The sequence below is a fragment of the Scyliorhinus canicula genome, chromosome 3 (genome assembly GCF_902713615.1).
Source record: "Scyliorhinus canicula chromosome 3, sScyCan1.1, whole genome shotgun sequence".
Taxonomy (NCBI): Eukaryota; Metazoa; Chordata; class Chondrichthyes; order Carcharhiniformes; family Scyliorhinidae; genus Scyliorhinus; species Scyliorhinus canicula.
The window spans coordinates 136,115,885-136,260,063 of NC_052148.1; positions in this window are offsets into that span (position 1 = coordinate 136,115,885).

The window sequence follows — 144,179 nt, forward strand, 5'->3', positions numbered from 1 at the left end:
TTGTTTGTGGAGAACGGATTTGTGAATTTTGAAGAGTTAGTAACGAGATTTGGGCCTTCACAAGCAGACAAATTTGAATATTTGCAGGATTGTGAATTTGCAAAAAAATATTTTTTTCATCTTTTCCGGTAATACCACCTTCCTTGTTATTGGAAATAATTCTATTATTAACGGGGAGGAAGGAAGGAAATACATCTTGGATTGATAGAAGGCTTAGACTTATTGCAGAGGAAGTTACATCCTTACTCAGAATCAAAACCAAATGGGAAGAAGAACTGGGAAAAGAGCTAGAAGTTGGGAAATTCCGAAAAGGATAAATTCAATATAATCATGTGCTAGATTTGGATTGATACAATTAAAGGTTGTGCATAGAGCCCACTTAACTAAATCCAAAATAAGTTTGTGGAAGTGAAAGATGAACGTGAACGATATAAAAGGGGCCCTGCCAATCGCTTACACATATTCTGGACATGTCCTGGACTCGTCGGTTTTTGGGTCTCCTTCTTCAGCACCCTGTCGGCCATTCTACAAATTAAACTGAATCCCTGACCTCTAATAGCCATATTTGGGTCTCAGATCTACCAGAGTTGTAGACAAGGGTAGGAGGCTGATGTTCTACCATTCACCTCACTGATTACTAGTAGGCGGATATTAACAAAATGGAAATCATCTTTTCCATCCAATGCCTCCCTATGGCTTGAAGATCTTGTGGAATTTTTATATCTTGAAAATGTTAACTACACCGTGAAGGGCTCAATTGACAAATTATACCGTTGGTGGCAGCCAACTTTAAAGAGTTTATCACCATTAGCTGTTGAAGTAAAATAAGAGTGGGGAAGGGTTGGAAGGATTTGTTGTTTATTATTAGAAAGGGAGGGTAGGGAATTTATTACTATTATTGTTATTCTTTGTATTGTTTATATTTAATATTTAAAAATTGAATGAAGGAAACGTGATGCAATTGCCCCATCATCTATCAGTGATTGGGCGAATTTCCCAATGATGAATGTCTGGAACATCTTTTGAATACATTACCATCACATTAACAGGCCTCTAGGCCTCAATCATCCCCACTATCAGAAAGTGCATCCACGTCGGCATGAGGGCAGACCGGTGTGAATCACGACTGGTCGCCCAAGGCATGCACCTGGTGAGCAGACCTCAGGGAAGTGCATCGCTCAGAGGCCAGAGGGTTATACCTGTGCCAGTGGGCCAGTGGGCAGTATCCAGGTAGTGCCAAGGTGGCTGCAGGTGTGGGGCTTCCAAGTGAACTCTTGTACACTAGGATGGCCTTTAAAAATGGCGCCCTGATATTCAAGGGACTATGTTACTGGTGGGGTAGGCTCAGTCAGTTATGTTCTGGGAGAAATCCCTTTATGTTTTTCAGACTAGGTCAAGGATGATACGGTGGAGAAAGCCGCCGTCGCTGGCTTCAATGCCGCTATTGGTCTTTGCCGATATGCGGGAAAATTTTGTCCATAAATTCCAGATGGTGTATTCAGTTGAGCTTCCCTCATAATTATAGAACAGTCCAGCACAGAACAGGCCCTTCGGCCCTCGATGTTGTGCCGAGCAATGATCACCCTACTCAAACCCACGTATCCACCCTATACCCGTAACCCAACAACCCCCCCTTTAATCTTACTTTTTAGGACACTACGGGCAATTTAGCATGGCCAATCCACCTAACCCGCACATCTTTGGACTGTGGGAGGAAACCGGAGCACCCGGAGGAAACCCACGCAGACACGGCGAGGACGTGCAGACTCCGCACAGACAGTGACCCAGCCGGGAATCGAACCTGGGACCCTGGAGCTGTGAAGCATTTATGCTAACCACCATGCTACCGTGCTGCCCCTAATTGATCTTCAAGTATTGACGATTTTTTATCTGGATTTTTAAAATAGCTGTTGTACAGGTGTGTTCAGTCTCTGGAGGCCTTCATTGCCTATAATAATCTTATTTTAATAACTTGTTTAATCGCTTAATTTTAACAGCTCTTTGGAGTTAATCGAGTTCTGAGTTGCAGTACCTTTAGCAGCCACTGCCTTAGCTGGTCATCGGTTGCTTCTTCACTGCAATGGTGATGCTGTTAAATTCTTTCTGATGTTTCCTGGGTTTAGCTGTATCATAGCTCTGGCAGAAGCATCGCTCAGATTGTAATTCTCCTTTATGTTAGTGTACAGATTCAGGACAAGTGTCATGAATCTTCAGGTCCTCAAGCAGTCAATCTGTTCCCTGATGGTCTGACGGGGTATATTGAGGATGGGTACAGGATAGAAACATCATGACAACTGCCAGGGAACTGGGCACTTACCTATGTCTGTCATTCATATTCAGCAATTGGAAGCACTTTCGGTTCATGTATGCTCTGGTCTCTGTGGAACATGCAGAATTACATGAGTGCAGTTTATTGTGGCTTGCAGCCCTGGAGGAATCCTGAGGTCCCGCCTTCCTCTGTTGCAGTCTTCCTCAGGTAAGATATGAAGTTGTTTGCTTTGTTGACATGTCCATCTTGATACAGAAATGTACTGCTGTTTCCTAAGTCACCTGTTGCAGTGATGTATTGAAATTCAGGAACGCAGTCACCTTCAGAGTCAGTGAAATATGTTAGCTGATGCTGTGTTGCAATTGGTGCTGAAACAGGTGACAGTTCCTGTCCAGGATGCAGGTTTTAGAATGGGAAAAATCTAATGCTCAGAGAGTAGAATGTGGCAGTTGGCGGAACCTCATTTACTTCCATTTATTAGGTTTGGACATGTTTTAGGTGGGATGACTAAAACATACCCAACTCAAAATGACACCAGCTCCATATCTGGCAGACAGCAGTTGCTGAAATCACCAGGCAAAATTCAGAGGCATAACATCACTTTACTAATGCGAAACATGTGGTTTTCAGTTGAGAAATATCTACCTGGGTCACTGTAAAGAAACATTGCTGATATATTTAGTTTTATTGAGATTCCCGATAAAGAATGTTCAAGTTCCATTTCAACTGATGTGATTTGTATTGCGATCATACCAACCTCAATCAACCCTGCAGATTGCTTTCAAAATATATGAAAATACTCGATCCTTTTCAGTGGCTGAAACTATGATAGCTGCCACATGCTGTATATCTGAGGGTCATAGATTCAACATGCAATTTCAATATGATTGACTCAATAATTGGAAAGGAATTTTCACCATCAATATGAGACCTTGAGATCCAGCCTAAAAAACAATCTAACTTTTCCAGGTCGGAGACTTGCCCCTTGCACACAATCTCCTCCAGAATTGGTTATATTTATTGATTCTTTACTCTATTGCAAACCATTCTCACATCACCTTGACACTCACCTCCAACAAGTGCAAGGAGCCCAAGGACCTCTTTGTCAGAAAGATTGAGACCACCTAATCAATGCCTCTGCTACTTCTCACCCACTGGGCCAAAGTTCTTCTAAATTCCTCCTTGATCCTAACCTTGAACTTTCACCTTCTCTGTTTTCTCTCTTGTTTCTCTCTTGTTTCTCATTATACCCTTTCTGAGCCTAACCTGTCCTGAGGTGGATCTCCAGCACCCTATTCTCACTAACCCGCTGACCACCCGACTTCTCCTCCTGGATCTCATGTTAGCTGATATTGTTAATTGTTCCCTTTGCTTAAGTCCTGTCACCTCTTTTTCAAGACTGCCATTATCACCCTTTTCCTTAAAAAAAACAACTGTTGTCCCTCCATTCCTGCAAACGACAGCCCCATCTCCATCTTTCCATTTCTCTCCAAGGACTTTGAATATGGCTAATTTTTCAAAACTCCATGTTTGAGTCCCTCCAATCAATTCTCTGCCCTTGTCACAGATCTGAGGCAGTTCTTATAAACGTCACAAATGGCACCTTATGTGACTGTGATTAAGTTAACCTTTCCCTCCTTGTTCTTCTCGACCTGTTTGCGGCCTTTGACATCGTTGACCACAGCATTCTCCACCAAAGCCTCTCCAGTGTTGTCCAGCGGGGTAGTACTGCTCTCACCTGGTTCTATTATCTATTTGTAGCCAAGGCATCATCTACAATGGTTTCTCTTCCTGCTCTCACACCCTCTGGTGTCTTTGAAGAATCTATCCTTTGCCCCCTCCTATTTCTCATCTACATGTTTGGCAACATCGTCTTGGAGCACAGCACCGGTTTCCACATGTGCTAATGGCACCCAGCTTTATTTGGCCACAACTTTTCTTGACCCCTTCGCTGTCTCTAAATTGTTACACTACTTGTCCAACATACAGTACTGAATCAGCAGACATTTCAACCGACTAAATATTGGAATGACCAAAGTAATTGGCTGGGATTTTCCAGCCCCCCTCCCCATAGCAGTTTCCAGCAGTTACTTCAAAATAATATTACTGGCCTTTGAAATAGCCTCAATATCTACTGCAATGTCATAATGTGAGCAGACAATTTTTCCACACAGTCATCACCTCAAGTTTTGAAGCTAATATGGTAAGTAAATACTGCTGAATAAAAGACCCTCATCCAAGTTAATTGTGAGTTCACATAACTACTATTTCTGCCTATCATCCAACATTTGGTGCTAGCGAGTACTCTTAGACCTCAGGTTACGCTTTTGAATTTATAGATTGTGTAACTTTAATCTTCTTATCATTTCACTTGACAATGTACAAACATAAAGGGTTTCATGAAACAATGCACTAATACCAGACCAATCTCATTCAGAATGGAAACAGTGTAGTTCTTAAGCCCCGTCTTTGTTTTGTGTCCAATACATCTCACATTTCTTCCACTGAAAATTGTCCTCATAATGGTAAAAGTATCGGTTTCATGAATGGAAATTAATCTTTTATGTAAATAGCATGAAGGAGCTTTGTGAATAGAGACAATTGTTCCTTTCGTCAAGAAACAACACTTTGGGTAAAACTATCACCAAGTATTAATTAGCGAACTGTGTGGCAACCTATTTCCTGACAATATTTCCTGGCAGAACGTGATTTTTAAAAATCCATTCTGATGATATGGATGCTGCCAGCTAGGTCAGCATTTATTTCCCATTCTGTGGTCCCCTTTAGAAGATGGCGATGAGTCATTCTCTTAAACAGTTGCAATCCATGTGTTGAAGGTACTCCCACAACGCTGTTAGGCTGCACATTCCAGGTTTTCCGCAGCAACAGTGAATATATATCTAAGCTGGGATGGTTGTAAATTGAAGAGAAACCTGGAGATGACAGTGCTCCCAATGCCTGCTGCCTTTATCGTTCTCGTTCAAGGGTTGGCAACTTGTGCCTCTGAAGCCACGTGCGACTTGTTAAGGACTTGTGTGTGGCTCAAGATCTTGAACAATTTGTGAACTTCTTAACAAATTTACCTGTCAATATTTGGATGGGATGCAAAATGAAAGATATTAACACCTGTGAGCCTAGGGTAAGTTTGTTATCTCAATAAACTTGAAGGAGTCGATGGCAATTAGATGGCTTGTTTTGTTTTTTAAAACGTTTAGTCACATTGCTAATGTGAGAAAGTATCACTCAATGCACAACATATAAAAAGCTTTATATGTTGCTGATAATCAAATGTCCTTTTCCATTGATATTATACATGTATGCTTGAGCATCAGTAAAATGATGGTGCATAGAGATATAGAAATGTGTCTGTCTTGTTTTTCCATTATTATTGGCATTTGAGAAACAGCATTGTAGTGATATTGCAGAGAGTAGAGATATTGCATTTTAACAAAATCTAAGAGGTGACTCATTTATTAAGAGAGCCAAATCCGGTTCTAGGAAATTGTGAATCTGGCAGGTGATGAGCAAGAAGTCTTGGTGAGTTGCTGTAGTGCACCTTGTAGGTGGTGCACACGCACACACAGTGGAATATTTTGCTTTAAGGAGGAAAATAGAAATTCGAACTGTTTCTTCATCCTGTACCCAGTCCAGTCATGGTTTTCACAGGGGCACCCACTTGAGACAGGCTTGGTGATTAATTAGTAGTCATGGGGACAGGATAGGAAGCTGGACAACTGAGGCCCAATTTAAACTCGCCACAGCAACGATTATATAGCTATTGTTTCCCTACTGCAGGAACAGAGATCGAAAAGGCTGTCATTTGAGATTCACCTAGTTTTTCATGATATATCAGGGGAGGTGAAGACCTGGGACCCAGGTAGGAAAACCCCTTGTTTCGCTGGCAACAAATTAAAATTTTTGCTGGGGCCATAAGCCAGAGGAAAGAGATTTTGTTCCCAGAGGGTGGCAGGAACACATGACTGGAAATTTCTGTCAATGGACATTTTGCTGTCTCGCCAAACTTTCCATCTCGCCCACAACAGGTCTCACCCTGGGCAGGACCATAAATCCCGTTCATATAGACAAAGGAGGTCTGCATTGAAATGGAGCCACTGTCAGTGACAGAAGCTCTTTATTTCAAAGTAGGGAAAGGTTCAATGACGTGATATATTTTCACAAGGTGAATGCTATCCCCAACCCTCAGGACAGCCCTCTAGTTATTCACCCTCCAACAGGCACACCATCTGAAGGGCCTCAGTGTGCATGGCCTCATCCACACAGCAAACCCATGTCAAAAGTTCTTACAGAGAAAGGCACAAGTGAGTTCATGAACCAATCTATCCTGGAACTGAGGGCAGCCTTTTCCCTGATTGTGTCCAGAGTAATACTGAGATAAGTCTGATTCTCCTTGTTGATGACACACTTTACTTTCGTAAAGGAGCTGGATTAGCACACTGGGCTAAATCGCTGGCTTTTAAAGCAGACCAAGGCAGGCCAGCAGCACGGTTCAATTCCCGTACCAGCCTCCCCGAACAGGTGCCGGAATGTGGCAACTAGGGGCTTTTCACAGTAACTTCATTGAAGCCTACTCGTTACAATAAGCAATTTTCATTTCATTTCATTTCAAAATTCTTCAAGAGCAAATTTCGTCAAGCAAGACTTGCTGATCAAATAGTCTTTCCTGCTTGGTTCAATTATCTCTGTACCCTTAAAGAGTTAGGTAACCTGAAATAACAGAACCAGGAGAGGCATCCAAAAATGATAGCATTCTCAACTACAGGCCTACAAAAAGGTTTCATGATTCTGGGATCTACCTAGATGATTTTACCTTTCTGAGGTAGTATAATTGTGTTTATCTCTTGGCCAACATGTCTCTGCGTTGTCGTCCCCCCAAATTCAACTTAACATCTATTTTGATACTTAGATTCTTGTAACTGGTGACTATTTCAATATCCACATCATAAATTTTCACGGGAACAGTATCATTAACTGATCTTTTCCTAAAGTCTCTAACTAGTTTTTTGGTCTTGTTTTTGTTTAATTTAACAGAATTGCCACATCGCCATTTAGTGAACATCTCCACTGAGTTCCTATAGTTTTCTTCAATATCCCTGGCAAAAGCATAAGTATCATATCGCCATATTTCCCCATCATTACGTTGTACTCTAATTGATAATCATTCTCATAGAGGATGAAAAGTAAAGCTGACACTACACAGCCCTGAGGAGTTTCAGTATTCTTTTACATGGGCTCTGAGTAGATCCTGGAAAATAACACCCGTTGGGTCCTGTTGTGAAGGAAATCACTGGGTGCGATTCTCCGGCCTCGTTATGCTCTCACTCAAGCGTAATGAGGCCGGTGAGCAGCGGGAGCGACCAAAACGAGATCCGCACCAGGCGGCAAGTAGTTTGCGATGCAACCGACCCGCTCCCGTAGGTGAAATCAGGATCTCACCGTAGATTGGCAAGAAACCAATTATCACCACTTAAACCCTATTTCCATACAATTACCTGGAGCCACCCCTTTTTGTACGGCCTCCTGTCATTCAGCGGCCTCCCCAGCAAATGGTCACGCTGGCACCGATTAGTACTCCTTTTTAAAAACGTGAATCTGTGGGGAGCTGAGGAGGTGAAACTGCTGCCCCTCCAGCCCAATGTGAACCCCACGTCCCTATTGGCACCGATTGGGAGGAGGGGGTGTTGGCACGGCAGCTGATTCGAGCCCTTGTTGCCCCTGCATCATCTGGCTGTGCCAGCCCTGGCGGTTCCCATGGCCTGCACCATAGCGCCAATGCCCTGAGCGATGCTCCTCAGTGACTGGGCCATGCTCTACAGAGCCTCAGCAATGCCCACCTGCAATTGGGACAAGCTCCACAGCTCCCCGGCCATGCCCATCTGAGAGCCGAACATGTCCCGCAGAACCTCATTAAGGCCGGCCTGGTACTGGGTGACGTTCCCCAGCGATTCGGACATTCTGCCGAGACCCTCAGCCATGGCCATCACCGACTGCACAACGCCGTGGACACCTTCACTCATGGTGCCGACATAGTGCACCAGGCTCTCCACTGCAGTCGCCACCCGAGCAGTGTTGATCTCGGTGCCACTCATTGCCGGTGCCATCTCCTTTGCCGCGAGCCTCTGGGACTCCTCCAAACAATTATGGATACATCTCCCTCTGAACTTCCAGGTTGTTCCCTATTGTCTCCACCAGCTCTGGGTTACTGTGTACCACAGGCTCAGCATCAGGCTGGGTCCCAGCTGAGTCCTGGGATCTAGCAGCCCTGTGGCTGCTGTCTCGCCTGGAGGGTCCTATCTCCACCTGATGTGCGTCGTTAGCAGTGTGGTGCTCACCAGGTTGTGCCCCCGAAGCCTGTCCACCAACATCTCCCACGAGATGTGTGTATCTGCGCTGGTGGAGAGTGGGGATGACAGTTGTGCCGCGACTACGGTGGCACCTTCGGAGCTCTCCTCCGAGATGTTTTCCTCAGATTCAGGAGAGGCGGCTGCCCGGGATGGGCCGGCGGCGTAGGCTGGAAGCCTGCGGGAGAATGGACATGTGGTCAGTGGGAGGAATGGGTCAGTCAGTAAGGCAATCACTACTCACGTTTGACAGGTTTACCGGGTAGAGCCTGGTGGTTCTTTATCTCTGCGGCGTCTGTGTGGGTGACCGCTCTGTCGTCGGCCACCCAGTCACCTCGAGGGCACACTCCTCGAAGGAGGTGAGGATTCTTATATCCGGCACCCCTCTGCCAGTCTGCACCCTCTCGCAATGGTTATGGTAGAGCTTTTCCTGAGGAGACACGGAAAGGGCCTTATTAGCCACACGCATGGTTCACAGTCTTGGGAAAGGGGGTATGAAGGAGGGGTGTGGGGCGGGGCTGAGGAAGGAAGGGCTGGGGTGGAGAAAGGGCTGGGAGGCGCATGGGGAGTTGTGGGGTGGATAATGCCTGGGTGGGGAGGGGGGCAGGGGGCGTTGGTGTCTACTCACTCATGCTGCCCGGCGTAGGCATTGAACCTCTTACGGCACTGGAGGGCAGTCCTCCTGGTCACACTCCCCGAGCTGACAGCAGCCACCACCTCATCCCAGGCAGCAATGGCGTCCCGATGGCTGACCCTCCAAGATCCTTAGGGGAACAGGACATCCCTCATGGCCTCCACGGTGTGTAGCAGCCTCCCCAGGTCCGCAGCTCCGAATCTTGGGGCCGGTCTCATGGGTGCCATTATTGTGAGCTGAAGGGCAGCACGGTGGCACAGTGGTTAGCACAGCTGTCTCATGGCACTGAGGTCCCAGGTTTGATCCTGGCTCTGGGTCACTGTTTGCGTGGGTTTCGCCCCCAAACACAAAAGATGTGCAGGGTAGGTGGATTGGCCACACTAAATTGCCCTTTAATTGGAAAAAAATAATTGAGTACTCTAAATTTATCAAAAAAGAATTATTGTGAGCTGACTGGGGTTGGCTGAGCAAGTGCAGCTTAAGTGCTGCTCGACCTTGTTAGCGGGGAGCTGGCGAGCGCAGTCCCGGCGAATCAGCTGGCGAGCCTTCATTTGCGATGAGAACCCCTTGAGCCTTGTTAAGTGGACCAATTAATGTTAAATTGCATTGCCAGACACACTGGGCCGAGCGTCAGGAAGCCCATGACAATTCCCACTCGCTACCACACTTAGAAAGTTTTCTGCAAAATTGTGCCGACTGATCTAAAATAGGAGAGACAGATTAACATCAAGGTTCTCCAATTTTTCATTAATCGCGAATGATGACATGGCATTAAAAGCTGAAGAGAAATCAACAAAGTATTGATGCCTGGTCTATGCATTGTACTGTTGGATCAAAAGGGCAAAGGTCAGAACAGCATTGTCCACTGATTTATAAGATTGATAGGCAAATTGTAACTGATCAATATGTAGACCACGAGGATCTAAAAGATATTTTGATGCAAAGCGCTCAAAACACTTGGTGACTATTGATATAAGAGCAACAGGTTGAAATCATCCATTTTAGAAGGCTGTGACTTCTGAGCAACTGGGACGATGGTTGATTTCTAACAGCAAGGAACAATAAGCACGCCAAATGATTTCTGAACAACCCAAGAGAAAGGATCTGCCAACAGACCAGCACATTCCTTAAGAATTTTTCTGCTGATCTGGACCACGTTCTTTCTGTGAATTAACTCACTTGAATTGCTGTGCCATCTCCCATTTGTTGATAGTAATACGAGGCCCGGAATTCTCCGGCTGTTTGCACCCCTCCCCCCCTCTTCCCACCGCCCTCTGCCTGCAGGTTTCCCAGCAGCACAGGGTAGCCTCAATGGGAATCCGATTGACAAGCAGCTGGAAGAGAGAATCCCATCGCCAGCAAACAGCGTGACGCCAAGAAACACGCGGCTGGGTGGCCGGAGAATCCAGCCCATAATCTTTATAACTCATGAAGTGATGCCAGCTGCATAATTGATGTTTCTTAAATTCATAATTTTCAAGCCAGCTAAAAAACCAGTTCAATTCATTCACATCACAAGGATTATCTGTTGACTAGGAGCAGTAACTTCTTCTTTTCAATGTGAAACCTGACATTTTATACATACATGTCCATGCATCTCTGGATGCTTGGCCAGATGGAATTAGTGTACTAGAGAATGTCTATTTCGTGACTCATTGAATGTTTATTGTTCAACAAGAACGTGGGTCAGATAACAATAAGGTGTGTCGGCAAACCAACCCGTCAGGACCTTGTGGTGACATGCATAAGCAACCATGTAAATATTAATAGATACAACCTCCAACCAGCAGGTGGCAGTAGTTGTTGTAGTGGATATTCGCATTTGGAGTAGCTCTTAGATAGTTTAATAATAGTAATATAGGGGCAGCATGGTGGCGCAAGTGGTTAGCACGGTTGCCTCACGGCGCCGAGGTCCCAGGTTCGATCCCGGCTCTGGGTCACTGTCTGTGTGGAGTTTGTACATTCTCCCCGTGTCTGCGTGGGTTTCACCCCTACAACCCAAAAGATCTGTAGGATAGGTGGATTTGCCACGCTAAATTGCCCCTTAATTAGAAAAAATAATTGGGTACTCTAAATTTATTTTTTTAAAAATACATGAGCCTGAGGGGAGGAGCCACAGGCGGAGCCAGCAGGGACAAACCCAGGCATGTAACAATACAACAGTACAATATAATACAGTGGTTTACCACAAACACAAGAATTGGAAGCAGGAGTAGGCCACCAGGGTCTTCAAGCCTGCCCCACCATTCAATACAATCATGGCTGAACTATATCGGCCTCAACTCCTTTTCTGTTCCATTTACCCAGAGCCCTCTATTCCTCGACCTATCAAATATTTATCAACCTCCACTTTAAATACTTCTAATGACCCAGTCTGCACCACCCTCCGGGGCTGAGAATTCCAGCAATTCACCGCGCTCTGTGAGAAGATCCCGTCGCTAGCCAATAGTAGGTCACCTCCACCGTGAAACACACCAGGGGGGCGCTGTAAACTCCAGCCCAACATCTCACGTCTGTGTGCTTCTTCTTCAGATAAGTACATCAACTGAATACTTTGCATTTGTCTTAACCAAGGAGGAAGATGCTGCCCACGTCATGGTGAAAGTGGAAATTGTTCAGGAACTTGGAGGGTTTAAAATCGCGAAGGATTAGATCAGGGCTGGAAAAACGTGATCCACGCCCGGCGCCGGATCCAGGGCCCTGCTGGTGGTGACAAGGCAATGCCCCGCACCGACATGCAAAACTGGCATTTGTATGCATTAATGTACGATTACCAGGTTGGAGCCAGTATTCTCCGGGCCTTTGTGATGCTCCTTTCCTGTCACGTGGAAGCGACGGGGGCGGGTTTACTGCAGATATTTACAAAAGGGATGGGTGCCATGGCTGCTGAAGGGGAGAGAGGTTTGTGATAAATCATTAAAATTTGTAGCGATTTCTGTGGGGTGGCCGCCTGTGCCAGGGGCAGTAGTGGGGAACAGCCTGGTGACATTGCCATCGATTTGGGGCCCCCCCCGCCGGGATTGGGGTGACCGGGCACAGGCGGCCATTGTCGCAGACCGCCATTGACGCAGTATGTGTTTTAAAAGCAGCTATTGTGTACAAGTTACAGGCCCCTGGCTGCTCACTCTGCTGACTGCTCACTGTGTCCTGTAAATGTTCACAGAACCTCTGGTCATCTGGGAGCCCACCCAGGCTTATTCTCTGGAAATCCTTAGACCCCAGCTGACCCGTCAATTGGAATGGGCATGGCCAGGCTCAATCATTGCCCCACCAGGTGCTGGCACTCCTCAGTGCACTCATCACAGGCATTGCCCCACTGTAGGGGAAACAAGGCAATAGCAGAGTTCACCCCAAACAAAGGAAACATGCACCGTGGCCTTTGGTACCCTCCCTGGCACACTGCCTCTCTCAGGGCAGAGGGCTCACCAGTCACACTATCAGCTAGCCCACTCCACAGGACCACCAGCTGACTCCGAGCCCTTCCTGTCCACTAAACTCCTTCTTCCATCCGTCCTGACCCCAGTCAGGTTGTTACAACCTGTGAATCACAGCCAGGACCCACATCACATTGCAGCTAAGCTCCCAGCAAACGCCCAGTCCCCTCACCCAGCCACATCTGTAGGAGCTTCCTGCACACAAACCTCGAAGCATTGAGGCGGTTGGTGGTACACAGTGACCTCCTCCACCACACAACCAGGTGCCGCCCTGCTGACAGGATAACACACGGCCCACCCAGTGAGGGAACCCACAGGAGACTCCATCGGAGCGAACAGAACAGGGGCCGCAGAGCCTATTGATGATACGGATTGCGGAGGCCACCCATACCTCTGCTGAGAGGGACGGGTGATGAGGATGGAGACTCCCCAGTGACACTCCACCGATGGGGTCAGGGGTGCAATGTGGAAGGCAACATATCGGGGGAAACGGCTGAGGAGTGGGGTGGGTTTGGGGGGACATGCAGAGGAGGAGCTGAGGTGCAACTCAGGGTAGCCATGTAGCCTGTTGGAATCGGATGGACAAGGGGATACTCATTTTGCTAACATGTCTTCTCTTCTCTCCCTTGCAGAGAATTAATTTCGGAGTAGAGCTAGGAATGTTGCATTCTACCTGGCCGCAGCTGTCATTGTAGGCATGGAGGCTGCAGGCATATGCGCTGCTCGGGGAGGACTCTGCATAACAGAAGCCTGCCCCAGAACAGCAGCAAGCAGCCGGTTTGGCTGGAGAGCTGGCTGTTCAACGCACTGAGGAGGAGGTGCGAAGGAGGCAGCGCATTAGGCGACGTTAATACCGTCGGTGTCTGCCTTCGAGGACTTGCCAGACCAAGCGTGTTGCAAAAGACATTGGTTAACCAGGGAGGCCATGCAACATCTATGCCAGCTGCTGGCAGACCTGGAACCACAAGGGTATGGAGGAAGATACCCGCTCCTGGGGGCCATCAAGGTGACAGTCGCCCTGGATGACTTTGCCTCGGTATCTTTCCAGGCATTGAGGGGGGACCTGTCTGGGATCTTGCCGACATCTGCACACACCTGCATCCACGCCATTACGGATGCCCTATATGCCCGGGCAGCATACTGGGCACAATTCTCCGACCCCCACACCAGGCGGGAGAATCGCAGGAGTGCCGGGTAATTCCCGCCACACCACCCTGGCACCTGCACGCGATTCTCCCACCCCCCCAAAATGGCGTGCCACGTTTCACGACAGGCTGCTCGGAGAATCGCCACTTCCCGTTTGTAGCAGGCGAGCGGCGATTCTCCGGCCCGGATGGGCCGAGCGACCTGCCCAATACGGCGGGTTCACACCAGCGCCAACCACACCTGGTCGCTGCCTGTGTGAACAGCGCGGGAAAGCTGCGTCTGTGGCCTATGGGTGGGGGAGGGGGAAGGATCAAGCACCAGGGGGGGGCTCAGTAAGTGTCTGGTGCCCACCGATCGGGCGGGCTGGCGTCTCTAAAGGACACACTCTTAACCTCCACCGCCCCGCAAGATCAATCCTCCATGTCTTGCGGGGCGCCCGCGGGGAGGACGGCAATCGCGCATGCGCGGGTTGGCGCCGGCCAACCAGCGCATGCTCGGGTGACCGCGTAATTTATCGCCGCTGCTTTCACGCGGCACCAAGACCCGGCGTGCGTAATTGACGCGGCGCCGCTCCTAGCCCCCTGTGGGTGGGAGAATAGGGGGCGAGGAGCGGCCTCCGATGCCGTAGTGAAACACTCCAGTTTTCACGCCGTCATCGGTACTTAGTATCCCGATGGGAGAATTTTTCCCACTATATTAACTTCAGTCAGGACCAAGCCCACCAGGAATCCTGGCTGTGGGATTTGCCACCATCGCTGATATGCCCCAGCTCCACTGGGTGTGAGACAAGATACATGTCCCATTCCAGGCACCGGCTCATCAGGGGATGCCCTTCATCAATAGGAAGAGTTCCCACTTCCTCAATGTGCAGTTGGTGTGTGACCACCAGCTGTACATCATGCACATGTGTCCCCGATACCCAGGCAGCGCGCACAATGCTTACATCCTGGTGCACACAATGGTTCCTGACACCTTCGAGGCGTTCCTTCAGGTGAAGGGTTGGTTCCTGGGCAACAAGGGTTGTCCACTGAATTCTTGGCTAATAACACCTGGGCAGAGACCCCAACAGATGCGCAGAACCATTATAACGATGCTCATGCAGCAACCAGGAGCTTCACTGGTACCCTCAAGATGAGATTTAGGTCCCTTGAACCCTCTGGTGGGGCCCTCCAATATACCGTCAGGAGGGACTGGCACATTGTGGTGGCCTGCTGCATCCTGCATAACATTGTGCAGCAGAGGGGGGACATGCTGGAGGAGGAGGATGAACGTCAGGCTTCATCCAACAAGGTGGATGTGTGAGTTGGCCGGGATGACCAGGGCCTGAGACTCGAGCGGGCACAAGAGGTCGCCCAATGTGTGCTCCAGGGCCGCCACATATGAGCCATCCTAATCACCTCCAGATATGCTGACTAGTGGGCCTAGCCACTATGGAGATGGTGAGCGGTGATGGGTCACTTACTGAGAAAGCTGCCCTACATGGCACCCACACACTTCTGGCCCCATTCCCTGCCGCTTCTGCCTGTGACCCTAGGTGGGACATACAATTGTCCTGGGGGCCCTGCCTGTGCCAGCCTCAACACCCACACCAGCAACCTCCTACATCTAAGCGGCACACCCTCTACACCCAGCCCATCCCTCCCAATCTCAGTCAGAGAATTGAGGCAGGTTGGAATGTTGGTGAAACGGTGTTCATCATGACTATATACAATTGTTACACCCTGTCCCCCACCTTTAGCCTACGTGCTGCACCCCTGCCAACTTAACTGGTTCTAACTTCTTCAAGCACGTGCTCTACTGCTCCTCCTCCGTGTTTCCCCAGACAGCACATCAGATGTGGAGGCTGCCTGCTGAGTTTCTTGCCATGTGACCCGAGATGCCTTTGGCAGCCGTCCTCTGGAGGACCTGGATCTGGATGTGCTCGGCCAACTTCCGGGTATCACAGGTGAAGAGGTGCCACCCTGCTTTGCCCGCTGCCCATGAGATGCTCTAGTGTCAGGTGGAGGGGATTTAGAAGTGCTGAGGTGTTGCAGATCCTCCCCTGCGGGAGGCACCAGCACGGGTCCCATCCCTTTCTCCTCCCTCAGGGTGCTCAGTGGCCCCCAGGCTACTCCCTGGGACAGAGACATGGCCAGAATGAGCTCCAGAGGCTTCACCGTCGCCTGGTGGCCCCCTCTCGGCTCAACCAGGGCCTCAATGCCCTCAGCTATGGAGCACAGAGGCAAGGCCACATTCTTCTGAGACTGTGCAACGTCCCTCTGAGACTGTGCCATGTTCCTCTGTGACTTGCCCAGGTCAGCCAGCTCCCGATCAATGCTCTTCACACCCACAGCCTTTCTGACTGGGCCAAGTTCTGGAGCATTACAGCAATGTCCATGTGGGCCCGGGGCATGTCTGTCTGTGACCAAGGTATTCCTTGATGATAGTGAGAATCAACCCGCTCACTATTCAACAGCACTTTCTCCCTGCCAAGGCCACACTCAGAGAGGATTCCTGCTAGTGTGTTAACCTCACCAGTACGGACAGCTGCCCACAGATTGGGGTGACATTTTGAACGGTTGCCCCAATCTCCCCCCCCCCCCCTCCTGCCTTTACAGACACCCCTCCTTACCCTCCTCCAATGGGCAAGCACTCCTCCCCTCCAATGAACAAGCACCCTGGCAGTGCCCCTGGCACACTGGAAGTGCAACCTGACACCTTAGCAGTGCTAGGGTGGCACTGTCAAGGAGCCAGGCTGGCAGTGCCAAGGTGCCCAGGTGACATGGGTGTTCCAGGGTTATACCCTGCCCTGTCCCCGACCACCCAGGGGTCTCTAATGACCTGCAATATCCCCGAGGTGCCATTACGCCTGATGCATGTTTGTGTCGGCCAGTAGTAAATGGTGCCCTGGCGAGATTTCACAGCCGTGGTCCTCATGAGCCTCATGGCTCATTTAAATATTCAATCGACCCAGCACGGAGCCCGATTTGGGGCTCTCCCAGGATTCACCTGGTGAGTCCAGATCCACGCCGGTCTCAACACGATTGCCGAATCTCGCCCTTCGGTTCATCCTCAGCTGGAGAATCGAGTCCAGTTCTGGACACCAAGGATGTGGAGCCATTTGAGAAGGTGCAGAAGAGGTTTAGAAGAATGGTTCCAGGCATGAGAAACTTCAGGTATAAAGATAGATGGGAGAAGGTGGGACTGTTTTACTTGGCAAGGAGACGGTTGAGAAGAGATTTTCTTGGAAGTGTTCAAAATGATGAGAGGACTGGACAAGGTAGAGAGGGAGAAACTGTTCCAATTGGTGAAAGGATCGAGAACAAGGGCACAGATTTAAGGTGATTGGCAAAAGAAGTAATGACGAAAAGAGGCAAAACTTTTATAAGCAGTGAATGATTAGGATCTGCACTGTCTGAGAGTGTGGTGGAGGCAGATTGACAATCATGGCTTCGAAAAGTAAATTGGGTCATTGTCTGAAAAGAAAACAGTTTCAAAGTGGCAGATCTAGGTGAATTGTTCCGGCAGGGAGCCTACACAGAAACAATGGACTGAATGATCCCCTTCGGGCTGCAACCATTCTAACATTCCTTCTGATTTGTATACACCCACTTTGGGTATTGCTGACAGAAATCAGCCTATCACATATCTCCTCACAAGCATTTTGGACCACTCTTTTCTGAAAAGGCTCCCATCATACTGCCAAAAGAGCTGTGTCTGAGGGAGCACTCCTTTATCATGTTTGATACAGTCTGAGCATGCAGCCTAACATGTGGGAATCTGGGTATGCATGGACAAGAACCTTTTGGTTTACTGGAATGCTGAAGTTTTAATCCCTTTCTCTTGTCGTGCAGGTAAGATTGCAGCCACTAAACCTCTGTCAGTATTGAATACTCCCTCAGGCGGTCTGCTCTGCTGGAGGATCCTGCACAAATTAGCTACTTGATGTTACCACGGATTATGAGAGAAAAGTGGCTGGGACCGCTCATGCCCAAGAAATTTCAAATACCTGCCAAGTCTTTGGCAATTTAACTCACATTCAGAACAAAACTCATATCCTGCTCTTATCATCCACGGAGCTCCTCTCCAAATTGAGGTAATGTGGGATACCGCCCCAGCCTACTTGGCTCAGTCTTGACCCACATGAATGCTGGGCTCATCTTCATGTAATTATATTTGCTGGGGTCCAGATGGTGCTTTGGAAGCTAAGCACGAGGCAGAGGAATTGCATAGACAAGGTAGATAGGCAACATCTTTTCCCAAAGGTAGGGGAGTCTAACACTAGAGGGCATAGGTTTAAGGTGAGAGGGGAGAGATACAAAAGGGTCTGGAGGGACAATTTTTCACACAGAGGACGTGTTGTCGCGCGTCCTGAAGGCCGCCTTGGAGAATCGCAGAATTGCCGAGCAGAAACTTATAGCCAAGTTCCGCACACATGAGTGCGGCCTGAACCGGGACCTGGGATTCATGTCGCATTACATTCTCCCCCCCCCCCCCCCCCCCCCCCCCCCCCAACCACCACCACCATCTGGCCTGGGCTTGCAAAATCCTACTAACTGTCCTGGCTTGAGACAATTCACACCTCTTTAACCTGGGGTTACCCCTATCTTTGGATCTGTTAAGATTTAATTACCTGCAAATGCTCGCTTTCTAAGCATTGTCTGGCATCTTTGAATTTGGCTATATATATGTTTCTGGAACATACCTCTTCATCCACCTGAGGAAGGAGCATTGCTCCGAAAGCTAGTGTTTGAAACCAACATGTTGGACTTTAACCTGGTGTTGTAAGACTTCTTACTGTGCTCACCCTAGTCCAATGCCGGCATCTCCACATCATGGCTTACCATAAGATCTGAGGCTGAATGCCCTTAACTGCTGAAGTGTTCCCCAACTGGAAGGGAACATTCCTGCCTGCCGATTGGAGGTAAGTCCAACGATTAGTCCAACGCCGGCATCTCCACATCATGGGTAAGATGGGTATAGAGGGATAGGGGCCAAATGTGGGCAGTTGGGACTAACTTAGTGGTAAAACTGGGCGTCATGGACAAGTTGGGCCGAAGGGCCTGTTTCCATGCTGTAAACCTCTGTGGCTCTAATCGGTAATTGGCTGTTATTGCAAAATTTGAATGCCTACGGCATCTCAATGGAACAGGTATCACCCGTACTCTTCCATAGAGAAAAATAATAATCGCTTGGCAATATTAAGTTGGTCATCACTCACTACAATCACTCTCATAGCAGCCTGTTTACGTTTGTAATAACTGGCGATCTGTTAATTGGCGGTGTAAATAATGTCCAGCAATTTTGATCATGATGTGAAAGGTAAAATGAGATGATGCTCTCCCATTATAGTCTCTTTTCAGTGCAGTTACTCATGTGTCAACAGCTGCTGGCTCATGTGTCTCGTAAAAGTGAGGTCTAAAAGCAAAATGGACACGAAAATGATTAAGGATGTGGTCAAATTCTTCACTTTACAATCCCAGTGCTGCTGCTGAAACACTGATGGCACCAAAGAAAAAAATCCTGCCCCCTCTCCTCCATTTTGAAAACCTAGTGAGGGAGGTGAGTTCTTCAGATCAAAGCACTTCCTAAATTGTACAAAGCTAGAAACAGTGGTGGTCCAAACAGATATGTGCGTCTGGGTGCTTAGATCATTAAAATGTCATGGACGAACGCAGAAATGAATCGAAAAGGGGAATGGTATACATGGGGTTGGATTCCCCGTTTCTGAGTCTAAGTGCTGATGCCAACGGAGGATCTGTGGAGTTCAACGTCAGAATATTCGACGCCACACCCGCCCCAATTCTGCCACCGGTGAGGGGCTGGCACCACTGCCACATGGAACAGCCGCAGAACACACGAATAACTGTGGGGGAATCGCTGGGTCCGTGATGGACACGCACAGGGCTGACAAGCTGCAGCCACGCGTAGGCTATACACCCCCCACATATACACCGATTGCGGCCGAAAAGGCGGCACCAGTTGTGCTGGACCACGTCCCAGTCCACCCCGACCCCACAGCCCCCCATCCTGGCCAACCCCCACTACTCCCCCCAAACCCCCGGCTAGTGGTACGACTGTTGGCAAAGTATGGCGGTGCTGGACACTGTCCGTACGCCCTCTCTTTCTCTCCGCAGCCACCATGCCAGGTTCACGACTGTTGAGAGCACACCTGGACTGCGCCATCGGGAACTCGGCCCATCGGAGGAGGAGCATCACGGATGGGCCCTCTAATGTGATGAGAACGCGGTTGCAACTACGCGTGGCGTGCGTCGCAATAACGCCATTTTCAAGGGGGGGTGCATCATGATTCGGCGTCAAACCGGCACCTGCCATGATTTCGGCATCTGGAGCTATTCGCTGCCTGATTGCCATTCCCGATTTTGGCTTCGGGCAACGGAGAATCCGCCTGATTGCCGTTCCCGATTTCAGGAGAATGCAGCCCATGGCCTTTATAGCGAGGACTCAACGGGAGTCATGCTTTATTTATATGTCCTGGTTAGACCATACCTGAGTAATGTGAGCAGTTCTGGGCGCCACACATTAAGAAGGATTTAGTGCCCTTGGAGGGAATGCAGTATTGATTTATCAGAATGACTCCTGGGCTCCAAGGGTTAAATTTCATAAACTAGGGTACGTTCTTTGGAATTTAGAAGGTTGAAGGATACTAAAGATAGGGTAGATGCAGAGAGAAGCAATTTCTGCAGGTTGAGGAGGACTGAGCGGCATAGTCTAACAAGAACCAGACCTTTCCGGAGTGAAATTCAGAAATGCTTGTACCTACAAAGGGTAGTAAGAATTTGGGAGTCTCTTCACAAATGGCAACTGATGCTCTGGAGTTAGGTTACAGGATCAGGCACAAGGGATTAGATGACCTACTCCTGTTACGTTTCTGTGTTATCATAGAATCACAGAATTTATAGTGAGAAGGAGGCCATTCGGCCAATCGAGTCAGCACTACAATATTATTACTGTCACAAGTAGGCTTACATTGACACTGCAATGAAGTTACTGTGAAAATTCCCTAGTCGCCACACTCCAGCGCCTGTTTGGGTTCACAGAGAAAGAATTCAGAATATCCAATTTACCTAACAGCTCGTCTTTCGAGACTTGTGGGAGGATACCCACACAGACACAAAGAGAACGTGCAGATTCCACACAGACAGTGACCCAAGGCGGAAATCGAACCTGGGTCCCTGTCACTGTGAAATAACAGTGCTACCAATAGAACATAGAACATAGAATGATACAGTTCAGCACAGGCCCTTCGGCCCACGATGTTGCACCGACATGGGAAGTCAAAAACTAAAGGCCATCTAACCTACACTATGCCATTATCATCCATATGCTTATCCAATAAACTTTTAAATGCCCTCAATGTTGGCGAGTGCACTACTGTTGTAGGTAGGGCATTCCACGGCCTCACCACTCTTTGCATAAAAAACCTACTTCTGACCTCTGTCCTATATCTATTACCCCTCAATTTAAGGCTATGTCCATCCGCGGGAGAAGGCTCTCACTGTCCACCCTATCTAACCCTCTGATCATTTTGTATGCCTCTATTAAGTCACCTCTTAACCTTCTTCTCTCTAACGAAAACAACCTCAAGTCCATCAGCCTTTCCTCATAAGATTTTCCCTCCATACCAGGCAACATCCTGGTAAATCTCCTCTGCATCCGTTCCAAAGCTTCCACGTCCTTCCTATAATGAGGCGACCAGAACTGTACGCAATACTCCAAATGCGGCCGTACTAGAGTTTTGTACAGCTGCAACATGACCTCATGGCTCCGGAACTCAATCCCTCTACCAATAAAGGCCAACACACCATAGGCCTTCTTCACAACCCTATCAACCTGGGTGGCAACTTTCAGGGATCTATGTACATGGACACCAAGATCCCTCTGCTCATCCACACTACCAAGAATTTTACCATTAGCCAAATAGTCCGCATTCCTGTTATTCTTTCCAAAGTGAATCACCTCACACTTCTCTACATTAAACTCCATTTGCCACCTCTCAGCCCAGCTCTGCAGCTTATCTATGTCCCTCTGTAACCTGCAACATCCTTCCACACTGTCTACAACTCCACCGACTTTAGTGTCGTCTGCAAATTTACTCACCCAACCTTCTGTGCCCTCCTCTAGGTCATTTATAAAAATGACAAACAGCAACGGCCCCAGAACAGATCCTTGTGGTACGCCACTCGTAACTGGACTCCATTCTGAACATTTGCCATCAACCACCACCCTCTGTCTTCTTTCAACTAGCCAATTTCTGATCCACATCTCTAAATCACCCTCAATCCCCAGCCTCCGTATTTTCTGCAATAGCCGACCGTGGGGAACCTTATCAAACGCTTTACTGAAATCCATATACACCACATCAACTGCTCTACCCTCGTCTACCTGTTCAGTCACCTTCTCAAAGAACTCGATAAGGTTTGTGAGGCATGACCTACCCTTCACAAAACCATGCTGACTATCCCTAATCATATTATTCCTATCTAGATGATTATAAATCGTATCTCTTATAATCCTCTCCAAGACTTTACCCACAACAGACGTGAGGCTCACCGGCCTATAGTTACTGGGGTTATCTCCGTGCCTTGGAAAGACCACTCCACCCTATCCCAGTAACACCACATAAACTTATGGACATGAAGGGGCAGTTTAGCATGGCCAATCCACCTAACCTGCACATCTTTGGACTGGGGGAGGAAACCGGAGCACCCGGAGAAAACCCACGCAGACACAGGGAGAAAGCGCATACTCCACACAGTTGATCGAGGAAAAGGTGTCCTGCACACTTTGTGTGGTGGGGGCATTGGTTTTTCATATCGGATTACCATCGTCTTCTGAGAGTCACTGCATTCTGTGCCACCTCCCCCCTCCCCCACCTCCCGACATTACCTTGACTGCTTCTCCTCTTCCACCCGGAAAATACACCTATAATGATTGGAGAAAGATTTTTGAAGTAAAGTAAAATAAAAAGTATCGGAGAAATAATCTTGGAAGTTGGTGGTGAAAGGAGTGGAAATGATATTTTTTGAAAATATATTTTATTCCAAACAATAAAGAAAATTCCACAAACATATAAAACACATTCAGATATATTACAAACAGTTTGCCATTTTTGATTTCACAAACAAACTAATTATGAGCTGGATTTATTGGCTGTTCACACTGGTGCATGGGTTTCCAGGCAGTGAGGGGTGCTGTCACCTGGAAATCCCATCTACAATGGCTGGGTCAGTAGATCCCGCTGGTGGGCTGCCTCCGCCGCCGAATAACACACAATGAACGGCCTGCAACCTTGAGTGAAACCCCTCCTCCCACCCCCTAAGGGCATACTTGATTTTTTTTTTACTCGCAGGAACTCTGCCTCATCTTCCAAACACGGCAAATCCCTCGATGGCACTGCCGACCTTCATCATCGGCGGGCAATCAGAGAAGCAAAGGCCAAGGCACCAGCGCCCTTCCCGTTTAGCAACTCCGGCAAATCCGACATCCCAAAAATTGCCACCAATGGGCACGGCTCCAACCTCACCCCCACAATCATCAGCATGGTCTCAAAGACCAAGGCCCAGAACCTGACCAATTTTGGGCAGGACCAGAACAAATGCGAGTGATTCACTTGCCCCCTTAAACACCTCTCGCATCTATCCTCCACATCGGGTAGAACCCACTAATACACGTTCTAGTCGTGTGAGCCCTATGGACAACTTTAAATTGTATCAGACTCAGCCTGGCACAAGAGAAAGTCAAGTTCACCCAACACAGTATCTCACTCCAGCGCCCACACTCCAGTACCAAGTACAATACTGACATGCCCCCCAATCCAAAATGCTGCCCAAGCTGATTCCAAATTTGAAGGGATGCCACCACTACTGGGCTCGTTGTATCCCTGCCGTGGAGAACGGGAGAGGGGCAGCACAAAATGCCTATCGGCCCAAATAAGACCCATACTTCACCTGATCATTCTTCAGGATCAGGGAGACAGCCACCTGTGCCAAAGTGACTGGTAATTCCCCCCACAGCAGAGGGTCATTATACACCCCCAATAAATGTGGCGGCAGTTATGCTGCAAATTACTAATAAAATTGCGCCAGAAAACCGTCCGACGCCGGTGCCTTCCCTGATTGCATAGAACTGATGCACTCCATTATCTCCTCCAGCCCCAATGACTTCTCCAACCCTTGTCCCATTATCCTTCCCACCACCCTGGCTTACAAAGCATTGTGTGCCTCCTCCATCACTGCTATCTCTGCCTCCAGAGATAGGATCCGGTCGCTGTGATCAGAGACCGCCTTCTGCAACACCTGATTTGTCACGCCCTGCGACTCCAGTCGCTGCTTCACCCTTTCCAAGGCCCCGCAAAGAGAAGCTACTTCTACCTCAATCGCCCTGGACTGGTCCTCCCACATCACCTGCCAGTGCTTCTTAAATTCACCAGCACTTGAACACCATTTGTTGCACCATTGACAATGGGGAGGGTGACAATGACACGATGAGGTCTGCCATCTTTTCTTTCACTGCACAAGGGTCCTCCAAATCTTGAGCGGGGCCTTTGCGCAATTTAAGCCTGGTGTTATAACCCGGCAACATTCCACATCGGAGGAGAAACCAAAAAGCTTCAATTTTCCACCAAAACACTCATCTAGCAGGTAGAAAGGGCCAAACACCAAGAGCTGGATTCTCTGCACACTCGCGCCGAAATCGCGGCCGGCGTGAGGGCGGAGAATTGACATTCCCGCAAGAAATCAGGACTGGTGCCGGGTCACTGATTCTGCGGGCCCCGAAAAGCAGCGTCACCGGAGAGTACTAGAGGCCCGCTCCGACAACCTCCGCCCGATATCCCGAAGGCGTGGAACTAACCTGCTCCAGCCAGTCGGGATACTGCCACGGTGGCTGAGGACTCAGTCCGTCCGTGGCCACCCTGGTCGGGGGCGGGCTGATCGGAGGCCAGCGGGGGCCTTATAGGCGGCAGGGGAATGATTGTGCAGGGTTTGAGGGTTGGGTGCGCGGCCGATCGGGGGGGGGGTCTCCTTTGTGAGTCTACCTCCGCGGTCCAAGTCCGCCATGGAGTACGGCATGGCCGCTGGAGGCAGCCGCCGTGTGCATGCGCGGCCTCTGACCCAGAAGTACGGGGGCCCGTATCTGCAGCAAAAGCTGCGAGGTTCACTCCGGGTCCCTGCTAACCCCCTGCAGGGCTGGGAATTTGTGTCCCTTTATTCCAGGATTTTCAGGAGTAAAACTCCACGGTTTTGACACCAGCATGGGGGCAAAGTCCCAATAATGGAGAATCCAGCCCCAAGTCTCCAAGCAAGAGTCCCCTTGGGTGGGACCAATCAGGTCATGGCCGCCACCGGAAATCCGGGGTGGAAGTTACGTTAACCGGCTCCAAACTCTGGTACAGACTGCACTTGGAGTGTCGCATTCAGTTCTAAATGCTGCATATCAAGAAGCATATATTCACCTGGGAGGGTTTAGAGCAAAAAAAATCACCAGAATGATATTGAAGCTAAAATGTTTAAATTATGAAGAGAGATTTCACAGGCTTGTATTCTCTTGAATGTTGAAATCAGAAGGTGGTGCAATTGAGATATTGAAGGTAAACAAAGCAGTGGACAGGATAGATTGAGAGATCCTATTTCATCTGGTCAGTGTGTCCAGCCCGAAGGAACATAATCTGAAAATTATAAAATTATATGCAGCATCAGTGAGTCTGTGACTCATCAACAACGTTTCCTCTAAACTGTACACGTGTAGAACCATGAAGATACTGCTCAGGCCAATCACAAGTTACCCCTTATAATGTACAGTCTGTGCAGGATTCCAGAATCTTTTTAAAGGCATGACACATAAAAAAATAGGCTGTGCAACAAAGAAATTTAGAGAGATCATTGGTCCCCAATCCCCACAGACTTTGCTGATAGGTTCCAAGCTGGTGGTGTCACCCATTTCCACTTGTTAAAGTCAGGTTGCAGTGCTGATTTTATCTTTGTGCGACATAAAGTAGGTCCCTAACTGCCTGTCCCCTCCCTTATGACCTTTTTGAGAAGTAAATGTGCTGATAGGTGTTATCATGCTAAGAAAGCACTGTCAATTACCTCCGTCCACCATTTCTATCACCTTCCTATTCCATTCACAAACAGATTGTCTACATTTGAATCCATTCAACCAGTAAATCCAGTTTTCCAAACCTTTGGTACCCAAGCTTAAATTTTAAGCCAGTCTGCCCAGCCAGCTGAACCAATGTTAAAAAAGCTGGCCCTTGGAGATTAGCTGGTGCAGTCGTGGGGTGTGTTCAAATCCAAGAGGAATATCCTACTTCCCATATCTAATTCAGAAGATCAGCAAACTCAAAGCAAAGGTTTCACCCTGTCTCAGGTGTCTATCCCGAATAGCTCAAGATACAAGTGTTGAGTTCTCCTAGAATTTGCATCAATTGTGCTCGAAACTCCTGAAGCTGAGTCTGTTGATCATCTACTGAACCAGCAGGTTGAGGAATGTTCAAATTCTTGGAGATTAGTAACTTGCTTCTGGGCATTTCGATTCAATTTCCTCCAAATGTTTCTTCACACCCAGCAACCACTTGATTATGATTTGGGCAACGCCTGATAATGTTACATTGCCATTGGCTCTCCCTTTAGGCCATATGCAAAACAAAACAGAAACCTTTCACATTAGGGTGTGGTGCATAATTGGGCCTTTAAATAGGGGAAATAGTCCACATTTGATTCATGGCTTTTGGATCCACTCACAAAGAGCGGTTAATGAAGTTTCACAAAGCTTATGACTGCTTTGGCAGGAATTTGTACCTGATTTACACATTTGTGGGTTTTCTATTGCTTAACTGTGTGGCAGAGCAGTTTCAACATGCACACTATGATATTGAGATATGCATTTAACAGCTGCCTTTTTGGAGTAAAAGGAGCTCAAATTGTTGCTGTTGCTCTAAGGGCAGTGGGTGGTGGTCCTGTACTGAATGTTTATTTGATGGCGCCCGCAAGCCATTCCTTTTCTAGCAGCTGATTTGCGTGACTGATATTTCCAGCTTATTTGGGTGGGATTCCAGCGACGCCGGGATCGCGAATTGCGATCGGGCGGAGAATTGCGCGTCAGCTGAAAATCAAAGTCGGCGTTGGGTGCCCAGTGGAACACCATGTTCTATGTTCTATACATATGGATGAAAATGGAATAGTATAGGTCAGATAGGCTTCAGATGGTTTCACGGGTTGACGCAACATCGAGGGCCGTAGGGCCCGTACTGCGCTGTAATAGAACATAGAACATAGAACAGTACAGCACAGAACAGGCCCTTCGGCCCTCGATGTTGTGCCGAGCCATGATCACCCTACTCAACCCCACGTATCCACCCTATACCCGTAACCCAACAACCCCCCCCCCCCCCAACCTTACTTTTTTTTAGGACACTACGGGCAATTTATCACGGCCAATCCACCTAACCCGCACATCTTTGGACTGTGGGAGGAAACCGGAGCACCCGGAGGAAACCCACGCACACACGGGGAGGACGTGCAGACTCCTCACAGACAGTGACCCAGCCGGGAATTGAACCTGGGACCCTGGAGCTGTGAAGCATTTATGCTAACCACCATGCTACCGTGCTGCCCACAGTAATGTTCTATGTTCCGGCGTCTCGATAGCGGCGTGAATGTGTAACATGCGACACGCCGGCATCATCATGCAAATTGTACAGTAATGGCCGTCAGCATATCATTAGCGGGCTTGATCAAGTAGTCTCCGACTTCCCACATGCTCCGCCTCTGCCAGGTGGAAATAACAATTGCGTGGTTCACAGGTGGTATTTAAAATAGGGAAATAGGCACCGTGGCCACTCAGGGAGTGAGAGCAGTTTCCAAAGCCAAGTTTCCAAAGGATCAACCGTGGGCTGTCAGTTGTGCCGCAGGCTGGGGGGGGGGGGGGGGGGGGGGGTGCTGGGGTGAGTAAGGGGGGGGGAGATGGGCCATGGGTTAGGGGTGTCCTCCCCAGAGCTGGGGTGTCCAACGAAGGGCTGCTATTGCCGCTGCCTACAAGGCAGCAATCTGGCTGCGCACCCCACTGAATACCACTGTGCTAACCTGTTGTGGGCAGCACGGTAGTATGGTGGTTAGCATAAATGCTTCACAGCTCCAGGGGCCCAGGTTCGATTCCCGGCTGGGTCACTGTCTGTGCAGAGTCTGCACGTCCTCCCCGTGGGTGCGTGGATTTCCTCCGGGTGCTCCGGTTCCCACAGTCTAAAGATGTGCGGGTTAGGTGGATTGGCCATGCTAAATTTCCCGTAGTGTAAGGTTAATGGGGGGATTGTTGGGTTACGAGTATAGGCTGGATATGTGGGTTTGAGTAGGGTGATCATTGCTCGGCACAACATCGAGGGCCGAAGGGCCTGTTCTGTGCTGTACTGTTCTATGTTCTATGTTCTAACCAGTATGCTACTGTGCTGCCAAACGCCCTCTGCTTTGTGTCGTGAGGGGCTGCCTCCCGGTCCTTTCTCTCTCCCTGTAGTTGTGAGTCATCTTCTCCTGGGGGGACAGATAATGCACAGTGCGAGATACTGGGATGCCGACAGCACAGGGGGTCCATGGCCAGTGGCCTGTGTGTGCGGGGGGCACCCAACCATTACGGGTGGTATGGGTGTTGGCAAGTGGTGCAGGCTGGGGTGCAAGCGGCCTGCCAGCGGGTGGGTTCAATCGCCCTCTCGGTGGGGGGTGGGGTATAGGTGTGTGGGATCAAGGTTGGTGCCAGGGGCAGGGTGGTGGAGACTCACCCTGGTTGGCTTGGGGGTTTGGCCATCCTCACTCAGTGCTGCTTGGTGGGGGCCGCATGCGTAGTGGGTATCAGAGGCACAGTGGTGATGGTGATTCATCCTAGCTGCCTTGATGTGGTTGTGCAGCTTCTTCCTGCACTGTTGCATGGTCCTGGCGGTGGGGCCCATGGCACTCACAGCCTCTACCACCGGCGTCCAGTCCCGGTTGACATCTGTGGATGGTAGCTGCCTTCCCACCCCGGGGAACAGGGTGTCCCGCCTCTCCTCCACGACATCCAACAGTGTCTCCAGCTCTGCAAATCCCGGAGCCGCTCTCTGGGGTGACATCCTCTTGGCTGGAATGAGAGTGTGTGGGGCGAGAGTGTTTATATGGAGCTCCAGCTTGTCAGGTTCTTCAGTGCCAATCCCGACCCCAGCAAATCCATAGCCGACATCTGTTGAAATCGCACTAGTTCCTAATGGGGCGGTGCTGACCCATTAGCGTGTCCTGAATTGCTCCAGGACCGTTATCATTGCCATTTAGAAATCTGTCAATCTTTACTGTACACAGTCTCAATGACTGAGCTTCCACAGCCCCCTGCGGTACGGAATTCCAAAGATTCACAATCTTCTGTGTAAAAATATTTCTCCACATCTGGGTCCGAAATGACTGCCCCCCTTAATTAAAAATTTTGTTGCCTGATTCTAGATTCTCCAACCTGGTGAAACATCTTGGCTGGGATTCACCAATATCGCGGCCAAGTGATGATGCCAGCGTTAAAACCGGCGCGAGCAACGGCGGTGTCAACAAGCCTCTACAGGCCCGGTCATTCCCCTCTTCCTCGGGGGCCAGAACGGTGCCGGTGTGCTGCGCGCTGCTCCAGTGCCGAAAGCAGGCCCTACACGGCCGGCGCGGGTCCGCGCATGCGAACCGCGGCCGTCTCCGCACCGGCGCATGCGTGTGGTTGCTGTCTCCACGGCGACCCCCAGGCAACATGACGGAGCCCTACAGGGGCCTGGCGAGGAGGAATATACGCGCTCCCGGAATGAGCGTGCCCGCTGATCGCTAGCCCCCGATTGTAGGCCAGGCCACAGTGGAGGCCCCACCTGGAGTCAGATCCCCCCCCCCCCCCCCCCCCCAGCACAGCCCCCGCAGCCAGAACACCGAGGTCCCGCCAGAAAGGACCATATGTAAACCACGCTGGCGGGACTCGACGGAACTCGGCCCGTCGAGCGCAAAGAATTGCCGCGGGGCCGCAACTGCGCGGGAATCAGGAGAATCAGCGGCCCGGCGTCGGAGTGACGTGGCAGGATACTTGCGCCCCACCTGTTGCTAATTGCGCTTTTACTTAATTTGTTCTGTTTAATCACCTTGCTTTAGAGTCGCCAGGTATCTTTCTGATACCACCACGAGGTTCAAAGGCAAGTGCTGATCAATAACTCAATACACCAGTTAGTAAATTTCAAATCAAAACACATTTATTATATACACAGTCAATAACTACTCATGCATAAAACTCTACTTACTAGACTATCTCTTACACTAAAAGGCCTATACTTAGCTTTGGAAATGGCCCACCGGGTCAGGGGAACAATGGCCTTTCGTTCGATTCTGAGTCTGCAGGCTTCAAGCTGGTATGGACTAGTAGCTAGAAGCGCCTATCTCATAGCGTGCGTTGACTGGAGACTTACTTGGTTGGTGCAGCTGCTAGGCAGGTCTCTCGTTGTTGAGGGTCAGGGTCAAGAGTTGTTTCGAGCTGCTGAGAGACCCTGCCAAGAAGGACGAATTGAACTTGGGGGCTCTGTTTTATAGCCCCCAGGGGTTTCGCCCCCTTTTGGGCAGACCTCGTACCTGGTTCCAATTGATTGGACTAAGTCCCAATCGTTTTAATCGATTTCTCCAATACTGGAGCTGTTCCCTGATCGTTGGGCGGTTCCTATGTGTCCATTGGCCTTCCTTTGTCCTAGCTCCCGCTGGCGCTGGGGAGTCTGGTTTGGTCTCGATTGCTTTACTGTTTCCAATTGTTCCTGGGGATCGCTCATTAATATGCAGATGGTTGCTGGTTTTGGTTCTGTCTGGGTCTTTGCAAGTCTTAATACACAGGAAACCTTGCACCTGCTTGTTTCCCTGTGTCTGACCAGTTTTCCCTGCATTCTTAGCGGGCATCCATTTTGGAATCGAGAAGTGGCCAACCCAGGTGGCTACACCCCCGCCGGCCGATTCTCTGACCCGGCGCGGGCTCGGAGAATCCCAGCCCTTATTTGCATCCACCCTATCCATCCCTTTAAGTATTTTGTAGGTTTCAATGAGATCAACTCCTTCAATACAGAATACAGACCCAGTTTCCCCAATCTCTCTTGATAGGGCAGTCCCACCATCCCCAGAACAAGTCTAGTGAATATTCATGACACTTCCTCCATGACAATAATATCCTCCCTGAGGTAAGAGGACCAAAACTGCATGCAGTGTTCCAAGTGTGGTCGAATCAAGGTTGTGTACAATTGAAGCAAGACTTCAGTACCTCTGCACACAAATCCTCTTGCAATAAAGGCTAACATTCCATTAGTCTTCCGGACTGCTTACTCTACCTGCATGTGAGCGTTTAGTGATTATTGATGAGGACACCTTTGTACATCTACACTTTCTAATCACTCACCATATAAGAAATACTCAGCACATCTGTACAGCCTGCTAAAGAGGATAGCCTCATATAATCTGAAATTAGATACCTATGTCAGTCTTGCCTCTGGCAATCATGAAGTAAAGTTTTTGCCCCTAACTATTTTGGATTCTTGGCCATATGCAAAACAATTTATTACTGTCAATGATTTGCATGAAATTAAGTGAGCTTTCCAGTCACACAAGCTCGAGAAAACCTCATTTCATTTCAGCTGCTGAATGTTGTTTTTCAATTCCTCTCATGACTGGGGTTGTGCCAAGACTGAACCAGACAGCGTATTGAAGAATGGAGCTGAGGGCAAAAATCAATTTGACAGCTGAAAATGAACAAATCCTCTGGAGCAGAAGACATTCCACTCGTCATTCGAGAGCACAGCAGAGATCCTCTCCTGGCATGGCCGCACAAAGTCAGTTCCCTCACCTGGGAAGGGGAGTGAAAGTCGGCGGATCACAGGGACACCGTGATTACAACTATATTCAAGAAGAGAGTCAAGTCTGGTTTCAGTAACTATGAACGTATGAACAAGGAGCAGACTATTCAGCGCCTCTCTACAGAGAAGTCTTCCCATTGTCTGCCACAGGAAAAATCATTGCAAGGAGCCTTCTCAATCGTCTTTTCTCAGTGGCTGGCAAACTCCTTCCAGAGAGGCAATGCAGTTTTATCCCAACAAGAGGCACGACAGGCACGATTATTCAAGAAAATTGCAAGGAACAGCACCACTGTCCCAGAAATAATTGTGAATCAGGAGGTGAAAGGGAAGGAAGAACTTAAATCAATTACAATCACCAGGGAAAAGATATGGAGAAACTAAGAGAACAATAAGCTGATGGACTTCAACCTGGTCTTAAAGGAAGCAGCTGCTGAGATAGTATATGCACTGATCTTAATTTTCCTAGATTTTGGAAAGATTTTCCAGATTGGAAAATAGCAAACGTAATTCTATTCAAGAAAGGAGGGAGACAGAAAGCAGGAAACCACAGACCAGCTAGCTTAACACATGTCATAAGGAAAATGCTGGAATGTATTATTAGGGAAGTTATAGCGGGATACTTAGTGATGTGATCATCAATTCACGAGAGACACAATTGGAAGTAAACTGTGGTTTTAATAGTCTTACAACTGAGCCTGCCTGCGACCAGAGGAACTGAGAGCAGGGCTTATGGCAGCAGCACTTTATACTTCCGGTAGTGGGACGGGCTATGGGCGGAGCCATGGGCGGAGCCAAGGGTGGAGCCCTGTACAAGCTCCTCATCTTCCCCTATGGGCAGAGCCACGCAACGGCTCACATACAGAGCCCACAAGGACATAATACAATACAATGCAATACAATGTGAATTACAATGCAGTATAATTCACCACATTCACCCCCTGTAAAAAAAATCACATCCGGCGGGGGTGACGGGTCTACAAGTTGAGCTGGTCCGGTGGCCGAGTCGTCCTTTGGGATCAGCAGAGCACCCGGGTTGCAGCCTCTTCGGGTGGCTGGGTGGTGACGATCGGTGTGGGTACGAGGGCGGACTCCGGGGGTGTTTCGGTCCGAGCTTCATACCTGACCGGTGCGGCGGGCGACGTGCGACGGGGGGGGGGGGGGAGGAAGTGAGGGGTCTGGTTGGTGGCGGTGCATAGGAAGGACCTAATTGCATGGAGCGCGTCGGGGAGGACCTCTTGCCAGTAGGAGGTCGGGAGATTCCTGGACCGGAGGGTCAGTAGGACGGTCTTCCAGACCGTCGCGTTCTCCCTCTCCACCTGCCCGTTCCCCCTGGGGTTGTAGCTGGTAGTCCTGCTCGAGGCGATGCCCTTGTCGAGCAGGTACTGACGCAGCTCGTCGCTCATGAAGGACGAACCCCTGTCGCTGTGTACGTAGCTGGGGAAACCAAACAGGGTGAAGACACTGTGCAGGGCTCTGATGACTGTACGTGATGTATACGTTGCAGGGCTTAGGTCTAACTATGTGCGCCAGCGATTGCTTGAAAATGGGGCCCAGAACTTGGAGGACACGGTAGAATTAGCTACAACTATGGAAGTTGCGTTCCGCAGTTTGAACTCATTCCCCGCTGCCCAGGCAACCCCATTGTGGGCCCCCGACCAGCGATTGCCCCAGGCCTGCCCCGCGCGGCCATCCACCCACTATGGAGTGCCAGTGTGCCATTTTTGTGGCCAGCCCCAACACCCATGGCAGCACTGCCTGGCCCGCAACGCGATCTGCAGCAGCTGCGGTCGCAAAGGACACTATGCCCGAGTATGCCTGGCAAAATCTCTTAAACTCCAAACTCCCCTGCAGTCCAGAGCACTTGCCTCCCAAACTCACAGGCCCGCAAGCCCCGTAATGCTGCAGCGTGTCTGCCGACTCCGCCCCAACCAGACATGTGCGACTAATGGGGGCCGCCATCTTGGCAACCCTTCTCCACGCGGCCGGCCACGTGCGATTCATGGGGGCCGCCATCTTGGACGCCATCTTCCTTGCCGCCCGCCACTTGCAATCCACGGGGGTGGCCAACTTGGATGACATCTTCTTCAGCACCCGCCACGTGCGATCAACGGGGGCCGCCATCTTGGCCATCAACCGAACCGAACCTCGACGACTACGACCTCAGCCGACAGTCATCACGGGGCCACTCCAGCACAGCTGATCGAGCCGCTGACTACCCGCAACTCAACGCAGTCACGCTGGACCAGTCGCGTCCAAAGCACCTCCAGAGCTCGATGTTGTCCGTTAAAATCAATGGGTACAGGACACCGTGCCTCTTCGACTCCGGGAACACCGAGAGTTTCGTACATCCTGACCTGGTAAGACACTGTGCGCTCCCTATCTTCCCTGCACGGCAAACTATCTCCCTCGCCTCGGGCTCGCACTCGGTCCACATACAAGGGCGCACCGTCGTGACCCTAGCGATTCAGGGCGCCAGCTACTCTAATTTACAGCTGCACTTACTCCCCGAACTCTGCGCCCCACTCTTACTTGGACTTGACTTCCAAAGTAATCTCAAGAGCCTCACACTTAGCTTCGGCGGACCTCTACCTCCACTCACTATCTGCAGTCTAGCGACACTAAAAATCGACCCCCCTCCACTCTTCGCTAACCTCACTTCGAACTGCAAACCCGTAGCCACTCGCAGCAGGCGGTACACCTGCAGGACAGGGTATTTATCAGAGCCGAGGTCCAACGGCTCCTACATGAGGGAGTCATAGAGGCCAGTAACAGCCCGGAGAGCTCAGGTGGTGGTCGTCAAGACCGGGGAAAAGTTCCGAATGGTGGTTGATTATAGCCAAACCATTAACCAGTTCACGCACCTCGATGCGTACCCCCTCCCCAGAATTGCAGACATGGTTAATCAGATCGCCCAGTACCGCATATTCTCCATGGTGGATCTGAAGTCTGCTTACCACTAGCTCCCAATCCGCCCGGAGGACCGCCACTACACAGCGTCGTTCGAGGCAGATGGCCGCCTCTTCCATTTCCTCCGGGTCCCCTTTGGCGTCACGAATGGGGTCTCGGTGTTCCGACGAACAATAGACCGAATGGTAGACCAGTACGGGCTGCGGGCCACGTTTCCATACTTGGATAATGTCACCATCTGCGGCCATGATCAGCAGGACCACGACGCCAACCTCCACCAATTTCTCCAAACCACTCAGAAACTCAATCTCACCTATAATACGGAGAAATGTGTTTTCCGCACTACCAGACTAGCCATCCTCGGCTACATCGAGGAAAACGGAGTCCTGGGCCCCGACCCGGATCATATGCAACTCCCTCTACCTCATTGTCCCAGGGCCCTCAAGCGGTGCCTGGGATTTTTCTCTTATTATGCCCAGCGGGTCCTCCGGGCAGATTGGGAGCTGGTGGTAAGCAGCTGGTGCACAGTGCAATGAACTGCAGGCTGCTGAATAATCACATAGAGAAGGAGGATGGTACTACTGATCAGGGTAGGGTCGCCAACCCTCTACGAATGGCTGGCGGTGTACTGGAATTGGCTACAATCACTCCAGGAGATGGGAATATTATTTTGTACTGTTCCCCCTCAGCTGATGAATCAGTGCTCCTCCATGTTGAACACCATTTGGAGGAAGAACTAAGGGTGGCAAGAGCGGAGAATGTGCTCTGGGTGGGAGACTTCAATGTACATCACCAAGAGTGGCTCATTGTACCACCACAGACCGAGCTGCCCAGGTCGTAAAGGACAAAGCTGCTGGACTGAGGCTGCAGCAGATGGTGAGGGAACTAACAAGAGGGAAATAGGGGATCGTTTCTTTAATGTGTTTAGGGTGGAAGCTGGAGAAGTGGAGCATTGTGAGGTTATCCATGGGCTTGCGGTAAAGCGAAGTGCTGAGGTGACCGTCCATGATGGAGATGTGTGGGTCCAAGAATGCAACCAATTCTGGAGAGTAATCCATGTTGCGTCTGATGGTGGGATGGAACTTATTGATGTCATTGTTTCAGTGATTCTTCGTTGTGGATCCAAAAGAAAAAAATGTCATCGATGTATCTGTTGTATAGTGTCGGTTGAAGGTCCTGTGCGGTGAGGAGGTCTTGTTCAAACTTGTGCATGAGATGTTGGCAGATTGAGGTGCAAATGTGGTCCCCATGGCTGTTCTGTGTGTCTGGATGAAGAACTTGTCGAAGGTGAAGACGTTGTGATCCAGGATGAAGCGGATGAGTTGCAGAATTGTGTCTGGAGATTGGCAGTTGTCGGTGTTGAGTACTGAGGCTGTTGCAGCAATGCCGTTGGCATGGGGGATGCTGGTGTAGAGTGCCGAGACATCCATTGTGACGAGGAATGTTCCTAGTTCAACTGGTCCATGGGTGCTGAGTTTCTGTAAGAAGTCCGTCGTGTCGTGACAGAAGCTGGGGGTTTCTTGTACGATGGGTTTCAAGATGTCCTCAATGTAGCCAGAGGTTCTCACACACTGTCCTGGGGTTTCCTGGTTAGAACGGCCACTCAAAATATACCTGTGTCCCTAGCCAATCACTGGAACCTGGCCTCCTGGTCCTAATATCCCTCAACCTCAGATGCCTCTCTTTGTAGACCTGTCCATCAGTGCGCCCTCTCCTGTAGTTGCAACCTCAGCAATGGCCAGTACTAGTTTGCGCTGCTGATGTTGCTGAGTACTGGCCCTCTGATTGGACTGACAGTTCCTGGAGGAGAGCCACTGAACTCAATCACTAGGTGGCCCCAATGGAGTTGCTGTTGGAATATGCCTCTGTGGGTCCCACTGCTGGCTGCACCCAGTTGTAAGGTAATTGACCTGGAAATTTTTAACTTTGTTTCTTGCTCTGCAGAGGCTGCCAGACCTGCTGAATATTTCTAACATTCTGCTTTTATTTAAGGGACATAGAACATAGAACATACAGTGCAGAAGGAGGTCATTCGGCCTATCGAGTCTGCACCGACCCACTTAAGCCCTCACCCACCCTATCCCGGTAATCCACTAACCCCTCCTTACCTTTTTTGGTCGCTATGGGCAATTTATCATGGCCAACCACCTAACCGGCACATCTTTGGACTTGTGGGAGTAAACCGGAGCACCCAGAGGAAACCCATGCAGACACGGGGAGAACGTGCAGACTCCGCACAGACAGTGACCCAGCCGGGAATCGAACCTGGGACCCTGGCGCTGTGAAGCCACGGTGCTATCCACTTGTGCTACCATGCTGCCCCAAATGCACCTGAACTGCAACTTGTTGAATAGCCCTTTAAATAGCCCCAGAGCAGAGCAATTTTACCTTATGCTGTTTGTTAATTTGGGAGTGAATCAGGAAGACATTGCCTGTACTTCTGTTCACCAATTTTGGCACCCTATCATTGCATTAGCCCAGTCACGTCAATGGGTGTCACGGTCGTGCACACGCAACAACTTCAGTCACATGCATGAGATCATAACATTACAAGATATCAGGGCAGGAGTAGGCCATTTGGCCTATCGAGCTTGATCTAATTCAGGCATCAAGTTCACTTTCCAATCTGCCCTCATAACCTTTGACTCCGTTATAGACCAAAATGCTGTCTAACTCAGCCATGAATATATTCAATGATCCAACATCGACTGAGCACTAGAGAGATACACTTGCACAACTCCAGTTAAGTTACGCAGCGCAGAAAGTGACTGGAAGCTTCACCCACACGTTTACCCCCTCTATCTTAATTTCCACATTGGTACAGCACTTCATAAGCACTTTCTTATCAGTGATTCTCATGAGGTCTGTATTAAGGTTAGTTATTTGTAGTTATATAGCTGCATTTACAAGAGGTAAGACTCATTTCATTCCTGTCTGGAATTGCATCTGAGGGAACAGGGTGCCAAACCACTGTCAGAGACAATTGCCACAACTGGTGCATATTTGTATTTAGCATTTTCTGAATTTTTTCGAGAACTCTTCTAATTCAGCAGTATCAACAGTAGCAGCTTATTCCTAACTAGGGCAATTTTGGGCAGCATGCTGCTGCCTCACAGCGCCCTAGGTCCCAAGTTCGATTCCGGCTCTGGGCCACTGTCCGTGTGGAGTTTGCACATTCTCCCCATGTTTGCATGGGTTTCGCCCCCACAACCCAAAGATGTACAGGGTAGGTGGATTGGCCATGCTAAATTGCCCCTTAATTGGAAAAAATGATTGGGTACTCTAAATTTATATTAAAAAACAAGGGCAATTCTCAGTGGGTGTGGATCAGTAGATCATGAAAGATATCCGTCACTTACAGTTAGGTACAAAAAGCAGAGTTTCAATCTTACACACCTCGTCTCAGGTCAGGCCGGATGTAGAGCAATGCTCCATTTGTGTCTATACACTAGAGCAGAGTAATTCCTAATGTATCCACCTGAAAGTTTATTTAACATTTTCCTATTTTTGTTTCGTTCATTCTTGGGATGTCAGCATCACTGGCAAGGCCAGTATTTATTGTCCATCCTTAAATAAACTTGAGACGGTGGTGGTAAATTTCTAGCTTGAACTGCTGCAACCCACATGGTGTGGTACACTCATAAAGTTGTTAGTAAGGAAGTTCCAGGCTTTTTGGCTCAACAATAGTCAGGTTTGGAAGGGTACATGAAGGTGGTGATGCTTACATTCGTCTGGTGCCCTTGTTCTTCTAAGTGGTCGAGATTGTGGCTTTGGAAGGTGGTATCAATAGGACCTTGGATTTCGAACAGCTTGGCTCGGAGCATGGCTAGTGTTGTGTTCTAGTGTTGCCTCTGAGATACGCAGAGCTGATACACCAGGTTCAATGCATGCCAGAGTTTTATTCAATGCTTCAAAATGTCTGTTCTCATGCCTGCAACTGCTTGCTTCAATTTTGTTTCTTTTTCTCAGTTGTCAAACCCAGGCTTAACTAATCATAACCAGAGAACAGACAACAGATATCAAATACACATAACCAAATACTGAAACATTTTCTTGTAATACTAAAGACCTTGAGTGGGTTTCTCCGGACGCCGAAATCGCGATCAGCGATCGTCCTGGAGAATCAATGTTTGCATTGAAATCGGGGGCGCCGCTGCTTTTGTGATGCTCCGTCCCCTCAAAAACAGCGTACTTGTAGAATACACCGCATGCAGTTGGGACAGCCTCAGGACTTCACCTGAGGCCCTCCCCTAATGCTACATTCCCGATGGGCCGAGTTTCCAACGACATGGAACACTTGTCCTATTTTTTTTCGTGAACCCGACATGGCGGCTGCGGACTAAGTCCAGTGCCGCCACAGTCGCCTGGGAGCTGTTCCGCTGGCAGGGGGTGATTTGGTGGGAGCTGCTGGCACTGGTGGGGGATGGTCTGGGGGTGGTGAGCCTGGCCAAAGGGGGGCATTATTTGGCAGGCCAGGTCCAGGTGCGGCTGGTGCCATGTTGCACGGTGATGTGACCATCAATTCACTCAAGACACGATTGGAAGTAAACTGTGGTTTTAATAGACTTACAACTGAGGCTGCCTGCGACCAGAAGAACTGAGGGCAGGCTCACAAGGCTGCAGCACATTATACTTCCGGTAGTGGGAGGGGCCATGGGCGGAGCCATGGGCGGAGCCGAGGGTGGAGCCCTGTACAAGCTCCTCATCTCCTCCTGTGGGCAGAGCCGCACAACGGCTCACAGACAGAGCCCACAAGGACATAATACTATACAATACTATACAGTGTGAATTACAATGCAGTATAATTCACCACATTCACGCCCTGTAAAAAAATCACGTCCGGCGGGGGTGACGGGTCTACAAGTTGAGCCGGTCCGATGGCCGAGTCGTCCTTTGGGATCGGCGGAGCACCGGAGTTGCAGCCTCTTCAGGTGGTGATGGTCGGTGTGGATATGAGGGTGGGCTCTGGGGGTGGTTTGGTCCGAGCTTCATTCCTGACCGGTGCGACGGGCGAAGTGGGGTGCAGGAAACCTATAGACGTGGGGGTGCAGAGCGTGTGGGGTTGGGTGGGGTGTAGTGTGAGGGGTACCTCGTCGGTGGTGGTGGTAGTGGTGGATCCTGCAAGCGCCAGGTCCCGGAGGGAAACGGTGTCCTGACGGCCGTCGGGGTATTCAATAAAGGTGTCGTGTGGGTTCGAGTGTAGCAGTAGCACCCTCTCTACTAGTGGGTCCGTTTCATGTGTCCGGACGTGCTTCCGGAGGAGAACAGGGCCCGGTGTCCTCAACCAAGATGGGAGCGAAGCCCCCGTGGTAGTGCCCCTAGGGAAAACAAATAATCGCTCGTGAGGGGTCTGGTTTGTGGCAGTGCACAGGAGGGACCTAATTGCATGGAGTGCGACGGGGAGGACCTCCTGCCAGTGGGAGGTCGGGAGATTCCTGGACCGTAGGGTCAGTATGACGGTCTTCCAGACCGTCGCGTTCTCCCTCTCCACCTGCCCGTCCCCCCTGGGGTTGTAGCTGGTAGTCCTGCTCGAGGCGATGCCCTTGTCGAGCAGGTACTGACGCAGCTTGTCGCTCATGAAGGACGAACCCCTGTCGCTGTGTACGTAGCTGGGGAAACTGAACAGGGTGAAGACACTATGCAAGGCTCTGATGACTGTGTGGGAGGTCATATCGGGGCACGGGATGGCAAAGGGGAAGCAGGAGAACTCGTCTATGACGTTGAGGAAGTACACATTCGATTGGTCGAGGGGAGGGGCCCTTTGAAATCGATGCTCAGGTGTTCAAAGGGCCGGGATGCCTTTACAGGTAGACCTTGTCTGGTCTATAGAAGTGCAGTTTGCACTCCGCGCAGATCGGGCAATCCCTGGTGATGGCTTTTACCTCCTCGGTGGAGAAAGTAAGATTTCAGGCTTTGACATAGTGAGTGAGCCGGGTGACCCCCGGGTGGCAGAGGTCATTGTGGATAGCCTTTAGGCGGTCGTCTTGCGCGCTGGCGCATGTGCCGCGGGACAGGGCATCTGGGGGCTCGTTGAGCTTCCCCGGTCGATATATGATATTATAATTATAGGTGGAGAGTTCGATTCTCCACCGCAAGATTTTATCGTTTTTTATTTTGCCCCTTTGCGAGTTGTCGAACATGAAGGCAACCGATCTTTGGTCGGTGATGAGGGTAAACCTCCTACCTGCAAGGTAGTGCCTCCAGTGCCGTACAGCTTCCACAATGGCTTAAGCTTCATTTTCGACTGAGGAGTGTCGCAGTTCCGAAGCGGAGAGGGTTCGGGAGAAGAAGGCGACTGGTTTCCCTGCCTGGTTCAGAGTGGCGGCGAGAGCGACCTCTGAGGCGTCGCTCTCCACCTGAAAGGGGACGGATTCATCCACCGCCCGCATGGCGGCTTTGGCGATGTCCTCCTTGATGCAGTTGAAGGCCTGGCGGGTCTCAGCTGACAGTGGGAAGAGTGTAGTCTTAAATAGTGGGCGGGCTTTGTCCGCATATTGGGGGACCCACTGGGTGTAATAAGAGAAGAATCCCAGGCACCTCTTGAGGGCCCTGGGACAATGAGGGAGAGGGAGTTGTAAGAGGGGGCGCATACAGTCCTGGCCGGGGCCCAGGACTCCGTTTTCCACAACATAGCCGAGGATGGCTAGTCTGGTAGTGCGGAAAACGCATTTCTCCGTAATGTTGGTGAGATTGAGTTTCTGGGCGGTATGGAGTAATCGGTGGAGGTTGGCGACGTGGTCCTGCTGATCATGGCCACAGATGGTGACATTGTCCAAGTACGGAAACGTGGCCCGCAGCCCGTACTGGTCCACCATTCGGTCCAATGCTCGTTGGAACACCGAGACCCCATTCGTGACGCCAAAGGGGACCCAGAGGAAATGGAAGAGGCGGCCATCTGCTTCGAAAGCCATGTAGTGGCGGTCGTCCGGGCTGATTGGGAGCTGGTGGTATGCAGACTTCAGTTCCACCGTGGAGCATATGCGGTACTGGGCGATCTGGTTGACCATGTCCGCAATCCTGGGGAGGGGGTACGCATCGAGGTGCGTGAACTGGTTAATGGTTTGGCTATAATCAACCACCATCCGGAACTTTTTCTCGGTCTGGACCACCACCACCTGAGCTTTCCAGGGGCTGTTACTGGCCTCTATGACTCCCTCACGTAGGAGCCGCTGGACTTCGGCTCTGATGAATACTCTATCCTGCAGGCTGTACCGCCTGCTGCGAGTGGCTACTGGTTTACAGTTAGCTGTTAGGTTAGCGAAGAGTGGAGGGGTGTCGATGTTTAGAGTCGCTAAGCTGCATCTAGTGAGAGGAGGTAGGGGTCCGCCGAAGCTGAGTGTGAGGCTCTTGAAGTTGCATTGAAAGTCGAGCCCGAGTAAGAGTGGGGCGCAGAGGTCGGGGAGTACGTACAGCTGGAAATTAGAGTAGCGGCGCCTTGAATTGTTTGTGTCGCAACGGTGCGCCCTTGTATTTGGACCGAGTGCGAGCCCGAGGCGAGGGAGATAGTTTTGCCGTGCAGGGAAGATAGGGAGCGAACAGCGTCTTACCAGGTCAGGATGTACGAAGCTCTCGGTGCTCCCGGAGTCGAAGAGGCACGGTGTCTTGTATCCGTTGATTTGAACGGACTTCATCGACCTCCTGAGGTCCTTCGGACGCGACTGGTCCAACGTGACTGCATTGAGTTGCGGGTAGTCGGCGGCTCGATCAGCAGTGCTGGAGTGGCCCCGTGATGACTGTCCGCGGAGGTCGTAGTCGTCGAGGTGAACTTCGGGTGATGGCCAAGATGGCGGCCCCCGTTGATCGCACGTGGTGGGCGTTGAAGAAGATGGCGTCCAAGATGGCCGCCCCCGTGGATCGCACATGGCGGGCGGCGAGGAAGATGGCGCCCAAGATGACGGCCCCCATGACTCGCACATGGCCGGCCGAGTGGGGGAGGATTGCCAAGATGGCGGCCCCCATGAGTCGCACATGTCGGGCGGAGGCGGAGTCGGCAGACACGCTGCAATGTTGCGGGGCCTGTGGGCCTGCGAGTTGGGGGAGCGATTGCTCTGGACTGCGGGGGAGTTAGAGGATTTTGATTTCGCCAGGCATACTTTGGCATAATGTCCTTTGCGACCGCAGCTGCTGCAGGTCACATTGCGGGCCGGGCAGTGCTGCCGTGGGTGTTGGGGCTGGACACAAAAATGGCACGCTGGCGCTCCATAGTGGGTGAGTGGCCGCGCTGCGCAGTCCTGGGGCAGTTGCTGGTCGGGGGTCCACGATGGGGTCGCTTGGTCTGCGGGGAATGAGTTGAGACTTTGAAACGCGACGTCCATAGTGGTACCATGGCCCATCGGCTAGGGGAGAATCGCTGCTCGCCGTAAAAAACGGCGAGCAGCGATTCGTGTCGTGGGGCGGCCGTGGCAGGGGGAGAATAGCGGGAGGTCGGAAAAATGTCAGGAAGGCCCTCCCGCTATTCTCCGACCCGTCGTGGGGGGCGGAGAATCGCGCCCGGGGGCTTTAAGCTGCGTGCCTGCTTGCCCCCCATCAGATGGTGGATCGGTGCAGCTTTTGCGCTGTTTTTCCGGGCAATAAACGTCAATATTCCCACGCCGGCACCAGCACTTAGTCTTCAAATCAGAAAATCAAGCCCCTTATTTTAAATTAAACCATCCCATACATCAACCATATGCACATTAAGTCATTTCTTAGAGTGTAGCTTGTCCATTTTCTCAAAGGACAGAAGATTTAAAGGTCTCTGGTGATGGATGCTGCTGAGATATATGAATTTGTGGCTGAGATATATATGAGATATATGAATTATATATGAGATATATGAATTTGTGGCTGTGGCTCCGTCTGATCAACTCGATGAGGTGGATGATCAACATCACTGTCACTCATCAGAAAAGGAAGTGTATCCCAGGGTTGGGAACAAATGTGAGGTTGAGATACAATCAGGTTGGCCATAATCTTAGGGGCAGCACGGTAGCATTGTGGATAGCACAATCGCTTCACAGCTCCAGGGTCCCAGGTTCGATTCCGGCTTGGGTCACTGTCTGTGCGGAGTCTGTACATCCTCCCCGTGTGCGCATGGGTTTCCTCCGGGTGCTCCGGTTTCCTCCCACAGTCCAAAGATGTGCAGGTTAGGTGGATTGGCCATGATAAATTGCCCTTAGTGTCCAAAATTGCCCTTAGTATTGGGTGGGGTTGCTGGGTTATGGGGATAGGGTGGGGTTGTTGACCTTGGGTAGGGTGCTCTTTCCAAGAGCCGGTGCAGACTCGATGGGCTGAATGGCCTCCTTCTGCACTGTAAATTCTACGATTCTATGAATGGCAGAGTAGGCTCAAAGAGCTGAGTGGGCTACTGCTGCTCCTAACTCAAATGTTCATGTGTATAATCACTGTCCTCAAAATATCCTGGCCCACCCTCTACAAGTCCCACTTTGTGTTGTTATCCAAGAAGTAGCAATCATTTGATCTGCTTTGGTCCTAATAAGTTCATGTTGTGATTTGACCACTTGGTCAAAATTGTGGTTCTCTTGTCATAACTTGCTTCTGCTTTACCTTATCACTTTGCAGTTTCTTCTGCTTTTGCTCGGACGCTCTCATTGGATTGCAGTGATGGCTTAAGAATGGTCAGCTGCATGTGAAAGCTAAGACCTTCCATAAGTTTGGCTAGTGGCTTTCCAACCAGAGAGCATGGGATGGATCGATAGTCGAGAAGCAGGGTGTGAATAAATTGTTCTCTGACAGATTGTCCTGTATCATCCTGTTGAATTGTTCAATGCAACTGTTCTATTGCAGCTTGTATTGTAATGTCAGGTGGTGATGAGGTCTTCAGCTTGATAGGAACTCCATGAACTGACTGGAAATAAATTGTGCTCCATTGTCTGTAGAGATAGCCTCTGGAAAAACCTATTGAGTGAATAGCTTGTCTAAAATGTCAATTACCAAAGTGGTGGTTATGGAACGGGTTGCAGTGATTTTCCGCCATTTGCTATGTAGATCATGAACAGCAAATGAAAAATGTTGTTTGCTAAGAGCTGCTTGTACATCTCCAGAAATATCAACTTGGAAACAATGCTGTGTACTTGTTGGCCGTGGGGCTGCTTGTAGAGGTGTAGGACACAGTTTAACAGATATTTCATGGAGTCTATAGGTTACACAGTTTCTAACAAACACTTCTATGCAACAGTCTATTGTTGGCCACCAGACTGCTTCATAGGACCATTATTTTACCTTAATAACACCAGGATGTCCTTCACAGTCAAGATAGAATACACATTGTTGTAGCATTTCGGTAAAGTTGCTCAAGTTTCACACGCAATACAGTTATCAACAAACAATGCGTAGATGTCGATGATGATATTCTGATGTGGTTAACGATGCAGTCAATGCTTGGTGATTGGTGCAGAGAGTGAACTTACCATAAAAATACATGTGCCAAAGTTCACATGTGTAGCTGCAGGCTGGTGCTTCCTACTCTCTAGTAGGGTATTTACGATGAGCTTCTGACAACGGGCTGTAACGCATAAGCAATTGATCGTTTGCATCCTTCAATGTATGGTGAGAGTTCATCTCCAATCGCATTTCCTGATGCACTTATTGTGACAGATGTTTTCATGCAAGGACTGGCAGAGATGTTATCTTCAGCAACATTGTTTAATGTGCCATTGTCTATTCTAATGGTGCATCTTTGTACAGGAGCTGGCAAAGAAGTTCCAGTATTTCTGCATATTTAAGGACAAATGTGTGATAGAAGTTGGGAGTACTGAGGATCAATGCAAATTCTTACATATTAAACAGCGTCAGAAGCCTTTGTCAATCTTACATGTCTTAAATGTCCTTGTCGAGTGTCAAATTGTGTTATACAAGCCAAGTGAGCACCACCAATAACTGCTGATTATCTTCTGTATTGTCACTTCCATGCGCAACGATGTGATCAAGTGGCTACATGTTCCTTCAATGTTTGAAATCCGACCCACTACGGTGGTGTCATCAACAAATTTGAAAATCAAGTTGGAGGGGAATTCAGCCACACAGTCATAGGTGTATAAGGAGTATAGTAGGGGGCTGAGGACACAGCCTTGTGAGGCATCGGTGTTGAGGATGATCGTGGAGGAGATGCTGTTGCCTACCCTTACTGATTGTGGTCGGTGGGTTAGAAAGTTCAGGATCCAGTCACAGAGGGAGGAGCCAAGTCCCAGGCCATGGTGTTTGGAGATGAGTTTCAGAGGAATAATGATGTTGAAGGCTAAGCTGTAGTCGATTAATAGGAGTCTGACATCGGTGTCTTTGTTATCTAGGTGTTCCAGTGTTTAGTGCAGGGCCAGGGAGATGGCGTCTGCTGTGGACCTGTTGCAACAGTAGGCGAACTGTAGTGGATCAAGGCAATCCGGGAGGCTGAAGTTGATTCGTGCCATGACTAACCATTCGAAGCACTTCATAATGATGGATGTCAGAGGCACTGGACAATAGTCATTAAGGCATGTTGCTTGACTTTTCTTTGGTACAGGGATGATGGTCGAGCCAGATATATTATTTAAGGATGAGCACTTCTACAATGTGGGTGTCTGGCCACTATAGGCTCCCTGACATATCCAGTGGAATATATATCATTTAGACATCACACTTTTCTATAGCCCAATTTTTTCAAGAGCACTTACACCATATCGAAGGAAATGCTGGACAATCATAGGCCAGTTAGTCTACATCAATGGTGGACAAATTAGTAGTATCAATCCTGATTAACTGTGATAAATATGTGATTAACTGTCACATAGAAAGGCATGGACTGGTCAGAGATAGTCAGCATGGATTTGTTAAAGGAAGTTCTTATCGAGGGGAGCACGGTGGCGCAGTGGTTAGCACTGCTGCCTCACGGCGGCGGGGTCCCAGGTTTGACCCCGGTTCTGGGTCACTGTCCGTGTGGAGTTTGCACATTCTCCCCGTGTTTGCGTGGGTTTCGCTAAATTGCCCTTAATTGGAAAAAATGAATTGATACTCCAAATTTATTTAAAAGAAGAGGAAGTTCTTGACTCACAAATTTGATTGAATTCTTTGAGGAAGTGACAAGTAGGGTTGATGAAGGTAGTGCGGTGGATGTGGTGTACATGGATTTTAGCAGATGTTTGACAAAGTCCCACAGATTGATCAAGAAAGTGAAAGCCCATGGGATACAGGGTAATATGACAAACTGGATAAAAAATTGGCTTAGTAACAGGAAACAAAGGGTAATGGTCGTGGCTGCCCATGTTATTAGAATGTTTTTTCAAGTGATGTTCCACAGAGTTCAGTGTTGGGACGCTTACTGTTTGTGTTATGTATTAATGATGTGGACACGAACGTGGAGAGCACGACTGGAAAATTTGCAGATGACACAAAGATTGGCCAAGTGGTGGACAATGTACAGGATTGCTATAATCTCCAGAATTATATAGATGGGTTGGTGGAGTGGGCGGTAAAGTGGCAGATGGAATTTAACACCGAGAATTGTGAGAGCATGTCTTTAGGGAGGTCAAACGGTTATAGGTAATACATAATAAATGGGAATGTACTAAGTGGGGTAGATGAAGTGAGAGACCATGGAGTACAGGTACACAGGTCCCTAAAGGCAGCAGCTTAGTCGTCAACGTTGTGAAAAAAGCATAAGGAATGTTCTCCTTCATTGGCAGAGGTATAGAATGTAAAAGTAAGGATATAATGTTGAAATTGGTTAAGACACTGTTGAGGCCACAACCGGAGTATTGTATGGAGTTCTGGTCGCCACATTACAGGAAGGACGTGATTGCCCTGGAGAGAGTGCAGAGGTTTACAAAAATGTTGCCAGGGTGAGAGAAGTGTGGCTATGAGGAGAGATTGGATAGGTTGGGGTTATTTTCCTTGGAACAAAGAAGGCTGGGTGACTTAATTGAGGCGTACAAAATTATAAGGGCAAGGGATAGAGTGGGCGCGATAACATTATTTCCCTTGGTGGCGAATTCTAGAATCAGGGGACATAGATTCAAGATAAGTGGTAGAAGGTGTAATAATAATAATCTTTATTGTCACAAGTAGGCTTACATTAACACTGCAATGAAGTTACTGTGAAAAGCCCCTAGTCGCCACATTCCGGCGCCTGTTCGGGCACACAGAGGGAGAATTCAGAATGTCCAACTCACCCAACAGCACATCTTTCCGGACTTATGGGAGGAAACTGGAGTACATGGAGGAAACCCACGCAGACACAGACAGAACGTGCAGACTCCTCACAGACAGTGACCCAAGCGGGAATTGAACCTGGGGCCTGGCGCTGTGAATCCCTGAGGAAGAACTTTTTTACACAGCGGGTAATGGGAGCCTGAAACTCGCTGCCTGATTTGGTGGTGGAGGCAGAGATCCTAAACTCTTTTAAAAGGTACCTGGATCTGCACCTTAAGTGCTCTAAGTTACAGGGCTATGGGCCGGGAGCAGAAAGGCAGGATTAGAAAGGGCACCTGGGTGTCCTTGGGCTGGCATGGACAAGATGGATGAATGGTCTCCTTCTGCGCTGTAACTTTTCTGTGATTCTATGAAATGTAGATGTGTTATCTGTGAGCTGCACAAATACTCCTGGCCTTTTGCTCCGAGACAATATGTGAGTATTACCTTCTTGCAGTTCGCTGCTACCTGTGGACCGCCCATATCTATTGTGACCAAGTAGGTCTTTGAACCCCAAAATTCACAAATCACAAGCCTTGGGTGGATACCCCAGCGCAGAAAGGAAAGGTGCTCAAGCCAGTAACGGTCAACTAATCTCCACCATCCTTATTGGCTGTTACTGGGGGCGATTCGCCGTGCCGCCATCTCTGGACATAGAATCACAGAATCCGTGCAGGCAGAAGGCCATTCAAAGCCTCCAAAAGTGCACCCTACCTAGGCGCACTCTCCTGCCCTATTCGTGTAACCCCACCTATCCTCCACATATTTGGCCATGAAGAGGCAATTTAGCACAGCCAATCCACCTAACCTGCACATCTTTGGACTGTGGGAAGAAACCGGAGCACCCGGAGGAAACCCTCGCAGACACGGGGAGAAAGTGCAAACTCCACTCAGACAGTCACCCGAGTCCGAAATTGAACCCGAGTCCCTGGAGCTGTGAGGCAGCAGTGCTAACCACTGTGCCACGGTGCCGTCCTTGGGATGGTGATGGAGGAATCTGGATTGTTGACTGTAAGGTATGATCCAGTAAGTGAGACGATGTCAGGCTGCAGCTTGGCTAGTTTACAGGACAGCTGTTCCAATTTTGGCACAGATCCCCCGATGTTAGTAAGGAGGACCCCACAGGGTTGGCTGGACATGGTGTACTTTGTTGTTTCCGGTGCCTTGGTCAATGGCAGTCGTACTGTCTGCTTTTGTTCCTAATCAGTAGGATTTGCTACATCTGAATGTCTTGCTTGGCCATTTTAGAGGTCAAATAAGAGCCAAGCACATTGCTATGGTCTGGAGTCAATAAGTAGGCCAAACCAGATAAAGGCGTCAGATTCCCTTCCATGTAGGGCATCAGTGAACCAACTGGGGTTTTAAAATGAAAACCCAGAAGTTTCATAGTCATCATTACTGAGGCTAGATTTTCATTTCAGAGCCCCGCCGACGTGGTTTAAACCACCTCTGGTGCCGGCGGGACGGGGGGTTCCGGCGGGACGGAGCGGCGAGAACCACTCCGGTGTCGGGCCTCCCCAAAGTTGCGGAATTCTCTGCACCTTTAGGGGCTTGGCCTGCGCCGGAGTGGCTCCCGCTCCGCCGACCGGCGCGACAGCCTTTGGCGCCCCGCCAGCTGGGACCGAAGGGCCTTCGGTCGGCAGAAGACCGTGCATGCACCGGTGCGTCAGCGGCTGCTGACATGATACCGGCGCATGCGCAGGGGAGGGGGTCTCTTCCGCCCCCCGCCATGGTGAAGGCCATGGCGGGGCGGAAGAAAAAGAGTGCACCCACGGCACAGGCCCGCTGGCCAATCGGTGGGCCCCGATCGCGGGCCAGGCCACCGTGGGGGCACCCCCCCCCCGGGGCCAGATCGCCCTGCACCCCCCCCCCAGGACCCCGGCGCCTGCCCGCGCCGCCAATCCCGCCGGCACAGAGGTGGTTTAAACCACGTAGGCAGGAAAGGCCTGTCAGCAACAGGACTTCGGCCCATCACAGGCCAGAGATTCGCCGCGGGGGCCCGCCGACCGAGGCGGCGTGATTCCCGCCCCCGCCGATTTCCGGGTGGCGGAGAATTGGGCCACGGCGGGGGAGGGATTGATGCGCTGAATTTATTTAATTTAAATTGCCCCAGCTGCTTTGGTGGCATTTGAACTCGAGCCAATTAGTCCAGACCTCCCAATTACTAGTCCAGAAACATTACTGTGATGCTCCCATTCCTAGTATGTCCTGTGAACTTTAGACTTTGGCTTCATTATTCAAACTGGGGCACTTACATTAAGCCGGCGGGGCAACCTGCATCTCAGCAGAGTGGGATGAGCACAGTCCCCAGCTCCAATATCAAACTGCTTGGCTCAAAAATTCAGAGATCGACATATCTTCACTTGTTCTTCAAATACTTGCACTTGAGGGTGTTTGCACGTATACTCAGGCTATTATTCTTTTCAGGAGAGATTCACATCATGAAAAGGTCGTCTTTCATGCCTTACTTAGCAAAACAAATGCTTGCCACGTTATTTACCATTGAGAAATTGAGATGTCGTGCCAAAGGTTACAATGCAAGGCTGCACTGAGAAGAGAATATTAGAGAAGAGAACCAAATCAGCGGTTAGATGACACAAAACTGAGTTTAAAATCCCAGATACTTTGGAAAAAAAGAAAGCTGAGAGAAACGATGGCGCAGTTTAACGGAGAAGGTTTCTATGTGTGGTAGAGAGTGAGGACTGCCAGGTGTTCCCCGACAGCCAGCCCAGCTTGGCCATCGCTGGTATTTAATATTAGTTCGGGCACTGAATGATACCCCACGAGCTTCATGCCGGAAAAGAATGTCCCGCCAGCTGATTCACCTGGACCGCTAACGAGGAAGAGCAGCTCTTAAAGCGACCCCACAGAGCAAACCCCAGACAATAGGCAGCCAAGCTACCGCGCAGACCAGCTCCACGTTTCTGTCATGCCGACCTGGCCCAACTGTTGGAAACGGTGGAGACGCGACGGGATACCCTGTTTTCCTTGAGGATGTTGGAGGGTCAGCCACAGGGTAGCCAGTGCTGCCGGGGGGGCAGTGACCGCGGTCGTCACCACGGGGAGAGTAACCAGGAGGACTGGCACCCAGTGCCATAAGAAGCTAAACGACCTCCACCAGGCCGCATGGGTGAGTTGGCAGTGGCCCCCGAACACCGGTACTGCCCACCCCCCTCCGATGGCCCTGTGGTTGGCACCGCACTACCCCCCAGCACAATACCGCACCTGTGCTCCAGGACACCCTGGCAACTGAGCCCCAAGACACCTGAGCCCCCACCCATGCCCAGCGGCGGTGCCCATTTTAACCCCTGGCTTAGACCACATGACTTTTCTCCCTTACTACATGAAGCACGTGGCTCACAATGCCCTCTCTTTGTTCCCAAAGGAGGAATTGGCCCACAATAGACAGGAAAGGGAGACCTCTAGGAAAACAGGGTATCCCGTCGCGACTCCACCCCTCCCAACAGTTGGGCCAGGTCGGCATGACAGAAACGTGGAGCTGGTCTGCGCAGTGGCTTGGCTGCCTATTGTCTGGGGTTTGCTCTGTGGGATCGCTTTAAGAGCTGCTCTTCAGGTGAATCAGCTGGCGGGACATTCTTTTCCGGCATGGACAGACAACCTGATATCAGAGTCCTCACCCCCTAAGAGGTTTTGTCCTGGAGGTTGAGGGGGTGGCCAAGGACAGATCGGTCACCAACATCGAGCTTGATCGGCATCACAGAAGTGAGGATCCACCGGCCCCCATCCAGATGACCTGTCACACCTGTGTTGATCATGCCAGACATAATGGTCCTTCCCTCTCACTGACCACATGTCGATTCTCCCACAGGATCTCCATCAGATGGTGCCAGCAGCCTGGGGTGGTACCTGCTCTCCCCCCCCCCCCCCCCCCCCCCCCATGAGAACACTTTGGAGGGGAGTTCCGAGGAGACCACCGTATTTTCGCGGCACAGCTGTCACCACCCCCCCCCCCCCCCCCCCCCCCCCACCAGCACAGAGACACGCACCTTAGTGGGTGAATGTAGTGGTCAGGCTTCTGCGGCATAATCTGGTGAGTACCACAAATGGACCCAAATGGATATCCTCCCTCCTCCACATGATGCCAAGTCTGCAAGGACATGGCACAGGTGCAGCACCATATCCTTGTTGAGGTGGAGCCTCCTGCAACCCACACTCCATCATCTGTTTGAACGACCAGCAACACCTGTACACCTTTGGCCGTCGCCAGCCTCCCCTTCTGGGGCCCTCCCTGGGCTGATGGTGGCTATGTCCTCAGGTTGTGGGGCGAGTAACTACACATGGGCCGCACCTTGAGCCTCTGACGATGCTGCTGCTGCCGCCTTCTCTGGCATCCTGGCCTGCCAGCAGCACCACAGAGGCGACTTCCTCGGGGTCCAAGATATCATCCATTGTGTGTAATATCTGTCAGGAATTGGGGAGGGTGTGGGACTGGCGACCAGTGGTATCTTCCTTGATGGGACCCTCCATTGCCCCATTACACCCCCCTCCCTCACCCCCATTCCCCCATTGCTCCCACCTCCCCTCTATCATTCCCCCATTGCTCTTCCCCTGCTATCCAACCCACCCAGCCCGTGCACATGCTCGCAGTGGGTGCCCCTGCTCACCAGACCTCACACTCTGTGCCTCAGACACCCACATGTAATGTGACCTAGACCTCACGTACCTTCTACTGCCAATCCCAATTAGCCAGAGGCCCCGCGGTCAGTGGGAGTTATGGCTGGTCGGTGGGGCTGGTGGGCTGGGGCTGGAAGTTGCCCCCGGAAGGGGAACACACGATCTAGTTGTTGACATGGCAGACCTGCGGGCTCTGAGACACCGATCTTCACCGTCGCACCATCACCCCCCCCCCCCCACCCAAAGGCTATGGACAGCCAACCCCCAGTCCCGCAACCCCCTCTTCCTGTGCTGGTTGGCCACCCCAACCGAGATTAGCCCCCCGGGGACTCCCCCTCGAACACCTGGGCAGCACATCCCTATTGCCCCCAGACATATTGCCTGGGAGCAAAGATGGCTACTCAATTCCTCGGGCCACCGCAGCAGCCATTCTGCCAGCTTCACCTGATTAAATATGTGTATTAATAGGCGCCCGTGCATGGGAGGCCTTTAGATAATGGGTCGCTCCCATTAATTGTTTGGAGATTGGCCCTAAGTGGGGATTATTGGTTTCTCCCCACGCTGCGGTGGGTTCCTGATTTCACCAAGGGGAGTGGGCAGGTTAGATTGAAAACCAATCGGCACCTGCCGCGGTCTTCGTTTTTTGCTTCTCCCATGATCTAATAGCCGTGTCATGCTTTCGCTCAAACACAACGCGCCCATTAAATCGCACCCATTAATTCTCACTCCCCGGCCTGCAGCCAGGTTGGGGTTTTTATAACATGAGGGCTCCCCTCGTTAACTGGAAGCCACACCCCTTTACCAGGGAATCTCGTATTCCATGGAGAACACGTGGAACTGGATGGTCCACACTCCATGACTTCTGTGGGGTTTGTAACAAATACACAGGCTCATCTGTACCCACAAAGTAGAACAATTTCCACCACTGAGAAAAACACAGAGGGAGGCTGCCAGAAACATCCTTCAGCCAACCAAGAAAATCAATGAGACCACTGTCAATCTCTCCAGGAGATAGGCAGGCTGGAGCAGCACGGCAGCCCAATGGGTGCACTGCTGCCTTATGGCGACGAGGACTCGGGTTCAATCCTGGCCCCGGGTCACTGTTTGTGGGAGTTTGAACGTTATCCCTGTGTCTGCATGGGTCTCATCCCCACAACCCAAAATTGTGCAGGGTAGATGGGCGGCACTTCCTCCCCATGTCTGCGTGGGTTTCCTCCGGGTGCTCCAGTTTCCTCCAACAGTCCAATGATGTGCAGGTTAGGTGGATTGGCCAATGCCAAATTGCCCATAATGTCCAAAAGATAAGGTTGGGTTACTGGGTTATGGGGATTGGGTGATGGCGTGGGCTTAAGGAGGGTGCTCTTTCCAAGGGATGGTGCAGACCCGATGGGCCGAATGGCCTCCTTCTGCACTGTAAATTCTATGAACCTATCTATGAACCTCGATGGAATAGGCCAAGCTAAATTGCGCCATAATTGAAAAAGACAGAATTGGGTACTTTAAAATTAAAAAGAAAGAAATAGGGAGGCTGATATATTTTTTTTAAAATAGCCCATTGGCCACCCAAACCCACCTGACGTGATTATTAGGTCAGCCTGTTAATGTGCTGCCTACGTCTCTCTAAAAGGTGTGGAGGATAATGAATGGTTTAAATCAGAGTGCTATGACGCCTGTACAACTTCTATTTGCCATTTTCAGTAGCTTGGAGTGCACATTCCTCCCATTGGTACAAAACTGTGAGTGGCCTAACCAGCATTCTATAAACAGCTTAATGGAGGATACTCACAAACCGGTCATTTTGGTCGAGCCAGAAGGAACTCTATAACCATCACTTCCCCCTGTCACCACCCCTCTCCCATCATTGCAGGGTCGTGGCCATAAACTTCAGCAACCCTTTCAAACGTCAATCGACTTGGGCAGAACTGGAAGATCCCACTAATGGGAGGGGCCTTTAAATTTTTTTTTAAAAATATTTTTATTCTCCTCCTTTTTCACATTTTCTCCCAAATTTACACCCACCAACAATAAACAATAATCAGCAACAAATATGTCAATCCCCATATCAATAACAATGATCCCATCCTCCCACCAAATCCCAAACAGTAGCCCACATGTTCACACAAACAAATGACAAAAAGGAATCAGGGATTACCCATAGTCATCCTTAATATACACAGCCCCCCTCCCCCCAACCCTCCCACCCATCCCACCCCAACTAATGTTCAATGTTATCCAGTTCTTGAAAGTGCGTGACAAATAATGCCCATGAATTGTAGAACCCCTCCGCCCTTCCCCTCAGTTCAAACTTAACCTTCTCAAGAGTCAAGAATTCCAACAGCCCCCCCCCCCCCCCCCCCCCCCCCAGCCATGCCAGGGCACAGGGTGGAGAGGTTGCTCTCCATCCCAACAGGATCCGCCTTTGGCCGATCAACGAGGCGAAGGCTATGATATCTGCCTCCGCACCCGTTTCCAACCCTGGCTGGTCCGACACCCTGAATATGGCCTCCCGGGGACCCGGGTCCAGTTTTGCGTGTACCACCTTGGAAATTACCCTAAAAACCTCCTTTCAGTAATCCGAGGGGTCTTTAAATTGTGGCGAGTGTGGGATACCCAACCCACTTGACAACAGCATCAAGGTCTCGACTCGAAATTCAAAATCCTGCTGCTGATGCTTGTCCAATGAGCATGTGTGAGTATTAACTAAGAATTCGATCAGACGTGGCTGTGGTTACTTGGTCTGTCAACACTCACTATTCATTTTTGCACAGATGCTTAGTGTGAGAGCAGATCGTGAACGCTTTCAATGGTAAATGATCAATTATTTTAGACAAAGGGACAAAGATTGGCAAGAATAAAGAGACACAATTGCAATGGGTTAGTTGTGTTCAGCCGCAAACCATTATTGCAAGAATACCATAGGCATTTGTTGCCTGTTGTGTATTTCAGATTATCTCTCTAATTTTGAGTTCCTGACTCACTGGCTCTCCTTTTTGTTTTGTAGAATTTAGAGTATCCAATTCAGTTTTTCCAATTAAGGGGCAATTTAGCATGGCCCATCCACCTAGCCTGCACAACTTTGGGTTGTGGGGACGAACCCCACGCAAACAGGGTAAGAGTGTGCAAACTCCACACGGACAGTGACCCAGAGTCAGGATCGAACCTGGGGCCTCGACGCTGTGAGGCAGCAGGGATAACCCACTGCGCCACCATGCTGCCCTTGCTAGCTCTCCTGACCACCCAGTCTGATTTAGCTGGAGCTCCCAGAGAAATAGAGCAAACATCCATTTACACCATTTCTCTACAGATCTCCCTCCAAATCTCTGGCGGGAGATCAGAAAAACTCTAGGGGCACTCTGTATCTCAATCTACATAAATTTAATTATTCCACAAAAGAAAACTGGTTGGTGTGCTTTCACCTACAAATAAAGAAAACAATTGCCAGGGCGTTGCATGTCGCCTTGGGGGAAAGCTGTTGTTAAGCAAGGTAAATTCTTCGTATTTTGGAAGTTAGTTCTTGTTTTGAAGTCACACCTAGCAACTAGACTTGTGTAATATCAACTACCGATATTATTTAAACTGTAATGGAAATTATTCATTATGCATTTTCGCATTGTGCATGAACATGAACATCAATCAAGGAATGCACATGGTCCACTGAGAATCTGGACTCGCAATAATCTTAAGCTTCTGAAAGAAATCTTGAACCGCAAGTATTTTACTATTTAGTTCTCACTTATGGCAGCACGGTAGCATTGTGGATAGCATAATTGCTTCACAGCTCCAGGGTCCCAGGTTCAATTCCACCTTGGGTCACTGTCTGTGCGGAGTCTGCACATCCTCCCCGTGTGTGCGTGGGTTTCCTCCGGGTGCTCCGGTTTCCTCCCACTGTCCAAAGATGTGCAGGTTAAGTGAATTGGCCATGATAAATTGCCCTTAGTGTCCAACATTGCCGTCAGTGTTGGGTGGGGTTACTGGGTTATGGAGATAGGGTGGAGGTGTTGACCTCAGGTAGGGTGCTCTTTCCAAGAGCCGGTGCAGACTCGATGGGCCGAGTGGCCTCCTTCTGCACTGTAAATTCTATGATTCTATGTTGACAGTGTTGTTACAGTCAGTGAGCTTGAGTTTATGTTTGTTCTCTTCCGAGGATGTTGATTCTTAGACCCCCAAAAACGAATAGGCCAGCATTATAGGAGAAATTCACTAGGCAACCCCTTTGCCAAGGTGCTGTCTTCCTCTTTGGTTCGGCTGGCACACTTGGTCATACAAGGCATACTTGCATTAACCATACACCCAATCCTGTTGAAGGTCAAAGTGGTGAGAATACTGATGTTAGAGATCCTCAATCCTTGCCCTCTTCAGTTATGGCAATGACCTATTACAGGAACAGTTCAGTATCTTTTTTTTTTCTTTTTATAAATTTAGATTACCCAATTATTTTTTCCAATTAAGGGGCAATTTAGCGTGGCCAATACACCTACTCTGCACATTTTTTTTGGGGTTGTGGGGGCGAAACCCACGCAGACACAGGGAGAATGTGCAAACTCCACACGGACAGTGACCCAGAGCCGGGATCAAACCTGGGACCTCAGCGCCGTGAGGCGGTTGTGCTAACCACTAGGCCACCGTGCTCGGAACAGTTCAGTCTCAACCACTACATGGCCATCCTGGGAATGTTGCTGCAAGGTTGGCATCTAGTGGATTTGGGTATTGACCAAGAAATTAATTGGCTGGAGTACACTGGAAAAGCTCCTGTTTAAGACATGTTAATCAAACTAGACATTGTTTTCAAAATTGTATATCTCTTGAAATTGTTTTCCATTTTTTTTCTCTTCTCCTATTCTTTCTGTCTCTCTCTCTATCATTTTTTTGGGGGGGTGCTAAATTGCCAAATTAGTGCTGAATGAATGGGACGATCAGGTTGTCCGTAAAATGAAATATATGAAAATGCACATGAATAGTTTGATAATGAACTAAATTGACGGTCAGACTCCATTAGTCTCTGGTAAGGTGAGCTACCTACAAGTGTTTGGGTGTGACCAAACAACTCCCCAAAGCCTGTCCGCCATCTACAAGGCATAAGTCAGGCACTTGCGTGGATAAGTGCAGCTCCAACAACATTTAAGAATCTCGACGCTGTCTTGTTATGCTCTTAGTGTAGCATAAGCAGCTTCCTTGATGTGCACTCTGACAAAGGAAGGTACAGACGTGGAGATGACTTCAACACGTTTATTAAACTATTTACAATTCTCCTACTCGGGTTCACCACGACTGTTAATCCTTCAATAGCTACTCAGACTGACGAACCAGTCTGCTACAATCCACGTGGTGGGTGTGATGTTGAATCAACCCTGTGTCTGTACTCACTGAGTGTCTCCACTGGAAAGAGGAAGATCATGTATGTTGTGTCCTTTATATATGGGTTGGTGTAATGTCCTCCTGTGGTGGTGTCACCTCAGTGCGTATCGTGAATGCCCATTGGTCGTGTCCTATCTTACTGATCTATTGGTTGAGTGTCTGTGTGTCATGTCTCTGGTGCTCCCTCTAATTTCTAGCTAGTCTACATGTGTTTACATTATCCCCTTGTGTATTTACAGTGATGCATATCACCACAGACACCATCCAGGACAAACAGCTCATTTTACTGATACCCCTTCCACCACCTTAAACATTCACTCCCTCCCCCATTGACTCATAAGTGGCAGCCATGTGTATCATGTACCATCCACAAGGTGCACTACATCAACTTACCAAAGCTCCTTACACAGCACCGCCCAAATCCATGACCACTACCACCTAGAAGAACAAGGGCAGTGGATACATGGGAACACCATCACCTATAATTTTCCCTCCAAGTAACTCACCATTCTAACTTGGAAATAAATCACCTTTCATTCACCGTCACTAGGTCAAAATCCTGCAACTCCCTTTTTAAAAAAGCTTAGAGTATCCAATTCTTTTTTCCAATTAAGGGGCAATTTAGCAGAGCCAATCCACCTGCCCTGCACATCTTTGGGTTGTGGGGTTGAGTCCCATGCAGACTTGGGGAGAATGAGCAAACTCCACACGGACAGTGACCCGGGGCCGGGATCAAACCTGGGACCTCAGCGCCAAGAGGCAGCAGTGCTCACCTCTGCGCCACCGTGACACCCCAGAAATCCCTTCCTAACAGTATTTTAGATGTAATCTACACCACATGGACTTCTATGGTTCAAGAAGATTGCTAACCACCACTTCAAGGATAATTAAGGTTGGACAATAAATGCTGGCCTTGCCAGCGACGCTCTTGATCTTTTAAAATTGTATTCATGGGGCGTGGGCATCACTGGCTTGGCCAGCATTTATTGCCTATCCTTAATCTGAGTGGCTTGCTGGGCCATTGAAGAGTCAGTCACCTTACTGTGGCTCTGGAATTACATGGCCAGATAAGAACGGCAGATAAGATTTCCTTCCCCAAAGGATATTTATATTTATATTTATGAACCAGATGGGTTTCACAACAATTGTTTTAATTCCAGATTTTTATTGAATTCAAATTTCACATTCTGCCATGGTGGGATTTGAACCCAGGCCCTCCAAAGCATTACCGTGAGTCTCTGGGTACTGGTCCAGGGACAATATGACTATGCCACCACTAAATGAATAAATACACATTTTCACCAATGAGGGAGTAGGAATTCAGTTTGGCTCAGAGCCTACTCAAAATGAGGTTGTGTCTCTCAAAGCAAGGCTGTCTCTGTTTGGATACTGGCTTGCAAATGGCAGTGGAGAGTCTGCTGGAAGAACTGAGAGCTTAGAGAAGCAGTCAAGTCCCCTCCACTGTGAAGGGGGTGCTAATCAAACACTGCAGCAAGCTTTGGAGGCTTGGGGTAAGAAAATATGCAGAGTATGTGTCTCACAGTCAGGACATGAATGTAAAGTAGAAAAATAGCTTAATGACCTGACTCGCTGTGCTAATGTCTTGTTCTGTGCATTCACATCTTTCTAAACAGATCCCTTCAACCACACATCTCTCCACCTGGTACTCTAATCAGCAATGTGCATAAGACTAACCCTCCACCTCATTGCACGACCATCATCTGCTTAAACCCTCACAGCAAGCATATTCTCTTCCGCTGATTGCAATGGTAATCTGAGCCACCTTCCTGTAAATTGCTGCCACTTTCCTACAATATAACACCTGCTCATCCATGACACATTTCTTGGTACCTGTCATACATACCAGACAAAAACATTACAGTGCCAAACACAAATGTATAAACACCCACACACCAATTAGCTTCTTTTCTTGCTGAAAGTCAAGACAACCCGGAAAGGAGGAGGAGTGTCAGCTAGATTCCCATTTACCTTCGGATCTAACAGCCATGGAACAGAAAGCTTGTTGCCTCTTTCTGTCCTCGTTGGGATGGCCATTCGGGTACTTGGCAAACTGGTGATACCTTGTCTATCTATTGGTCTATGGCTCTGTAAAGCACTTCTACATAACCCGATAAATATTGCATCAATTCATTAGGCCTGTTTAAAGGTAGATTTCCATGGGAAGGCCCAAACCATTTAAAGAAAGACTTGCATTTATGTAGCACCTTTCGCCACCTCAGCATATTCCAAAGCACTTTATAATCAATGAGGTACTTTTTGAAATATAGTCATTGCTGTAATGTAGGAAATTCAGCAGCTAATTTGAACTCAGCCATCTCTCACAAACACCAATGTGATAATAAACCACATCATTGGTTTTTGAGGGTTTATTGCGGGTTAAATATTGGGCAGAGTACCAAGGATAACTCCCTTGTTTTTCTTCAAAATAGTGCCACCGGACATTTCTGCCCATCTGAGAATACAGATGGGTTTTGGTTTAACATCTCCTCAGAACATCCAGATTCCAATGTCACCATATCTTCAGTACTTCCCAACACCCACAAAATACCCAAGAATTTGTCCGTTATGTGTTATTGTGAGTTATGGATTTGACTTGTGCTCCAGAACAGGCCGTGGCCTCGGCAAGCTGTTCCAGTACAGCTACAAAACCTCCATCTCCCCAACGAAGTGGAAAATTGCCCAGGTATGGCCTGTCCACAAAAAGCAGGACAATCTAACCCAGCCAATTACTGCCCCATCAGTCTACTCTCGACCATCAGCAAAGTGACGGAAAGTGTATTTGACATGCCCTCTCTGGTACTTTCTCAGCAATAACCTGCTCAGTTTTGGTTTCACCAGGGTCACTCAGCACCTGGCCTCATTACAGTGTCCAAACATGGACAAAAGAGGTGAGGTGAGAGTGACTACCCTTGAAATCGAGGCCTTGTGTGGCATCAAGAAGCCATAAGTAATATTGAAGTCAATGGGAATCAGTGGGAAAGGTCTCTCCTGGTTGGAGTCATAGCTCGCACAAAGGAAGAGGGTTGTGGTTGTTGAAGATCAATCATCTTACTCGCACAGCATCACTGCAGACTTCTTCAGAATAATGCCCTTAGCCCGACCATCTTCAGCTGCTTCATAAATGACCTTTCCTCCATCATAAGGTCAGAAGTGGGGATGTTCGCTAGTGATTTCTCAATGTTCACCACCGTTCGCAACTCCTCAAATACTGAAGCAGTCTGTATTCATATGCAGCAATTCCCATGACAGTCGGTCGCAATTCCATCACTGAAGTTCCAGTTATGAGCAGCCTCCGGGTCACTATTGACCAAAATCTTAACTGGACCAGCCTTGTAAACACTGGCTACAAGAGCAGGTAAGAGCTAGAAATTGTGTGGTTAGTAACTCACCTCCTGATTCCCCAAAGCCTGTCCACCATCTGCAAGGCACAAGTCAGAAGTGTGATGCAATACTTCCCATATACCTGATTGACTGTAGTGCTAACAACATTTAAGAAGCTCAACACCATGCAGGACAAAGTAACCCACTTGATCAGCACTATACTGACCAACCTAAACTTTAAATCCCTCTGCTACTGGTGCACAGTGGCAGCAGTATGTACGATATGCAAGATGCACGGCAACAACTCAATAAGGTTTTTCAACAGCATCTTCTACCTTGTAACCTCTTGCACCTGGAAGAACAAGGGCAGCATATGCATGGGAACACCATCACCTGCAAGTTTCCCTCCGAGCCACACGCCATTCTGACTTGGAATTATAGTACTGTTCCTTCATTGTCGCTGGGCCAAAAGCCTGGGATTCCTGTCCTAACAGCACTATGGGTGTACCTACACCACATGGACTGCAGCGGTTCAAGTAGATTGCTCAACATCTCCTTTTCAACAGCAGTTAGGGATGGGCAACAAATGCTGGCCTAGCCAGATATGTCCACATCCCGTGAAAGATTAAAAAATATTCGATACATCTGACAATTTATGGGTTAAGATCAGAAAATGTAACTACAAATGCGGACGGATGGGTAAAGAAAAATCAACTGTTTTACTATTGTCCTTCAGTCAAGTGGACCTGTCACCTTGATCTAGTCTGATTTACACAGGGCGGGATTCTCCGTGGGGGTGGGGGGGAACAGGGGTTGGGCTGTGGGGTCGCGGTTGGCGGGTTGGGTTCACGCCCGTCTCATGCCATGTTGTACAGCCCGACCGCTGTAGGTTGTCAGCCATGTGCATACACGGCCCGGGACTCAGCCATCCAGCATTTGCGGCGTGGGCGGCGGGAGTTTCAGTCAGCACCGGTGCTAGCCCCTCACCGGTATCAGAATCGGTGAGGGTTTCACGCAGATTGTTTGGTCGTGAACGACCACACATGCTCCACTGGTGCCAGCACTTCGTCTCCCAAATGGAGAATCCAGCTCCCTTGTCCACTATTTAGTGGTTGAGTCTTAATGGTCACAGAAATACAAAAATAGCTAAACATAGCCATGCAAAATGTTCAGGGGCTGTTCACATTGGATGTTGTTAATGTGCAAAATGCAGCATGTCGCTACCATGCACAACAGTACCTGTATTGCAGGACACCCGCACACTTTCCCAACCAGTCCAGGCATCTGAAGGGTTGTTTAAAATCAGGTAAGCATCACAATGGTCAGCAGGAGGGTACAGGTGGCAGCATTAGTCAGGTGGGTCAATGGACACTCCTTAATAGCAAGCAGCCATCCAGGCAATGGCAGGTCCTGCTGGAAGAATGAAAATTGCCTATTGTCACAAGTAGGCTTCAATGAAGTTACTGTGAAAAGCCCTTAGTCGCCGGATTCCAGTGCCTGTTCGAGGAGGCTGGTATGGGAATTGAACCGTGCTGCTGCTTAAAAAGCCAGCTATTTAGCCCAGTGTGCTAAACCAGCCCTCTGGGAACAGTGGTGATTGTGGACCATTGCAGTATGGTAACTTCATGGCACCTGCTCATAAACATGCACATAACCCACATGATTCCCACAACATGATGACTGATGATCTGGGTATTTAGATAATTTAATTCATTCTTGTTTAGGTTTTCCATAATAGTGAGAACTTTAACACAGGAATTTTCTGAAAGAATTAACCACTAAATAATCTCGACAAATTAATGGAAGCAAAAGAGAAATAAGAGAGTGAGAGAATCCAAGGTTGTGGTGGCTTGAGACAATAAATTGGAGAATTCCCTTAACAACAAAGGGGGCTGGCTTCTTCGCAACCCCGTGCCGAAATTGTGTTCGGTGCAGGGACAGTGAATCCAATTTCACACCAAAATCGGGCCTGCCGCCAGTCCGGCGATTCTCCGGGATCCGAGAGTCGGCATGATTGCGGAGTATGCTGCGCGGCTGGGGGCCCATTGACAGAGGCCAGCCCAGCGATCCTCCGCTCCCGACCGGCCGAGTTCCCGACGGCGTGAAACTAACCGCCTATTGCCAGTTGGGATGCTAGTGTGGTAGCTGCGGACTCAGTTAGTGGAGGGCGGGGGGAAATCGGACACCGGTGGGGGGGGCCTTATAGGCGAATGGGGTTACTATCCGTGCGGTCAGATCCTCGGGCGCATGGCCGATCTGGGGAGTCTAATATTTATGTCTGCCTCTGCAATCTAAGTCCGCCATGGAGCTCGGCGCGGCCTTGCGCATGTGCGGATTCAAAACCCGAAGTGCGGGGGCCCGTATCCGCAGCTAAAGCTGAGTGAATTGCTTCGGGTCCCTGCTAGCTCCCTGCAGGGAATCTCCAGAGTAACACTCCAGCGTTTTTCTGTCGATGTGGGGACATAGTCCCATTTTGGGAGAACCCAGCCCAGGGTGTTTATTAACCGGAGGCAAAGGCAACTATATATAAGCACAGAGCAATAATTGGTTAGGTCTTGGCCCTCCAGCTCTGGGGACCGAGCCCCTGCTCCCAGAGCCCCTGCTCTCTGTCTATTGGTTGGGGTTCACGTGGTTCCACAAAATTGGTCCTGAGCCAGTCACATGGACCAGAAAGCCCACCCTGTTAAAGGGTCCACGCTACCACATCCCTCCCTACTGAACTCCCTCAATACATTTGACAAAGTAAGCAATATACAAAGTCAAGAGACATAAGAGAAAAGAGTTTATAACACAGAATCTAGTCTGTCAGGGACCTTGGAGTCTTCACGGATCATTTAGTCCCCTAGCTGGCTCCACCATCACCAAGTCTCCAAAGATAGTCTTGTTATCTGCAGAAGATGACAGTTGAGGCGATTCAACCTCTTCTGTAGGGCTACTCGCTTCACCATCTCCCACCTGAACTGCTGGTGCTGCTGACTCTGAAATTCCCCACCCCCTCCCCGTGCTCTGCAACAGCCACAGGAGTGCTGGTGACATTAGTTGAACCCTTCTGATCTGGAAAGGGGGTTACCCCCCCCCCCCCCCCCACCCCCCCCACACCGCCCACCCACGTCCTCACATGGTTGACATGCTTCCTCACTGTCCTGACATTGACATTTTAAAAAACATTTAGAGTACCCAATTCATTTTTCCAATTAAGGGGCAATTTAGCGTGGCCAATCCACCTACCCTGCACATCTTTGGGTTGTGGAAGGCGAAACATGGGGAAAATGTGCAAACTCCATGGGCAGCACGGTAGCATGGTGGTTAGCATAAATGCTTCACAGCTCCAGGGTCCCAGGTTCGGTTCCCGGCTGGGTCACTGTCTGTGCGGAGTCTGCACATCCTCCCCGTGTGTGCGTGGGTTTCCTCCGGGCGCTCCGGTTTCCTCCCACAGTCCAAAGATGTGCGGGTTAGGTGGATTGGCCATGCTAAATTGCCCGTAGTGTCCTAAAAAAGTAAGGTTAAGGGGGGGGGGGGGGGGGGGGGGGTTGTTGGGTTACGGGTATTGGGTGGATACGTGGGTTTGAGTAGGATGATCATTGCTCGGCACAACATCGAGGGCCAAAGGGCCTGTTCTGTGCTGTACTGTTCTATGTTCTATGTTCCACATGGACAGTGACCCAGAGACGGGATCGAACCTGGGACCTTGGCACCGTGAGGCAGCAGTGCTAACCACTGTGCCATGCTGCCCCCTGACATTGACATTTACCACATATGCTACTGGTCCAGATTGGGACATGGTCTAACCGGCTAAACAGAGTGGGCATGAGGAAAAAGTTCGAACAAGAACCAGGTCCCCCACCTGGAATGATCTGTCATCCTTCTGTGAAGTACATTGATTTTTATGGGAATCCCTGACGTACCTCCAGCCTTCCCACCAAATTTGGAAATATCAAGTCTAAACGCGCTCTGAGGCTACAGCCCATAAGCAATTCAGTTGGCAAGACCCCCATTGTGGCATGGGGGCATCTTGCTGTAGGGCAATAGGAAATTGAACAACCCATAGAGCAAAAACCGATTTGATTGCTTCCTCATAACATTTTTAAAAGTCTATATGGTTCTTTCTGCTAGCCCATTATTTGCAGGGTGATGTGGGGCCATCTCGGATGCCAAATTCAGTTTGTCTGAACATAGTGTTGGAAATCATCCCCAGTAAAAGTGGTGCCATTATCAGACAGAATGGCTTCGGTAGGCCGCAGGTGAACGTGTCTGTGGTCTAACTTGGAGTATTTGCAGTCTCCTGCCAGTTTGGCACAGAGGTCCTCTATTCAGGGGATCATGTACTTATCTACCTGGGCTGCCAGGTTGATTGTGTGCTTATAGTCCCCATATATTCTTATAAATTTGTCTGGCTTCAGCACAGGAACTATGGGGGTTGCCCACTTGGAAAATAGCATTGGTTTAATTATTCCCAGTTCTTCTAATCACTTTAGCTCAGCTTGGACCATTTGATGCAGGCCATAAGGACCGGTCTAGCGTTTAAAACTTAGGGGTTGAGTCTGGATCAACATAAAGTTTGGCCTTCATGCCCTTGATCTGGCCTAACTCATTGTGAAGCACATCTTCATACCTTCACAGGACATCTTGAAAAACATTGTTTGATATTTTAAAGATTTCCAGCCAAGTCCCTTCCCATCACGCTTGGTCTATGCCCATTTTTGGCAATCGAAGACTTGGGCCTCTTGTTCTTTGTAAGCTACTGGCACGCTGCTGGTCCGAAGAATATGTAAGGCTTCCTATCCGTATAAGTTGACAGCTGTTGTGATACCAAAATTCGGGGTCTGTGCCCCTTCTTGAATGTAACAAGATGCCTGCTCCCCCACAGCGATAACCGAAGCCCTGGTATCGACCTCCATCATCAAAGGTCTTCCATTCACTTGCAAAATTATTTCAACTGGGGCCGTCTTATTTACTTTGATGATAATAAGATGGTACATTTCATGCTCCTCCTCAGAGTTCTTCTCCACTTCGTTCAGTGGTGTCGTGGATTGCTGCTGCTGTTTTTCTTTTTGCAACGCACTCTACCTTGCGAGGCAAGCTTCCTGGACGTGGTGTCCCCGGCATTGAGACCCATCCACCTCTCTCTTGGGCTGACAATCCATTCTTTTCCCGGTTCTCTTCGATCTGGTCGCAAGGATTGTGTTTGGCTCTCTCCTGTGCCTGTTGATTTTGCAGCGCACCTCAAGGCCATACTGCCCCACTACTGATTCACTTTCCCATCCGGCACACTTTGGATTTCAGGTGTGCCTTTTTTGGCACACTCTGTCACCTGAGCTATCTCGATCGCTTTGAATTGAGGTGATTTTAATTTCAAACAGGGTTTCTTTTTGGATGCTGTGGCTGCCAATTCCGCAGCCAGGAACGAACCTGGGATCGGCACCGTGAGACAGCAATGCTAACCACTGCGCCACTGTGCTGCCGAGGGCCATTGTCACTCATGTCAGTGAGTGGGATACCATGCCTGGAGAACGTCTCCTTACAGGCCTTGATGACGGTCCGAGATGTGAGGTCTGAGAGCGTCACGACTTCAGGGGAATTGGAAAAGTAATCAATGATTAACACGTAATCACGGCCATTTACATGAAAGAGGTTGATGCCAACCTTGGACCACAGAGAGGTTTTGATTTCATGCTGCTGAAGTGTCTCCTTACTCTGCGCTGGCTGGAAGCGTTGACAGGTCGCACAGTTAAGGACCATGTTTGCGATGTCCTGGCTGATCCCGGGCCAGTAGACAGCCTGCCTGTCTCTGCGTCTGCACTTTTTGAAACCCAGGTGTCATGGATTTGACGGAGCCCCAAGCTCTGGAGACTGTGTGGAATTACAATCCGCTCCAGTTTGAGAAGGATATCATCAACCACAGTCAGGTCGTCCTTTACATTGAAAAATTGAGGGCACTGCCCTTTTTGCCAGCCATTGGCAAGGTGTTGCATAACACGCTGCAAGAGGGAGTCTTTGGCTGTCTCCTCACGGATACGAATCACCTTCTCATCAGATGCCGGGAGGGTGCTAGCACACAGCTGCACCTGTGACTCAACCTGTGACTCAATTTGCCGGATGACAATCAGTGGTTCACTAGGCACTGTGATGGAGTGGGACAGTGTATCGGCAATGATGAGCTCCTTGCCAGGCGTGTAGACCAGGTCAAAATCGTACCTTCTGAGTTTGAGGAGGATTCGCTGCAACCAAGGCGTCATGTCATTAAGGTCCTTGTGGATATTGTGGACCAGGGGCCTGTGATCCGTCTCGACTGTGAATGTCGGCAGGCCGTAGACATAATCGTGAAACTTGAGAATGCCAGTCAGAAGGCCCAGGCATTCCTTCTCAATTTGTGCATAGCTTTGCTTGATCGGCGTCATTGCCCTTGATGCGAAGGCAACCGATGCTCAGGATGAGGTTTCATTGCGTTGCAGCAGCACCACACCGATGCCATCCTGGCTCGCATCTGTCGAGATTTTCGTTTCCCTGCCTGGGTCGAAAAATGCCAATACAGGTGAAGTGGTGAGCTTGGCTTTCAGCTCCAACCACTCTGCCTGTTGGGCCGCTTTCCACTCGAAGGCAGTGGACTTCTTCACGAGGTTCCGGAGGGCCGTGGTGTGTGAGGCCATGTTTGGAATGAACTTGCCCAGAAAATTAACCATGCCCAGGAAACGCAATACCGTCTTCTTGTCTTCCGGGACCTTCATGGCTTCGATGGCCTTGATCTTGTCTGTGTCGGGGCACACACCCTGCTGAGAGATCTGGTCTCCTTGGAACTTGAGTGTCGACATGCCAAAGCAACATTTGGCCCTGTTCAGCTTCAGGACATTGGCGTGGGCATGGCGGAATACCTGCTGGAGACGGGAAACATGCTCTTCAGGGGTTGTGGACCATATGATGACATCGTCCATGTACACACGAACCCCTTCGATGCCCTCCATCATCTGCTTCATGATGCAATAAAATATCTCCGATGCCGAGACGATGCCGAACGACATACGGTTTTAGCAGTATCTGCCAAACGGTGTGTTGAAGGTACAGAGCCTTCTGCCAGACTCATCCAGCTGGATTTGCCAGAATCCATGTGACGCATCTAACTTCGTGAAAAACCGCGCATGTGCCATCTCACTGGTGAGTTACTCCCGCTTCGGGATGGGGTAGTGTTCACACATTATATTCTGGTTGAGATCCTTGGGATCAATGCAGATGCGCGGTTGACCTGCATCACTGCACGCCATTCGTCCTCCGAATCCACAGCGAGGATAGACTGAATGGGAGATGAGATATGTGTGGCATGTTCATGTGTGGTAATGATGCCCACTCGGTACCCAGACTCCAGGCACTCGCCCTCTGGATCCATTGTACTGCCGGGACCAGAATCCTGTAATCATCACTGCGCATTCTGGACGCGCCGGCGTCGGAATTGGGAGCACTGGCCTCTGACTGGTGGTGCAGCCCTACACAAAGCTGCATAGTGTCCTGTCTCCCCGCAGTTTAAACATCGCCTGCCTCTTGCAGGGCAGTGTCCCTTTAAGTGGGTGTTGCCGCATTTCGGGCACGTCGTCACACATGCGCAGTGCGGTTGGCAGACGTCTGCACCCGCGCAGTGTGGGTGTCGGCCACTTTGTTCTCCCATTCACATCGCGCATGCGTGTGGCTCTGGGAAAAGCGTGCGAGATGGCCGCTGTCTTCAATGCTGAGGCGCTGCATCTGGGAGATGGCCTGCTCACTCTCTGCCTCGTGGGAGGCAAGTTTCTGATTTTCAGCCGATTTGTATTGGGAGTACCGACTTTTAACGTGCTCATGCACTGTACATGTTTTAATAGCGACTGGCAGGGTCATATGCTTGAGTTTTAAGAGCTGCTCTCTCAGAGGATCAGTGTGAACTCCAAACGCAATTTGGTCTCTGGTCATGGAGTCAGCAATATCACCAAAGTTGCAGTACCACGCTAGCAGGCGGAGGCTAGTTAGGAAGGCACTGAAAGATTCATCTTTACCTTGTTGACGCTGTGTGAATATATAGCACTCAAAGATTTCATTGGTGTCCACTTCACAGTGACTATCGAACTTGTCCAGGATGGTCTGAAACTTTGTCTTGTTGTGGCCTTCGGTGAAGTTAAACGAGTTGAAGAGTTCAATGGCTTGACCGCCCGCTGTCGAGAGGAGAAGCGCAATCTTTCTTGCATCAGATGCACCCTCGCGGTCTGAAGCTTCGAAGTACAGCAGAAACTTTTGCTTGAATATCCGCCAGTTGGCACCGAGATTGCCGCAGGTCCTGAGCTGGTGAGGAGCCTGAATCTACTCCATGGTGCTGGTCGTCACGGAATGGACTGAGGTAAGCCGCCTTAAATTAGTAGTCTCCTGGTATCATGTTGTGTTAGGTACACTGGTCTAACACTGGCTGAAACTGGATGCAGCATAGATCAAAAAGATACTCCAGACTTTGAAGTTAGTTAGTTCAATCGGGTTTATTGAACTAATAGCACAATTAGCACAGTTCTCTGTGAGTTCGACTCTCTGCTAACTTAAGTGTGGTTACTCTGTCTGACTGAACCAGACTAGCTCTTAGCCACGTGCTGGAGGTGTGAGATTGTAACAACACCCTTGACTGACTCTCGAGATGTTCATCAGTGGAAAAAGTGTGAGTGCCTCGTGTCTTTCATAGTCAGATCCCACCCCTGAGTGTGCTGCCTGCTTATTGGTCATGTCCTGTTCTCTGTGTCCATTAGCTGCTTGTCTGTACATCATTATGTGTGTGTCTGCATATCATGACACCTGATGCCTCTTAAATATTGCTAATGTTCCTGCTTCCATCACATCCTCTGGCAGTGCGTTCCAGGCACCCACCACTCTCTGCGTGAAAAACTTAACCCGCACATCTCCCTTAAACTTCCCCCTTTCATCTTGAACCTGTGCTCCCTTGTAATTGACACTTCCACCCTTGGAAACGGCTTCTGACTATCCACCCTGTCTATGCCTCTCATAATTTTGTAAACCTCTCTCAAGGAGAGATCTCCTCTCAGCCTCCATCTTTCCAGTGAAAACAATCCTAGTTTATTCAACCTCTCCTCATTGTGTCATGTGAGAGTACCCTTTAAGAAATGTGTGTTTAAGAAATGCACCTTTAAGAAATGGAGCTGCTCATGTTACTGGAGTAATGTCAGAGTGTGGGTGGAGCTGAGCTCCACTTCTGCTTTTTTAAAGTTTCAGTTTGAGAAAAGCTTGGGTGTGCCTGTAAGCTGCACTGCTGTTGATCTCTGCCATGAAGCACTATCTCTTAATCATTTGGTGAATTCAGAAGAATTATAAATGTCTTCAGTCTTGAATGTAAACCCTAATGTGTTCCTGTTTGGAGGTTTGTTAAGTCATTTGGATGTTAAAAAGGACACCATACAGGTTATTTAGTGTTGTATTCTTTGGGGGTGCATTTGATTTACTGGTTGCTAAGATATTCACTTTGTTTTAAAAATGTTAACTTGAGTTCATAGAATAAACATTGTTTTGTTTTAAAAACCACTGGTCCATTTTCTGCTGTACCATACCTGAAGAGTGAGCCGTGTACTCCCCATAACAACAATCTATTAAAAGTTGTGGGTCAGGTGAACTCCACGATACACTTTGGGATTCTCTAAACCCTGGCCCATAACAATAGCCAACACCCTTGAGACCCAGGCAACATCCTGGTGAACCTTCTTTGCAATCTTTCCAAAGCTTCCACGTCCTTCTGATAATATGATGACCAGAACTGCACGCAATTTCACCTGTAATCTGGTCAATGTGCACCAGATTGAAATGGTTGACCTATGCAAGTGATTAGCTGTACATCAAAACATTAAGGACGGAGAAGACCATGTTGGGGTTGGAGGAGGACGGGAGATCCTGCTATCTAGAGGAGGAGGAAAGTCTCTGTTTGAAAAGTGTTATATCTTTAGGGGTTCAGCTCTTCATTTCAGTAGAAACAAGGAATGAAAAGATCGCAATACTGTCGGTTATTTGACCGGCTAGTCAGGTTTTATTAGAGAGGTGTTGTTTGCTTACAGTCTAAGGTGAAAAAGAGGGAAATCTTGCAATTGTCTCTGATGATGTCACCATGTAATCATGTGACACACTGCACAGTGATATATTGCTTTACAATTCATAACAGAAAGGAGCTAAAAATTGAGGGTCAATTAATTGGGTACGAGCCTTTATCACTGGTGTTCCCCAAATTCCTCTCCTTTGGAATGAGATGGTGTGAAGACTCACAAGAGGTAGTTACAATGGGTGAAGATGTCTCATCCTTATGGATGTTATATGTGGAGTTAGATTATAGATCAGCCGTGATCTGATTGAATGGTGTGGAATAGGCTTGAAAGGTGGTGCATGTTCCTGTTCACTGAGTCAGAGAAAGAATAGCAGGCATGTTAAGGCATGAAGGGACTTGATTATTTGGTCTACAGAAAGAACTCTATGAAACACGGGACACAGAAAATTGAATGGTATCGCTTGCCTCCTGGGTCCACATATTGAGGATTTGATGGCTCAGGTTGGCAGAATGGTTTAGGTAGCAGGTGAGGAATCATTTGTTATCCCTGTGACAACTAATAATATAACGAGAAACATAGCAGAGGACATTTGTGTTTCAGCCAGGGAAGCATTCCAGGAGGAAGATTAAGAGAAAAAATATAAGTTTGGTATTTTTGGAAATTCTACCTGAACATATGCCAGTTAGGAGTGGCAGAGGGTAATTCATTCTATGATAGGTAGACTAACGCAGTGTTTTTCAAACTTTTTGCCCGGGACCCATTTTTACCGACTGGTCATCCTTCGCGACCCACGCCTGCTGACCTTCGCGACCCACGCCAGCTGACCTTCGGAACCCACGCCAGCTGACCTTCGCGACACACGCCAGCTGACCTTCGCGACCCACGGCAGCTGACCTTCGCGACCCACCCCAGCTGACCTTCGGAACCCACGCTGGCTGATCTTCGTGACCCGTGCCAGCTGACCTTCGCAACCCACGCCGGCTGACCTTCATGACCCGCGCCAGCTGACCTTCGCAACCCACGCCAGCCAATCTTCGTGACCCATGCCAGCAGGCCTTCGCAACCCACGCCGGCCGACCTTCATGATCCGCGCCAGCTGACCTTCGCAACCCACGCCGGCCGACCTTCGTGACCCGCGCCAGCTGACCTTCGCAACCCACGCCGGCCGACCTTCGTGACCCGCGCCAGCTGGCCTTCGCAACCCACGCCGGCCGACCTTCGTGACCCGCGCCAGCTGACCTTCGCAACCCACGCCGGCCGATCTTCTTGACTCATGCCAGCTGACCGTCGGAACCCATGCCAGCCAACCTTCGTGACCCATGCCAGCAGGCCTTCGCAACCCACGCCGGCCGACCTTCATGATCCGCGTCAGCTGACCTTCGGAACACACACCGGCCATCCTTCGTGACCCGCGCCAGCTGACCTTCGCAACCCACGACGTCCGACCTTAATGACTCACGCCAGCTGACCTTCAGAACCCACAACGGCCAACCTTCGTGACCCATGCCAGCTGGCCTTCGCGACCCTTGCCAGCTGACCTTCGCAACCCATGCCGGCTGACCTTCGCAACCCACGCTGGCCAACCTTCGTGACCCACGCTATCTGATCTTCGCGACCCACGCTGGCTGACCTTTGCGACCCACTATTTTCACTGACCTTTAATGTGACCGGTGAGCCTGTTTGGTCCTCATGACTCACTTGCTTTGTTATTGAATGTTACATCTCTGATAATGACTTTCGTTGATGATTTAAGATCTCACTGCATCCGTTGAAAAAGATAAAGAGGTTTGTCCTCAAACTCACAATGTTTAGTCTTCAAATGTCTCTGAAGTTTTGAGGGTTTTAAACTATCATTTGCCAGCGCTTCCCTGCATATAACACACATGAACATTGAATCCTGATGCAGTGGCACAATTAATAATCCACACCTCAAGTAATCATCTTTAAGCTGCTTTGTTCCTGTTTTCAGTTTCTTCTTCATGGGTTGTTCACCAGAGGCCCAGGAGTTCACACCAGCACTGTTGGCAGCTACAAAATGGAGAAATCTCTCTCATGCCCAGAACAAGTGACGTGAGTGATGACCTGCTCTCTGCCGCTGCTCCAGACAGGAAGACTCCAGCGATTTTAAAAACATCTGCTCCTGGTCAGCACAATGATGTCAGGAGGAGGTGTTCTGCGCTGTTTGGCTTCCAGCCTGCTCACTGCTGAGGGGGCATGTATGCGTGGAATGGCCATCATTCTGAAAGCCGGACGCGGGCAGTATTTTGAAAAGTTTGTCGCGCCGTTGGGAACTATTTCCCACAATCCGGAATATGCGACGCATGGCCCCGCAATCAGGAACACCGTCATTCATGGCCCTGCGACCCTCCCGACACCCGCCTGCGACCCACCCACGGGCCCCAATCTTTGGTTTTAAAACGACTGGACTAACGTGTGGCTGAAGCTTTGGTATATGAAGTCAGAGTTTCCGTTTCTCAAACAATGGGACACTTTTTGCCGAAGCAGATTGAAAAGGTTGCATCTAAATAAATGAGGACAGAGCTATTGACAGGCGGGATAGATAAAATGCTCGGGACTATTTAAATTAGTTATGTGGGGTGATTGGCGTAGGTGGAAGAGTGAATCCATACTGATTGGAACAAACTTTGATGATTACCAGTGAAAATATGAAACAAGTTTTATGTACAGAGAGACATGTAACCTTACATTCAACAGGACAAACCCAAGAATGCCAAATTTCAAATGATCACAACAATTTATACCACAGGTGTTGATTGGTTAGCAAGTCAACTCTGCTTGACCATGGAGAAAGCAACATGGAACATTTGGCTCATCAAGCTCCCTGGTAATTCAGAAAAGGTGCAAGGCTTGAAGATATTCCTTTTGTTTTGAAGAGAACAAGTCCCTGCATGTTGCTTCTAACAAGCGCAAATGTGTCACGTTACAAGCTCAACTGATTGTCATAGATTAATTATCAGTACAGCTATCATCACATTCATGATTCATGGAATCACATATAACAATGCACGTTGTGTCTTGGGTTTTGCAATGACAGCTAATTGAGTACAGTCTGTATTCTGCCTTTTACGAACAACCAAAGAAACAGCTATTTGATTTGATTATCCAATCTTGCAGAAGTTTGGCGGACATACCTAGCATCACACTAGCATTGAATTTCATACACTAGTTGTTCATAGCTCAGTTGGGCTGGATTCTCCGCCGGCAGGTTGTTCCGCTTTGCCGGCAGCCCCAGAATGGGAAACCCCATTGACTAGCTGGCATAACAGAGCATCCAGCCAGCGGGGTGAAACAGAAATGTGGCGCGGCGGAGTGGAGAATCCAGTCCTATATCTTTTTGGTCTGATGGAAATATTCTATTGGTGCAAAACACCACTCACATAGCCACTGCATAGTAGTACCGTGGGCCGGCTTTCTTAACTTTTTGTCCAAACTTTTGAGATACTTTACCTTGAGGTGAGGTAGACTGGCCACTTATCAGGTCCGAAAGTGGCGTTCTTTAGTCCTTTTCCGAGTTTGCACAATAAACAGTGAACAATTATCTGACCACAATGGCCATTATCTCGTTTCATAGCTTTGATGCACTCTATTTCCGCTTCAAGCTTGCAGAGTGAGAAAAAATCCTGGCTCTATTTACACAATTGCTGAAAAGGCCAAACTTTGGGCACGTGGACCTACATGAATCCCAACATTGATATGGGCAGTGAAGGTAGGCTAGTGGTAGGCCCAGGTTGAGACCCTATAAGCATATTTCTCAACTAACATGTCGAGGAAAGAGAGTGCATTAGACCACTTCATTTCAAAAGCAAATTTGAGAGTGGAAAGGTGCAAAACAAATATATAACAAATCTAATTGAATGGATAAATGGAACAAATTACCTTAATAAGGTAAACATTACAGGAAAAATTAAACTGGAACTATGCTTGCATTACTCCAAGAACCAAACAAATAAAATGTGCGATCCGGAATATCTTGCAGTGTCACGAGAATGTCGCTTTAAGAAATGTTTGGCTGCTCATATTACTGCAGTGATGTCAGAGTGTGCGTGGAGCTGGGCTGTCTGTCAGCTTTTTACTTTTGTTTTAGGCTGTTTGCTGCAGGGTATATTTCATTTCGTTTTCAGTGTTGGAGCTAAAGCCAGACAGAGCAGGTATACTGTTGACCTCTCTGCCATGAAAAGACTATCTCTTGATCATTTGGTGAATTCAGAATTATAAATGTTGTCAGTAGTGAATGTAAACCTAATGTGCTTCTGTTAAAAGGTGTTTATTTTGTCTTCTGGATGTTGTTTGGGAAGTTATTAAGGATTACTTAGTGTTGTATTCTTTGGGGGTTGTATTTGAATTAATGGTTGCTAAGATGTTCACTGTATGTTTTAAAAAGGTTAACTTGAGTTCATAGAATAAACATTGTTTTGCTTTAAAAAATACTTTTCCATTTCTGCTGTAGAGTGGGCCGTGTGCTCCCCATACCACAGTCTATTAAAAGTTGTGGGTCAGGTGAACTCCATGATACACTTTGGGGTTCGCTAAATCCTGGCCCATAACAGCAGGTATTGATAAATTGGACATCATTAGCTTCATAGAGACATGCTGGAATGCTTCCAGTCAATGAGATATATGTCTCATATGGAAAAAAGGAGGTGGTGTGGCAGTATAGAGAAATGAGGATAAGTAAGTGAAGATATCTTAATAGGGTGAATGTAGAGCCAATTTGGCTAGAATTGACAGATGTCACTAGATGGTGATAGGGTTGATCTATTTCTGAGATTATTCTGTACACCTCCAGGCCCGGGACATAGCCTTGGCCTAGAACTGTACGATGAGATAAGGACAACAACAGGTAAGAGTTTTAAACGTATCAATAATAATCTTTATTATCACAAGTAGGCTCACATTACCATTGCAATGGAGGTACTGTGAAAAGCCCGTAGTAGCCACATTCCGGCGCCTGTTCGGGTACACGGAGGGAGAATTCAGAATGTCCAAATTACCTAACAGCACGTATTTTGGGACTTACGGGAGGATGCCGGAGCACCCGGAGGAAACCCACGCAGAAACGGGAGAGCGTGTAGACTCTGCACAGACAGTAACCCAAGCCGGGAATCAAACCTGGGACCCTGGTGCTATTAAGCAACAGTGCTAACCATTGTGCTACTGTGCTGCCGGTAGCTGGTGCCTGCCAGAAACTGACCATGACAATAATGTTTCTACAGATAAGACAAAGAACGAATTTTGAGAATTAATGGAAGACTGTTTGATGACTCAGTTTATAAAAGGGCCAACAAGTTGAAAAATATTCCCTTAGTCATGAGTAATATGGACATTCAAAACTCCAACACAAAGGCGAATGAGGTTTTAAGTAACAGTGACCAAAGTATAGTCATTATGCTTACTAAAACCCAACTGAAACCGTCAAATTGTAAGAGCAATTTTATGCACTTGAGAAGTCTTGTAAAAGTGAATCGTGAGAGTGTGGATATGGCTAGGGGAATGGAGGAACTAATGCCTTCAAAGAGGTGATTCTGAAGGCAATGGCCAATGTTAAATCTTACAAACCAAAGGAGCCAAGCTTAAAGACACTTTTGTCTAGTTGGACAAAGGAACTAAGCACATTATTTGCCGTTTTTCCATTCCAAGCATTCTTTGGTATTAAATCCATTTAATTCTGTGCCATTTTTCATCATGGCCTTAAACACATTAAAAATGGAGCAAATGGAGAGTTTAGTTTCTGAAGTGTGATTATATAAATTGAGTATGTTCTCATTGGAAAAGTGAAAGTTGAGAGGTGATTTCAGTTTTTTTTAGGCTTCTAAAGGGACTAGATAATGTAGACCAGGTTAACCTTTTCAAATTTTCCAGTTAACTAAAACCAGAACATAAGAATACAAAGAATAGCAGCAGAAGTAGACCATTTGGCCCATCAAGCCTTTTCCACTATTCAATGACTGATGAGTTTTAACTCCACTTTTCTGCCCTCTCTCCATATCCCTAGATTCCCTAAGAGACCAAAAATCTGTCTGTCCCAACCATAAATATAGTCAACAATAGTGCACCAAAGGGGTAGAGGATTGCAAAGATTCACAAACCTTTGTGTGGAGTCCGATGTGGTCAACATTTTATTCTGAGACTTGTCTCAGTGTTTTGGATTTCCCAGCCAGGGGAAACAACCTCCCGGAGCCTGCCCTGAGAAATCTCTTCAGAATCCTGCTTGTTTCAGTGAAATCACCTCTCATTCTTCCCTTCTTGAAACAGAGTAAATCCAAAACTAGTCTGGAGAAGCACTGTGGGTGAAAGTAACTTAACTTTCTGGTCAGCAAAGCCAGTGAATCGGGGGCAATGCTGTTTTTCCACATCATCCAATATCACTCTTCATTGATTTCAATGGGCAGCTAAATTAGGACAGGTGTAAAACTAACATTTCACCCAGTATTGTCAATTTCCCGATGTTGGGATAAGTTAAAATTGCTCCCACTCTCTCAGTGAGTGATGGCAAATGATGGGTTGGGCTCCCTGGAGAAATAATGGAAAGATACAGGATCGATTTATTCAAATGAAAATCATGCATTTTGTTTCAGAAATTGTCATGTGAGATACCCCCCCCCAACTGTGGCCAATTTCCTCCAGGTGGAGGCGGTGAGCTATTGGACACCGGTGCAATCTTCCAAATCCTGCTGAAGTTGGCTTCCCAAGGCGGGTTTCCTAGCAATGGAGCTGGCAAGCCATGCAAATTGCCATTAACTTTGGTGGGACCAGAAGATTTTACCGGCTGCCAATGGCTCACCACCTCCACGGGAAATCCCGTTGTGGGGAGTCACCTTCAGTGGGACCGGAAAATCCAGTTGTTAGGGAGGGATGAAACTCCTGCCCAATATATGAGTCATTTGGGGCATGATGCATTGTTCAGGAGTTAAGTTTCGGAGGAATAAACAATTTTGGACCTATGTTTGCCAAAGATTTTCACTGCTGGAAAATTAATTGCCTTAAGATCGAGTCTATTGCGAATCGTATGCTTATCAGTGAGGTAGGAAATAAACTAGGTGGAGCTCAGTCTTTCGTCCTTGGTAATTCCTACAGTAAGAATAATAAAGGCAGGAGCAGACAACAAGGTCCATCGGCCAATACGATAATCACTGCTCCTGGGCTTCAACTCTATTTTCCCACCCGCTCCCCATATCCCTTAATTGCCTGAGAGACAAAAAAAATCCCAGCCTTAATGTATTCATCAATGGAGCATGCGCAACCCTCTGGGATAGAGAATTCCAAAGATTCGCAACCCTTTGAGTGAAGAAATTTCTCTTCATCACAGTCCTAAATGATCAGCCCTGATCATCCTGAGACGTGGCCTCTGTGTTTTAGATTTTCTGACTGACGGCAACAATCTTAGGACAATTAGGGCAGCACGGTAGCATTGTGGATGGCACAATTGATTCACAGCTCCAGGGTCCCAGGTTCGATTCCGGCTTGGGTCACGGGGGGGTCAGACAAGCGATCAGGTCCGACGCCGGGACGCGATTCTCCGGCAACCGGTGAATTGGCGCCTGTCACGCGCGGTCGATGTGGCGCCGGTCGGGGGCCGTTAACAGAGGCTGCCATGGCGATTCTCCGCGGTCAGACGGCCGAGTTCCCGCCGGCGTAGTTCATATATGGTTCCACCCGGCGGGAGCTCGGTGTCGCAGCCACAGTGGCCGTCCTGGTGGGGGTCGGGGGGATCAGTCTCCAGGGGGGGTCCTCCACGACGGCCAGGCCCACGATTGAGGGCCACCGATCGGGGGGGGCGCGTGATCTGGGGGTGGCCTACCTTCTTCCTCGCTGGCCCGATGTGTGGCTCTGCCATGTTGCAGATGGGCAGACCCGCGGTGAGAAATACAGGGCCCCGTATAGCGGGTGGAGCAGCGCGGAGCACTCCGGCACCGTGCTGGCCCCCTGTGGGCTACAGAATCGCTGGGCCAAGAGGCCCGTTGACGCCGATGTGAAACACTCTGGTTACTGAAAGTTATAAGTGGATCTTGAATCAAATACGGTTGATGCTGAAGTATTTTACCTTAACTATTAGAGCCGAGGATAAATTGATCTGGGGAAGCATAGTGCAACGGTGGTTAGCACTGCTGCCTCACGGCGCCGAGGAGCCGGGTACGATCCCGGCCCCGGGACACTGTCCGTCTGGAGTTTGCACATTCTCCCCATGTCTGCGTGGGCCTTACCCCCACAACCCAAAGATGGGCAGGATAGGTGGATTTGGTGGATTGGCCATGCTTAATAGCCCCTGAATTGGGAAGAAAAAATTGAGTACTCTAAATTTTAAGAAATGGATTTTCTTTATACAATTTGACTACACGAACTATTTTTAATTTCATGTTGCTGTAACCATATCAGAAAAATATAGGGTGACTGAATACAGTATATGGATAATATGCCCAGAATGTATTTTACCTAGTCATTTCCTGTACAGACATGTTCATTTTCATGTCTATGATTAAATCTGTTGCAAGGCAAAATTACATAGAAAGATATGTGTGGAGGATGATAAAAATGAGCGTTTGAAGAAAAGCCCCATTAATAACTTTGACCTACCTGAGTGTCCACATCTATTGGCTGGCTTGGTTGCTTCCAGCATTTTATGATTTTGTATTGACAAACATTAATTGTTTTTGATACAGTATTCCTTATTGTAGTCCTTCAAATGACCACAGGATTCCACAATACAAGTCGTAGCTCTCCTTAGAAAATAAGCCCTAATTTTTAAGCTCTTTCCTGTAAAATAAAAATCAGGCCCTTGACATCTTGATTAATGAATTTTAAAAAGCATATGTTGTGATTTATTATTTCTTGGGCCATATTAAAGCTTTTGTAACCGGATCATATTTGATTGGCATTTCTTCATTTCCACCAACCTTTTAAAAACTGTCCTTTCCAACCATTTTATCAGCAGGTTTTATATCACAATAAAAATGATAACTTTAAAAATAAAATTCTGATCAAATAACACTGGATATTATGGTCATGTCTGAAATGTTTCAAACACAGTTTTCCATAACTTTAGAGATATTAAAGTGAAACAAATTGCTTATGTTGGGGAACAAATTAAATGTTAGGATTCACCGTATTTTTTTGCAATGACACATTTGCCTCAGGTACCAACTGGTTTTAATGATATGTTGTCATAATTATGTTGCTCTTGACTGACAGCATGTAATGATGTTGAATAGCGAAAAACAGGATAGGTATTGGGAAAGCTTGCCACGGTCTGAAGAATAACCTGCTGCCTTGTTGCAGAGAATGGACTAAACAATATATTGTTCTGCCAATTTGCACTTGCGAACATATTCAAAGACTGATAAGAACAACATAACAACAATAGACTACCCTTAGGGAATTAGCACAGTGGGCTAAACACCTGGCTTGTAATACAGAACAAAGCAACAACGCAGGTTCAATTCCTGTACCGGCCTCCCCGAACAGGCGCTGGAATGTGGCGACTAGGGGCTTTTCACAGTATCTTCATTGAAGCTCACTTGTAACTTTACAATGAACTTCACAATGAGGATCTAAAATCAAGCAGCGTTTGAAAAAATATAAAGTCACTGTACACATTATAAAGAAGCAGGTTTTCAAAGAGAATTTTGCATATGAAGGTGTATGCAGCAAGGGTTTAGAGAAAAATTCAGAGGATAGGATAATTGCTGATATCCATGATGGAGTGTGAGAAGGGTAGTGGGATCTTGGAATAGAGATAGAAACATGGATAAAGTTTCTCATGTCAGGTCATGGAAAGTAGGTGCAGAGATGGACAATATTACAAAGGTGGAGAAAAGTGATCTTGGTGATAAAATGGGGGGGGGGGGGGGACATGCTCACATTGCGCTGCTTCAAGCTGTAGGGTGCAGAATTCCATTCATTCTCGAGGGGCAGACAGAGCCATGAACTGTTACCTGCATGACTGTGGAATCTTTCTCAATGATAGTCATGGAAAATACAGAATTAGACATACCAGTAGTGGTCCCTGGGAAATCAAACCTGTGCAGAGCCGATTGAAGAGATGTCATGTGAACAAACTCTGTGCTCACATCCCTCTGGACTGTATCTCATGGTCAAACAGATTCAGTCTGAGGGAACAGTCAGGAAGTGAGGGTTACACTAAGATGCAATGTTTTTGGCGGCAGTGAAAAAAGAAGGCAATGACCATACTAATACACAAATGGAGAAAGTTTTGTCTTACACATCAGTTCTCCAAGGCGGCCTTCAGGATGTGTGACAACACAGAATCGCTGAGCAGAATCTTATAGCCAAGTTCTGCACACATGAGTACGTCCTCGACCGGGACCTTGGATTCATGTCTCATTACATTCACCCCCCACCATCTGGCCTGGGCTTGCGAAATCCTACCAACTGTCCAAGCTTGAGACAATTCACACCTCTTTAACCTGGGATTACCCCTCTCTCTGGATCTGTAAAGACTTAATTACCTGCTAATGCTCGCATTCAAAGTATTGTCTTGCATCTTAGACTTTGTCTATATAAATGTTTCTGGAACCCACCTCTTCATTCACCTGAGGAAGGAACAGTGCTCCGAAAGCTAGTGTTTTGAAACAAACCTGTTGGACTTTAACCTGGTGCTGTAAGACTTCTTACTGTGTTCACCCCAGTCCAATGCCGGCATGTCCTCATCATCTGCTAGTTTAGTATCACCGACAGAGCTAGCTACTTTGCACATTTTCCAATTGCAAGGCATTGTGCAAATTTTAAACTTTTGTGGTCCCAGAACCAAACCGGGAGACATTCCTCTCAAGCCTTTCCTATACTTTTCTCACTCCAACAGAACTCCTTTTCTGAGTGGTTGTTTTCGACCCTTCAGCAATTTCCTATCCACACGCACTATCCAATCCCTATCACTATCGGGCTGGTTTTTAAAAACTTCAGTCCTGCAGATCAACCTCTTGATATCGTAACCAGTAAGTTTTCAATTCCATCCATAACCATCAAGATGAAAATCAGGTGGTTTCAATAGTGGGTGATGTTCAACAACAATATTTCAGATCAGGTCACCAAATTGAGAATGTATCTTTTGAGCCCAACTAATAGCCCTTTGTTGAATGTCTTTAGGACATCTAAGAACATTATATCATAGGGCTTTCTACTATTCACTTAAATTATCATTGCCTCAAAGAAATCAAGGAGGATGGTCAGGCGTCATTCCATGTTGACAGCTATAGGTGGCACGTGGCACAGTCACTTCACAGCTCCAGCGTCCCAGGTTTAATTCCCGCTTGGGTCACTATCTGTGCGGAGTCTGCACGTTCTCCCCGTTTCTGCGTGGGTTTCCTCCGGTGCTTTGGTTTCCTCCCACAAGTCCCAAAAGACGTGCTGTTAGGTGAATTGGACATTCTGAATTCTTCCTCTGTGTACCCAAACAGGTGCCGGAATGTGGCGACTAGGGGATTTTCACAGTAACTTCATTGCAGTGTTAAGGTAAGCCTACTTGTGACACTAATAAAGATTATTATAATTTTTAACAAGATTATTGTTGTAGACATAATCCTAAACTTTTTTACTGCAGCCTTAAGATCAAGCTTTGAAGCCTCAAAATATCCTTCCAAAAATGAGAGTTAACTTACATACCGAGTATAAAATGCAAACTGCCGGTGCTGCTGTAGGTGGTCACCATTTTGACACTTAAAAAACAAAGCATGAGATCGGCAATTCAAATTATAGAAATGTGACATCATAGAATCACAAGTGCAGAAGGAGGCCGTTCGGCCCATCGATTGGCAATTTATCATGGCCAATCCACCTAACCTGAATATCTTTGGACTATGGGAGGAAATCGGAGCCCACACAGACACAGGGAGAACGTGTAGACTCCGCACGGACAGTGACCCAAGCCGGGAATCGTACCTGGGACCCTGGAGCTGTGATGCAACTGTGCTCACAACTGTGCCACCGTGCCTACCCCATGTTTTATTGAATTCATTAATTCTACAAAGATACCTTTGACTACAATCAAAGTATTAAAAAAAATAATTCCAATAAACAATTCATCGAATTCATTCTGGCTATGACAGCTTTGTAAGGATCCCATTATGGATCAGAGATAAAAGCAAATTACTACGGATGCTGGAATCTGAAACAAAAACTGAAAATACTGGCCAACCTCAGCAGGTCTGGCAGCATCAGTGGAGAGAGCAGGGAGCTAACGTTTTGAGTCTGGAGGACTCTTTGTCAAAGCTATGGTGGATCAGATTTGACGCTTTCCATTTCAGAATCATCTCTCTGCAGCAAATCATGGTCCACTCCATCCATTCAATTAGACATTTTTATGAATGATCTGATGGCTGTTTGGACATCAATCGCATCCCACAATTTGATGGTGAAATCACAGAATTCATCAAGGGGAACATTGCTCATATTTCCTCTCTTTGTGAAGGTTTGTTTCTCCACCAACCACTCACTTATTCCATTCAATATGAATGTGATTCCTAAATTGTTGAGGCACACATTAAAAGGTTGAACTGTGGAACTAGATCCCTGGTACAACTGCAAGTTGGGCATGATTTTGTTGCAGGTAGATCTCATCAGTTGTACGGGATCATGTTATAACCCCCATGAGGCCACTGGGGATAACCCGATTAATCTCCCCATGAGCCTTGTGAAGTACGAGGGCATTTTTGATGTCGACCGGCGATTCTCCGGCCCGGATGGGCCAAGCGGCCTGCCGAACCCGACCGGTTCACGCTGGCGTCAACCACACCTGGTCGCTGCCGGCATGAACAGCGCGCGACAGTTAAGTGTGGGGCCTGTGGGGGGCGGAGGGAGGATCGAGCACCATGGGCGCGCTCATGAGGTGACTGGCCCGCGATCGGTGCCCACCGATCATCGGGCCGGCGTCTCTAAGAGACACACTCTTTTCCCTCCGCCGCCCCGCAAGATCAAGCTGCCATGTCTTGCGGGGCAGCGGAGGGGAAGACGGCAACCGCGCATGCGCGACTGACGTCACTTAGGCGCTGCCGGCCGCGTCATTCTCGGCGCAGCGCTTTGACGCAAGCGTCAAGGCCCGGCGCTCGAGATTCGCACACTGCCGCTCCTAGCCCCCCCCGGGGGGGGGGGGAGGCGGGGGGAGAATAGGGGGCGAGGAGCGGGCTCCGACGCCGGAGTGAAACACTCCGGGTTGCACTCTGGTGTTGGCTGTTTCTCTCCGTTTCGGAGAATCGAGCCCGAGCTTCCCCACTGAGCGGGATAGTTAACTCAGGACATTAAAAGCCCGCCAAGCTGTAGGGTAGTCCTGGCTGGGACTGGGACTGTTACTTGTATATACCATACTTTGGTAATAAAACATTTGTTTTGTCTCGCCTTTCTGGAAACCACTGTGACTACTGAATAGGTGATGAGGATAAAGCAGAACTACAGTCGGCGCTCCTAACCATTTAGAACATGGCCACCTCTCTTCACGAAAGAATAATGTTTGCACCATTTTGAAAATGCCACTCGTTGGCAGACTCGATACATTCAATACGGGTGTAGAGGACTGGATTCAGTAGGAAGGCCTATGCGTTTTTTTTAAAGGATGACGCTTTCACTGGGGATGATCATCAGACAGTAATACGTCTGACTGCCTGTGGGGCCCCCATTTGTGCCTCATAAAGAGCCTTAAACACCCCACGGCCCAAGACTCCAAGACGTTCTGAGAGCTAGTGGTGCTTGTGGAAAACTTCCATGACCACAAGCCATCAGTTATCATACAAGGGTACCGATTCAATATGGCCGAGGGCCCTAGGGGAACTCCATTACCGTGTTTTTGGCGCAATTGCACAATTTGGCAGAGATTTGCGACTATGGGCCTTCCCTACCCAAAATGCTATGAGGACACCTTGTATGCGGAGTAAATAATATAGCGGTCCAGCGGAAATTGCTGACTGAGCCATTGCTGGATCTAGAAAAGGCCGTCGAGATCGGCCTCTCACAGGAGAGTGTGGGGAAAGGAGTCCAGGAACTCCAAGGGATGTCAGGGATGGAGGTAAACAGCGTAGAGTGCCCCCCCCCCCCCCCCCACCCCATTCCACCACACAGCATCCCCTAGGACTGGGATCCCTGGGAACCCCGTCCTGGCCCAAACACCACCAGGACCAGGCCTATTGGTCAAGGACCGCTACAGCCTGGCGGAAATCCTCCTTGGAATAGATGCAGGGTGATCCAAGGCAGTACGGCATTTGTGGCCCGCACAATTGAAGGGATAGGAAACCGCGCGCGGGTCAACCAGCAAACACACTGCCCTACCCGAGGGAGATGTCAGCCCGGAGTTTGGACCCTCCACTTAAAACAACCTGATGATGAGGAAAGTAAGCAACTGAATTGCATTGCTGCACCACGAATTGCCCCCATTAGGATTACCGTCCAGGTGAACGTCCACCTGCTAGAGATGGAGTTGGACACGGGAGCCACAGTTTTCGTCATTCGGAGACAGACGTTCAAGAGAATCAGGACTGGATGTTTGAGTTTACGGGACACCGAGGGGAGGCGATGAACTATACAGGGAACCCCTAGCCATAGTGGGTAAAGTTTTCCAGGAAGGCCTGGGCAAAATTAAGGAAGCTGTGACCAAACTATATGTGGACCCTGAGGCCTAGCTTAAGGACTTCAGGGCCCACCCGGTCCCCTATGCGCTGCTGGCAAAGGTCGAGAATGAACTCAGCCGACCGAATGGCCTTGGGATCATCTGACTGAATGAATAAAGAACACTTTCATCTCATTTTTATTGAAGTTACTGGTTTGATTAAGTTATATTTAGTTGAAAAGAGTATATACATATTTCCTTGTGGATACTTGGAGGAAGTAATCTTTTAGAATGTTTATTTGGTTTCAAGCCTGGTTGCATCTTTCAATATTTTTCAGCTCTTCTCTGACATCCCTTTTGTAGTATTGAAATTATTTTCTGCTGTTGCCTTATGCCTGAGCTCCTATGATTTTCTCTACATTCCTATTTGGTCATTTGATCAAGCTTTTAACGTGTTTCTCTGTTTGCTTATGGTCATCCCGGAAAACCCTTTCCCTTTATACTTGCAGGATTTGTAGAGGTTATCTTCCCTCTTTGTTTTATTTGAATTTGTTTTATTAGTTTGTTTGCTTTCGCATGCTATTTGCTTCCCACATCACTGTGCACCCACCACCTGCCCCGTTCCCCAACTCCACCTTTTAATGGAGATATTTTTGTTTTATTCATACAAGAGTACAAATTACCTCAGATATGGCTCAAGGTGAAGTTGTTTCCAATACACAGACCTTGTTTGGTGGATCATTTTTTGTTGGAGAAAATCATTGTTCGTAGATGCAAAATGTCTTTTGTAATACTCGCCACTGTAATATTCGCTTTTGAAGGATTTGTAGGCTTAGCTTTCTGAATTGGCTTTAGTATATTGCTGATATTAACTCATTTGAAATTATTTTATTCATGCCAGTATTAGAAATAACGCCATTAGATTTAACTAGTATACAACATTTGGTTAAAATTTATTTCTTTTTTTAAAAATAATTTTTATTGAAAAGATTTTTTACATGAAAATATTTACCCCACCTAACCATAGACTATTACAAAATATTCCCTCTTAACAAATATCCCCCCCCCCCGTCCGACCCCCCGCGCGCGCTGTCCCTCCCCCCCTTCCCCCCCAAAAACAAACAAAGCAACAATTAACATCAAACATGAACTGCGAACAAATTTGCCCGCATTACAACCTTATAAAATTTATTTATTAATATACTGATCATTGTACTCCTGTCCAATTGCTATCCATGTTAAGTTAACAAAGTCATTAACATGTCAATAAATGGTTAACAACTTGAAATACAGCACAATTGAATGTCAAACTTTTTTGTTTATTAGAAACTAGTGCAAAGGTTAATAGAGGTAAGAACTAACTCTTAAATCAACACATGTTTTGACATTAAGCCAATGTTTCCATAGAAATACATATATTTCGTCAGTATTTCAGTCGTGCCAATATTTTTATAATGGCACCGTCTATAATCTTGTCTGATTTCCATAAAGAGCCTATTAATACATTGCCAGGAATTGCTATACAGATGTGAAAGGTAAGCACATTGTTGCTGGTAAATTGAAACTAAATCAAATTAATAAGACAGTGTTTTAATTAAATTGCTCACTTTGTGTCAACAACAACAATAACAATCTGTAACCTCCTGGCCAAGTCAGGGGATCAAGCCTGGTTTAATGAAGAGTGCAGGTGGGCATGCCAGGACAAACACCAGGCATACCAGTGCAAAGACTGCACAATGTTCAGTAACATTTCAACTCCTTAGATAATGAAGCTGTCCATGTCCAAATGCAGCAAGATCTGGTCAATATCAAGGCTTCGGCTGACAAGTGGCAAGTAACATTTGCAAGTGCCAGGCATTGACCATCTCCTACAAGTGAGAATCTAACCCTTGCTCCTTGACATTCAATGGCATTACCATCGCTGAATCCCCCACAATCAACATCCTAGGGGTTACCATTGACCAGAAACTGAACTGGACTAGCCACATAAATATTGTGGCTACCAGAATAGGATAGAGGCTAGGAATCCTGCGGAGTAACTCACCTTCTGACTCCCCAGAGCCAGTCCAACATCTAAAAAGAACAAGTTAGGAGTGTAATGGAATACTCTCCATTTGCCTGTCCAACAACAATCAAGAAGGGATAGAGCAGTCTGCTTGATTGCGGTGCCTTCCACAAACATTCAAACCCTCCACCACCAATGAACAATAGCAGCCATGTGTACTATCTACAAGATACACTGCAGTAACTCACCAAGGTTCCTTAGGCAGTAACTCACCAAGGTTCCTTAGGTAGCACCTTCCAAACCCATGACCCCTACCATCTAGAAAGACAAGAACAACAGATACCTGGGAACCCCACTACCTGGAAGCCCCCCCTCCCCCCCAGTCACGCACCATCCTGACTTGGAAATATACCGTCGTTCCTTCACTGTTGCTGGGTCGAAATTTTGGATATCCCTCTCTGACAGCACATTGGGTGTACCTATGCCACATAGACTGCAGCGGTTCAAGAAGGCAGCTCACCATCACCTTCTCAAGAGCATCTCGGGATGGGTGATAAATGCTGGTCTGGCAAACGACGCCCACGTCCTGTAAATTAATTTAAAAAATTTATTTGGCTCCTTTAACATAAAAAGACATTCCAAAGTGTCTCATGGAAGTGTTATCAAACAAGTTTTGATACCCAACAACATATTAGGATGGTCAAAGAGGTAGGTTTTAAGGAGCATTTTACAGATTTTTTTATGCCTCATACAGCAGCCTAAAAATCCTGGATCCCTGCTTTAAAGGTACATTTTTATGACCAGCTCAAATGCCGAATGAAGGCTGGAAAACACAATGATCATCTGTATGACTTGTGCTCTCCAAAATTAAAATACTGGTTTTAGCAGGTGATCCTGAAAGTCAGCCTAATTTTCCTTCAGAGGGAATGAGAAATGGGCCAGGGAGAGCACTGAGGGTCCAGATTGGGTTCAAGGGTGGCCAATACAGTATCACAATGAAATATGTCCAAATTCTAATTCTCCCTGAGGGTGACGAGGCTCTTAATACTGAATCAGAATGCAAGGAAGCCGAGCATTCAGGATTGCACATTGTAAATGTGAGAGGCTACGGGCTCGGTATGGGGGTTTGATGGCAAGCCAAGGCCCAAAACCAAACTATAAATAAATGCCTATAAACATGTGCCTCGGCCATATTGGGGAATGATATTGGGGAATGTAAAATATGTATGCTGGCTAAAGGGGGCGGCCACAATTATTGTTATGAAGATGCTTACCTGTAAATATTCATGTAAAAATTTTTTGTGTTTTCCTTTTTTTTTTCTCTCTCTCTAATAACTTGTAATTTGTCATATATAAAATATGAAAACTCAATAAAAAAACATTTATAAAAAAAGTAAATGTGAGAGTTTAGATTATTACAAAGGAGTATTCAGAATAAAATCTCAAATCTTTCATAGAGTCCCTACAGTGCAGAAGGAGGCCGTTCGTCCTGTCGATTCTGCACCGACCCTTGGAAAGAGCATCCTATCTAGGTCCAAGCCCCCATCCTATCCACATTAACCCAGTAACCTGTAGCCATCTGGGATGGCTACTCACAACTAGGTACAGAGAAACACGCAAAGTCTGGCAGGTAAAATGGACAAGCCAAGACTCAGGCAGGCCTGAAATGCATATTTGTCAGCAAGGAGTCCAGACGGTATTGAAACTCCATCCAATCAGCATTTTAATGGGGCCGATTAACATTTGATGGCCCATCTTCACCAAGACAAAGGACTGGTACTCAAGCAACCGGGACAGTCCCAGACATTTCGGCGCCACTCCTTGTTCAAGGGAAACGCAAACAACGGGGTCAGTGACCACTTGGGACATGCCCAGCCATCCAGATCCCCGTCCACTTATTCGTTAAGGAATCGAACGGACTGATCAGGGATCACCCAATTAGTAAGACCCAAATCGAAGGATCGCCCAAAAGAGCGCAAAAACCCCCAAGTATAAGAAGAAGAGCCCGCCACATGTTCGCTCTCTCTTGGTCCTGCTACCCTGGTCACGGCCATCACCAAGTGCAGCAACACCAGAAGCAAGTACAAGTTCAACGCTCGCTACCAGACGGATGAGCCTAGCTGAGCAGCAGTTACTCCTTCGGACTGGATAGATCCAGAATCCAACAGCGGCCACTGTTGGCCACTGTTTCTCTGACCTAAGCCAGGTGCCCGAAGTTAACTACAGGTTATCTTAGTCGATAGGTGTAGTTAACCAGTAGTGTTTATGTTGCATGACTCATTATGTGTGAATAAAGTATCCTTGACCTTGAACTAACTAACTGGTGTTTGGCTCTTTGATCGATAGCCGGTTGAAACTTGTGGTGGTATCATTTGATACCTGACGATTCTGAGCATTAGGACATAGATAACACAGAAAGATGGGCAAACTCACTGATTGCCATAATTGGAACAGAGCCACAGAAAGGACAGAGTAATAGAGTATAGCAGCAACAAACCCTACCTAATGTTTTGGATACTAAAGGGCAATTGAGCACAGCAATCCACCAATCCATCTTTGGGCTGTGGGAGGAAACCGGAGCACCTGGAGGAAACCCACGCAGATACGGGAAGGAAGTGCAAACTTCACACAGAGTGTTACCGGAATTGAATCCAATGCAATAAAACAGTGGGGAAATTCACGTTTAACGGGTTGGATGGAATGCAGAAAATGGTAATACTGGAAACTTGGGGGTTAAAATTGGATAAGACCCAAAAACAAGCGTGGGGATCCGCGATGTATGATTAACCTGCTTTCATTGGATTCATTGCAGGCAGAATGCAAACGTCATGCACCGTACACATAGTAATCATTGCAGTATATAACCAGCACTAAATGCACTATTGAGTGGCTGCACACAGATTAGAAGGAAGCTCTTGATAGGCTAGCATGAATTCAACCTAGTCTGTGCTACTTCAAACAAACCTGCGCTTCTTAAAGGGCAGCAGTATGATGGCTGGAGCAGGTGCTGGAATTCACCGCAGAAGTGACTTGGACCTGGGAGTGAGTTTGCAGGTTCTCCAACATTGCACTGGTGCAAGGGGTTGACAGGAGGACAGAGATCCACAATTCACAGTGGGCCAGGGGCCCTCCGTACAAATTCATTTTTTTAAATTTTAGAGCAGGGGTGGGCAAACTTTTCCGTGCAAGGGCCACATTCAGAAATTCACAATTTTAAAGGGCCGCATATTATATTAAGTAAAATAATTACTTCACCCGGTTATGATTCTGGGCGCCTCATATAGAACATAGAACATAGAACAGTACAGCACAGAACAGGCCCTTCGGCCCTCGACGTTGTGCCGAGCAATGATCACCCTACTCAAGTCAACGTATCCACCCTATACCAGTAACCCAACTGCTCCCCACATTAACCTTAAAAAAAATAATAATAAATTTAAAAAAAAAATTAAAAATTTTTTTTTTTTTTTAATGACTTGGTGGGCCGCATAAAGACCTTTGGCGGGCCGCATGCCCGCGGGCCGTAGTTTGCCCACCCCTGTTTTAGAGTATCCAATTCATTTTTATTTCCAATTAAGGGGCAATTTAGCGTGGCCAATACACCTAACCTGCACATCTTTTGGGTTGTGGGGGTGAGACCCACGCAGACATGAGGAGAATGTGCAAACTCCATACGGACAGTGACCCAGGGCCAGGATCAAACCTGGGACCTCGGGTGCCGAGAGGCAGAAGTGCTAACCACTGCGTACAAATTCTGAGGGTAATGTCAGGAGAGTCGCACTCAGGACCTGGATGCAGTGTCAAAAGAGGTTCAATCACCTCACATGAGTGATAAGGGTCAACAAATGTACCTTCAAGTGCCATAATCCACCCGCTGCATCATTAGCCTCACATGTTCCATGAACCACACTCCCATCACTCACCGACCAACAATCTCCATAAATCACGACCATCAATTCATGCAACACGTGGTTAGAAGTGAAGAGTCGTTTTAATCGTCTTACAACAGAGCCTGCCTGTGACAAGGTGAACTCCAGATGAACTGGCAGGCAGGCTCTCAGCATCAACCTTTATACTTCCGGTTAGGGGGAGGAGCTGTGGGTGGAGCCAAGGGTGAAGCCCAGTACAAACTCCCGTACACTCCCAGTGCATCTCCCCCTAGTGGCAGAGCAGCGCAACTGCTTGTGTGCTGAACTTACAGAGACATAGTACAACATGTGTAATACAGTGTGAATTACACTACTGTGATTCACCACATTCACCCCCTGTAAAAAAATCAAGTCCGGCGGGGGTGGTGGCTTACAGATTGAGTCTGTCCGGTGGCCGAGTTGACCGCTGTGATCGGCGGAGCACCGGGGTTGCAGCCCTTTCCGGTGGCTGGAGGAGCACCGTCAGTTGGGGTACGATGGCGGACTCCGGGGGCGATTCCACCCGAGCTTTGTACCCGTCTGGTTTGACTGGGGACTGGGGGCGCTGGGAGCTAGCTCGCGCGGGTGCGCAAAAAAAATGTAGCGAACTGGTAGGCGCGGGGGCGTGGGGGGAGAGTTGGGTGGGATGTAGTGTGAGGGGTACCTCGGCGGTGGTAGTGGGGGGGTTGGATCCTGCAGGTGCTAGGTCCCGGAGGGATACAGTGCCCTGACGGCCGTCAGGGAACTCTACAAAGGCGTACTGGGGGTTCAAATGCAGTAGGAGCACTTTCTCTACGAGTGGGTCAGTTTTGTGCACCCTGACGTGCTTCCGGAGGGGTACTGGGCCCAGTGTCTTCAACCATGCTGGGAGCGAAACCCCCGTGGTAGTGCCCCTGGAAAAACTAAAGAGCCGCTCGTGAGGGGTCTGGTTGGTAGCGGTACATAAGAGGGACCTAATAGCGTGGAGCACGTCGGGGAGGACTTCTTGCCAATGGGAGATCGGGAGATTCCTGGACCGGAGGGTCAGTAGGACGGTCTTCCAGACCGTTGCATTCTCCTTCTCCACCTGCCCGTTCCCCCTGGGGTTATAGCTGGTAGTCCTGCTCGAGGCGATGCCCTTGCCGAGCAGGTACTGACACAACTCGTCGCTCATAAAGGACGAACCCCACACAGGGGGGAAGTGGGGGGCTCGGTGGAGGCCCCGCTGCGGGGGAATCACCGGTTTGTCCCAGGGAGCATGGATGGCAGGTTCCTGGGGTGGCACAGGGAGGGCATTAGGAGGTTAGGAGACCTGTTCATTGATGGGAGGTTTGCGAGCCTTGGTGAATTGGAGGAGAAGTTTGAGGTCCCCCCGGGGAATATGTTCAGGTACCTTCAGGTCAAGGCGTTTGCTGGGCGGCAGGTGGAGGGGTTCCCTTCGCTGCCCCCGCGGGGGGGTAAGGGATAGGGTACTTTCGGGGGTGTGGGTCGGGGATGGGAAGGTGTTTGACATCTACCAGGTGATGCAGGAGGTGGAGGACACGTCGGTAGAGGAGCTGAAGGCTAAGTGGGAGGTGGAGCTGGGGGAGTAGATCGAGGAGAGGACATGGGCGGACGCCCTGGAGAGGGTGAATTTCTCCTCTTCATGTGCGAGGCTTAGTCTCATCCAGTTTAAGGTGCTGCACCGGGCCCACATGTCCGGGTCTAGGATGAGTAGGTTCTTTGGGGGCGAAGACAGGTGTGTCAGGTGTTCGGGGAGCCCAGCGAATCATGCCCATATGTTCTGGGCATGCCCAGCAGTGGAGGAGTTCTGGAAGGGGGTGGCGAGGAGGGTGTCGAGGGTGGTAGGATCCAGGGTAAAGCCAGGCTGGGGACCCGTGATATTTGGGGTTGGGGTGGTGCCGGGAGTGCAGGAGGTGAAAGAGGCCGATGTTTTGGCCTTTGCATCCCTAGTAGCCCGGTGGAGGATCTTGCTGCAGTGGAAAGATGCGAGACCTCCGAGCGTGGAGACCTGGACTAATGAAATGGCGGGATTCATTAAGCTGGAGAGGGTCAAGTTCGCCCTGAGGGGGTCAGTACAAGGGTTCTTTAGGAGCTGGCAGCCTTTCCTCGACTTTCTGGCTCGGCGATAAAGAACTGGGTCAGCAGCAGCAGCAACCCGGGGGGGAGGGGGGAAAGGGGGGGGGGGTTTGGGGGATAGTGTTTAAGTTAATTTGTTTATTGTTAATTTATCTTGTTGTTTATTGGGCGGGGGGGGGGGGGGATTTGTTATATGCGTTGTTACGGGTGCCGGGGGATGTTTATTATTGTTATTGCTATTATTGTTTTGTTGATATTTATTTTTCAAAAATCCCAATAAAAATTATTTACAAAAAAAATAAAGGACGAACCCCGGTCGCTGTGTACATAGCTGGGGAAACCAAACAGGGTGAAGATACTATGCAGGACCCTAATGACTGTGTGGGGAGGTCATATCGGGGCACGGGATAGCAAAGGGAAAACGGGAGAACTCGTCTATGACGTTCACGAAGTACACATTGCTGTTAGTCGAGGGGAGTGGCCCGTTGAAATCGATAACGAGGCGTTCAAAGGGCCTAGAAGCCTTGACCAGGTGGGCCCTGTCTGGTCTGTAGAAGTGCGGTTTGCGCTCCGCGTAGATCGGGCAATCCCTGGTGATGGCTTTTACCTCCTCGGTGGAGAAAGGCAGATTTCGGGCTTTAATGTAGTGGGCGAGCCGGGTGACCCCCGGGTGGCAGAGGGCATTGTGGATGGCTTTTAAGTGGTCGCTCTGTGCGATGGCACACGTCCCGCGGGACAGGGCATCTGGGGGCTCGTTGAGCTTCCCTGATCGATACATAATATCGTATTTGTAGGTGGAGAGTTCGATCCTCCACCTCAGAATTTTGTCATTTTTAATTTTGCCCCTTTGCGAGTTGTCAAACATGAAGGCAACCGATCTTTGGTCGGTGATGAGGGTGAACCTTCTACCTGCGAGGTAGTGCCTCCAGTGACGAATAGCCTCCGCAATGGCATGTGCTTCCTTCTCGACCGAGGAGTGTCGAAGTTCCGAAGCGGAGAGGGTTCGGGAGAAAAATGCGACTGGTCTCCCTGCCTGATTTAGTGTGGCTGCAAGAGCTACCTCTGAGACATCGCTGTCAACCTGGAAAGGGACGGATTCATCCACCGCCCGCATGGCAGCCTTGGCGATGTCCTCCTTGATGCAGTTGAAGGCCTGGCGAGCCTCAACTGACAGGGGAAAAAGTGTACCCTTAAAGAGTGGGCGGGCTTTGTCCGCATATTGAGAGACCCACCGGGCATAATACGAAAAGAACCCCAAGCACCGTTTGAGGGCCCTGGGACAATGAGGGAGAGGGAGTTCTAAGCATACGGTCCGGGTCGGGACCCAGGACTCCGTTTTCCACGACATAGCCGAGGATGGCTAGTCTGGTTGTGCGGAAAACGCATTGCTCCTTGTTGTATGTGAGGTTAAGCTTCTGGGTCGTCTGGCAAAATCGGTTGAGGTTGGCATTGTGGTCCTGCTGGTCATAGCCGCAGATGGTGACGTTCTCCAAGGACGGAAACATGGCCCGCAGCCCGTACTGGTCCACCATTCGGTCCATTGCTTGTTGGAACACCGAAACCCCATTCGTGACACCAAAGGGGACCCGGAGGAAGTGGAATAGGCGGCCATCGGCCTCGAACGCCGTGTAGTGGCGGTCCTCCGGGCGGATTGGGAGTTGGTGGTATGCAGACTTCAGATCCACCGTGGATAAAATCCGATACTGGGCGATCTGATTCACCATGACTGCAATCCTGGGGAGGGGTACGTGTCGAGAAGCGTAAACCGATTAATAGTCTGACTATAGTCTATGACCACGCGGAATTTTTCGCCGGTCTTGACGACCACCACCTGAGCTCTCCAGGAACTGTTACTGGCCTCTATGATCCCCTCACGTAAAAGCCTCCGGACCTCGGATCGAATGAACACCCTGTCCTGTAGGCTGTACCGCCTGCTGAGAGTGGCTACGGGTTTATAGTCTGGAGTGAGGTTGGCAAAGAGAGGAGGGGGGGGGGGGGGGGGGAGATTTGCAGCGTGGCTAGGCTGCAGATAGTGAGTGGGGGTAGGGGTCTGCCGAAGCTGAGGGTGAGAGCCTTGAGATTGCATTGAAAGTCGAGTCCCAATAAGAGTGGGGCGCAGAGTTCGAGCAGGACGTATAGTTGGAAATTAGAGTAGCTAGCGCCTTGGATTGTTAGAGTTGCGACGGTGCGTCCTTGGATATGGACAGAGTGGGAACCCGAAGCGAGGGAGATAGTTTGCCGTGCAGGGAAAATGGGGAGCGAACAGCGTCTTACCAGATCTGGGTGTACGAAGCTCTCAGTGCTCCCAGAGTTGAAAAGGCACGGTGTACTGTACCCGTTGATTTGGACCGTCGTCATTGAGTTGTGGAGATCCTTTGGGCGTGATTGGTCCAGTGTGACTGCGTTGAGTTGCGGGTAGTCGGCGGCTCGGTCGGCAGCGCTGGGATGGCCCCGCGATGGGTGCCCGCTGAGGTCGCAGTCTTCAATCGTGTTTTCTGAGTGTGGAGAGGATGGGGCCCAAGATGGCCGCCCCCGTGGATTGCACGTGGCGGGCGGCGAGGAAGATGGCGTCCAAGATGGCGGCCCCCATGAGTCGCCCGTGCTGGACCGCGTGGTGGGTGTCCGCCAAGATGGCGGCCCCCATGGATCGTACATGGCGGGTGGGGGTGGAGTCGGGGCATAGGCTGCTGCGTTCCGGGGCCTGCGGGCCTGCGAGTGTGGAGGGCGATTACTTTGTGCCGCTGGAGGTTTAGGGGCTGGGGCCTTCCTTGCCAGGCACACTCTGGCGTAGTGGCCTTTTCGCCCGCAGCTGCTGCAGGTCGCGTTGCGGCCTGGGCAGTGCTGCCGCGGGTGCTGGGGCTGGCCACAAAAGAGGCAGGCTGGGGCAGCATGGTGGCTGGGTGGCCGCGTGGCGCAGGCCTGGGGGAGTAGCTGGTCGGGGGCCCATGACGGGGTAGCGGAGTCCGTAGGAAACGAGGTGAGGCTACGAAATGAGACCTCCATAGTTGTAGCGAGTTCAACAGTATCTTCTAAATTTAGGGCCCCCCTTCTCCAGCAGTCGCTGGCGCACGTAATTCGTTCTAAGGCCTGCAACAAAGACATCGCGGACAGCAAGTTCTCTATGTTCTGCAGCAGTTACAGCCTGATAATTACAGTCCCGGGATTAGGCTTTTAAGTATCTGAGGAATTCTTCTAGCGATTCTGTAGGGTGCTGGCGGCGAGTCGTAAAAATGTGGCACGCGTAGACCTCATTGATAGGCCTCACGTACATTCTATTGAGTAGGGCCAGGGCCTCTGTATATGAGTCGGCAGCGCTGGGATGGCCCCGCGATGGGTGCCCGCTGAGGTCGCAGTCTTCAATCGTGTTTTCTGAGTGTGGAGAGGATGGGGCCCAAGATGGCCGCCCCCGTGGATTGCACGTGGCGGGCGGCGAGGAAGATGGCGTCCAAGATGGCGGCCCCCATGAGTCGCCCGTGCTGGACCGCGTGGTGGGTGTCCGCCAAGATGGCGGCCCCCATGGATCGTACATGGCGGGTGGGGGTGGAGTCGGGGCATAGGCTGCTGCGTTCCGGGGCCTGCGGGCCTGCGAGTGTGGAGGGCGATTACTTTGTGCCGCTGGAGGTTTAGGGGCTGGGGCCTTCCTTGCCAGGCACACTCTGGCGTAGTGGCCTTTTCGCCCGCAGCTGCTGCAGGTCGCGTTGCGGCCTGGGCAGTGCTGCCGCGGGTGCTGGGGCTGGCCACAAAAGAGGCAGGCTGGGGCAGCATGGTGGCTGGGTGGCCGCGTGGCGCAGGCCTGGGGGAGTAGCTGGTCGGGGGCCCATGACGGGGTAGCGGAGTCCGTAGGAAACGAGGTGAGGCTACGAAATGAGACCTCCATAGTTGTAGCGAGTTCAACAGTATCTTCTAAATTTAGGGCCCCCCTTCTCCAGCAGTCGCTGGCGCACGTAATTCGTTCTAAGGCCTGCAACAAAGACATCGCGGACAGCAAGTTCTCTATGTTCTGCAGCAGTTACAGCCTGATAATTACAGTCCCGGGATTAGGCTTTTAAGTATCTGAGGAATTCTTCTAGCGATTCTGTAGGGTGCTGGCGGCGAGTCGTAAAAATGTGGCACGCGTAGACCTCATTGATAGGCCTCACGTACATTCTATTGAGTAGGGCCAGGGCCTCTGTATATGAGCCGGTACAGTTTAGCTGAGTAGATATATGATGGCTCACCCTTGCGTGCAGTAGACTGAGTTTCTGCTCCTCCGTCGTTTCTCTGGTGCTTGCTTCAGCCAGGTAGGCCTTAAAACATCGGAGCCAATGCGAAAAGATTTCTTTCGTCTCTGCACCCTGCGGGTCGAGTTTCAGTTGGTTAGGCTTGAGGGCTGATTCCATGGTCATTCCTTACTGTTTCTTAAGTCGATTAAATTGATGAGACCATCAATTCACGCAACACGTGGTTAGAAGTGAACAGTGGTTTTAATCGTCTTACAACAGAGCCTGCCTGTGACAAGATGAACTCCAGATGAACTGGCAGACAGGCTCTCAGCATCAACCGTTATACTTCCGGTTAGGGGGACGAGCCGTGGGTGGAGCCAAGGGTGGAGCCCAGTACAAACTCCCGTACACTCCCAGAGCATCTCCCCCTAGTGGCAGAGAAGCGCAAATGCTCATGTGCCGAGCTTACAGAGACATAGTACAACATGTGTAATACAGTGTGAATTACGCTACTGTGATTTACCACAATACCCAATATTCATAGCCTCACTCCACCCTCACACACTGAGCACTGCTAGCCTCTCACCCACATTTCACAGCTTGCAGGCACTTTGAGCTATTCAACCATCACAGTCACATCAGCCAAACAACTTGTCTCTCACTCACTGACACACTTCTCTCTTACCTGCAGCATAAGCTAGCACACAAACAGAGGGACACTTACATATCCTTACTTCTATAGATGAGACAGTACTGTCACTATTAAATGATTCTATGTGGATGGGTTGTGCACCAGAGTCATGAGCCAGATGTGCAATGGATATCTCTAGTTACCCAGTAGCCACCATTGTGTTTTTGTGGTAGCTCAAATACTAATAGTTCAGCAGATTGGTGCAGTATATAGGGTTTGCGACTGCTGCAGGATCTTCAAACGTATGACACACGTGTGCTCATTCAGGGAATGGAAACCTGTGTGTTGAGGTATATCTCTGCCCCAAAGTCATGTGTGTGCAGTCACCTTGCACCATAGAAACATTGAATAATTACAGCATGAAATGAGGCCATTTGGCCCATCATGACTCTATCGGCTCCCTGAAGGAGCAATTCACCTAGTACCACTCCCCCACTTTCCCCCCTTACCTTAAAGGTTTTTCTTTTTCAGATAATGATATAATTCTCTCTTAAATGCTTCAATTGAATACACCACCACCACATTCTCAGGCAGCGCATTCCAGACCTTAGCCATTCGCTGTGTGAAAAACATTTTTATCATGTCTCCACTTCTTCTTTTGCCTTAAATCTGGGCTCTCTGGTCCTCAATCCTTTAACTAATGGGAACAGTTTATCCCCGGCTACTCCATGCAGATGTTCCTCATCCTTGGAAACATCTTGTGAATGTTTCTGCATTTCTAACGTTTTCACATTTTTCCTAAAGTGTGGTGCCCAGAATTGGATGCAATATTCCAGTTGAGGCTGAACCAATGTTTTATATAAGTTTCACATAACCTTTGTGTTCAATGTCCCTATTAATAAGTCCTTGAATGCAGAATGCTTTATTAACTGTACTCTCAACCTGTCCTGCCACCTTCAATTACTTATGCTTATATACACCTAGAATTGTTCCCTTCATTTACTGTCTCTCCATGTTCTTCCTATACCAAAATGAGTCATTTCACATTCCTCTGCATTGAATTCCATCTGTCACTTGTCCACCCATCCCACCAACTTGCCTTTGTCCTTTCGAATTTCTACAATAATAGGAGAGTAGACTGGCGCAGAATATAGGATTTGTGACGACTGCCAGGATGTTCAAACGCATGACACACACGTGCATTGAGGGTATAGAAACCTTTGCATTTGAGGTATATCTCTGCCCCATATCCTCCTGACTGTTCACAATACTTCCAAGTTTTATATCATCCGCAAAGTTTGAAGCGAAGATTGATACATCTTCCAACTGCTTTTCTCTGGTCAGACGGCATCAATTCAGAACCACCCACCGAACCGGGCCCAACCCCACATCTGAGGAAGATGCCTCAGAGGAGGCATCGTCATTATGTTCACCTGCACCCTCCACCAGTTTGTGCATATTCTAGAGTAGGCTCAAGGTCACAATCTGGTGAACACATCACTGACAGTTTGTGAAAGAAATAACAGGTTTAGGACACTTGAACGCCCCTACCCACCCCCATTCAGGCAATGAGCCTCAGGAGCCGCCCTAAGAGCTATGTTGGAGATGCCGAGGCGGGCAGGGTAACATCAGACTGAGTTTCCAGAGGCCACGCGCTGACTGGACAAAAGGCTGAAGGAGTTCATCCACTTTGTCTGTGGTGGCTGGCATGCAAGTGCTTGGCTGCCTCCGTGGAAAGGGGACTCTACGAAAGCTTCCAACGTGCCTATGCAAGGAAATTTTCTCCTTCTGTTTATATTTTGTGACAATGTTCAATTCACCTATGGCAAATGTCACTGCTGGTGAAAGGAATATTTGTCTTTTTTGCTTCCATTGCACTCCATCAAGCATCATGATACAGATAAAGCCACACCTTTGTACTGCACAAGCAGGAAAATCAGCATGTGACCATTTGCCTGAGGTACGTGCACATTTTTAAAACAACTGATAAAGGACAATAAGGTTCATCTGCAGGACTGTGTGTATTCCTTGCATGAACAGGGATATTTGACAGAAGCAGATAAACAATTCTTGTGCTCTCCTCCTCCAATTGTTGCTTTACAGGTATTCATCTTACTTATCTCATCGCTGTAACATTATCTGCAAAGGAAGTACAGTTTTTCTTGGAACAGATTTGCATATTGGCACTAAGATTGTTAAAATAAACATTCTGCTTGAGTAAATCTTGAATTCCAAGATTAAACGAAAAGCCAAGTATCTCATTGCAGGCAATCTATCAAAACCGATAGGACAGGAGATCGAAAGCAGGAGCCCTAAAACCGAACCTTGCAGTACCAGTGTATAAACTCTAGAATGCCACTTTCAATAGGGAGCAATGTTCTGAAGCAGTTGACCTTGAGAAAATGTTGGTTCATAATCAGTGATCTTCCATTAATTTTTAATTGTTGCAAGTCTAAAAAATTCTATGATGGTGGGGGAGATTTTGAGCCGCATCAAAATCCAGGAAGAATCAAAAAACATGATTCTATTTATTTCTTTTAAATGGTGTCCCTTTCAGTGAAAGACGTTGACAGTGGAATTATGATTATTAATTATTTAGACTGTTATATATGTGTATTATTGTAGCTGTGTGCAACGTCTCTTTAAGAATGGAGTCACATGACTTACACAGCATCATCGGTTAATTCGTTGGCTTTTGGGGCGTCTAGTAAGAAACTTTGTACAATGAAGGCCTATGTAACAAACCTCCATTAATCTTGCATCAAACCCATGTGGATCTGCAATCCAGTTTTCTTTGTACTCTTAGCCCAAAGATGCAACAGTTTTGAAAAAGGTGACAAGGAACTGTTCAGAAGAGAAAAAACTATTTTTCAAAAATGGTTGGCATGGAGCAAATTCAACAGAATCGATCAACTGATTAAAAGCAGGTCACAAATCACTGACATCGGGACCAGTCAGGTTTTGGGGCAAAAATCCAAAGGAAGGGCCAGTATCAAGTTTAACCTGACAATTCGAGGAGTCAGACTGCAAGCTCACCATGCGGCCGGAGAATCGTGCCCACGGTGAGAGACAGATGGACATATATAATCACACACACACACACACACAGTGAGAGACAGATGGACATATATAATCACACACACACACAGTGAGAGACAGATGGACATTTATAATCACACACACACAGTGAGAGACAGATGGACATATATAATCACACACACACACACACACACAGTGAGAAACAGATGGACATATATAATCACAAACATTGAAAGACAGGCGGACATATATAAACACACACATTGAAAGACAGACGGACATATAAAAACACACACACAGTGAAAGACAGGTGGACATATATAAACACACACACAGTGAGAGACAGACAGACATAGATAATCACACACACAGTGAGAGACAGATGGACATATAATCACACACACACAGTGAGAGACAGATGGACATATAATCACACACACACAGTGAGAGACAGATGGACATATATAATCACACACACAGTGAGAGACAGATGGACATATAATCACACACACACAGTGAGAGACAGATGGACATATATAATCACACACACAGTGAGAGACAGATGGACATATATAATCACACACACAGTGAGAGACAGATGGACATATAATCACACACACACAGTGAGAGACAGATGGACATATATAATCACACACACAGTGAGAGACAGATGGACATATATAATCACACACACACAGTGAGAGAAACGCGGACATAGATAATCACACACACACACACACAGTGAGAGACAGATGGACATATATAATCACACACACACAGTGAGAGAAACGCGGACATAGATAATCACACACACACACAGTGAGAGACAGACGGACATAGACAATCACACACACAGTGAGAGATAGATGGACATATAATCACACACACACGGTGAGAGACAGATGGACATAGACAATCACACACACAGTGAGAGACAGATGGACATAGACAATCACACACACGGTGAGAGACAGATGGACATATACAATCACACACACACACAGTGAGAGACAGATGGGCATATATAAACACACACATAGTGAGAGACATGCGGACATACATAATCATACACACACACACACACACAGTGAAAGACAGATACGCTGTGTCCTGGCCCATGATCGGGGTCTACCGATCGGCGGGCAGGCCTCTCGGGCTGGGGGCCTCTTTTGTTCCGCGCCGGCCCCTGTAGCCCTACGCCATGTTGCGTCGGGGTCGGCGTGGAGAAGTGAGCCACCGCGCATGCACCTATTGGCATCGGTCTTATTGCGCATGCGCGCATTGGCGCCGGTTCCACTGCGCATGCGCAGACCCGAGGCGCACATCTGACGGCGGGGATCGGCAGCTGGAGCGGCGTGAGTCGCTCCAGCTGCCGTGCTGGCCCACTGCAGGGGTCAGAGGCGCTGCTTCTGACGCCTTGTTGATGCCGCCGAGGAACGCAACGGCGTTTACGACGGCGTCAACACATTGCCTCAGGATCAGAGAATCCCGCCCTCAGTGAGAGACAGATGGACATAGATAATCACACACATAGTGAGTAACAGATGGACATATAAACACACACAGAGTGAGAGACAGACGGACATATATAAACACACACACAGTAAGAGACTGATGGTCATAGATAATCACACGCACAGTGAGAGACAAACAGACATATATAAACACACACACACAGTGAGATACAGATGGACATATATAAACACACACACAGTGAGTAACAGATGGACATATAAACACACACACATTGAGAGACAGACTGACATATATAAACACACACACACAGTGAGATACAGATAGACATATATAAACACACACACAGTAAGAGACTGATGGTCATAGATAATCACATGCACAGTGAGAGACAGATAGACATAGATAATCACACACATAGTGAGAGACAAACAGACATATATAAACACACACACAGTGAGACAGACATATATAAACACACACAGTGAATTAGGGGTGGCATGGTGGCACAGTGATTAGCACTGCTACCTCACAGCACCAGGATCGGGGCTCGATTTGGACCTCGGGTAACTGTGTGGAGTTTGTACATTCTACCCGTGTCTGCGCGGGTTTCCTCCAGGTGCTCCAGTTTATTCCCACTAACTGTCGAATGATGTGCAGGTTAGGTGGATTGGCATAACAAATTGCCCCTTCGATGTGGTTACAGTGCGGGGATTGGGCCTAGGTGGGGTGGTCTTTTGAAGTGTCAGTGCAGACTCGATGGGCCGAATGGCCTCTTTGTGCACTATAGGGATTCTAAGGGTTCTATGTGCAGTATTGTTCGACATGGATGTAGAGTGAGGCAGAGCACAAAAGATTATCATTGTGTGAATGAAAGTTCAAGCTGTTCCAAATTGAATGAATTAGGCCACTGAATTAAATGAAGGGGGAGAGCATTCCGCCATGATGAAAAATTGTGGGAAATTTGGCACGATGGGCTTTTTTGATGATGTCTCAGAGAACTAGAAATCATTTTCAGAATGGTTCCATTATTACATTTTTGCCAACAAAATATCGGAAGAGACGAAAGTCACTACATTCTTAAGTACAATCAAAAGCAAAAATGTTAATTTGCTCAGAAGCTTGGTTCAGCCTGAGAAACGTGGGGATAAGACATATCAAGAACTGGTGAAAATATTATGCTTGATCTTGATTATTGTGGGGAGGTTTTGATTTCATCGAAGGAATTGGTTGGAAGGGGAAAATATTGCACAATTTGTTGCAACGCTCAAGAGACTTGCAGAGTTTTGTGAATTTGGCCATTCATAGATGACACAGTTTTTTTTTTTTAATTTAGAGTACCCAATTAATTTTTTCCAATTAAGTGGCAATTTAGCGTGGCCAATCCACCTACTCTGCACATCTTTGGGTTGTGGGGGCGAAACCCACGCAAACATGGGGAGAATGTGCAAACTCCACACAGACAGTGACCCAGAGCCGGGATCGAACCTGGGACCTCGGCGCCGTGAGGCAACAGGGCTAACCCACTGCGCCACAGTGCTGCTCCTTAGATGACACAGTTAGAGTTCGTTTAGTGTATAGTTTGAAAAATGAGACCATTCAAAGAAGGTTATTAATGGAATGTAATCCAAATCTGATGACTGCATTAGATATTGCTGCTTTAATGAAGTTCGTGTCTAAGGGGGCTTCTCAGCTTGAAGTAAGCATGAGTATCTATAAACTGGTTGCCATCTCAGAAGAAGTCTACCCAGCAATAGGCATGTTATTGCTGTGCAAAAATGGTCATTCACAGGCTGACTGCTGGAGCAAGGACAGCCAATGTAAAATTTGCGGCAGAACTGGCCATACAGCAAGAACTTGCTGGAGTATAATTACTTCTCCAGAGAAGAACACTCAAAGGAAGACACAGAACTCATTCAAAGGAAGAAACAAAATGAATCCAACTAAGAAAATTAATAATGTGGAAGAATAACAATTTGGGTCGTACCAATGTTGAATAGGCAACCTGTGAAAATCAGATCGATTCGGGGCTTCCATATCCCTAATTCCTGAGATCATCTATGAACGGAAATTTAATCACCTGCCTTTAAAACCAGTAGACGTTATCTTGAAGGCCTATACTGAAGAGATGGTACCACTGAGAGGTTACATCACAGTCAAGGTTGATCTAAGTGGACAAACCACGGAGTTACCACGCCTTGTGGTGCGAGAAGGTATTCCAGCTCTATATGGCCGCTTTTGGCCGGAAAGGATTAAATCAAATTGGAGAGCTGTGAACAAATTAGTTGCAAAGTCGTACTTACAGATCATAATGGAAAAATACTGCAATGTCTTTGAAGACGCACTGGGATCCATGTAAGGTGTACAAGTGGCCCTGAAGGAAAATAGCCAGCCAAAATGTCTCAAAGCTAGAGCTGTACCCTATGCTATAGGTTCAAAGGTTGAATCCGAACGACTGAGGCGTGTGGAAACAAGAGCTCGTCACTAGTGATTGGGTAAAACCTATTGTGCTCCGGTCACCGGTGCCCCGCAAGGCTGCGTACTTAGCCCCCTACTCTACTCCCTGTACACACACGACTGCATGGCAAAACTTGGTTCCAACTCCATCTACAAGTTTGCTGACGATACGACCATAGTGGGCCGGATCTCGAACAACGACGAGTCTGTATACAGGAGGGAGATAGAGAACTTAGTGGAGTGGTGCAACGACAACAATCTCTCCCTTAATGCCAGCAAAACTAAAGAGCTGGTCATCGACTTCAGGAAGCATAGTACTGTACACACCCCTGTCAGCATCAACGGAGCCGAGGTAGAGATGGTGAGCAGTTTCAAATTCCTAGGGGTGCACATCACCAAAAATCTATCCTGGTCCACTCATGTCGACGCTATCACCAAGAAAGCACAACAGCGCCTTTACTTCCTCAGGAAACTAAGGAAATTTGGCATGTCCACATTAACCCTTACCAACTTTTACAGATGCACTATAGAGAGCATCCTCTCGGGCTGCATCACAGCCTGGTATGGCAACTGCTCGGCCCAGGACCGCAAGGAACTTCAGAGAGTCGTGAATACCGCCCAGTCCATCACACGAACCTGCCTCCCATCCATTGATTCCATCTACACCTCCCGCTGCCGGGGGAAAGCAGGCAGCATAATCAAGGATCCCTCCCACCCGGCTTACTCACTTTTCCAACTTCTTCCATTGGGCAGGAGAAACATAAGTCTGAGAACATGCACGAACAGACTCCAAAACAGCTTCTTCCCCACTGTCACCAGACTCCTAAATGACCCTTTTATGGACTGTCCTCATTAACACTACACCCTGTCTGCTTCATCCGATGCCAATGCTTATGTAGTTACATTGTATATCTTGTGTTGCTCTATTATGTATTCTCATGTATTTTCTTGAATTCTGTTCAATTCCCTTTTCTTCCCATGTACTGAATGATCTGTTGAGCTGCTTGCAGAAAAATACTTTTCACTGTACCTCGGTACACGTGACAATAAACAAATCCAATCCAATCCAATCCAATCATGAAACAGGATGGTACAATTCGTATCTGCGGAGATTTTAAGACAACAATCAATCCGATATGATGCGAGGATCAATACCTGCTAGCATTGATTGAAGATTTGTTCGCAGGCCTAGCAGGAGGACAGAAGTTCAGCAAGATTGACCTATCACAGGTCTACCTGCAAATTAATGGCAGCTGACTCTCAACACCTGCTCATCATCATCACTCACAAAGGCCTGTTCCACTATAAGAGATTGCCTTTTGGGATAACGTCAGCACCAGCTTTATTTCTATGCTCAAAGGACCAGGTCCTTAGTGGCTTACGTGGGGTAGAGTGTTACTTCGATTATATTTTGATCACCGGCACAATTGAACAAGAACATTTACAATACATAGCAGCTACTTCAAAGTGTGGGCTTCGTGTCAGGATAATTGTGATTTATTTCAGTCTTTGGGCCTGTAATTAATAGTAAGGGTCTGCATAGAGCACCTAATAAAAATGGAAGTCATTATGGAGGCTCCAAAACCAACAAATGTCACTCAACCTAGGTAATTCCTAGGGTTAATTAATTATTATGGAAAATTCATCCAGAATCGGGCAACCCTATTGAAACCCTTACATACATTGGTGTGCGCAAAACAGGCACGGCGCTGGACACCAAAATGAGAAAAAAACTATCAATCAGCAAAAGAAAATCTGAAAAAGTCAGAAGTGTTGGTAGATTTCAACCCAAATTTACCACTACAACTTGTCTGTGATGCTTCACCTACGGTGCTGGAGCGGTGGTGTCACATATACTACCTTCAAGAAAAGAAAGACCAATAACGTTTGCATCTTGTGCAGTGCAGAATCTAACGTACTCAGTTAGATTTAGATTTTAGATGTGTACCGAGGTACAGTAAGAAGTATTGTTCAGCGTAGGTCCAGGCAGTTTACGCCATGCATGAAAAACATAGAACATATGATAAATACACAATGTATACATTTTTAAAAAAAATTTAGATTACCCAATTATTTTTTCCAATTAAGGGGCAATTTAGCGTGGCCAATCCACCTACCCTGCACATTTTTGTGTTGTGGGGGCGAAACCCACGCAGACACGGGGAGAATGTGCAAACTCCACACGAACAGTGACCCAGAGCCGGGATCGAACCTGGGACCTCAGCGCCGTGAGGCAGCTGTGCTAACCACTGTCCTCACAATGTATACATAACATATAGTGAGAAAGGTGACCGTGACCATTTTGGATGGCCCCCGATCAAAGGGAAACCTGAGTGAAGGGGAACATCCACAAGGTAAGAATGGTTGATCCCGCAGGAAGATGGGGGACAGAAACCTCTCCCCCCCAACCAGGATAATCACCTGGAACATTAGGGATTTAACAGCCCTGTGAAAAGATCCAGAGTCTTCGACCACCTGAGAAGTATGAAAGCTGACATAGCCTTCCTCCAAGAGACATACATGAGAGAGAAGGACTGACTGTGGGTAAGGAAGGGCTGGGTGGGACAGACCTACCATTCCTGCTATGGGATGAGAGCTAGAGAGGTAGCAATTTTGATAAGCAAGAGCACAGTGTTCACAACGACAAAGACGGTTACGGATCAAGGGGGATGGTATGTCATGGTTAGCGGTGTCCTAGTCGGGGCACCGGTAGTCCTGGTAAATGTGTACGTGCCCAAATATGACGAGACAGAATTTGTAAAGGAGACAATGCCGGTAATCCCCAACATAGATGTGCACCAACTGATCATGGCGGCCGGGGGGGGGGGGGGGGGGGGTGACTTTAACTGTTTACAGGACTGACTGACGGACAGATCAAAACCCAGAACGGGGCAAAATGACAGGCATGTCTGGGGAACTGTGAATGTTTATGGAGGATGGGGGCAGTGAACCCATGTTGGTTCAAGCACCCAGGTGAAAAGGAATTCTCGTTCTTCTGACCAGTACACAAGGTCTACACCCGATCGACTTCTTTGCAGTGGGGAAATCGGTGCTTCCAGAAATAGTAATCTCCAACGTCGCTCCACATTACACGGCTTTGAGTTTGGAGATGGGCCCTGCCCAACGCCCCATATGGAGGTTGTACACAACAAGAACTTCTGCCAGAAAACATCACAGGCCATAGGCGAGTACGTTACGAACAACCGGAACGGGGAAGTCTCACCTTACATATTCTGGGAAGCATTGTAGGCTGTGATTAGGGGAGAGATTATTGCATACAAGGCTCGCAAAGATAGGGAAGAGAGGGTGGCTAGGCAAAAACTGATCGACTCCATACTGGAGATCGACAGAAGATATTCTGAGGCTCCTACTGTAGAGCTTCTAGCACAGAGGAAAAAGCTACAAATGGACTTCGACCTGCTATCCACCAGGAAGGCAGCGCAACAGCTCCGCCAGACACGGGGACTTTCTATGAGCACGGAGAAAAGGCTAGCTGCCTACTATTTCACCAGCTGAGAAAGAAGGAAGCCACGAGGGAAATAGCACAGGTGAAGGATGACAGAAGCAGACTGGTAGCCGAGACAAAAAAGGTCAAACAAAGCTTTCGAGGCCTTCTACCAGAGACTGTATACCTCCAAACCCCCCGACGGGGACTCGGGGGTGAAAGGGTTCTTCAATGAACTGGAAATACCAGTTGTGGGGGACGATAGTCAGAGGGAGCTGGAAGCACCAATAGGACTGGGAGAGGTCATGGAGAATATCAACTCCATGCAGGCAGGGAAGGTGCTGGGACCCAATGAGTTCCCAGCAGACGTTTACAAAAGATTTGCGCCAGCTCTTGCCCCGCATCTGCGGGTGATGGTCGCACTCACTAGCGAGGGGCACCCTGCCTGCAACGCTAAAACAGGCCACGATATAGCTGATACCCAAAAAAGACAAAGACCTGACAGAATGCAGATCATAGAGTCCCATTTCGCAACTCAATGTGGCCGTAAAAATACTCGTAAAAGTCCTGGCCAAGAGACTGGAAGACTGGGTACCAGAGGTGGACGCAGAGGACCAGACGTGCTTTGTTAAGGGTAGACTGCTAACAGCGAACATCAGACGGCTGCTGAATGTGATACTGACCCTATCCGGGGAGAGGATAACAGAAGTGATCCACAAAGCGTGGGGGTCATTCACCATCCTGTTCCAAGACTTGTTTGAATCCAACAATTTATAGAGTTTTGTGGGGAGTGCAAGGGGGGGGGGCACCGGAGCCACTGGGACCATAGAGAGCAGACAGAAATGAGAGGGTGGGAAACGAGGGGCAGAAACCAGAGCAAGCACTAAGGGGGATGCCAGAGAGATAGCGATATGGGGGACCAGAGGGTCCAACACAAATCCACACAAAAAAGAACCCTCAAAAAGTGGGCAGACAACCGGATGGGAAGAGTGGAAAAGAAGCCAGGGGAGGCCAAGCGACAGGGAGAGGGAAGGGAGCAGCATTGGGGCAGCACGGTAGCACAAGTGATTAGCACTATGGCTTCACAGCGCCAGGGTCTCAGGTTCGATTCCCTGCTGGGTCACTGTCTGTGTGGAGTCTGCACGTTCTCCCCGTGTATGCGTGGGTTTCCTCCGGGTGCTCCGGTTTCCTCCCACAGTCCAAAGATGTGCAGGTTAGATGGATTGGCCATGCTAAATTGCCCTTAGTGACCAAAAATGGATTAAGAGGGGTTATTGGGTTACAGGGATAGGGTGGGAATGAGGGCCTAATTGGGTCGGTGCAGACTCAATTGACCGAATGGCCTCCTTCTGCACTGTATGTTCTATGTTCTATGGAGGAGGAGGGTGAAATAAAGGGCCTAAGTTAAGACCTGGAAACAGCGGAAGAAGGGAAGTAGGAGGGGATTGGGGGGGGGGGGGGGGGGGGGGGTTACAGAAAAGGAACGACATGTAAACTGCAACCGTCTCATCTATTTTTATGTACAGTGTAAAAATGTAAAACGTTAATAAAAATATCTTTTAAAACAAGAGAGTGTTCCAGTGACTGCAGCTCAAGGTCAAAGACATACCGAGAATGATCTTGTGATGGGGAATGTATTGGAAATTGCATTAAAGGGGAGAATGGCAGGAAAACCTCCTGGATTAAAACTGAACACTTCCAAGAGACTCAAATTAACAGCGCAGAGCGGATGTCAGTTGTGGGGATGAGAGTAATTATTCCACCAAATGTACAACAAAATGATTTGGAACAATTACATGAAGGACACCCGGCATGAGGGAAATGCGCAGATCTACTTTTGGTAGCCAAGAATTAATGCCCAAATAGAAGAAAAAGCTGGATGGTGGCAGTCACGTGCACGGGTAAGGAGCGCACCACTGTGGTCCCAAATGCATCCATAGGAGTGGCCTACAATGCTGTGGCAACGTCTGCACATTGACTTTGCTGGTCCAGATTAGGGGCACATGTTCATAGATGTTGTAGATGCTCAAAGTGGCCTGAGGTGGTTTAATTAAGTCAACCACTGCCAAACAAACCATTGAGAAACTAGACAAAACCGTTGTGAGATTCAGAATACCAGAACAGATTGTGAGTGACAATGGGCCACAGTTTACAGCCCAAGAGTTCAAAGACTACTTAAAGATGTGTTGAGTTCAACATATTACGTTAGCGCATTAACCCACCCACAAGTGGTTTAGTCAAAAGATTTGTCCAGTCCTTGCAGCATGCACCGAAGGCTTCAAAAGACCAAGGTTCACTTTAGCGCCGTGAGAACCTGTTTCTAGCAACATATCGAAATATGACACATGCGACTACACTAAGTTCTCCAGCTTTGCTATTGATGAAAAGGAAGCTGAAGACTACCTTTAATTTACTCTTGCCAGAGGAGACATGTGACATAGTTGAGCGAAATCAACAGTCACATATCTTGATACGAGAAAGTGAAACGAAATGAAAATGAAAATCGCTTATTGTCACAAGTAGGCTTCAAAGAAGTTACTGTGAAAAGGCCCTAGTCACCACATTCCGCCGCCTGTTCGGGGAGGCTGATACGGGAACCGAACCGTGCTGCTGGCCTGCCTTAGTCTGCTTTCAAAGCCAGCAATTTAGCCCTGTGCTAAACAGCCCCATGGAGAAGATGTGTTAGCATGCAGCCACACCACTAGTGTGAAGTGGGTCCCTGCAATAGTATTGGCTCAGAGTGGTCCAATCTTCTAGATGATGCAAACGACAGACGAACTCATGTGGAGATGCCATATGGATTGATTATTGTCAACACACTAGTGCAGGTGCCATAACTATCTCAAGAGGTACCCAAACAATATCAAAAGCTGAAACTAGACGTCTTGTCGGTATGGGGCGATCAACAACATTTCTGGGTATTCCCAAAACTTGATGGCAACCAAGTCAAAATGGAAGTGGATACGGGTGCAGTGGTACCATTGATATCTGAGAAAATTGATAATCAGAAGTTAAAGCATCTGCCATTAAAACCATTATCTTAAGGACATACACAGAAGAGGTTGTACCATTGAAAGGATGCATTATGATAAAAGTAGAAGTAAATGGAATATTTGCAAGATTTGGTAGACCAGAGCAGAGCTTAAGCGACAATGGAACTCAGTTCACTTCCAAGGAGTTCGAAGACTACTAAAAGGAAATGATACTGTAGCCATGCTGGCCACGCAAAATGGACACTGAGCCAAACTAAAATGGGAGACAGCAGGGAAAGCCTGTTTAGTAAGAACAGACAGCCTGCTCTCAACTAATTAGCATTTTGCAAGCAGCAAACCAGTTTTCTGGCCAGGTGCAGATCTCCAGCCAAAGGTGTTAATGGCAAAGCGCTTAACATCCTGATGAGGCAGCCCAGATCCAGACACAAACAATGGCAACATTTCCATCTCAATGTAGCAGTTAATTGGTGGAGTAGACAGGATGGCACCAGAGTAACAAATATCGAAACCACCCCCCCAACATCGAGGAAAGCCCCGCATTGGAGGATTTCGAAGGTAGCCGTTTGGAAACGTTCCAATCGGTACCGAAAGGTAGAGCCCGCCTAGAAGGGGGCAAGGACATGAGAGAGGGGTATAAAAGCAAATCCCCCACAGAGCCCCGGTCTGTTAAACCCGTGCTCCGGCTCTGACTGACATCTTGCATCCTGACTCCAGCCGTTGAGCACCAGCCGCCGAAACCGTAAGTTCAACGCTCGCTACGCGATCCAAGCCCACTAGACTCCCAAGTACCAGAACGCTTGCTGAAGGCTGCAGTACCAAGACCAGGACGAAGGCCTCGTTCTCTGACCTTGCCTGTTCCTGTTAGATAAGTATTCTGTTTGCTTAAGTTTAGTTGTAGCTTAGTCTCTTAGTGTGTGCATGAGTATTTATTATAACTGTATAATAAATATTGATCGTTTGAACTGTACTAATCGGTGTATCGTCTTTATTACTTTGAACTTGACCTTGGAATACTTGTGACGTTGCCTATACGGCAACTGGCGACTCCAGAGCTAAATAATTACATAGAACAGAGCCTAGCAGTGTTAAGCACACGTCGAACTCGGAGGCGTGTTAATACACTCCAATAAACGCGTTTTACGCCCATAGTAAAACGTGCAACAATACACAGCACATAAATCAACTCCGTATCATCATCGACTTAGAATCCCTACAGTGCAGAAGGAGCCCATTCAGCCCATCGAGTCTGCTGGATTGGCCGAGCGATTTGTAGTCGCCTAAAGATTCAACCAAGGTATCAAAGAACCAAGGTACATTGTCAAGAAGAATAACTTCTTGATATCATTCTGAAACACCGCACACACAACGACATACAGTTCACCAGCAATGCTGCTTTTCAAAAGGAATCGAAGGACAAAATTTGACCTTTTAATACCACCTGATACTTCAGAGATTGTCAAATGACAACCACATGCGCAGATTACTAGGGAACAGAACAAAACTCTAAAATGCGAGGATTCATTCAAGGAGAGCGAGTGTTAGCAAGAAGCTGGACACCAAATGAGAAATGGGTATTTGCTGAAATCATAGACAAAACATGTCCAATATCATAGACCGTACAGATGGATGTTGAAAGAATTTAACAATGTCATACTGATCAACTACTGGCTTCATGAAGCCAAATCACTAAAATCTCTCAAGAAGCATTTCCACCAGAAAATCTAAGCAGTGATTTTTCTGAACCGAGACCAAACACAGAGAGAAATTCAGAGTCCCGCATGATCGAATGACCTCGTCGTGCCTGACTCTGAGATGCGATGAGACCATTAAACCTCGTGAGAGGCCTTTCGCATGGTTTGCAATCTGGATCTTGCCCTCGCTGGGGTTGGAGCCTTGGTTAAAGGGCAGCACCAGTTGGTGTTGCTGCACTCGACACCCATTGAGGCCTTTTCCTTTCATTGAAAAGAAGGAAAATGGCAACTAATTGTCTTGTTTTTAGGCCGTTAATTAGTCATGCTGACAGGAGGTCATTGGTGGCCTGGAGTGAGTGGTATTTCTGCAACCCTTTAAAATAGCATTGTCCAGGTGGCAAGAGGATAGAGGGTTCTTGAGGAAGCTCCTCCTATGAAGTGGAGAGCCTGAGAGAGAGCAAGAAGTGGGAAAACGGTGCAGACATTAGCTACTATCTGATGACATGCAGGGGCAACCACATGATGGGGAAATGGCAGAAGGATACAGAGGGTCTGGGTGCAGTGACTGACATGGAGACGAGGGTCCCCTATGTTCAGGGTGTACAGACAACAGATAAGCTACATCCATATGTTGGAGAAGCAGTGTCGTTGAAGACTGCGTCTGAATCGAAGGTTGTGATCAACCGGTGTGCCATGATAGCAGAGGAGGTGAGCTCCGATTGCATTGGTGGGCATCTGATGCCAGTGCCACTCAAGGACACTGTAACCATGAGTTTCTACATCTCAGATTCATTCCAGGGCCCCACTGGAGTTATGTGCAGCATTTCCCAATCAACCATTCATCATCATATCAAGGTATTGGACTACTGTGAAATGGACTGCAGCAGTTCAAGAAGGAAGCTGACCACCATCTTCTCGATGTCAATTAGCAATGGGCAATAAATGCTGTCCTAGCCAGTGATGCCTACACCCCTTGAATTTAAAAAATGACAGATTTCATCTTCAGGAGAGTTAATAAGCACATCAATTTCTGCACCAATGTGAAGAGCTAAGCTGGGAGAGCCGGGAGTTTTGGAGCCATGTCTAGATTCCCCCATGTGCAAAGTCATAGACTGCATACATATGCCCATCAGGATTTCCACAAGTCAGACAAGGGTCACCAACCGGAAGGGATTTGATTCCCTCAACAGCCATCTTGTCTGTGAACACCTGCAACAGACCCTGCAGGTGTGTGCTCATTATCCTGGGAGCAATCACAGCATCTACATTGTTTAGCACTCCCAGGTCACCAGTACCCACATCCTCCCCCCCACCACCAAACCTGCAAAGATGGATATATGCAAACAAATGTTACCCAACGAAGACTTGGCTGCTGACAACAGTGAGGAACCCAGGACTGAAGTACAGGAACACTTTAAACAAGCCACACTGAAACTTCTCGCCTTCCCATGGCTTCCTTGAGCTCAGCATGTGTATCCCTGGCATTTACTGACCAGTCTGCTGGATCTGTTCTCCATGACAGTCACCGAGCTCTCCATAGAGGAGGCCTGGGGTAAAGGCAAGGGGGAGATTGCAGCAATTGCGGCCTGGATGGACTTACCACCAGCCAGGACAGATGGTGGAGACCTTCTCGAAGCTCCACCTCAGTTTGTACTTGCAGCTGCTCCACTTCTTCTGACCAAGCTTTTATTCATCCACTCCGACCCAGGATAAAATTCAGCGCGTCTGTGGAGTTCAGCTGCTTTGCCCATATTTTGGCCATTCTTGAGAATGGTGCCATTAAGGCGCTGATACACGTGGTGAGATAATCAAGGGATGTGGTAATTGACACTTGAGGGCACCCTCCCATGAGAAAAATAATTGAAGAAATAAAAGAGGAAATAGCTGACAGAATGATTTACTCATGGCAATGAGTATGAAAAGAACACCTCTAGAGAAAGATGCCTAATAATGCAATTCCACAATCCAAGAACGCAGTTTACAAGGTTGAGCCTGAAAAAAGGCATTGAATTTTTTATCTGGCATGGTTTCACCTTCATGCCTGTTGCCATCATAGTCAATGGGCGGATGATAGTAATTGGTAGCTTACTTTATGCCACACTCATTTTTCTTAACATGATTACTGTCAATGAAAAGATTAATTTTTTTCACTTGATAACTTGTGCGTGTGACCACAATGCAAACTGGCAGGCACTGTCATTTTAACAACTTGACACACTAACCAGACAAATACGACCTAATTCAAATCTAGTTAGAAGAAAACCCCATAATCAAAAATAGGTCAGCTCTTTTTGAAACAACAGCAGCTTTCTACAGGAAGATTTGAGTAATTGTCTCACTTCACTCCATGCATGGACAAAACAACTCTTTTCATCTTGAGTTTCATTTGAATTTCAATATATATTCATCCATACAAAGTTCATTTTTTAAAAAAGTACAGATTTATGCTTTGGAAGAAAATGAAGCTTTGCTGAACTCCAGACCTACAACTCCCCAAGACCTCTGCATTCCTCCATTTCTGCTCACTTGTGCATTCTCAATTTTAATTGCGTTGCTGTTGGTGGCCTGCCTTTAACTGACTCAGCCTTAAGTTTTGGAATTCCATTCATAAACCTTTATTCTTTCTGCTTCTCTCTGTTCTCACGTAAGATGTTCCTTTAAACCTTTCTCCTCAACCAAGCCTTGGGCCTCGAGTCCTAATATTACTTCTTGTGGCCCGATATTAGATTTTGCTTGATAATGCTCTAAAGTATCTTGGGACATTTTATGATGCCAAATTGATGTGTAAATGAAAGTTCTTGCGATGTCACACCCTCTCTTATTAGGGTTAAGTGTGCTTTATGAGGAGATGTCTGGTGGCGGCAAGTTGGAAAAGGTCGTGCACAAGGTAGCTCCCACCAGGGCACTTGATTTTTGCCCATTCTTTTTCCCGGTTCCCAGGGCGTTTTAGAATTTAACATTTTTTCAGACATTACAGTGCAGAAGGAGGCCATTTAGCCCAACAAGTCTGCACCGACCCTTGGAAAGAGCAGCATACTTTTTAAAAAATGTTTTTTATTGGGTGTTTTGTACATGGTATATTTACAGGTGTACACAAAAAGATAACAAAATCAAAAACACTACATAAATAAGAAACCAAGGGGTGGGAAAGTAAAAGCTGGGCACGTGTATATACAGAGAAGCAACGGAGAGACAATTACGTTACACATGTCATTTGAGTGGGGGCTTTCTCCCCCCCTTTTTTAAAAAAAAGAAAATACATACAGCAGAAGGAAAACAAAACAAATCTGGGTGGGTGGGGTGGATGGGCAGCGCCCTGATGTTGCTTGCTTCTCCCGGTGGGTTTTCGCTGTTGTGTGTTTGCCTCCGCCCCGTCTGTTGTTCCTTCCGCCTTTACTTTCTTACTCTCTGTTGCCCTGCTGTGTTCATTATGGTCACTGTCGTTTCCCATGCTCTCCTTCCAGTTTGTGTTCCCTCGTCGTTTCTCCCTCTGACTCCCCTCTATTATTCTTTGCCCTCTGTCCTTCCTTCTTCCCTGCCCCCTTTCCTCCCCTCTCCCTCTCTGCAGCTCCCCTTTCTTTTCTGTTGTGTTTGGCTACCCCCTCTCGCACGGTCACCCCCCCCCCCCCCCTCCCCTCACCCCCAGAGTCCTCCCTCCCTTCCTTCTCTTTTCTCATGTCTTGGCTACTTTTTCTAGCTTTGGCTACTTGATTATTCAGTTGTTTGTTCGTTGGCCACAAACAGGTTTCAGTACAGTTGGGTGAATGGCTCCCATGTTCTGAAGAAGCCATCTTCTGACCCCCTGGATGGTGAATTTGATTTTCTCCATTTGGAGAAATTCCGATATGGTGGACAGCCAGTCTGCACCTTTGGGTGGTGCTGCTGACCGCCAGCCGAGCAGGATTCTACGGTGGGCGATCAGGGAGGCAAAGGCAAGGGTGTCCGCCCTCCTCCCCAGGAATAGATCTGGCTGGTCTGAAACCCCGAAGACCGCCACTTTCGCGCACGGCTCCACCCTCATCCCCACCACTTTGGACATTGCCTCGAAGAAGGCTGTGCAGTACCCAGCAAGTCTGGGGCAGGACCAGAACATGTGGGTGTGGTTGGCCGGGCCTCCTTGGCACCGTTCACATCTGTCCTCCACCTCTGGGAAGAACCTACTCATTCGGGTTCTTGTTAAGTGGGCTCTTTATACCACCTATAGTTGCTTTAGGTTGAGTCTTGCGCACGTGGAGGTGGAGTTGACCCTATGTAGTGCTTCGCTATACACTTGCCACCCTATTTCGAGCCCCAGGTCTTCATCCCATTTCTTCCTCGTTATGTCCAGTACAGTGTTGGCCCCTTCTACCAGTCGTTCGTACATGTCGCTACAGTTTCCTCTACCTCGAATGTTTACCCAGTAATTCCTCTAGTATTGTCTGTCACGGTGGTCGTAGGTACGTCCTTTTCTCCTTCTGTAGGAAATGTTAAACTTGAAGGTATCTGAGTTCGTTGCCCTTAGCTAGTTGGAATCTCTCCTGGTGAGGGGTTTCTCTCACCCCTGTTCCTGTGGGATTAACCACACTTACCTTTTGTACGCACCCCTGCACTCCGGGGTTTCCTTTTGTTAGGGGGCCGTCCAAGACGGCTGCTGCGACTGCTCTCCCATGTGGTTGGGTCCCTGCACTCCAGGGTTTCCCTTTGTCCAGGGGGGCACCCAACATGGCCACCAACAGTGCGTCCGCCTTGTGGATCTGCCCCCCACACTCCGGGGTCTCCCTTTGTCCGGGTGCCCCAACATGGCCGCGCATTGTGCATCCGCCACATGGGTAGGCCCCTGCACTCCAGGATCTCCCTTTACCCAGAGACCGTACTGGCGGTTATTTGCAGTGTTCCTTTGCTCTGCGCCCGTGGGGGCAGCCTTTTGTATCCATATTGTTTTTCTTGCTCTGGTCCTATTTTTACTCCCTTCCCTATGTCCCCCCCACCCCACCCCCCGGTGCCCCTCCCCTTATCCCTCCTTTCCCGTGCTCCCCCCCTTTGTTTGATTTGAATTGATTTGATTTATTGTCACATGTACCGAAGTACAGTGAAAAGTATTTTTCTGCGGCTGAGGGAATGTACAGAATACGTACATAGTAGACAAAGGAATAATCAGCAAATAACATTGACAAATGGTACATCGACAAACAGTGATTGGTTACAGTGCAGAACAATGGGCCAAACAAAGCAAAGCAAATCCATGCGCAAATACATTGTCCCCCTTCCCTCAGCTCCTACTCCCCTTTGCTCCCCCGTCCTCGTTGTGTGTTAAGAGCAGCTCACTTAAGTCTACTCCTCCACCTTATCTTCATAACGCAGTAACCCTACCTAACCTATTTGTTCACTAAGGGCAATTTTTCATGGCCAATCCACCTAACCTGCACATCTTTGGACTGCGGGAGGAAACTGGAGCACCCGGAGGAAACCCACGCAGACACGGGGAGAAAATGCAAACTCCACACAGACAGTCACCCGAGGCCGGAATTAAACCTGGGTCCCTGAAGCTGTGAGGCAGCAGTGCTAACCACTGTGCCACCATGCCGCGGTGGATAAACTCTTCCCATCTGAAGGTATAAGGAGCCTATTTCTGAAAAATGTCAAAAGAGGCTGGAGATAAGAATCTTGCAGATGGAAATTTGACAATGGTCTCGGGGACTTTGCATGGCTCCTCCATAGAGAAGATGGCAGCGGTGGCTCCGGTGCTTGCAGCTGTTCTAATCATGGCAGACATGTTGACTGGGGTCAACTGTGTTCGATAAGATCTCAAGCAGTAATGGAGAGTGATGTCTGAAACCCTTCAAAAGTTGATCCGAGGAGGCGCTGGGTCCCGTCCGAGAAAAGTTGGAAAATACTTCAGAGACGGTGAAGGAGCATGATGAGGTGCTGAAGGGTGTGGAGGCGGCTCTGTCGAGGCACAGTGAGCAAATTGTCTCCGAGATCTCGTTGGTGGCAGAGAAAAATAAGAGCTGTCTTTTAGCCTATCAGCTGAGGGGGAGGGCTGCTTCCTGGAAGATTACTCGGGTTAAGGATTCGGGAGGCAGCTTGGTTCCCACCCCGGATAAGGTCAATGTTGTGTTTGAGGCTTTCTACAAGGGTCTGTGTAGGTTGGAGCCCCCGGTGGGAGGATTGGACATGCCAACATTTTTAGGTGCATTGGTTTTTCTGTGGTGGGGGGTGAGAGGTGAGAAGAGTTGGTGGCCCCGAGGAGACTTTGCTAGGTATTGGACGGATGCAGAAAGGTAAAGCTCCCGGGCCTGATCGATTTCCTGTTGAATTTTAATGGACCAATTGATCCATTGCTGGTGGACATGTTTAGTGATTCCTCGTCCCAGGGCTCTTTGCCTGCTACACTTTCACAGGCTTCTATTTCTCTTCTGTTGAAGAAGGATAAGGACTCCATGGAGTGTGCGTCATATTGACCTATCTCGCTATTGAATGTTGACGCGAAGATGTTGGTGTTCAGGCTAGAGCCTTGTCTCCCTGAGGTGATGGCGGAGGATCAGAGAGGCTTTGTTTTTTTGGGGGTTTTTTTCTTAAAATTTAGAGTACCCAATTCATTTTTCCAATTAAGGGGCAATTTAGCGTGTTCAATCCACCTGCCTTGCACATCTTTGGATTGTGGTGGCGAAACCCATGCAAACACAGGGAGAATGTGCAAACTCCACACGGATAGTGACCCAGAGCCGGGATCGAATCTGGGACCTTGGCGTCGTGAGACTGCAGTGCTACCACTGTGCCACCGTGCTGCCCTGAGAGGCTTTGTTAAGGGTTGACAATTGTCGCCAATATTCAGCGGCTGTTGAATATTGTTCTCTGCCCTGCCGCTGAGCCCAAGCGGAGGTAATTGTGCCTTTGGATGCCGAGAAACGATTTGATAGGATGGAGCGAAGGTACCTTTTTTGAATTCTTGGAAAGGTTTCACCTAGGGCCAAAGTGTATTTCATGGGTTTGGTTATTGTATAGGGTCCCCATAGCTAGTGTTCATACCAACGCCATGAGCTCGGGGTACTTCTTATTGAATAGGGGCACAAGACAGGGGTGTCCGATGTCCCAATTCCTATTTGCTTCAGCAATTGAACCCTTAGCCATAGCTTTGACAGCTTTGGGTAAGTGGAAGGATATAAAGTGGCGGGGGGGGGGGGGGGGGGGGGGGGGGGGGGTGGCGGCAGGTGATGGAGCACAGGGTGTCCTTATATGCTGATGATTTGCTGCTTTGTTATGGACCCAGTCCCCACCATGGGTGAAATAATGAATCTACTGATTAGATTTGGTTCCTTTTCAGGATACAAGTTGAATCTGGAACAATCATTGAAAGTGGGACAACTTTCCCCAGTCCTTGACGGGCAGAATCCAGTCAATTAAAATGAACATTCTCTGAAGGTTTTTGTTTCTTTTGCAATATCTTCCTGTTTTTCTCCCTAAATCTATTTTTGTTAAGGTTAATCGGTTGCTATCATCCTTTACATGGACAGGAAGAGCCCCGAGAATCTGCAGGACAGTTCTTCAAAGGGACAGACAGTTTGGGTGCCTAGCATTGCCCAATTTGTTTTTTATTATTGGACGGCCAATAATGGACTGGGGTGGTGCATTGACCCAGGTTCCATAAGGGGATGGATGGAGGTAAGGTCGTGTGGGGGCTATGGTTTGGGGCCGCTGGGGAAGGCCTTGCTTCCATTTTCTCTGGCACGGTACTCTTCGAACCTGGTGTTGTGTCCACTCTTAGGATATGGAGACATTTCAGGCAGCACTTTAAGCTTGGATCCATATCAAGGTTAAATTGTGTTAATCATTTATTTGAGCCATCAAGACTGGACACCACATTTAGGGTGTGGGGAGGGAAGGAGCTTGAGAGATTTGGGGATTTGTTTGTGGAGGGACGGTTTGCCAGCTTGGAGGAACTGATGGTGAAGTTTGGACTTTTGGGGTCAAACTCGTTCAGATACTTCCAGACCCAGAATTTTGTGTGAAGGGCATCCGCCACCATCTCTAATGGAGAGCATCCTTTCTCTAGTGGAGTCGAAGAAGGCGGGTAGCACACCTGGCATCTATGGGCGAATCCTGTCTGAGGAATCCATTCCGGAGGATGAGATGAAGACCAAGTGGAAGATGGAGTTGGGACTGATAATGGATGGTAAGGTGTGGAGTGAGGCCCTTCATAGCGTGAACTCCACGTCTTCATGTGCATGGCTCGACCTGATTCAGCTGAAGGTCGTGCATAGGGCTCAACTGACCAAGGCTAAGATGAGCGGCTTCTTTCCGAAGGTTGAGAACAAGTTCGAGTGGAGCACCAGGGGGCTGGTCAACCATACACTCATGTTTTGGTTGTGTCCCAAACTGGTAAGCTTTTGAGTCTCTTTTCTGAGCACCATGTCAGCGATTCTGAATTTTGATCTGGAGCCTTGTCCTTTGGTGACCATTTTCGGGGTGTTGGACACGCCGGGTTGCAAACTGGGGTGAAGGCCGACGTCCTTGCCTTCGCCTCGATTGCCCGGAGACAGGTTCTGCTGGGGTGGAGGTCCCTACTCCTCCCAGTGCCTCAGTATGGTTGGGTAACCTAATGGAATTCTTGTACCTGGAGAAAGTCAAGTACACTGTTAGGGGGTCGGTTGAGGGGTTCTACCTGAGGTAGCAGCCATTCATTGTCTACTTCAAGGACTTATTCACCATCAGTTGCAAAGGGCGGTTGGGGGGGGGGGGGGGGGTGGCTCAGTGGTGGGAGAGCGGAAGGGGAAGGGGGTTTGGGGTTTTATTTTTCCTTTCTTTTGTGCCGGAGGTGCATACGATTGGTTGTGTTTTCGTTAAGTTCTGTGTTACATCCGCTGTTTGTGATGTTGGCTTTGTTATAACATTTATTGTAAATGGAAAAGCTCGAATAGATTTCTTCTTTTCCAAGTGTGCTTAATGAAGGTTGCCATCCTGTGTCAGCAAAAATGGAAACTGGCAATGTGCACATTTATGCATCTTTATGATGATGATTATTTTTCAGCCTCTTCTCACACAGTGATCATTGGCATGACAGGACAGTTCCCACTGATCAGAATCTACGGGCTTAGTTTCGTAATAGATTGGGATACGATAAACAACACCCATAAAATCAACACAAGTTCTTGGCAAATCTAGAATTGCGTAAGCATCTCTATCAAGGGAGAATCAACTTTTTTTCGTGTGGCTTACCTGAGGCACAAATGCTAATCCTGACATTAAATGTAGTTTGTTGGCATAGCAACTTCCATGCCATAACATTTTACAAAACAAGAAATAGTTGTTGAACATTGTAATATATTGTTTGCACATTTATGGGCATGGAGAGGGTTTCCTGAAAGTCCAAGCAGCTTTTAAATATGTCCCCTCACCTAATGTTCCATCGATAGCTGCAGAACATTTGGTCCTTCGACGCTTAAATTCTTTTGTCCTGCTTTATCATTCTCCACCTTCAGAAGTCTCTTTCCAATCCATTTGCTTTGACCTCACTTTTGGTCACCTTCTACAGCTTCTCTCTCGATTTCTATGCAGCATCTTATTTCCCTCTTTCTCGTGAAGGGCAGTGGGATATTATTGCTGTGGCAGACACATTACACAGGAACTGTTTCATTTACAGTCCATAAAGAGAGCAATGCAAACATGCCCGATTTACTGTATATTTGAGTTAACGGATGGAAATGAGGTATAATGGCCAATAGATCCTTACCACTCAATATTTCACTTCAGTATGTACTTTTGTGGTGCTCCAAAGACTCAGTGCAAGAGCAGGAATTCTGCTGTCAGTATGAACTATTGTTGATTAATAAAACTCATTGACTGTCTCAAATGGACATTGATGTTTTCACATTCGTTGAGAATTTTGATTCCAATGGAGAGCTAGGTTGTCAGCTGGCAAGGAGCACATTGCATGTTAGCGCATTTTTGGAGGCAGGCAAAGCAGTGGAGAGTCAAAGCAGATGATCTAGGACCCTCTAAGATCTGCTCTGCTGGATAGCTACTGTGCCCGCAGGGACTATCAAACAAAGAGGACAAATCTGGAGCAGCAACAAGACATGTATGAGGTTCTGTTGGCATTTCCGAAGGCAGTGTCCACCAGAGGAAAGAAGTTGGAGGAATCTATCCAGGAGTGTCCTGATGGTTTAGACATTTACACTTATGTCCATCTTCATAGAAAGAGTGAAAAGTGCGGGAATAAAATGAAAGGATTTAAACTCTTTGAATGATTTGTATCACGATTGAGGTGGGGACACACTCAGTTTGTAGAATCTCTGCAGTGCAGGAGGCCATATGACCCATCAAGTCTGCACCGGCCCTCTGAAAGAGTACCCTACCTAGTCCCGCTCCCCCGAACCCCACCTAACTTACGGTTAGCACGGTAGCATGGTGGTTAGCATCAATGCTTCACAGCTCCAGGGTCCCAGGTTCGATTCCTGGCTGGGTCACTGTCTGTGCGGAGTCTGCACGTCCTCCCTGTGTGTGCGTGGGTTTCCTCCGGGTGCTCCGGTTTCCTCCCACAGTCCAAAGATGTGCGGGTTAGGTGGATTGGCCAGGCTAAATTGCCCTTAGTGTCCTAAAAAATAAGGGGGTTGTTGGGTTACTGGTATAGGGTGGATACGTGGACTTGAGTAGGGCGATCATTGCTCAGCACAACATCGAGGGCCGAAGGGCCTGTTCTGTGCTGTACTGTTCTAATTCTAATCTTTTGGACACTATTGGGCAATATTAGCACAGCCAATCCACCTAACCTGCACATCTTTGGATTGCGGACAGAAACCTGAGCAAATCCACACAGACATGGGGAGAATGTGCAAACTCAACACAGTCACCCAAAGCTGGAATTGAACCCAGCTCCCGAGCACTGTGAGGCAGCAGTGCTAACCACTGTGCCACAATGCTGCCACTCAGTTACCTGAGGCGTGGCTATACATGGCTGTTCTGTGCTTCTTTTATAACCAGATGAGCAGCTGGAGAGATCCTAGCCACATAGGCTTCTCCTCCCCTCACCCTCCTCTTCCACTTTTCCTGAGGATGAGTGTGGTCTGCACCTTCTTCTTCCTGCAGTTCCACTCCTCTCTGCAGCAGCATGCTGTGCAAGGCACAGCTGCCAACATCATGCTGGACACATTTGCGTTACATCCTGAAGGGGTCTATCTAGGTACCTGATTCATATTTTCAACAACCCATTGATTTGCTCAGTGACCACACCTGTGCCCATGTGGCTCATTCTATCTTTTATCTACAACAGCGATGCATTTGTCACAGGTATCATCAGATAGGTGCTTAGAGAATAGCCCATGTCCCCAAGGAGTCATCCGTTGGCTCTGTGTGGAGGGAGAAAGATCTGTGGGAGATGCGATTGGCTCATTATAAAGGATATACGGCGGCTTCCTGCATATCAGGCATAGATGTGATGATGACCTTCTCATGGTCACGTATCAGTTGAAAATTAATGCAATGGAATGCCCTTTGATTGACAATGACTGCCGGATGATCTAAGGGCACCTCATTATGAAATGGGTGCAGACTACAAGTCACTGAGCCTGTGAGAATTGAGCCATTGCAGCAAATACAAGAGCCCTCTGATTCTGGCTGACCTCAATCCCATGAGAAAGTGGGCTTAACTGGCAACCTTGGCAAACATGGCACAGTAGTTAGGAGAAAAAAGGTAGTTTTAGGGATTTATATTTATATTGGTAAACATCAAAAATAAGGTATAGTTTTAAGTGAGTTTATTTTAATGTTCTGTGCCTGGAAGGGTAGAACCTATAGTTAGATTCATATGTTAGGGAATTTGTTTCAATTCCAACTGTGATTCAATTGTGCTTAGAGAATAGTAAAGAGAATAAGTTGTTGCGCAGCTTTCCTAAGAGATGTTCTTTCCTTTGTTCTTAGTTTTAACACCGAAGGCAGAATAGTTAGAAACAGGACAAGGGAGTTGCAAAGGTGCAGGCTTCTGAAGGATACAGTCCAGATAACCATGAAATTGGGACAGAAATAGTTTTTTAAGACAACTGAAGTTAAGAGAACAGAGACCAAGTTCTGGTTCAGAAGAATTCAAGGAAGAGTAAACAAAGCATTCTGAGTTAAATAGACAATTGCAGTAACCCAGATTTAAAGATGGACAGCAGACTTCTAAGGTACATTAAACGTCTGGTGCCATTTTAATACAATCTGGGAATCGAGAGTTAAAGCAATTGTGAACAGTTTGTACAGTCAAGACACAGAAATCCTAAAGGAGGTGGTGTAAATCCTGGATTGGACTAACTGTTAAAAATGAAGCAGAAGCTCTGTTTAAGAGAGTCATTTCTAAAACAGCTAAGGAAAAACATTATTGTGAAAGAATATTATAAAGCGCATTTTTAAGAGTGGGGTTTGGAGACTCTCATGTGATCACACCTGGGGGTTTCTGAGGAGAAAACTAGTGACACTAACTTGGGTTCAGAGCAGAGTATGCGTATTTGACCACCGATAATCTGTGTTCTTAAAAGTGACTTTGTGTTAATGGGACCAGTGCAGTTTAAGATGCACTTTGTAGTCCTTGTTGATCTTAAAATCTGTTAATATTTGTTAAGCAAAGAGGGAATAAAGAGATGTTGTATAACAATCCAACTTTTCATGTTTAATATGTCTTTCCCTTGTTGTTAAATCTAATTAGCAGTCCTGCGACTCTGCTCCTCCATGTTTTATAAGAAAAAGTTATAGGGCGGATTTCTCCCGCAATTGGCCAGATGGCCCGCGCCGGCGCCAAGAGTGGCACGAACCACTCAGGCGTCGGGCCAACCGGAAGGTGCGGAATCCTCCGCACTTCCGGGGGCTAGGCCGGCGCCGGAGGGGTTTGGCCGGCGCGTGTTGGTACATGTACAGAACCGCTGGCATTGTTCCACACATGCGCAGACCGGCCGACGTGTTCCTGCGCATGTGCAGAGGGGTTCTTATCCGCGCCGGCCATGGCGGAGCCCAACAGAGGCCGGCACGGAAGGAAAAAGTGCCCCCATGGCACAGGCCTTCCCGCAGATCGGTGGCCCCGATCGCGGGCCAGGCCACCGTGGGGGCCCCCCACCCCGTGGCCGGATCCCCCGTGCCCCCCCTCCCCAAGGAGTCCCGCCTTGATGGGCCATGTCTAATTCACGTATGTGGGACTGGCCAAAAATGGGACCCCAGAATACTCTTATTAACCCTCCTAAAGAAAGCCTTCGGAATCAAGATGGGGAGACACTGGAAGAGAAACAAAAACCTCGGGAGCACCGTCATCTTAACCGACTGGATCCTGCCCACCAACGAGAGCGGCAGCGCATCCCACCTCCTAAACTCCTCCACCATCTGTTCCACCAGCCTCGAAAAGTTTAGCCTATGCAGGGCCCCCCAGCTCCTAGCTATCTGAACGCCAAGATATCTAAAGCTCCTCTCCGCCCTCTTCAATGGGAGCTCCCCTATCTCCCTCTCCTGGTCCCCCAAGTGCAGCACAAACAGCTCACTCTTCCCCACGTTGAGCTTATAGCCCGAAAAGTCGAAAAGTCCCCAAACTCCCCAAGTATCCTCAATACCTCTGGCATCCCCACCCCCCCCCCCATCCCCCCTTGCCGGATCCGCGATGTAAAACAGTAAATCATCTGCGTACAGCGATAACCGGTGCTCCCCCCCCCCCCACAATCCCCCTCCAGTTCTTCGAATCCCTCAGCGCCATGGCCAGGGGTTCAATCGCTAATGCGAAGAGCAGGGGAGACAAGGGGCACCCCTGCCTCGTCCCCCGGGACAGCCGAAAGTCCTTCAATCTCCTCCCATTCGTCACCACACTCGCTACCGGGGAGCTATACAGCAGCCTCACCCAGCTAATGAATCCCTCACAAAACCCAAACCTCCTCAGCACCTCCCACAGGTAGCTCCACTCCACCCTATCGAAGGCTTTCTCCGCATCCATCGATGCTACTATTTCCGCCTCCTGATCCGCAGCCGACATCATAACATTAGGAAGCCGCCGTACATTGACATTCAGCTGCCTCCCCTTCACAAACCCCGTTTGGTCCTCATGGATAACCAGCGGGACCACATCTTCCACCCTCCTGGACAGTATCTTAGCCAACAACTTTGAGTCCACGTTGAGGTACGAGATCGGCCTGTAAGACCCACACTGGAGGAGGTCCTTATTCTGCTTCAGAATCAGTGAAATTATTGCTCTAGACATCATCGGGGGCAAAGCCCCCCCCCCCCCCCCCCCCCCAGCCTCATTCAGGGTCCTCACTAACAACGGGCCCAGCAGGTCTGAGAACTTCTTATAAAACTCCACCGGGAACCCGTCAGGTCCCGGTGCTTTCCCTGTCTGCATGCTCCCCAGCGCCTCCATCAGCTCCTCCAACTCGATTGGGGCCCCCAGACCCTCCACCTGCTTCTCCACCACTCTTGGGAACTCCAGCTTATCCAGAAAGCGGTCCATCCCGCCCACCTCCCTAGGGGGCACCGACCGGTACAGCCCCTCGTAAAAGGATCTGAACACCCCATTAATGTCCCTAGCACTCCGCACCGGGTTCCCTCCTGCATCTGTGACTCCCCCCATCTCTCTCGCTGCCTCCCGCTTCCAGAGCTGGTGGGCCAGCATCTGACTTGCCTTCTCTCTGTACTCATATACCGCCCCCTGCGCCCTCTTCCACGGCGCCTTCGCCTTCCAGGTGGTCAGTATATCGAACTCCGCTTGGAGACTGCGATGCTTCCTCAAATGCCCCTCTTCCGGGACATCCGCATACCTCCTGTCCACCCTTACCATGTCTTCCACCAGCCTCTCCCTCTCAACCCTCTCCCTGTGTGCCCGAATAGAAATCAGCTCCCCTCTAACCACCGCCTTCAACGCTTCCCAGACCACCCCAACTTGCACCTCCCCATTGTCATTAGCTTCCAAATACCCCTCCATGCACCTACGGACCTGCCCACACACTTCCTCCTCTGACATCTAACTTCCACAGCGGGCGCTGATCCCTCCCCTCCCCCAGCTCCAGGTCCACCAAATGCGGAGCATGGTCAGATATAGCTATCGTCGAATACTCCGCCCCCACCACTATCGGGATCAGCGCCCTGCTGAGGACAAAAAAATCAATCCGGGAATAAGCCTTGTGGACATGGGAGAAAAAAGAAAACTCCCTACCTCCCGGCCTCAAAAACCTCCAAGGGTCTACCCCTCACATCTCATCCATAAACCCCCTCAGCACTGTGGCCGCCGCCGGCCTCTTGCCCGTCTTAGACCTTGAACGATCCAAAGCTGGGTTCAACAGTATTAAAATCCCCTCCCAAGATCAAGGCCCGCCGTCTCCAGGTCCGGAATCCGGCTCAACATTCGGCGCATGAAACCTGCATCGTCCCAGTTGGGGGCGTACACTTTAACCAGAACCACCCGCTTCCCTTGAAGCCTACCACTCACCATTACGTATCTACCTGCACTGTCCGCCACCACACTCGACGCCACAAACGACAAGCTCTTGCCAACTAAAATCGCCACCCCTCAATTCTTCGCATCTAGCCCCAAGTGAAACACCTGTCCAACCCAGCCTCTTCTCAACCTCATCTGATCCGCCACCTTAAGGTGCATCGCCTGGAGCATAGCCACGTTCGCTCAGAGCACCTTCAAGTGCGCCAAGACCCAGACCGCTTCAACGGTCCATTCAGCCCCCTCATGTTCCATGTGACCAGCCGAATCTGGGGGGTCTTCCCCCTCCCTCTGTACCGGTCAGCCATAGCTCTCCCTCGGCTCACCATGTGCCCGCAGAACCCCCCAGGCCCGTTCCCCACGGTGGCAGACCCCCCCCTCCCAACCCCACCCCCCAATACCAGCAGTTCCCCTTCGGCCCCTCCAGCAGTAACCCGGCACTTCCCCCATTCCCCCCTCCCAAACCCCCCCCCCCCCCCTCTCCAGCTGCGTAATCCCTGCCATCGTTCGTCCGTAAGTCAGGCGACTCCTGCTGATCCCGGCTGCTCCCACCACTCCAACGTCCCCCCCCCCCCCCCCCCCCCCGGTGTAACACAACCACCACTCCCCCCACCCAATGCCGGTCCCACCCACTGCACCTTCAGCGCGGGAAGAAAGCCCGCGCTTCCATCTCAGACCCTGCCCCCCTGATCCAACACGCGGGAAAAAGAAGGGCACGTGACCCAGCGGGCCCGCGAACAGCTCCCCAGCCCTCCACCAGTGAAAAACAAGAAAGCACCAGAACAAATAAATAACAGCCCCAAAAAGTGAAAAAGCAAAAAAGCAAAGAGGCATCAATAAACACAACCAGAAAAATGAAAGGATACCCAGGAGGACAAGGCTTCCGGACTATGTACATCATTCCCCAGCCCTCAGTTCGAGTCCAGCTTCTCTGCCTGGACGAAGGCCCAGGCATCCTCCGGAGAATCGAAGTAGAGCTGGCGATCTTTGTAAGTGACCCGGAGGCTGTAACAGGCCAACTTCACCCCCTTCTTGTGAAGCACTGCCTTCGTCTGATTAAAACCAGCCCTTCTCTTCGCCACCTCCGCACTCCAATCCTGATAAATCTGGATCTCTGCATTCTCCCACTTGCTGCTCCTCTCCTTCTTTGCCCATCTCAGCACACACTCACGGTCAATGAAGCGGTGAAAACGGACCAGCACTGCCCTAAGCGGCTCGTTCGGCTTGGGCTTCCTCAACAGCACTCGATGGGTACCCTCCAGCTCCAAGGGCCCCTGGAACGACCCTGCGCCCATTTACGAGTTCAACATCACGGCCACATAGGCCCCCAAGTCCGAACTTCCCAGCCCCTCTGGAAGGCCCAGGATCCGCAAATTCTTCCAACGGGAGCGGTTCTCCACCTCCTCCATCCTCGCTAGCCATTTCTTGTGGAGCTCCTCGTGCGACTCCACCGTCACTGCCAGGCACAGGAGTTCGTCCTCGATCTCCTAGGCCTTTTGCCGTAGCTCTCGGATCTCTGCACCCTGAGTCACCATGAGCTCGTCCAGCGAGGCCTTAAACGGTTCCAAAAGCTCAGCCTTCAGCTCTCTGAAGCAGCGATGGAGCAGCTCCTGCGCCCACTGCTGCCGGTTCCCCGCCCGCCGCCATCTTGTTTCTCCTGCCTCGCGCCTTTCTCTGTTCCAAAGCCGATTTTTTGTTTTGACCGCCCCGCTCCTGGTCCAGTCCATCCACCGGCAGATAAGCGCAGTGGATGTGTTTTCACACCTGGAAAAGTCCAACCAGCACCACTACGGGCCCTTAAAAGAGCCCAAAAGACCGAAAATAGCGGGAGCTACCGAACATGCGGCTTAGCTCCGCATCACCGCAACCGGATGTCCGTGACATAGAAGTTGAGGGCGACCGCCACCTTGACGGCCAACGGCAGCAGGTTTCCTCCCCGCTCCTACGCAGTGTCAGGTGTGCCATTATGTACCAGATCCGAGCAACAGTTTCCCGGCTCATCCGCAGCCTCCTCCTGCATGCCCGATCTGGAGGTCATCGAAGGACATGCAGCGCCGGTACACGCGGGTCCTCATCAGGCGCCTCCTTGGCACCACCACCACCTCCTCATCATCCTGTTTCTCATCCTCCTCCTCGGCCTGCTGGGCAGGCGGACCTCCAGTCTGAGCGGCTGGCACCTGCCTCTCTGCAGCCCTTGCATCTGCTGTGGCCTCCGCCTCCTCTCTGAGCCGACGCTGACGCGGTCACAGGGCTGCATGCAGGGCAGCAGCCCCCAAAACAGCGGCGAATATCACTGGGTGGTTCCCAAACATGATAATCTGCAGGGGATGAGGGGGACACAATGTTATCATGGCGCATAAGAGGGCAGCACGGTGGTGCAGTGGTTAGCATTGCTGCCTCACAGCGCCGAGGTGCCAGGGTTGATTCTGGGCCACTCTCCGTGTAGAGTTTGCACATTCTCCCTGTGTTTGCATGGGTTTCGGCCCCACAACCCAAAAATGTGCAGGCTAGGTGGATTGGCCATGCTAAATTGCCCATTATGAAATGAAAATGAAAATCACTTATTGTCACAAGTAGGCTTCAAATGAAGTTACTGAAAAGCCCCTAGTCGCCACATTCCGGCGCCTGTTCGGGGAGGCTGATACGGGAATTGAACCGTGCTGCTGGCGTGCCCTGGTCTGCTCTCAAAGTCAGCGAATTAGCCGTGTGCTAAACCAGCCCCAGTAATTGGATAAAATGAATTGGATACTCTAAATTTAAAAAAAATAAATTGTTAAAAATCATGGCGCATACACCAGTGTGCAACCAGGTACCATGGGCAACATGGTGGCCCCGGTTGGCACCATGCACCTGGCCATGAATGACCCCCACCCATGCCCCTGGCGTCCATTCCTGCTGCCAAGGCCACCGTTTGATGGCACTTTCCTCACTGGGGATTGACGTCAGTGTGGGCCTGGGTGTTGCCCCCGGTGGGTGTTGCCGGTTGGGTGGGGAGGCCGGGCCGGGGGGGTGGGTGGGGGGGGAGGGCACCCACCCGGGAGGGCACCCACCCATACGGCCATTAACTCTGTCATGTCGGGGGCTCCCCAACTGCTTGGCCTGTTCCTGCCCCCCTTTCCCCTCCCCTCCGCCGATCCTGGCAGGCACCCCCTCCCACCCTGCAGAAATCATGGCTGGTGTCCCTTTCTGGAGCCCGTGGTCCCCCCATGCTAAACCCTACCTCCCCCCACAGCTGCATCAGCCATCTCGCCAGCTTCACAAATTTTTAGATGTGGTTAGAACCATGCCGTTGGGACTTTGGCCCATTCGGGCCACAAAATGGCTCAGGCCCCGGAGAATCGGTCGTCGGGGCACCTAATGCGATTCTCTGAGCTGCACGCCGGGCACCTCGATTCCTTCATGTTGGGGGGTCCGGAGAATCGGAAATCGGCACGAAACCGGTGTCAAAGTCGATTTTGGCGTCGGAGCCGATTCACTGGCCGATTGCGTTTTGTGATTTTGTCGTGGAGAAACCAGCCCGAGATATTTTATGAAAGGCGCACTTCGTTTGCAATGCCATATTTACGAAAATTTTGTTAAGTCATTATAATACTTGTGTCAACTTGAAAGTATAAATTTGCATGCGTTACTATTGTTTCGCATGTTATTCGAGCCTGGAACTTTTTCTTTGGCTCAAAGCCTCTAAAAGTATCTATTTTTTGTGAGAATGCTAAGATTGCCCATCCACTGGCTTTATGTTATCATTCTCCTTCTTCAACATCCAGGTCTGGTTGACCTGAAATTTTCTCCAGTTAAGTACTGGGGAATTTGAAGGCATTGCCATCAGCCCCATCACAAACTCCATTCCCCAGTCACGGATTCTATCCCACTTCCTGGTGACAGTAAGTTCAGACTGTTCGCACACCACATGTCCTATTTGACCTTGAACTGAGCTATCAACCCCATGTCAACTCCATCACACCTCTATAATCTTGCACCTGTTATAACGTGCGTCTCTCCCCATGCCTCAATCCAATTTTCCTTCATCCTCAACACCCTATGCTTCTCACCTGTTCCATCCTTTCATAATTTTCTTTTTAATAAATTTAGATTACCCAATTATTTTTTCCAATTAAGGGGCAATTTAGCGTGGCCAATCCACCTACTCTGCACATTTTTGGGTTGTGGGGGCGAAACCCACGCAGACACGGGGAGAATGTGCAAACTCCACACGGACAGTGACCCAGAGCCGGGATCGAACCTGGGACCTCAGCGCCGTGAGGCGTTTGTGCTAACCACTAGGCCACCGTGCTGCCCCCTTTCATAATTTTAAACATCTTCACCTTTATCTGTTTCCATCCCACTCTTTGGAACTATCCGAGACTGAATCAGGCCGTTCACAACTTTGGTGTCATATGTGCCCTCAAGATGAACCTTCAACCACATATCCATCATGTCATCACCAAGGCTGCTGATTTACATCTCCAGACCCTCACTAGATTAATTTGCTGCTTTGGCTCACCTATGATATTGCGACCTTACAACGGATGGGCGCACGGTGGGGCAGTGGTTAGCACAGCTGCCTCACAGTGGCAGGGACGCGGATTCGATTCCAGCTTGGTTGACTGTGCAGAGTCTGCACTTTCTCCCCATGTTTGCGTGGGTTTCCTCCGGGTGCTCTAGTTTTCTTCCACAGTCCAAAGATGTTCAGGTTAGGTGGATTGGCCATGCTAAAGTGCCCCTTAGTGTTCAAAACACATGTGCAGGTTAGGTTAAGGCGTTATTGGGATAGGATGGGGAAGTGAGCTTGGGTGGAATACTCTTTTCAGAGGGCTGGTGCAGACTCGATGGGCCAAAAGGCCTCTTCTGCTGTACTATAGGGATTCTATGATTAGCTCACTTGGCTGGGTCGTGATGCAGAGTGAGGCCACCGGCGTGAGTTCTGTTCCCATATTGGCTGAGGTTATTCATGAATAACCTTTTAAGCTTGTCCCCTCACCGGAGCTGTGGTGGTCTTCAGGTTAAATCACCACCAGTCAGCTCTCCCCCCTCTCAAAGGGGCTGGTTTAGCTCACTCGTCTAAATCGCTGGCTTTTAAAGCAGACCAAGCAGGCCAGCAGCACGGTTCGATTCCCGTACCAGCCTCCCCTGACAGGCGTCGGAATGTGGTGACTAGGGGCTTTTCACAGTAACTTCATTGAAGCGTACTCGTGACAATAAGCGATTTTCTTTTTTTTCAAGGGGAAAGCAGCCTATGGTCATCAGGGACGATGGCGACTTTGCTTATTTACTTATGTGGCTCAGTACCATACTTTGTTTTAAAACTCATGTGAAGCGCCTTAGGATGCTTTATTACATTACAGGTGCTGTAGCAATATATGTTCTGTTGCTACATGTCTCAGTGGCAAATTTGAAATGCCTTGGGATATTTGATTACACTGGAGATGTCATAAAAATGCAATATGTTATTGTTGCCAATGTGCATGGCTGTCAATAACCGTACTACAACATTGGCTACAAATAACCGAGAATTTACAATCTTTCAAAAAGGAAATTTACCATCGCAGGTAAATTTACTTAAGAAAGTTATTTTTCATGTTCATTACAGAGCTACAATAATGTAAGGAGAGGTAAATAGTTTGGTTTTGGCAAAACTTGACAAAAAGCCAGATGTTGTCGCCTCATGGTTTTGGTCTGAATTAATTTATAGAGAGCAGACCTTTAGCCCCGTTTTTTAAAAATGCAGCAAGTAAAAAATAGTTCCATAGTGGGACTATGGTGACCCTTAGTTTAAAGTAAATAACCTGTGTATCCTCGCAGTTCAAACAATATTTATGCTGTTTAAGTCACGATTAAATATTAAAATCGCCAACTATTACTAAAGAGCTAAAGTAGTCTGAATTGTGCTGCATTTAAAATATTAGAACAAGAGTATTTTTGGTTCAAACTTAACTATTCGCCTTCTCAAAAGAACTGTGCAGAACCACTAAACATTCCACTGTGCACATGTAATGAAATGTTACGTGTCCTAACATCAAGGCATGTAACACTCAAGAAACAATTCGTTCATTGGAGTGGGAAAAACAGTGCACCATTATTTTACGGACCCCAGGTGATTTTGGGAGGTCAAAGGGGAAAACAGAAGTTTCCTTCCATGTAGAATGAAACCAACATTGAGAGATCTAGGGGCCGATTCTCCGAGCCTCGCGCCGGGCCGGAGAATCGGCACAACCGCGCCACGATTATCCAAGGTGCGGAGAATCAGTGCCATTTGCGCCAGCGCGGTTGGCGCTGCGCCGGCCACAGGCCGCTAGAATCGGTGGGGCCGCCGATTCTCTGGCCCGCATGGGCCGAGCGGATACGACAGAGTCCCGCCGGCACCGTTCACCCCTGGTCGCTGCCGGCGGGAACTCTGCGCGAATGGTCGGGGGGTGGCCTGTGGGAGCAGGGGGGGGGGGGGGGGCTCGGATAGGGTCTGACCAGTGATCGGGGCCCACCGATCGCCAACAGCGCCCTCCCCCCCCCTCCCAACCAGGCCTACTTTCCTGTGTGGCCGGGCCCCTGAACACCGACGCCATGTTGAGTCGGGGCCGGCGCCAGAAGACGTCCCCCACGCATGCGCAGGTTGGCGCAGCGCCCATTTGCCGCCGGGGAGGCTGTGGGGGCCAGAATCGGTCGTCCCTGTGCCCGTTCTGCGCCATCGTGAAACGTGACGCCGTTCACGACGACGCGACCACTTGGGCTCCATTTGGGAGACTCGCCCCCTTAGTTTCAAAAGGAAAATGGAGCATTAATCAAGCAATTGATAACTAGCCAGACACACAAGAGAAGCACAAACACATTGATATGATTGTTCTAAATATTACCATTCATAATTTTGAGGGAAACCCCCAAGAAGCTACTGGATCCATTCTTAATGATCTAAAACTAGCACAACACAGTTCACATAAACTTTGCAAAATTACAGAGGAAATCCCCCATTTTGGGGAAGTTCCCGGCAGGTTACTACCGTCAGCAGTTTTAAAAATCTGTCAAAGTGGTTACAAAGGTTGGTCACTTTGCCGCATCTTGGAGATGTTGGGGGTCAAATTGGTATCCACCAGTAACTCAAAAGAATAGCTGCATCTGTTAAAAGGGGGAGTTGAAGTAAGGTGGGAGTAAGCTCAAGTGGAGCATAAAAACTAGCATAGCTCTGATGGACTGAATGGACTACGTATTTCTATGCAGTAAAATTCTAAGTGGTTCTATGAAATGGGCCAATGTGAACGGGCAGTCCACTCTGCACCATGCTTCATTTTCCCTTCTGTTAACTTAGTTATTGCTGATTTGCTGTGAGCTAATGGCGAACACCAATTTATACCCTTTTATTTTGTTGTTCAAATGTAGAAAAGAGGACCCGAAGAATTAAAAACTTCCAAAACACAAATTGGAGATTTTAACTTGCGTCTTCCTCTTCAATAGGACTGCTGCTCGAAGAAGAGGGACCTAGACCTGGGAAATTATCTGAATCAACTTACTTTAAATCAAGGAAGTGAGCTCCCTGCTGTACTATCACCTTTGATTGGAAACTCACGATTAATGAGTGCAGTAGGGTTTATGGGTGATGGGATATCTTAAAGGGTCAGAGGTCAGAAGTGACTTTGTGAAGGGGAAATTAAAATTATGCAATAGCACCTCAGAGGCCTGCTGCAGGCTATATGAACTCACAGGCTTTTGAGGGCGGGAGCAGTGAGGGCTCAAATTAGGCTGAGGAGGGAGCCCTGTGTGGGATGGAGGCTGCCCAAAGGAAGTGTTCCAGCACCATGGGATGAGGCAAATACCACGCCATTCTGCTCATACACAGCAATTGTGTGGCAATAAATTTTATGACCTAATCAGTTCAGGCAAGGCAAGCGCAGTCAGCCACATAAAACAATGTAATGAATTAAACATCTGTCATTAACATGCACAAGGTACTGGAAGGCCTCAACAATCCCAGCTTTAACTTGCAAGTGCTCCTGCACTTTCAGCCTCTCACATATGAACCTGGCTTGATAGGTCCTAACATTTAAATTTTGCTTCGGAACAAAAAGGGCGGCTATTGAACATAGTCACAAGAGTCAGCTATTGAACTTTTAACAAATTGATAGCAGGTGGTATTTTCTCATTTTTTGACAACAGGTGGGATTCTGCTGTGATCGTAAATTTTTAAAAAGTTCCCTTTTGTGAACGCTATCTGTTTTTGCTGTGATTGGAGAGGGCCACACCCAAATTCAGTGTTGAGCCAAACAGAATGCACCTAGCTTGAACAAAATAAAACCCTGAACTCCAGTGCATAATCTAGACCATGATTCAGAGATATATCAATTAAATAATGTCCAGATGGGTGCATCGGCTCTTATCATAACAGCACCTGTAGTAGACAGGCGGCCATTAAGCATGGAAGTGGATACTGATGCTTGTGCTACAGTTGCAGGGCAGCCGGCATTTAAATATCATCAAAGCTAAACCCCTAAAGTTAAGTAATCCAATAGCTAAATTAGCCACATATACGGGGAAACGCCAAAAACCTTTGGGACAAAACCTGTGCCAGTTACTTATCAGTATCAGTCTGCACAACTACCAATCATGTCGCAAATTGGAATTGGAATTGGATGAGGATTCAAGAATATTTGTTACGATTAGTCTCATGGGACAAACTTGGTTGTACCAAATAAAACTGGATTAGCTCGAAATCTTCAGTACAGCTGATGGCAGTTTACAAGAAGTTTTAAAAAATACCCCGAGGCCTTTTAAAATGAATTAGGCAGAATTCGGGACATCTACATAAATTTGTGTTCAACCCCAGAATTTTGCAGATCACACCCTGTGCCATCCGTCTTACATCAGAAAGTCAAGGTAGAACCTGGATGTTTGGAAAAATTGGGAGTGATGGTGTTCGTGCAATTTTCTGAGTGAGCAACCCCCATTATACCTGTACTAAAATCAGACAGAACAGTCTGCATTTGTGGAGACTGCAAGTTGACCATCATTCAAGCAGCTACAGGCATTCGATACCAATGATTGAGGATGTTTATGTGAAACTAGCAGTGGGCATGGTGTATACAAAACTAGACATGAGCCGTGTGTACCAACAATTGCAATTGGACGAGGATTCAAGAATGTTTGTTATGATTAACACCCACAAGGGTTCATTTAAATACACCAGTTAATCCTTTGGTGTGTCTTAAGCATGCACTGGCTCGCCGCGGGGGCGGATAATTACCCAAAATAGGCTCCCACGCCGGCGCGCGATTCTCCGGTGACCGGAGAATCACCACCAGTTGCGCTCGATCAACGCCAGTCGAGGGCCATTGAAAGCGGCCCCCGCAGCGATTCTCCGTGCTCGACGGGCCGAGTGACCGCCGAGTTCCTCCAGCATGGTTTACATATGGGGCGAAATTCTCCGACCCCCCCGCAGGGTCAGAGAATGGCCCGGGGCCGGCAAAAATCCCACCCCCGCCGTGGCCAGAATTCTCCGCCACCCGGGAATTGGCGGGGGCGGGAATCACGCCCCGCCGATCGGCGAGCCCCTGCGGCGATTCTCCGGCCCGCGATGGGCCGAAGTCCCGCCGCTGAGAGGCCTCTCCCGCCGCCGTGATTTCAACCACCTCTGGTGGCGGCGGGATCGGTGGCGCGAGCGGGCCCCCGGGCTCCTGGGGGGGCGCGGGGCGATCGGACCCCGGGGGGTGCCCCCATGGTGGCCAGGCCTGCGATCGGGGCCCACCGATCGGTGGGCGGGCCAGTGCCGTGCGGGCACTCTTTTTCTTCCGCCGCCGCCATGGCCTCCACCATGGCGGAGGCAGAAGTGAATCCCCCAGTGCGCATGCTCCGGTGGTGACGTCAGCAGCAGCTGACGCACCGGCGCGTGCGCGAACCGGTGAAGGCCTTTCGGCCAGCCCCGACACTGGGGGGGGGGGGGGGGGGGCGGGCGTCAAAGGCCGTTGGGGCCGGTTTTGGCGCCAGTCGGCGTGGTGCCAACCACTCCGGCGCGGGCCTAGCCCCTCAATGCGAGGGCGTAACCCCTAAAGGTGCGGAGAATTCCGCACCTTTGGGGACGCCCGCCGCCGGAGTGGTTGATGACACTCCGGTACGCCGGGACCCCCAGCCCTACCGGGTAGGGGAGAATCTCGCCCATTGTCCCACCCGGCGGGACCTTGGCATTCTGGCTGCGGGGGCCGTCCTGATTGGGGGGGGGGGGGATACGACTCCGGGGATGGCCTCCACGGTGGCCAGGACCATGATCGGTGGCTACCGATCAGTGGGTGCACTCATTCCAGGGCCTTATGTTTCTCCGCGCCGGGCCCCTGCAGGGCTCCAACATGTTGCGCAGGGGCCAGCGCGCGCATGCGTGGACCCGCTGGCTTAACTGCAGGGCCCCGCTGGCAGTCAGAGCTGCGGGATGCTTGCCGGGGCCCTGCTAGTCCCCTTGAAGACGGAGAATCACCCTGACTTTCAAGCAAAAGATCCGGAGTGATTCCCGCCCGTTTTCCGGCGGGCATGGGGACTTAGTCCCCAGAATGGAGTATCCCGCCCACTATCTTTCAGTACATCATAGAAAGTTTATTGCAAAATATACCCAAAGAAGTGGTGTACCTCAATGATCTTTTGGTCACAGGAGTTTCCTAAGAAAAGCATTTGTCAATCATCAAAGAGGAAATTCAAATAAATAGGGGTGCAACTTAAAAGAGAGAAGTGTACCTTTCAGACCCACGAGGATTTAAAGTTGACGCCAAGGGGCTACACCCTCAAGCAGAAAAAGTAAAACCTATCAAGGAAGCACCAGCATATAAGAATGTGTCAGAACTGAAATTGTTTTTGGGCATGGTCAATAAACAGCCAGTTTATACAAAGTCTCTCAACGTTACTGGCACCGTTATATCTGCTTTTAAAGAAATATAAATCGAAGTATTGGAGCGAGCCACACAAAGAAATCTTTGAGAAAGTCAAACTTACTTTACAATCTTCAGACTTGCTACTCCATTTTGACCCAAAGAGAGATAATTCTAACGTGCGATGCTTCGCCCTTTGGTATAGGGGCAGTGTCATCTCATAGGATGGAAGGCAGTGTAGAATGACCCATTGCTCATGTGTCATGAACCTTAACTTATGCTGAGAGAAAAGACTCGTAAATTTAGCAAGAGGGTCCAGCCATCATTTATGAAATTAAAATATTCCACCAGTATGTGTACAGGTGTCAATCCATGATCATCACCGATCACAAGCTATTATTAGGGCTATTTTGCAAAAAGAATCCGATTCCTCCTATTGCATCAGCCAGAGTCCAGGGATGAGCTTACTTCCAGCAGCTTCCAACTACGCGTTCCAACACAGGCCAGGTACCTAAATCTCGAACACAGATACCGTGAGTCGATTTCCACTGCCTCGAGCCATGCCACCACCCTCAGTACCACAAGAAATCGTGTTAGTCCTCAACCTCTTGGATACGCTGCTGGTGTCATCCATGCAAATTTGCAATTTGACTCAGAGAGACAAGGTACGCTCCAAAGTGAAGCACATGGTCCTCTACAGATGGAACCTTTACAGGTCAGACCAATTCAAGCCATTCCAGCTCTGCTAAGGTGAACTGAGCTGTGTGGATTGAGTGTTACTGTGGAGATCTGGAGTGGTGATTCCTGGTCGAACAAGAGGAACATTGCTGCAGGAGTTAAACAATGCTCACTCGGGTCAGACTGAAGTGAAAGTGCTCGCCAGAAGTTATATTGGGCCAGTATTGAAAAACTAGTCATGCGTGTGATCAATGCCAATCGCATAAATCTCTGCCCCCTTCGGCTCACTTGTACCCATGGGAGTGGCCTGGCCGACCTTGGGCACAGTCGCATGTGGATTTTGCGAGTCCTTCAATGGGCAATATGATCATAATTATTGTTAATGCCCATCCCAGTGGCTAGATATTCATGAAATGAGAACAATAATGTCGCCTGCAACAATCAAAAAAACAACAAACCTTCACTACACATGGTTTTAGTCTGTGATAACAACACTGCCTATACTGGGTCAGACTTTCAGCATTTATACATTCTAACTGAATAAAACATGTGTACATGGAGCTGTCCAGACATTAAAACCAGCTTTGACAAAACTGCCGGCCAGGCCCTTACAATTTAAGCACTCCTAACTTACAGGACACCACCACATGTTACTACAGGAATATGCCCTGCAGAGCTACTAATGGGGAGGCACCTCGGGACCAGACATGACCTAGCGTTTCCCAATTTAGAGGGGGAGGTGGAGGCAGAACAAGGTACTCAAAAGATATATCACAATTCCATTAAAAGTGATGGGTCCTTCGAGGCAAATGTTGTAGTGTTCTTCTGAAACCTGGGTCCCCGGAAAGAACATAACAAAAACAGGCCCCATGTGTATCTGGATGACCTCTAAAGAAGAAAATAAGGAAATGTATAGAATATATAAGGAAGACAGAAACTAACACAATACAAGCAGAGCAGACTGATCTAGCAGCACCTACCAACATTCCTCCAATAGTGCCAAGTTCACTGGGACTGGTTACTCCAGAGAAAAGGTCCAATGTTGTTCCAATAGGAACTGAAGCATATGTCTGCATGAATGCACCTCCTGAAACTATAAACCACTGACTGCCGCTCAAACCATCGCTACCTCAAAACATTGAGGCAGAGCTGGCCAGAGAGCCAAGGCATTCACAGGGAATTCAAAAGTCACCTGACAAGACTGCAATTTTGAGTGACTGTGCACCTCAACATTTTTTTTTTTTTACTGATTATTCTTGCAAATTTGCTGTTCATAAATAGAAGAGTAAAGATCCTAGAATGATGCAACCTGAGTAAGAAGGATGTCTATTAGCTCTAGCTCTCCCTGAAGCATAAAACAATTGCGCCCTCTATCATTCCTGAGAATCATGCTTGTCAACCTAATTGGGCATCAAGAATTAATCCTTCACAATGTCAGCTGCCCACAGTCTCAAAGTCAAGGAATGGGATGAGTATTCAGGGCTCAATGCTTGCCAAATGGGATCAAAAGGCACTTGGCTAATTTCTCTGCTGGGCCTCAACGCCTGCCAGTCAAGATCCATTATCCCCCAAGGTGGACATGACCGTTCAGTTGACCATGGCTATTAAGGATGAATGAGCATTTAAGCCTCCTGTCAGAATCCCCAGTGTAAGGCGACAAAAGTGAGGGGAGGACCAGGCAGGAGGCCAAATGTGAGTCTACATGGGTGGGGGCATAGGCCAGGTCATGGGGTCAGGATGGGATCCGGTGAATGAAATATTTGTACTGAGAGGACCTAACTGCTTGGCGGGCATGGAGGGCCAGTGAGAATGACTCTGTCCCGATGGGGAGAAGACCATGCCACCAGCAGTTGGGTTAAAGAATATGAGGCATTAAGGTGGTGAAGAGCAATAATATTTAATCCAGTGGCATTTCAGGGCGAGGGGCTGTTTAGCACAGGGCTAAATCGCTGGCTTTGAAGGCAGACCAAGCAGGCCAGCAGCACGGTTCGATTCCCGTAACAGCCTCCCCGAACAGGCGCCGGAATGTGGCGACTAGGGGCGTTTCACAGTAACTTCATTTGAAGCCTACTCGTGACAATAAGCGATTTTCATTTTCATTTCCAGTTTTAACAAGTGACAATGCCCCCAAATTCCTGTGCCAAACATCACCCATGTCCATGCTATGCCCCTATAATTAGTTCGACTCTGGACCCTCCCACTACGTCAACCTGCTGCCTTCCACACCCTATTGCCCGAGAGGGTGCCATTGTATTCTACCTGCTGTGCTCCACGGGACAGAGGGGCAGCTGGAATGAGCTCAAGCAGCCTCAACACCATCTGGCACTGCCATGGGTTTGGTCTTCTGGGTGAACGTGCAGTGGATCCTCACTTTCTATCGCAGATCCACCTCGCTCTCAGTGAGCTCCATGGTTCTCTTCGTTATGAGTCAGGATCCTCACCCCGGGCATCCCACCGCCCATCTTCTCTCGCTCACTTTGGTCGTGGCCGAGCTTTTCCTGTAGGAACATAACTGAGGATGGTGTTAGCTAGCTGGCTGGCGGGTTGATCATTCAGGCATGTTGGGCACTGCGCCTAAGCAGGGAGCGGTTGTGTTGAGGAGTGCCTGGAAGATGTGAGGTAGTTTGTGGGAGGTCGGGTGCTGGGGCCCTGTGGAAATGGCAGCATGAGGGGTTAAGGTGACACTCCGAGAGGTGACAGCAAAGTGGAATGCAGGGAGGAGACTGAGAGCATTTACTCTGGCAGAATGAGTAAGTCATCTTTCTTCAGTATTGCACACCCGTCCCCTTGTGCAGGGTGCTGGCAATAAGCAGTACTGTGACTGTCTCCCGGGTGAACATGTGACATTGTTGAAGGATCTCCTGCCAACCTGAGGATATATTATTGCTTACCTCTCCTCCACGGCATTCAGCATATGGGTGGTGGCCGTAAATCGAGGGGCTGGTTTGTCGCTGTCATCCTCCTGGTGTGAATCAGCTAAGTGCAGTGGAGCTCTTTAAATGCAGCACTCACTTCATTGAATTGCTCAGGGCGGGTGAATCAAACACTTTGCGCCTCAGGCATGGTGTTTTTCATGTGATGAAAAAAAATTTCTAAAGTGCCTGAAAATTGCAGTCCGGATCACATCGTCGGGGCTGGCAGGAATCGCATCACTTTGTGCACAGAAAATGACATTTGTTTTTTAAGGAAAATTCTGTCCTATGTGCCAACTCAGGTGGGAAAAGCGGGGTGTAGCCCGCTGCACTTTCTCGCCATATTTTTTGGCGCAGGTTAAAAAAAAATCAAAGTGGCAGATCACACGACATCATGGTGTGAACCAGTAACCGTGGTTCCTGACAGAGCAGGGCACCATTTTTAAAGGCAATGTCAGGGTTCTGCTCGGGTACGACCCTCTCCTCCCTGGGGGTTGTACTTACATGTGCCCCCACCGTTATGCTGGTCAGTTCCCCATTTAAAAATCCCGTTGTGAACCCCACCGACATGATGGCACTGGTGGAGGCGGGGATAGTGGAGACGAACTAGCAGGGAAATTCTGATGCCGTAAAAGTAGTTTTGAAACGACCCCGCTATTTACCACCTCCCCGCCATACATACATGCCTGTCGAAAATGGGTTTAGAAAATCCCCAATACATTTATTGAATAA